Source organism: Sebastes fasciatus, chromosome 10, assembly GCF_043250625.1.
Source record: "Sebastes fasciatus isolate fSebFas1 chromosome 10, fSebFas1.pri, whole genome shotgun sequence".
NCBI lineage: Eukaryota > Metazoa > Chordata > Actinopteri > Perciformes > Sebastidae > Sebastes > Sebastes fasciatus.
The window spans coordinates 15301921-15446099 of NC_133804.1; the positions used below are offsets into that span (position 1 = coordinate 15301921).

Below are 144179 nucleotides of genomic sequence, written 5' to 3' on the forward strand. Positions count from 1 at the left end.
GCATCTGCAAGATGACAACCAATCAGAGCTGATCTGGGATTTGCTGTCCAGCAATCGTCTGAGAGCTGGCTGTCAATCACTTGTGAACTCCGACCAAACCGTCAAACTAGGCCGCGCTGATCAATATTCTGTTACATTAATGCCTATTTCTCGCCTCAAATGTATTCAGAATCATCTTGTAGTGCACGGTTTAGTAAATGAGAAAGTTTGTGACCATGTTGCCATGTTGAGAAGTTTCAGGGAATAACAAGGACCGCTCACATGACCGGAGCAAAGCCAATAGGAACGCTGAATAGGAAAGCTCGCTCTCTGAAATGACCTGTGATTGGTCAAAGTCTCCCGTCACAGGCTAGATTTGTTAAAGCCTGAAAACAGAGCCATGAGGAGGTGCAGAAGTCTAGTTTTCTCTCAGAACACTTGAATACAATATGCTGAAAGGTTATTATGGAATTTTAGCCCAATGATGCCAACAATATACTCCCTACTGCCACTTTAATTATTGAGTTTTAGAGATACTGGTAGACAGTTTTTGTTACCTTCGAACCTAGTATCCGGTCTGGTTTCCAGTCTTTATGCTAAGCTAAAAACTTGAACTACTAGGCTACCTGTCAATCATCAATTTATTATAGTGTTGCAGGTAACCTATTTATTTTTCTTTTGAAAATATCTGTAAGTCTACATAAAATACAGGGTAGAGTATTGTGGCACCGTTTTTCATTCCAATTCAAGCACTGTGCAACAAAATAAATCTAAGAAAATAAATAAATAAAACAAAATTAGCTCCCATAGTTAAAAGTAACCTTAGATGTGTAAATAGATCAGGGGTCTGCAACCTGCGGCTCCAGAGCCACATGCGGCTCTTTAGCCCCTCTCCAGTGGCTCCCTGTGGATTTATAAAAATGGAAATGAATAACTGTTTTTTGTTTACATTTTCATTTTTATTTATCATTGTTGTAGGTCTATGGTACAACGGTACGGCAGAGTATTAGGGCCACATTGAGGAAAAAAATAAATCTGAGATTTCGAGAATAAAGTCATAATATTACGAGAAAAAAGTTGTAATATTATAAAAATAAAGTCATAGGTTTACGAGAAAAAAAGTTGTGCTATTACGATAATAAAGTCATAATATTATAAAGTAGTATTTTTCCGTGTTATTTTTCTTTTTTTCTTGTAAAGTCATGACTTTATTCTCGTAATATTACGGAAATTTTTTTTTTCTCGTAAAGATATGACTTTATTCTCGTAATATTACGACTTTTTTCCGTAAAGATATGACTTTATTCTCGCAATATTACGACTTTTTTTCTTGTAAAGTTTTGACTTTATTCTGTAAATCTCAGATGTTTTTTCCCTCAATGTGGCCCTAATACTCCATCGTACATTTGCTCTTTGGCCCTATATGCATTAGAGTTATATACTATATACTTAGACTATAAACTGTGTTACCTTCATCACAATGCTCAAATGTTTTGCAGCTCCAGACAGATTATATATATGTTTTGTCCTAAAATGGCTCTTTTGATAGTAAAGGTTGTTGACCCCTGATATAGACAGACAGATCTGAAGCAGCCCCAGTATGTTTGTAGGCTACCACTTTGCTGGAATGATAGTAGTGGCGTAATCGTTGTATTTCCAACAGCACTTGAAGGCACCATAAGTGCTCACCTGTATGCACTTCTTCTTTCGCTTTTATCGCAGTCCAGCTGGTCGGGCTGAAATCAAATTCTGGTCCAGGACGTTTGAATTTGTGCGAAATGGCCTCCGAAACTTTAAAAAATGCGTTAACACGCACTCTAATGGACCTGGAGAGGAATAACTATTTAGCCTTTAGGACCTTCTACACGGAGGTGAAGCTCAGAGCGGGGCTGCATTGGGTTACATTCAGATCCTTGATGAATCCAAACCCCGAAGAGATCACCGACCTCTTGGTTGCAACCTTCTCCGAGGATGGTGCTCTGTCAGTGGCTGTGGAGATACTGAGGGAGATTGGCTGCATGAACGAGGCAGACAGACTAGGTAAAGTTTTTACATGCTTTTTTTAATTTTAAGTCCTGATGAAGACCTACAGTGATCGAAACATGTTGGCTTTTTAAATGATTTAGCCACTATAATAAAGGCTTTTTAATATATTTTCTTCCTTGTTGCCACTTGTTTTAGTATTTTTGGAGTGCCTGGATTGCCTTCCTGTCCATCCAAAGTTTTTACATACTTTGATGCAAAATGAGTATAATATTATTAATATATTATAATATAATAGTATAACGTGAAGTCTGGGTTTTATCAGATAATTACCTGTAATAGAGTGCTACAGGAATGAGTCCTAAAACCTGGAAATGAGGAAGCATTTTAGCACTTTCGGTTCCCTCATCTGAAAGTTTATAGTATGGGCTTTTCCCAATTCCGAATTTATACTGCTCGACTCCTCGGGTTCATCCTAAAGCTCTTAATTGCATCCAAGTTTCCCTCACTTGCGTGTTATCCTTGCGTCTTAGTCCCTCCCATGCATGGGAGAGGAAGCATGGAGAGACGATCAGGAAACCATGCGAGGAGAGAGGAAACGAGGAAATATGTTTTAAGAGACATGAGACGTCCTTTCCTCTGAAGCGTCACGTGAAGCGACGTCCGTTTCTGATGACAGCAGCAGCAGCTGATCACAGCTGGATCAGCTGTGATCAGCTGATCACAGCTGGATCAGCTGGATCAGCTGATCACAGCTGGATCAGCTGTTTATGTCTGAACTGTACAAATACTAATAAAGACACACCGTTATTATCAGTGGCAGAGCGGCAGTGTTTTCTCTCTGTAGCCTGTTACCTGTTTAACAAACACCTGCACATGAATAACAGCTGCAGTCTGTATTTATACTGTGGACTGAGTTCTGCTTAGAGGACCAGGAACCATTTCAGGAGTAATGCACAATGGGGAACAATGCCTTTGTATTATTTATTCATTATTAGCGTCTGTAGTTATTGATATTCTGACACTAGAAGTTATATATTAGGCTGAGTGTTTCAGGGAAAATTTAAATGATGTAACTCATATCATACCCGATGCTCAGGAATTATCAGCCTCATGTATATTCATGACTGAATGGAAATGAGGATAAATTATGTAAAAGGTGTAAAAGACAGACCCTCCTTCTCTCTCTGACTTAAATATATCCTTAATAAAAGTTAAAGTTAAACACTTTATCATCAATATGGTCTGTTTGTTGTTCACACCTACAATTACCTCAGATTTTAACTAGATGGTGAATCAGAAGACGACTAAACTACAAAACTTTTAATCTGTGATTTGTCTTCTCTCCGGTATAATACTCCAGCAATGTTGACATGTATCAGATCAGTCGGGTTTTGCGCAGCGTCCAATCAATAAGTGATATACAATAAGGGGGCGTGTCGGTCCATGCTTAATATCACTGGCCCCCTCTGGCCCCACCCTAGAACCGCCCCTGACAGTAGGTGCACATTTTCCAACATATGAGAGGTAATAGTTACATATAGATTCAAATCCCTGATCCCACTCCATAATAACAAAGAGAAACCTGCACTTACCCATTGGAAGTTCACCCTTTGGGCCTTGTGCTCAGCAAAGTCATTTACAACAATGCTCAAGAATCGTGACCCAACTAAATGCGATGCGAGCGACTGTCAGTGACAAAATCAGTTTGATTGCATTGATTTCTACTGACGACGCAGAGATGCTGACCTTGATTTGCAAAATTCCTGCTTTCAGTCCAGCCAGGGGGCCTTTGTTGAGACTACGAAAAACAGTTGTTTCCATCAGTACTAACCGTCTCAAATTAAAGTCCAACATGTTTTTAAAAATTGTAATGTAATATGTCTTCTTATTTTGGCAGCCATGGAAGCGCGTGGACCGTCCTTCAAGCCTGATCCCAAAGGCAGTGAGTCATTTCTTTGTTTTCTGAGCCACTATTACTTTTTTTAATTTTACATTAAACACATGGGTATAGATGTAGTTTTTTTTGGTTCCAAAATTAGAAATCCACAGTTTGAAAATGACCTTTGTTCTTCTCAAAAGTATTGCTGGCATCAGAATCAACATTTTCTGGGTCTCTTTTCCTATTAAATCATTGTTGTATGTGAGTCATGTTTGTGTGCATTGTAAAGTGTTTGAATGTGACACATGCAACATTTAACAACCAAAATGACAATCTTAATATTATATGTGAAATATCCATCAGCTACACAAAATAGGAAGAAATATGTTTAGTATTTTGCAATGAATCCAATAAATCACCAGAGTATTTTTCCTTTAGGTCCTCCCTCAGATGAACACATCGTGGATAGATATAAAGATCAGCTGATCCGATATGTGAGCGACGTTGAGCCAATTTTGGATGAGCTCCTCACCAAGATGGTTATTCAACAGGAAAGTTATGATAAAATCAGCGCTCTCCCGACCTCAGAGGAGAAGATGAGGGAGCTCCTTGATGGTCATCTGACAGGTGTTGGGAGCAAAGACATCTTCTATGACCTCTTTTTGAAGACACAGAGGATAGAACGTCAAGGTCCAAGGTGCAAGGCTTTTATTTTCATTATACAATACAGGATTGCACAATTAAATGTGGCTGTATCCCGCTCCACACACAGAAAATGTATGAACAGATATTCAAATATTTAAATTAAAATAGAATAAAACAATAAAATAGGAAATCATCGATACAACAACATTGACTGAGGAAGATCTTACAGATCGAAACGTTGCCTAAACCTAACAGTCCTTTGTGCCCTGCAAATTGCTGTGTAAAACAAACCTTTTGTACATAGATTTGTTCAAATGTGTCTGCCATCCCAGCCTTGATCAGTAAGGCTAATTTATATACTAAAACTGATTAAATGAATAAACAAAATGTATGTTTCTTTAAGCCAACTGGAGAAAAAGACTGCAAGGACCATGAGTAAACAATGTTAGTTGTCTTTTACCATTTCAGGATGTCTGGGAGTGATGACGAACCGTGGCCGAATTTCGCGTGGCATGAGAGTGTGAGTAGATCCTTAGATGTCTAAAGTAGGAGTTCTCAACCTTTTGTAATTTAAGGCCCATTTCTGATTGAGAAACTGGGTTATAAATATGTGTTATGCCATTGTCAGGTGTAATGACCCACATAAATACTCGGCTTACCCTCTCTTATCTCATCACTGCCTGCCTGCCATTATGAATCCAAAGTATTCAAGGTCATATTTCCTCACCACACTTTGGAGCTGTTACTGGTGCAGGGTTGTCTCCCATCACTTTTTCCTTTAAAAAAAACCCTCCATTTTGTGTCACTGCATCTGAGACATATATGTCTGTAAAGGGGGGACTCATGAGTACCAATAGAACCCATTTTCATTCACATATCTTAAGGACAGAGGTCAAGAGACCCCTTTGAAAATGCCATGCCAGTTTTTCCTTGCCAAAATGTTGCATAAGTTTGGAGCGTTATTTAGCCTCCTTGCTGAAAGCATCTAGCATGACATGGTTGGGACCAATGGATTCCTTTGTTTTTATAGTTTTATATGGTACTAGTATCTTCACTCTAGCTTTAAAACTGAGCCCGCTACAACCTCTGAAATGCAGAATAGCGGCGGTTGGATTTTCAAGAGGTTAATCTAACTATTTGGCAGTACCTCCTCCGCCCACCAGCGTCCCCGACCCAGTGGTTGAGAACAGCTGGTCTAAAGCACCCTTATTGACATCAGGATTTTTAATTTTGAGATTTATGGGTTGATGATTACATCCAAGAGTCAGTATTTAAACATGCAATTTTAAGTTTTAAAATCAATCTTTAATACCCCAGCAGGTAGCTTGATAATACTTAGCTTGTTTTTGAAGACGTATCGTAAATCCCCGCTGAAAGAGTCTTTCATTGCTTTATATCACTTTAAAAATGCTTACTGTATTACTGTTAAAGATAAACAGTGATTCTACAGTAAATTAGACTTTTAACCTGTAGTTCCAGGGTTCCTTTAACAAGACAAAGGTCGTAACCGGATGTAAAATGTCCCCTGAGGGTGACTGGATTAAACTGGAGCCTGAAGTGAACTGTGTGGATGCAGAGGATGCTCCAATTTACAGGTAAAAACACCTTTTAAATGTGTCAGCAAAAATACATTTTCACAAAAGAAAAGCTTTGATCTTTTCAGTGTTGTTACCAATTACAATCATTTGTTTCCCCTTTCATGAATTAGCCTGCAGTCTGAAGCAGGTAACTTTGAATGCAGTGTCTCTGGCTTGCGCTGGGTTAGTAAGGAAAGGGTCAGCTTGAAGTACCAGTTTGGCTCCTGGGAGGAGCACATGGAGAGACTGGAGACCCTGCATTACATCCCTGGTGGTCCACTACTGGACGTTACAGTCATTGCTGGAAAGTTAGATGAAGCTTATCTGCCACACTGGATCTGCACAGGTAAGCAAGCATCATATGATAAAAAAAGATGCAACATCTTTGTTTGATAGTATGTGTATGAAAACCTTGATGCACTTGTCTTTTGTGCAGAAGACGACCCTAGAATTTTAGGCAAGATGGCAGTCCTCCACATAGACACCTGTGGAGACGTTGTGGAACAAGTGTCTGAGGTCACGCCATCCCATGTCAAGTTGTCCCAGCCAATTTTCTCTCCAAGAGGGGTCCTGATGAGAGCCGGCTTTCGAGTGAAAATTAACTGTAAAGTGTTAATATACAAGACCAACGAAGCATTCCTCACTCTGCATGTCTATCTGATCCCTCGTGATCCTGCTCTACAACAGGTTATTGCTGTCATCATGTTGATTCATATGATTCATACTTCAAAACACAGACAGCCATGTTGTAACCTTGAAGCTTCTTTTTTTTTTAAAGTTATTTTTTGGGGGGCATTTTCCATTTTTCTGACAGGACAGTGGATAGAGTCTTGATAGGGGGGAGAGAGAGAGTGGATGCGGAAAGGGCCACAGGCCGGATTCGAACCCGGGCCGCCGCGGTCAGGACCAAGCCTTGATACATGGACGCCCGCTCTACCAACTGAGCTAACCCAGGCGCCACCTTGAAGCTTCTTTGTGCTGATGATGTCGTTTTTCCCCCACAGACCATAAAAAAGAAGGAATCATCCAGTGGATACAAAATTATCCAAAAGCCGTACCCGGAGAAGTCCCTGAAAATGCGCGATCGTTTCATCCTCACAGCCGATTTGGACAGTGCAGAAATTTACCCTGAGGTACGGTTTGAGCTGTCTTTCAGCTATTGAGTGAATTGTAGTCCAGAAACAAATAAGATGGAATAATACAAAGCCACAGCCAGGAGACGGTTAGCTTAGCTTAGCATAATGACTCTATTCTGCTGCGGAAAAGTACCCATAGCCAGTCAACTAAACACTTATAGATCTTTCAGTAACCAATTAAAATCCAAGAAAAATTTGCCAAAATGCTCTGCCAATGATAAACGGTGTATTCTCCTTTTGGTATTGACTCTTGTTTTCAGTTGTTTGGTGGATTGGATGATTGAGTTCAAACAACCATGACCTTCAACAACTGGATGTATTCAAGTTTCTCACCAAAAACTACATTTTATGAGATTACATTTGAAAACATCAGGATAACGTTATAATTTACCTTTACTCAATAGTCATTTTTCCTGAGCTGACTTTGAACGCCTCATAATAATAACTCAATGGCACCTCTGTTAACGTTCATATCTCTGATATTTAGCCAGTCAGGACTGCGCTGCCCACCAGCTTCTAACAGGTAACGTTACTAACTCTCCTCCTGCTGATCTCAACACAGATGTGTTGTTCACAGTGCAGCCTCAGGTTTTAGTAGTGCCATGCTGTTGAGCGCTTTTTTTTTCTCTTCACCGTGGCTCCGGTCCCCAACAAACTGAAACATTATACAGCATGCGTAGGCGTCATTGTGCATGCGTAACTGTGGGAAAGCATACATACAGAGGAACCGATAGTCAGAGATTCCTCGGCGAACCACTAGAAAGAGCATGCGTACCACCAGTGGTTCGTGTACCATAGTTTGAGAACCACTGAATTAGAAAATCGACTCTTTTTTCTTTACCGTATTTGACAAATTATTTGTGAATTATCACATTTAAAAAGTTTACCCTGGCACAAGTTTAATTCTGCTCCTTTTATATATTTCTTTCACAGAAATTGAAGCTCATATATGAAAGCAGTGACCCAAACTTCTTTGAAGTGTTCATTGAAAATCCAGACAGTCATTTCCAGCTCACAATAAGACATGAATCTGAACCAGTGTGGACCTGTGCAATTCGAAAAGGTCAGTGCTTATAGAATAATATTCTGATAGTGTATTTAAGATATTTATGTAGCATCCTTATTTAGTTAAACTGGCTTGTTAGTGTCTTGTGTTTTGAATGCAATACATACAACCACTAAATATACACATTTTGTTTTTCTGCATTTATATTTCAGATGACTATCAAAACACTGGTGATATTCAGGAGATGTATGGTAAGACACTGTGGCTGGTTGATGGCCAATTCAACTGTTATCAGGCTATTAAATAGGCGTTATCAGTCGCTGTAAGCACCATAAACATGGGTTATTAGGGGCCTACTACAACTACTACGTTGTAAAAGTGAAAGCGAAACTTAAAAGCAACACGTTCTAACACTTAAGGTTTAGGCAACAGAACCACTTAGTTAAGTTTAGGGAAAAACATTGTTTTTACTTAAAATATCTACATTTCAAAAGTGAAAGTGAAACTTCAGGCTTGTGAGCACAAAGATAACTACATGTTGTTTTCACACAGGATGCAAACCCTGGTCTCCTGGGTGAAACTCCTGTGTTTTATGTCCTGTCCATCACCCCCAACCTCCATGTTATAAGGATACCACAGCGACTGACTTCCGCTTTTGCTCGTATCATAATTACTACGTCCGCTAGAGGTCGCTGTCGTCTTCTTTTATACCTTCTTTCGGTGATCTACCATGTGAATAGATGATAAAACTTACTAGTAAGTGTAGTAAGCCCCTATTGACCCACATCTATGGTGCTTATAGCGACTGATAACGCCTATTTATTAGCCTGACTTATTGGCTGGTATGAGTATTTAGAAGAACTATAAACTTGTTTGAAGTGTCATAAGATCTGCAGTAGATCTTTCACATAACCATTGGTCATCTTGGTAGGTATGTTTGGTATGACTGGTGTATATTAGCATTAATACAGTAATAGAGCGTATGGTGTTCTTCACAGAACCTTGAGATGTGAATAAACAGTAACATAAATAATTTGTATCCACATGGGCCACACTTGTATTACAGTGTAACTAAATGTTTTTATCTGTGCATCATGAACCATCTTTAGAGCCCCAAAATTGAGTTGTTTAATTTTTTTCCATGTTATTCTTCTAGAAGAGGCGCTTGCTAGCAGCCTTCATGTAATTTACAGGAAGTCACAGAAAAAGTGACTCCCTGTTAGATCATGCAGGCCACCTGTAGTTTTCAGACCACGTTGGGATTTATTTTTATTTGTTTGTAAATCAATGTGGAAATGTGTGTGTGTCTGAGATTGGATTCTATCCTTTATTATTTTTTATGTCCAACTTGTAAAGCACTTTGTAATGAGCACTCATTTTGATACTGTCCTACCTGACCACAGCTTTTAGTTCCCACCCTCTGCTGCTGCCACATGATCTCATCTACTCTCCAGGCGCACTTCATCTCCTGGGAGCCTACTGACGAGGATTGGCTCCCTCGACGAGGCGCACAGACTAGGTAAAGTTTTTCCATGCTTTTTTGTTTTAAGCCCTGATGAAGACTTACAGTGGTCGAAACATGTTTGATCTTTAAATGATTTAGCCACTAGAATAAAGGCTTTTTAAAAAAATATATATTTCCTTCCTCGTTGCCACTTGTTTTAGTATTTTTAGAGTGCCTGGATTGCCTTCCTGTCCATCCAAAGTTTTTACATACTTTGATGTAGTATAAGGTGAAGTTTGACTGCTCCCAAATCATTAGCTGTAATAGAGTGCTACAGGAATAAGTCCTAAAACCCGGAAATGAGTAAGCATTTTAGTACTTTCGGTTCCCTCTTCTGAAAGTCTGAACTGTACTAATACTAGTACTTTTTTTTTTTTTTTTTTTTCTTGAACAAAATTAATTTACAAACATTAAGGCATAGTAATTTAAACTCAATACTTCTAACATACAAGGCACAATTGGATAGGAAAGATAACTTAAATTATAAAAAAATTATATAATAGCAAAAATAAAAGAGGGTAGAAAAAAATCAAAGGAACAAAAAAGAAATGCATAAATAAATAATAATAAGACTGCAGTCTTCCATAGTAGCTCTAGAAAGAGAGACTTTGCATGTTGTCCTTTCATTAGTCTTAAAGCACTGAGATGATTGTCCACAAGGTCCCTTTTGAAAACGGAAAATAGGGGTTTAATTTTCCTCCATTTGGATGCATGGATGAAAAAATTTGCCAGCAGTATCAGATTGTTCAATATCAAGTCACTCTTTATGTCCTTCATGTTAATACCAAACACAATATTTTTCTTGTGAGAGGAGCAAGTAGTTGGATTTTGGTTGACAGCCAGTCCTGAAAATCTTCCCAGAATGCCGCAGAATATATACAGTGAAATAACAGATGATCAATAGTTTCTATCTCAGTCTCACAAAAGTTGCAGTTATTGTGATCAACATTAAATCTCAGTCTTAGTAATTCATTGGATGGATAAATATGAGTCATTATTTTTAAATGGACTTCTTTTGTCTTGGGGCTTACAGATGTATTTAGATCTCCATTTCTTAATGTCTGAGTCTGAAAATAGTTGGATGATGTTGTTTCTGTTTGATCGTATTGGGGACAGTATGTTGGTCAGGTGATTACGTAACAATTTCTTTGAGTTTTTCGCATCCAGAAAATCCTGACCATTAACTTGAAGCACAGGTAATTCTATTACACACAACTGTTTATCTGTGTTTTGGACCAGTCATCTACCTGGAACAGGGCACGTGTGCAAACTATATTATATTTTGAGCAGAAGCTTTCCCAGAACAGCAAGTATCTCTGATCATTCATTAGATGCATTATTGACCAGATATGTTTATCCATCCAATGCTGTAAGTAGTGAGATTTACCATTACATAACACATATCTGTTGTTCCAGATGGGAGTTTGGTGTGGGGTGAAATTGTGTGTGTACATGAGTTTCCAGCATAACAAAACTTGTTTGTGAAATAAGGACAATTTGACTGACAATTTTTCAATCTGAAAGTCACATTTAAGAACAAACTCAATACCACCCATTTTTTTTAACAGACCTCTGGGGAGATAATACCAGATACAATCTTTGTTTAGCAGAAAGGAATTTAGCCATTTAAACATTAAAAATCAATAGCCTGCAGACCACCATCTTTGTATTCTTTAACCATTTCTGATTTCTTAATGTAATGAGCCTGATTTTTCCAGATAAAATTAAAGTTTAATTGGTTGATGGTTTTAATGAACTTATTAGGTATGGCCATGGAATATGCAGGATGAATACACTTTGCTAAGGATTCCATTTTAGTTAGGTATGTCCTTCCAAAAACTGTCAGATCTCTTTGCAACCATGTATTTAGCAAAATTGCTGCTTTCAGTCCAGCCAGGGGGCCTTTGTTGAGACTACGAAAAACAGTTGTTTCCATCAGTACTAACCGTCTCAAATTAAAGTCCAACATGTTTTTAAAAATTGTAATGTAATACTATGTCTTCTTATTTTGTCAGTCATGGAAGCGCGTGGACCGTCCTTCAAGCCTGATCCCAAAGGCAGTGAGTCATTTCTTTGTTTTCTGAGCCACTATTACTTTTTTAATTTTACATTAAACACATGGGTATAGATGTAGTTTTTTTGGTTCCAAAATTAGAAATCCACAGTTTGAAAATGTCCTTTGTTCTTCTCAAAAGTATCGCTGGCATCAGAATCAACATTTTCTGGGTCTCTTTTCCTATTAAATCATTGTTGTATGTGAGTCATGTTTGTGTGCATTGTAAAGTGTTTGAATGTGACACATGCAACATTTAACAACCAAAATGACAATCTTAATATTATATGTGAAATGTCCATCAGATACACAAAATAGGAAGAAATATGTTTAGTATTTTGCAATGAATCCAATAAATCACCAATGAGTATTTTTCCTTTAGGTCCTCCCTCAGATGAACACATTGTGGATAGATGTAAAGATCAGCTGATCCACAATGTGAGCGACATAGAACCAATTTTGGAAGCGCTCCTCACCAAGGGGGTTATTCAACAGGAAAGTTATGATAAAATCAGCGCTCTCCCGACCTCGGAGGAGAAGATGAGTGAGCTCCTTGATGGTCATCTGACAGCTGTTGGGAGCAAAGACATCTACGACTTATCTGTTGAGAAACAGAAGCCAGAACATGAAGATCCAAGGTGCAAAGTTCAGCTTTTATTGTCATTATATAATATAAATATAATACTGGATTGCACAATGAATTGTAGCTGTAGCCTGCACCACGCTACACACACAGAAAATGTATGAACAGATATTTAAATTAGAACAGAATAAAATAGGCAATAAAATAGAACAACATCGATACGACGGCGTTGACTGAGGAAGATCTTACAGATCGAAACGTTGCCTTAAAAAGAGAAAAAAAGAAACAACTGTTTATTTGGAGCCTAACAGTGAGTAGACCTCCTTTGTGCCCTGCAAGTTGCTGTGTAACACATACCGTTTGTATATAGATTTGTTCAAATGTGTCTGAGTAAATTAATGAACAAAATGTATGTTTCTTTAAGCCAACTGGAGAAAAAGACTGCAAGGACCACGAGTAAACAATGGTAGTTGTCTTTTACCATTTCAGGCTGTCTGGGAGTGATGACGGACACATGGGGAATGTCACGATTATTCAAAAGAAGGTGAGTAGAGCCTTAGCTGCAAAAGCAGGAGTTCTCAACCTTTTGTAACTTAAGGCCCACTTCTGATTGTTAAAAAGAATTGAGAAACTTATAAATATGTGTTATGCCATTGTCAGGTGTAATGACCCACATAAATACTCAGCTTACCCTCTCTTATCTCATCACTGCCTGCCTGCCTTTATGAATCCAAAGTATTCAAGGTCATATTTCCTCACCACACACTTCGGAGCTGTTACTGGTGCAGGGTTGTCTCCCATCAACCCTCCATTTTGTGTCACTGCATCTGAGACATATATGTCTGTAAAGGGGGGACTCATGGGTACCCATAGAACCCATTTTCATTCACATATCTTAAGGACAGAGGTCAAGAGACCTCTTTGAAAATGCCATGCCAGTTTTTCCTTGTCAAAATTTAGCATAAGTTTGGAGCGTTATTTAGCCTCCTTGCTGAAAGCATCTAGCATGACATGATTGGGACCAATGGATTCCTTTGCTTTTTATAGTTTTAAATGGTACTAGTATCTTCACTCTAGCTTTAAAACTGAGCCCGCTACAACCTCTGAAATGCAGAATGTAGAATAGCGGCCGTTGGATTTTCAAGAGGTTAATCTAACCATTTGGCAGTACCTCCTCCGCCCACCAGTGGGCCTCGGCTCAGTGGTTGAGAACAGCTGGTCTAAAGCACCCTTATTGACATCAGGATTGTTTGGTTCCTCTCATCTAATCCTCTTTTAATTTTGAGATTTATGGGTTGATGATTACATCCAAGAGTCAGTATTTAAACATACAATTTTAAGTTTTAAAATCAATCTTTAATACCCCAGCAGATAGCTTGATAATACTTAGCTTGTAAAAATACATTTTCACAAAAGAAAAGCTATGATCTTTTCAGTGTTGTTACTATTAATACTAATGCATTATTCCAGATATCCTTGTTATGCTTTTACAGCAAATAAAATCAAGGCAGATTTTTGTTTTCTGTTTACATTAACATCTGGTCTTACAATATTTCAGTGCAAAACTTACCATCATTTGTTTCCCCTTTCATGAATTAGCCTGCAGTCTGAAGCAGGTAACTTTGAATGCAGTGTCTCTGGCTTGCGCTGGGTTAGTAAGGATAAGGTCAGCTTGAAGTACCAGTTTGGCTCCTGGGAGGAGCACATGGAGAGACTGGAGACCCTGCATTACATCCCTGGTGGTCATTGCTGGAAAGTTAGATGAAGCTCATCTGCCACACTGGATCTGCACAGGTAAGCAAGCATCATATGATATAAAAAAGATGCAACATCTTTGTTTGATAGTATGTGTATGAAAACCTTGATGCACTTGTCTTTTGTGCAGAAGACGACCCTAGAATTTTAGGCAAGTTTGCAGTCCTCCACATAGACACCTGTGGAGACGTTGTGGAACAAGTGTCTGAGGCCACGCCATCCCATGTCAAGTTGTCCCAGCCAATTTTCTCTATAAAAGGGGTCCTGATGAGAGTCGGCTTTCCAGTGAAAATTAACTGTAAAGTGTTAATATACAAGACCAACAAAGCATTCCTCACTCTGCATGTCTATCTGATCCCTCGTGATCCTGCTCTACAACAGGTTATTGCTGTCATCACGTTGATTCATATGATTCATTCTTCAAAACACAGAGAGCCATGTTGGCTACTGTAGCCTTGAAGCTTCTTTGTGCTGAGGATGTCTTTTTCCCCACAGACCATAAAGAACAAGGAATCATCCAGTGGATACAAAATGATCCAAAAGCCGCACCCGGAGAAGTCCCTGAAAATGCACAATCGTTTCATCCTCACAGCCGATATGAAGAGTGCAGAAATTTTCCCTGAGGTACGGTTTGAGCTGTCTTTCAGCTATTGAGTGAATTGTTGTCCAGAAATAAATAAGATGAAATAATACAAAGCCACATCCAGGAGATGGTTAGCTTAGCTTAGCATAGCTTAGCATAATGACTCTATTCTGCTGCGGAAAAGTACCTTTAGCCAGTCAAGTAAACACTTGTAGATCTTTCAGTAACCAATTAAAACAATGGATGATTAATACATACACACAGCTCATGAATTCTCTATCTATATTTCCTGCTTGTCCACAATGTTTTTTTTTTAATGTATTACTTAAAAAACAAAATGTATTACTACTGCTTTAAGCAACTGGGGCGGCTGTGGCTCAGAAGGTAGAGCAGATCATCCACCAATCGGAAGGTCGGTGGTTTGATCCCCGGCTGCTCCGGTCACATGTTGTCCCACATGAGCAAGACACTTAACCCCAAATAGCTCCCGAAGGCATAGCCATCGATCGGTGTGTGAATGAGTATTTAGATTAGATCCTGATGGGCAAAGTTGGCACCTTACATGGCAGCCTCTGCCATCAATGTATGAATGTGTGTGTGAATGGGTGAATGCTGACATGTAGTGTAAAGCGCTTTGAGTGGTCGTAAGACTAGAAAAGCAAGTCCATTTAACTGTGTCCTTTTCCAACATTTAAACTGCATGCCCTGTTTTTATTTTTGTTTTTGATGTATTTTAGGAAGCCTTTTTTTAACCCATTGGCCAGAGATCACAGATGAAAAATAGCCTTTTATCTAATTTTGGCATTTTTTTTTATACCATATGTATTTATTCATTTGCACTGTCCCTTGTAAACTGAACTAGACACAAAATCTGACCAGCACCTCTGAAGCTCACTAATAGTTTGACATATAACCTCTCGTAAAACCACAACTTGTTGTTACACTGCGTTTTTTTGTAAGGAGACAAACATAAGGATTAACAGAGCCACGCTAGCTGTTTCCCTCTGCTTACAGTGTTTATGCTAAGCTAAGCTAACTGTCTTCTGATTTACCGGACAGACATGATTTGCATCGATCTTCTCACCTAACTCTCATTAAGTATGCAAATAAGCATGTTTTCCTTCATGTCAAACTATTCCTTTAACATACCATGTCCACTAACTGTATCTTTTGGTAAAATACAGCCCCAATATTTGTCTTTGTCTGCCTGTGGGAAGATCTCTTCGATATAAATTTGAATATCAACTCTTCTTTTCTTTACCGTATTTGACAAATTATGTTTGAATTTATCACATTTAAAAAATTGACCCTGGCACAAAGTTTAATTCTGCTCCTTTTATATATTTCTTTCACAGAAATTGAAGCTCATGTATGAAGGCAGTGACCCAAACTTCTTTGAAGTGTTCATTGAAAATCCAGACAATCATTTCAAGCTCACAATAAGTCGTAAAACTTTACCAGTGTGGACCTGTGTAATTCGAAAAGGTCAGTGCTTATAGAATAATATATAGATGGTGTATTTAAGCTACTTATGTAGAACCCTTATTTAGTTAAAATGGCTTATTAGTATCTTGTGTTTTGAATGCAATACATACAACCACTAAATAATATACAATTTTGTTTTTCTGCATTTATATTTCAGATGACTATCAAAACACTGGAGATATTCAGGAGATGTATGGTAAGAAACTGTGGCTGGTTGATGGCCAATTCAACTGTTATCAAGACATTAAATAGGCGTTATCAGTCGCTGTAAGCACCATAGATGTGGGTCATTAGGTGCCTACGCCTATTACTTTGTAAAAGTGAAAGTGAAACTTAAAGGGACTGTATGTAACTTTTTATACATATAAATCTTTTTTTTTTATTGCAAATGAGGGAACAGGTTGTAACCTAACCTAAAAAATGTGCCTATATGCGACTTTCTGTGTTTCCTCTATCAACCTGTAGACAAACCTACAAACTGTGTGGAACAAGTGTCTGAGGTCACGCCAACCCATGTCAAGTTGTCCCAGCCAATTCGCCCTCTAAGAGGGGTCCTGATGAGAGCCGGCTTTCCAGTGAAAATTAACTGTAAAGTGTTAATATACAAGACCAACAAAGCATTCCTCACTCTGCATGTCTATCTGATCCCTCGTGATCCTGCTCTACAACAGGTTATTGCTGTCATCATGTTGATTCATATGATTCATACTTCAAAACACAGAGAGCCATGTTGTAACCTTGAAGCTTCTTTGTGCTGAGGATGTCTTTTTTCCCCCACAGACCATAAAAAACAAGGAATTATCCAGTGGATACAAAATGATCCAAAAGCCGTACCCGGAGAAGTCCCTGCAAATGCGCAATCGTTTCATCCTCACAGCCGATTTGGACAGTGCAGAAATTTTCCCTGAGGTACGGTTTGAGCTGTCTTTCAGCTATTGAGTGAATTGTAGTCCAGAAATAAATAAGATGGAATAATACAAAGCTACATCCAGGAGACGGTTAGCTTAGCTTAGCATAATGACTCTATTCTGCTGCGGAAAAGTACCTTTAGCCAGTCAACTAAACACGTATAGATCTTTCAATAACCAATTAAAACAATGGATGATTAATACATACACTTGTAAGCTCATGAACTCTCTATCTATATTTCATGCTTGTCTACAATGTTGTATTTTTAATGTATAAATGAAAGATAAAGCGACGTACATGAAACCTGCCTTGGCGGAGGTCTGCGCTCTCCGAGTGCACTTCTAGATATTTTAGTTTTTTATGTATTTTAGGAAGCCTTTTGTAACACCTTGGCCAGAGACTACAGATGAAAAATAGCCTTTTGCCTAATTCTGACATTTCTTTTTTATACCATGTGTATTTATTAATTTGCACTGTCCCTTCTCAAATAAACTAAACTGAACTAGACACAAAATCTGATCAGCACCTCTAAACCTCACTAATAGTCTGCCGTATTACCTCCCATAAAACCACAACTTGTTGTTACTCTGCATTTTTTGTAAGGAGACAAACATAAGGATTAACAGAGCCACGCTAGCTGTTTCCCCCTACTTCCAGTGTTTATGCTAAGCTAAGCTAACTGTCTTCTGATTTACCGGACAGACATGAGTGGCATCGATCTTCTCACCTAACTCTCATCAAGAATGCAAATAAGCACGTTTTCCTTCATGTCAAACTATTCCTTTAACATACCATGTCCAGTAACTGTATCTTTTGGTAAAATACAGCCCCAATATTTCTCTTTGTCTGCCTGTCTGAAGATCTCTTTGATATAATTTAGAACAGTGGTTTTCAAACTTCTTACACCACATACATCCTCAGAAAATATTTGACTCTCCAAGTACCACCATTATGACCAGGGTCTGGCAATTATTTTTCCTGGAGGGCCACATGAGAAACTCAGATTGTTGCCGTGGGCCAAACAAATTCTGTCAGAAGTAACCTCTATTTTATCAGTACATTAATTTATAGAAAACATACTGCACACTTATTTTTCAGCATTTATTATACTGAAAATCACTCCAAACAGCATGCTATTAAGAAAATTACATTATATGCAGTTTTTTTTAACTGTTTGTATTTTCTTACACGTATAAATCAATCCAGGTCAGTGTCCCATGCGCGCTCGCGTGTGGCTAGAGACCCCAACACAAACTACACGGAAGCACCAAAGTTATATCTAGTGAAGTCGGAGGGCGTAGCTTTGGTCTCGAGGGCCGTAGTCTCTGCTGTCCTCTGCTCCTCTTCCTGCCTGCCTTCACTCAGCTCGCTCCACCTCACGTGCATGCGCGTACACTACACACTGCAGAAGAGTTAGTAGCTCTGAGAATATCTAGTGAATGTACAGTGGACGTTTGTGCAAAAATAACTGCTGCAGCTCCTCCAGACCAACAGAGGTTTTCCGTGGCTTGTGAAGTGACGGGGCTCCGCAGCGAGAAACGTTGTCGTCTCTGACCGGGTGCCGGTGTCTTCCCTGTTTCCTCTGACCGCGGTCGGCAGGCTGAGGCAGGAAAAGCCAACACTAGGATCAGCAGTGATTCATGGAGAGACCTTCGTCTGGTCAGATAACATTACTGCCAAGCAGCTGAAATATAGAGTGATATTGTGGTTTTAGCTGACGTGTGTCGCCTCACTGTTTTGAGCGATGCCCAAGCACGAGCCTGACGCTGACTTTTGTTGACTTAACGGCCACAGGTGTCGCTGTTAACAAGCATTTCTGATTCTTACAAACAGTCCCTTTAACAAAACAGAGAATCACCCAGCATGCCAAAATACAAAAACATGCACTGAATGTCCAAAAAGCCCTATTTTTCGGGGCAGGGAGGATATAGCCTACTGTACACATTACTGTGCTGTACTTTGTTATTGTCATCTATAGTAGTTGTTTGCATAAAAACACACAATTCAAATGCTTATGATCATTTAAATATTTGCTTTGATTAAATTTTTTTAATTCTGCTCCTTTTATATATTTCTTTCACAGAAATTGAAGCTCATGTATGAAGGCAGTGACCCAAACTTCTTTGAAGTGTTCATTGAAAATCCAGACAGTCGTTTCCAGCTCACAATAAGACATGAATCTGAACCAGTGTGGACCTGTGCAATTCGAAAAGGTCAGTGGTTATAGAATAATATTCTGATAGTGTATTTAAGATATTTATGTAGCACCCTTATTTAGTTAAACTGGCTTGTTAGTGTCTTGTGTTTTGAATGCAATACATACAACCACTAAATATACAAATTTTGTTTTTCTGCATTTATATTTTAGATGACTATCAAAACACTGGTGATATTCAGGAGAAGTATGGTAAGACACTGTGGCTGGTTGATGGCCGATTCAACTGTTATCAGGCTATTAAATAGGCGTTATCAGTTGCTGTAAGCACCATAAACATGGGTTATTAGGGGCCTACTACAACTACTACGTTGTAAAAGTGAAAGCGAAAATTAAAAGCAACACGTTCTAACACTTAAGGTTTAGGCAACAGAACCACTTAGTTAAGTTTAGGGAAAAACATTGTGTTTTTGTCTCAAAATATCTACATTTCAAAAGTGAAAGTGAAACTTAAGGCATGTGAGCACAAAGATAACTACACATTGTTTTCACACAGGATGCAAACCCTGGTCTCCTGGGTGAAACTCCTGTGTTTTATGTCCTGTCCATCACCCCCAACCTCCATGTTATAAGGATACCACAGCGACTGACTTCCGCTTTTGCTCGTATCATAATTACTACGTCCGCTAGAGGTCGCTGTCGTCTTCTTTTATACCTTCTTTCGGTGATCTACCATGTGAATAGATGATAAAACCTACTAGTAGGTGTAGTAAGCCCCTATTGACCCACATCTATGGTGCTTATAGCGACTGATAACGCCTATTTATTAGCCTGACTTATTGGCTGGTATGAGTATTTAGAAGAACTATAAACTTGTTTGAAGTGTCATAAGATCTGCAGTAGATCTTTCACATAACCATTGGTCATCTTGGTAGGTATGTTTGGTATGAATGGTGTATATTAGCATTAATACAGTAATAGAGCTTATGGTGTTCTTCACAGAACCTTGAGATTGTGAATAAACAGTAACATAAATAATTTGTATCCACATGGGCCACACTTGTATTACAGTGTAACTAAATGTTTTTAAAATCTGTGCATCATGAACCATCTTAAGAGAAAATTGAATTGTTTCATTTTTTTCCACGTTCTTCTTCTAGAAGAGGAGCTTGCTAGAGTGAGGTCTAAACTTGTGGAGAAAATGTCCAGAGAGCTGATTAATCAGCTGCTGGATGACCTTTTAAAGGATGGCGTCTTGAATGACGGAGAGAAAGACTCGGTACTTCAGGAGAACAACACCACTGCAGACAGGGCGCGCCGCCTCATCGACATGGTGAAAAACAAAGGACGTGAAGCCAGCAGGAAGATGTTTACTCACCTTCGAAGCAGAGACCATTCACTCTCCGATCAGCTGGGGCTGCTCTCTGGCCTGCCTGTTTAACCAGGTAAGGTCTGTCTCAGCAGAGATGGTCAACAGTAATGAACCAGGAAGGCTAATTGTTTGACTTCAAATGTTTCAAGTGAAATATAATTTTGAACAGTAATCTGATAGCAGTGATATTGTATTTTTGGTTTTCCCGCAGTGTTCAAGGAGAGAAATCCACACTCATCCCTGCTGCTGATGCATTGTGGGTAGAGAAAATTAAGACACTGTGTGTGACTTAGGCCCTGTCTACACATATAGGCTACAGATATTTTTAAAAACAAATATTTTCCCTTCCGTTTAAAAAAATAAATAAAAAATCTGTCCACGTGACCTTCATTTTGCGAAATATCTCCGTCCACACTTGAATGCAAAAAAGACTTCAAACGCTTGCCGTAACATTTACATGTCAACACAAGTGAGATCACAAGTTAAGGGTCAAGGAATTTTGTTACCACCCTTCTCACTCTGTTTACTTCGGCTTCATTACAGTCAGTTTGATAACACTTATTGTCTGTGGTTGGCTGGGATTCCTGTATGCGTAGATACAAAGTAACCACAGTTTTTAAAAATCTGCACCTTAGAAGGTGTGTAGGGACCTACCATTTCTGGTGGCAAAGACAATGAACTATGCTTCTCGTAATCCTTGAGTCATGCAGCCATTGGCTGTGGACTAAGCTCAGTCGCCATTGGCTACTCTAACATTCACACATAGGTGTGAAATTCACCCAGGACAAAACCAGAGGAATCTCTTTGTTCCTCCTCTTTCTGCTGCTTCTCCTCACCTTTGCTGACCTGCAGAGGTGAGCTGCTGCTCTCCAGAAGCTGCAAAGCAGCTCTGCTTCTGATCGATGGCCTGTTAGGAAACAGCCATTGGAACACAAGGATCTCCTCATGCAGAAGACGCGAGAGCCTGCCTTTTTACCTACTAACGTCAAGCAACAACTGCAAGGAAGTTAGCACCAAGCTAACCAATCTGCACAACTTGATTGGAGCATATCAAAGACGACATCTTTGACTTGGAACCACAACTTCAACACATGGAATTACAAACCCCTTTTATTCCATGGATCGGTAACGTACTGGGCTTACTTTAGCAGTAGCAATTGCACATGGCTGAGCAAGACTGTTCAACTTTGATTTCTAGAATGTACTTGTATTGATATGTTTAATGTTATTCATTGAGTTTGACTGTGTGATATTATTTGTATTTGATATTCGGGTAGGTGGCTCCGCCACATCTGATGTGTTTAGTTTATGCTTCACATAGACAAGGTCTTGCATGCAACTAACCATCTTTTCTAACCCACTGCATATCTGACACACATAAAGATCACATACAGAAACCGTGAATTAGTTAAACATAAACATACAGCTTCAGATAATCTTAACCCCACATCACCCCCCCCCCCCCCCCCCCCCCCCCTCTCTGTCCTTCCTGAGCACATGTGCTCCGAAGAACAAAGAGGACATGTGGTGACATGTTGGCGGCCATCTTTGATCCCGCCATCTTTGTAGTTTTACAGTGCTCGCCCCTTTTGTCTGTAGGCAGACATCTTGAGACAAGAAGCCATCTTGTCTCTCCCCGTCTCTTTCTCTCTCTCTCTCTCTCTCTCTCTCTCTCTCTCACACACACACACACACACACACACACATGTTTATACACTTTGTTTGGTTTGTTTAGTTTAGTTATTTAGTTAGATTAATATTGTGTTTTGAACCTTTATTATCCTGTAAATAAATGTTTGTGGAATATACACGCTGGTCTCTTTAATGTTGTACAAGAGTGAATAATGCCAACCTCTGCTATGTCAAGAACTCTGATATCCTTCAACCTTTACTATCTATTTTGGTTTTAGTTATTCATTTAATTATTAATCAACGTTCCAAATTGATAGTTTAGCATATATAATGAGACTATATTAACGGTGTGGTTATTGGTCCCTGATTCCAGGGTGGTGCCCCGTTTATTATTAATGTTTATTGATAATCTTTATTAATATTAATAATTATATTATTATTTATTAATTAATTTGCTAATAACCAAACCTGTTACTGCCAAATCCCTACAGGTGTGAGCCAGAACTCTGTTTGCGTGTGGACGAGAGGCCAAAACGTAGAGGAAAACATCTGTTTTTAAAAATATCTGTGTACGTGTGGACAGGGCCTTAAATGCACTGAAAGCCATAATTGTTTTTATTGTTAATATGTTTAATCAACTGTAAGTAATTGATCAAAGCTGCACTAGTCAATATTTTTGTATTAACAATGGGTAAAATAATGTGAAAGTTGTTGCTCGACATAGCCACAGTTTCCAGCTGCACACGCAGCTGTTTTCACTGAAAAAGCTTGAATAAACTCAGCAGAACTAGCTGGGTTAAACATTGCAGATTTAGCTGCTTAGGAGCCTGATATTAAGAGAAGGTGAAGACATATAGGTAAAAAGAGAGTGAATAATGGATTTATTTTATTTATTTAACCAGGCAAGTAATTAAGAACAAATTGTTATTTATAATGGCGCCCTGGCAAAAGGCAAAGCCTCTTGAGGGAAGGGGGTAGAGGCTAAAAAATAAATATAAAAAGTTAAAAAGACAGAAGCACACATCCAAACATGTCCATCCAAATGTTCACTTCTATGAAAATGAAGCATTGTTTTTTTTTTTTTGCTGAGGGAAATTAATCTGCAAGACGAAGAGCAGTGACTTAAAATTACAACCATTCCTAACATTTACTTGAATTAGTTTGTTTGCAATAACATCATTTTGTAATCAGATTTCAATAAATATATATTTTTTTGTAAAATTGCTTGACTGTATTTTTTAATCTCCTCTGGTATCACTATGATAAACAGTATTCTTACAACACATTAGACAGGTTAATGCTACAAAATGAACACAAATATATTGAGTCTAATGGTTGATTTGCATAAAAAACGAACACAGAAAGCAAGAAGGGTTAATGAGGTGTTCTTCCTCAACTCAGTCAACTTGGGTCGACAGTTGAAAAAAAATGTTCTAATGATGGTGAGGCGGAAGAAAAATATCTGTTAAGGAGAAGATTAGTCATGTAGTTTCTGGTATCTGTATGACCCTTGCCTCCATGGTAAAGAAACCCCCCTCCCAGTGGACCCCATGGGACCTTATTTTGGAAAAAATATGAACGGTAGTCAACGGCTAGAGACAAATACTTTTTTGATCCCGTTTGAATTGAGCCATGAATCACACATATGTTTGTCAATTTAAAAGCCAATTTTGCAAGTCAAGAAAGTCACAGTTTGTCGTAGTATCATTTAGTTTTATGTGAAACCGCTCAGTGAACTACATCTCTCGTCTTGCACGATAAAATATCACCAACACTAGCTAGCTAGCTGACAAAGCTATGTTCCACACACAAATGAAACGTTATCTTACCTGATGTGTTTTATCCAGCGACTCCTGGTCTTTTTATCAGCCGGGGAGTTAAAGAACGAGCGAGACCCGTTGCTGGTTTGAGTACATCCCGTTACGAAACACACAGGCATCATAGCTTCAGCGAGGGAGACGTCCCTACGCGACTTTTAAGTGTGTAGTCTTTTTGTAATTCTGTATTTTCACCAGGTAGTATCGAAACTTCTCCAGTCAAACGATACCTGCAATTGATCCATTTTCTGCTCAGATCTAGAAAAAATGACTATTCGTATGGTTTTAATTGCAACCAATCACCACAAGCATTCTTCGATTTAATGCGATGTGCAGTGCGGTGGCGATTAGCTAGCCAGTGGGACACGCACACAGTTTCCATTCACATGATGGGTACTGAATGAAGTACTCTATTGGTATTGGTATCACTTTAAGGGTATTGGTATTGGTACTGGCATCGTCATTTTTTAAATGATACCCAGCTCTAATATCTCGGTCTCTGCTCACCACTGCTCTCATCGGTTGGACAGATGAGTCACTCGCTACTGATTGGTTATGACAAAACAGACTAACACTCCTTTCCAACAAGAAATCGCCTGACGTCTAATAACGCCACCAGGCCTCTAACAACGCCGCAAGGTGTCTAATAAGGCCACGAGTCTTCTAATAACACCTGAATCTGGTTTTATCCAATATGCAGATTTCTGTTCTGAAATGTATGCAAATTAGCACATATTTAATAAGATAATGCCTCCTTTGCAAATTTAAACATAAAATTTCAGAAAAGTTGTAATACAAAAAACAATTGTCTTACTGTCAGTAATCAACTGGGGAAGTTCCATGGTGATATCCATTAGTTAAGTGTTTTACCCTATTCACCTGTAGGTGTCTCCCCTTCACATCTATGATCATATATAAAGGTGCAGAGAGAGAGAGTTTGCCTCCACGCAACATTTGATCAACATTCTATGTTTATTCATGTATCGATCACATTTCTAAAGAACTTTTTGAACATCAAACATACAAATAAAATGATATCCGATGATTGTGCGGCACAGCAGATAAACCAGGTTATACTTTATTTCCACAACATACCATGAAGATATCAAGTGACTGCAACAGAAAGGTGATCATTTGCCTTATCACACATTTTACATGAGTCATGTTGTTTGTCAGTCCTTTTTACAGGGTAGGCATGTTTTTTTAACTGAAGGGAGGGCTGTGCTGGGTTTCTGAAAATGTTTCCTTTTTCCTTCCTTGTTTTGTTTAATCGAAATTCATGCACTAGTGTCTTTCCTGTCCCAAAGAGGGCGGTGAACAGTGTCTTGAACCCTATTGAGAGAAAACCTCCTGTCTATGTCAACCACAGACACAGTTACATAGGACAAAATACCTCTGATACAGCAGCATAGTCAATACTCAATTACCTTCACCTCACATTGACCACTAATGACAACGACAATCCACTGACTGATGAATGATCATGGGACCATGTACAGTGAATGCAGCAAACCTGTGAAATCCTACATCCACGCTCTGTTTGTGACTTTAATCCCTATGAGGAATGAACGAGTTACATCTCAGTGAGACTCAGCAGTCACACCTTGTCATCAGGCACCATGCCGTCTTTGTTGATCCCTCCCTTGTCTCTATTCTTCCCAAAGGAGAAAGAGAAAATACCACCATGAGTCTCCTCAGCTGGCTTCCCTCCTCTTCCCTCCCCCCTCAGAGCTGCCAGCTGGCAGTCTGTGGGGCTGCCAGGCAGCAGGTTGGGTGAGGGAGTTGGGGTGTTGTCCCCCCAGATGTATAATGTTTCCCCTTCGGGGCAAGGTGGGAGACCCCTGCTCAGGTAGCTGGGGCTCGGGCTGGCTGAGGAGGGCAGAGTGCGCTGGCTGCCGTTCAAGCAGCTAGAGTTGTGATCCGTTGAGCCTTTGCGTGAGTGTCCGGAGGAGGTGAAGTTGGAGGAGCGGTAATTGTATGCCCTCCAGCCGGGGTGTTTACGCTGGTGCCACTGGCATCGTAGGATGCGGATGAAGGCCAGCTTGAACTCGCGGTTGTAGCAGGGGTAGATGATGGGGTTCAGGCAGCTGTTGAAGTAGCCCAGCCAGAAGATCACTTTGAAGAGGACATCAGGTGGCCGCAAGTTCACATTAAAAGACCCTGGAAACAGTAGAATAGAGAGAGAAAATGGAAATACCGTCATTAGTGGCTTTGTACAGAATCCTCAAATGAACCCCTTAATGGTGCTGGAAACTGTTTCTCAAACAGCTCCTTACTATGATGGGATCCGACATGAACACAAAGTGGGGGTAGGCAGTATATTGTTTTGGCATCATTGGGCAAAAATTCCATAATAACCTTTCAGCATATTGTAATTCAAGTGTTCTGAGAGAAACCAGACTTCTGCACCTCCTCATGGCTCTGTTTTCAGGCTTTAGAAAATCTAGCCCGTGATAGGAGACTTTGACCAATCACAGGTCATTTCAGAGAGAGAGCGTTCCTATTGGCTACTTCTACTATCGGTGCTTCGTATTTCCTCAACTGTTCTCAACATGGCTGCCGGGTCACAAACTTTCTCATTTTACAGCTAAACAGTACACTACAAGATGTTTCTGAAAACATTTGAGCTGAGAAATAAGCTTTACAGTAACAGAATATTGATTCATATTTGATCAGCACTGCCTAGTTTGACCGTTTGATCAGAGTTCGCGATTGATTGCGATGTCTGTGTGTATGAAGCTAGAGCCAGGAGGTGATTATCTTAGCTTAGCATAAAGACTAGGAGCAGGGGGAAACAGCCAGCATGGCTTTGTCTGAAGTTAAAAAACAGGCTCCACCTACCAGCACCCCCTAAAGCTAATGTATTGAATCTTGTTTATTTAATTTGTATACAAGAAATGTAAAAGTGAGATCTTGTGGTTTTAGGTGAAGTTATGTGCTATTACAGTATGTGCTCTGTTTCTTGGGGTTCCACAACCAGCAGAGACTCCAGACTCCCCTTCCCCCTGCTTGCAGTCTATGCTAAGCTAAGCTTATCACCTCCATCTCCGTACTTGACATTGATCACACACTGACCTGGTAGACCTGTCATTACAAACACACATTCTCATAACTTTATTTCAAATGTTTAGTGGAGATCCCAAAGATATCAAATATATCGGGCAGGATTTTGGAAAGTGTGTATAAAATGATGCATGAAACATATTTCCATTTGATGGAATGGTGCAGCCATAAAAAACATAGGCAACGTCTTTTTTGAATACTTCACTCATTGGAAAGATATCCGACCTTAAAGCTACTAAAAGGGGAAAATAACTCAGAATTAGGGATGCACTGATCCAACTTGTTCTCTCCCAATACTGAGACCAATACCTGAGTGATGATGAGATACTAGTGCTTTCTTTTTTCACAAGTTTGTATTTCTTACAAGTCACTGGAATCATTTTAACACACCAAGCCAACGGTTGGCCAGTGGACAGTTTGGGGCCGTCGATGAGTGTCTGTCGGCCTAGTTTATTCGTTGAGTCCTGTACCCGTGTCAGAATATTTTCGGCTGACTCAGCATGTTGAATTGGCGGCGGCGCCCGTTGGTGAGAGAAATCACTCTGATTGGCGGTTCAGCTTAAATGAATCAGTGCACGAGAAGAGAAATGGAAAGCAAGCAAACGAGTTAAGTGGAGGGCACACACAGAAGGCTCTTCTCATTTTTCATCTTCAGCTCATCTGATCATTCCAAAACACGGATATTTTTACGACATGGCCATCTGGAATGAAGCTAAGTGGTGAGAGAGAGTGGTGTGAAAATGGTCAGCAGACGCCGCTTTGTCTCATGTATGTATCATATCAACGGCTTGTATAGCCGCAGTCCTCGGCCTTCCGGTTTCCCTTTTTGAATGACAAATGCAGGGCAGAGTTATTTCCTCTCACGCAGGTAGTCGGCCATCGGCTGTAGTCTTTGCGGTGTGTTCGAGAGCACTTTTTTGGCCAAGACGAAGGCAACGTGAGGCGACGCAACTGGTGGCCTTCGTCGCTGTTGGTTCTTTGATGTCTGGTTGGTGTATCTGGGCCTTACGGTAACATGTTGCAGAGTTGCCGGCCTGTTGTGAAATATTGAATGTAGCTGATATAGACAGAATTCTGAAATGACACTGATGAAGAAAATGTAATTCAATGTGGATCAGTTACATCATGGCCGATATATCCGACCTGTTTAATAAGGGCAGTGTCGGATCAGTGCATCCCTGCTCATAATAAATTGAGTGTGAGTCTTGCAGTTTATATTTTACCCAGTAGGTGGCAGCGTTGCTTAAGAAATAACATCGGGCTTTACAGTCAGACTGCCTGCAGACCGGATGTGGAGCACGGAAGACCCAAGAGCACAGCCAATGCCACATGTTATTTATCATTAAAGAAAGACCTTGTATATAGGAAGGCGTTCAGAGACAGATAAAGAGCTCCCTTTTCAAAAACCAGTGCAGCCGCTCTGTTACAGTTCATGTGGAGAGCCTTCATAAGAATACAGAGAGAGCGGCATGACCCTGAATTCCCTTTCAGATAAATACACTGTGGGAGACATGCTTTGCTTTGAGCAAAGGGTAGACAGTTGAAAGGAAACGGCACCTTTTCTCTGAGAGTTTACGCAGGTCTCACTTCCACATAGCTGAAGTTGTGTGTGCATAGTGTATGTGTGCATTTGGGGAGGTACTATGTCGTCTAAGACTCTACTTTTTCCACAATTAGAGGCAATCCTAATGATGGAAGCGACAACATTACAAAAGAGTCTGAAGGTTTTTTCATGTATGCTAATGAGTTGAGTTTGGCTCGTGTTAAACTGCAGTAATCTGCCCTTGTGGCCGAGCTTAAACAGAGGAAGAATATTTTACAAACTAATGAGGTGAGAGGGGGAAGCCTGAAGATAAAAACACAGCAAGTGTGAGAGAAAGAAAGACTTTGTGTGCTCGTGTGTGGGCAGACGTGAGTAAATCTGTGTTTCTTAACACCAACCCTCGTTATTAAATTAATATCACATTGCTGGAGAGACTGAGGGTGCTCTATAATCTCAGGCTTTCAAGTGTGAAATTAGCTCTGGTAAGATTTTATAGGCAGACAAGCACCTGAACACACACGAATATCACATCAACAGCTTTAACAATTATTTCAAGCGGTACAATCTGCATTATATAATACATAACCAAAGGGAGTTGTATAGTTGTGTCCACTTTACGAGTTGGAAATAATCAAAAACATCCCACATTGTTTTGGTTTGGTGCCATAAAAACTTGTGTGTGAACCTGCAGCTATGCAAAGTCGACCTCACAGAATCCACAGAAAACACGCACGCACGCACGCACGCACGCACGCACGCACGCACGCACGCACGCACGCACGCACGCACGCACGCACGCGCACACACAATGCTCCTGTCAATTTTTCAACCTGGAGGAAAGTGATCGTGCAACAACATGAGGAAATGTCACTTCCAGCTTCCATTCAGTGGCCCCTAAATGGCAGCACTACAATATGAGTGTCCCGGTTGCCAGACTGTGAGATATGACTAGAGTCGGCTATCTGAATGTGTCTTGGCCTCCTGTACTTTAGATGAATGGGTCTCTTCTTAGTGGCTGGTATTTTCACATGCTATTTTCGCTTCTGGACAGCCACTTAAATGTGGTTACATAACCGTGTGAGTTATGTCTCTGATTGGGATACAGAGTGAAATTAAAACTTGGTCAATCGGTTATTTCTTTCCCCGTCTCTCTCCTCTCACTTTGTCTGACTGATTAATAACTGATAACTTTTCTTTTATTCTGGTCTAGTAGATCACAAATGTAGAAAACCAGAAGAAAGAAACAAGCTGAGCTTAGCATTTGTAAGGCTATAACCCTCAAATGTTTTGTGTTTTTACATGATAAATGACTAAAACGATATTGAGCCAATCAGTGAATTAAGCTTATTGTACAGCATGTTAATTGACCGATTAATCAACTGAGTTTTTCAACAAGATAACTGTATTACAATTATATAGTTAATGTAATTGTAATGGTAATGCTCTTGAGTAGACAGCTGTGTGATGCTATTATACCAAGATCCCAAATGTCCGAACAATCATAAATATAAATATGATTAATTAATACATAATATATAATTATGTCTGTGCTCTGTACTAGGACTGCAAATTAATATGTTTTCCAATTTCCAATTTCCAATTCTTCAGGGCCAGCTTAAGGCATAGGCCATATAGGCTGTCGCCTAGGGCACCACCTTCTGGGGGACGCTGGTCGCCCTTTAATCACATCTTATCACAAAAGTTATGTCATGCAGCTTTAATAGTACTTGTGTTTACATATTTGTTAATAAAAGTGTAAATTATAGTGAAACTGAAGCACGTTTAAGCCAACAATATCAGGCACCAATTGTACATTTATACTATAATAAATACAGTTATTTATGAAAATAAAAATCTTAATTTTTGTCTTAAAACCATTGTGATGTCTGTTGCAGTTTACGGGGCTAGAGTTAGGTTTGGGAATCTGAATTTCGCCTAGGGCACCAAAAGGGCGAGAGCCGGCCCTGATATGTAACATCACATTGTCTATTTTGCTCAACCAACAGTCGAAAAACCAACATTTATTCAATTCACAATGAGCTAAAACTGACAAAAGCAGCAAATACTCACACTGGAGAGGCTGGTACCACAGAATATTTTGGCATTTTTATTTGAAATTTTACTTCAATGATTAATCAGTTATCAAAATAGTTGATTCATTTTCTGTCAAATTTACTCGTCAATTAACTGAATAATTGTTTCAGCTTTATTTCTATCCGTGACAAATTTATGTTATCTATCTGTTTCTTTCTTTTCTTTTCTGCATTTCATTTATAAGCCTCTCAGATGGGCTTCATATCTGCACAGGCAAACACAGCTGTGTGTCTCTGCCTGCCTCCCAGAAAGGCCCCAATAAACATCTAGAGGCCCCGACAGAGACCAAAAGGTGCGACGCTGTGCCTCCTTTCTACATGAGCGCAGATTAAAAGTATAGGAAACACAGAAATAAATCTGGTTGACAAAAGACCTTCCTGTAGCCAGATGTGGTATATTTTTGTGTGTTTCAGTTTTGGGGTCCATGTTTGTCCCTTTAAGAGTGTTTATGTTGAAAGGCTATAGTATAAAAACGGAGGAGGATGCGAGACAATGGCGCAGAGATAACCGTGGGAGGGTTATTGTTGGTGGTCTCGGCCCTTCTGTTAGGAGAAATGTTTGCACCTCCTTCCTGAGGACAGGCACACGCACACACATCTCACTATGAAACACAGGAACATCTTAACAAAACAAGGCATCCTGTTATTCTCACTAATTGGAAGTGTCGATGCCGATTCTGTGCCATGTAGACAAACACACACACACACACACACACACAATCTGCTCTCCTAAAACTCACACATCCTGTTTCATAACACGCCCAAATATGATTAATATGTCTTGATCTAAAAGGGCAGAAGTTATTGCCCTCGCAGATTGCTTTCAATGAAACCATAGCATGAAGCTATTTTAGGGAAATTGGGTTGACATGCCAGCGCCCCTCACTTTCACCCCCGTTGTCCTGTGGCCCCTGCAGCTCAGATCTGCCACCTCCTTTCTTCTCCATCGCTTTGACACTTAGCAATCTCATTATTTCTCCCCTTCAAAAACCGTTTCAATTACCCCCGAGTGCAAGGGGCTGGCAGAGCTCATGTAACAAAAAAAACACACACACACACACACACACACACACACACACACACACACTCTCTCATGTGAGATGCACACATGCACAGTATCTCCTCCGAAAACACTTCTACATGGAAACAATTGGTTAACACCTCAAAGTGTTGGTTTTTCTCACACATGGGCACACTGCTTGCACCAGTTGCTAAATGCGAGGCCTTCACAGGACATTAGTGCCTGCGCTGGGTGTTAAAGAGCCGTGGGACAATGTGTGCAATGAAAGAAGACGCGTAGTTGTGAGATGAGAACAAGTGGAAGCACCTAAATGTAGACAAGTCCGTCCATTGAACCCTCATATTTTAAAAGCTAAAATAAAAACATATTTCTACACTTTATGACAATGCGTTAATGCTTATAATAGTTCTGTTTCCTTATCTTGGTTTAGCTTTGTTGTCTTTGTTTACCTGTATGTAGTCCAGTGGTGGAATGCAACTAATTACATTTACTCAAGTACTGCACTTAAGTACAATTTTGAGTTACTTGTACTTGAGTATTTCCATTTTCTGCTACTTTATACTTTTACTCCACTACATCTAAAAGATAAATATTGTACTTTTTAATGCATTACATTTATCTGACAGCTTTAGTTACTTTACAGATTTATATTTTGCATTAATAATCTGAATCTAATAAAAACTAATAAATGATGATATATTGTTGTAGATTAAGCTACCCAGCAGCTAAGTATTTAAAGTTTGCCACACCATAACCAACTGCAATATTAATGTGATGTATACAGTACAGCAATGCATCAATAATTATTTATATTATTCATTTTATTTTGTCCTTTATATCATGATTTATGATAAATATTATTTTTAAAAAGTTCATGTTCCTGGTTTAGATAGGTATGGAGACTGGAGCCTTAATTGAATATATATAATATATTTTTGTATTTGCTGTACTTCTTTCTAAAGCGTGGGATAGGAGGAGAAAAGTAACATACGATAGATAAATTCCTCAGACTCTTCTGTCATGACTGGATCTGTGTATGTGTCTTGTGCTTAGGGAGCTCTGTTTGTATATCTGCAACTGTTTATTTGTTGTATTTCCATTGTGGGATATATCCTGGAGCATTATTTGTGGGAGGTTCACGTCTGCGATCATGTCTGGATAATGTTCATGTTTGGATGATGGTAGATGATGGTGGGCTAACATGCAGGAATGTTTGTTTTATTGTTGGTTAATGTGTCTGAATAATCCCATGAGAGATGGGTTACGTAAATGACCAGACAAGAAAATAAATTATCCAGTCATTCATTCACTTCTTCCACAACTGATGACTGATGTAGTCGATTAATCAATTAGTCGATTGACAGGAAATTAATTTGCAATCGTTTTGATAATCACTTTATCGTCAATTGATTGTAATTTTTCAAGCAAATTGGCCAAACTTTCACTGGTTTCAGCTTCTAAGATGTCAGGATTTGCTGCTTTTCCTCGTCTTACATCAAACATAAAAAGCAATATGAAGACATCCTCTTGGGCATTTTTCAATATTTCCTGATTTGTTATACACCAAACCATTAATCAATGAATCAAGAAAACTGGCAGATTAGTTAATAATGAAAATGAGTTAGTTGCAGCCCCATGCAGCTGTATGTTTACTTTACAAATGCATCTTCCTATACTTTTGTTTCCAGCTGTGAGTGCAGCTGTAGCTGCTGATGACTGGAGTCTCCTTCAGTGTGTCAACTTGAGTCGGATTTTATTTACTTGTTGCGTGATCTTCTCTGATGTTTCTTTGAAGCAATGTTGTGCTTATAGTATTATAAATATTCTAAACCTAATCTATTTTAATAATCAATTAATTTATTTTTTTTGTTTTGCTTGTTACTTACAAAAGTAAAACCTATATTTTTTATGACTGCTCTATAACAAATATTTAAATATTTCGTGCATAATTCCCCATTTCCTTGTCAGTTAGCATGAAATGCATTTTATGTTTGGAAACTTTGCTATCCAGACTAGTATTTAGAATAAAGTCCTCTGTGTCTGAACAATGTTTAGCTGGTCAACAGACTGTTGTAATGGAGACCTGCTGGTGGGACAGGTGCAGCTTGACAGGTGACAAAGAGTGTCAGTGAGAATACATTGTTGTTGTCAAAGATTAAACTGCTCCATCTTAAAAAGCCTTTTTTGGTCAATCTCTGCTCTAGTCTCTGGCTATTGCTGTGCAATTAAAATGCTACAGTGTCATTTCTTCATAATTTGATACAAGAATGTGTTCTGAAATAACTTCAAGTTTAGATATGTCACCCTTACTGACAAACAACCTAAGTTAGTCAGCGCTCAGTGAGTGTGTGTGAAACTTTAAGCAGCGTTTTGTCCGAGGAAACTCGCCTGGAGCAACACTAACTTAAAAACTTTGATGTAATGTTTATAATCTTGAAGTCTGTATACCTTACTTTGCTCCAAGTTAAAGGCGTAAAAGGAGACGTGCTAATTCAGAACCTGAAAAAGGAATGACTCTGGGACTGGTTGGTAGCTGCATGCTGCAAAGACAAGCTGTTTACAGAATAGATAGGTCAGATAGGTCAGATCAGCTGTGGAGGAGAGAGTTCACATATTTCTTCAAGCTGCACATGTTTTAAGAGGTCAGAGGTCACAGTGGATGTTCTCTGGCAGCATTCAGCCTCAGTTTCACCTTTGCTGGCTTTTAAATTCTTTTAAAATCTGCAGCCACACTGACACTCAAAACACACAAGAACATAGCGGCACATGAACATAAACACACATACATCCTGTAAAACTCCTCCAAACATAAACACAAGCAAAACACACGTGCCATCCGCTGCCACCGGCGCGCCCCACACTCACACCGCCAACCAAACCCCCACATACGTTACATGATATCAGTGACAGTGTGCAGAGGAGGGAGCAGGGTAATAACAAGTGTGAGACAGGAAATCCCACTCTGTGGGTGGAGGCTAATGAATACTCAGGGAGCAACATGAGGAGAACCGCTGCCCTGTCACACTGTCAGTATTTAAGTTCACACCAAGTTTATAATAGTTTTGAATTTTCAATTAGTTTTTATTCTATTTTAGTTTTGACTTTTCAATTTTAGTTTAGTTTTAGTGAGTTTTCAGAGCATGTTTGCCAGTTTTAGTTTCAGTCTTTCAGAAAGGTTTAGTTTCTATACATTTAGTTTTGGGCTGACGATATCGTATTCTCATCGTCATCGCGATATGAACGTGCGCGATGAACACATTGCAAAAAGCTGTCTGAAACGTGAGGGAGGGAGGAATGACTGATACTGACTGATGTCTGTGTTCTTCAGTCTTTCTAAGCTACAGTATTTTCATGACAGGAATAGGATTTAATTCCAGTGAGATATTAATGAGTTTAATATGCACACTTCAATATTTGTTTATTTACCGCAAGTCATATCGTCACCACAATATTGAACAATGTTATCGCACATCGCAGATTTTCCTCATATCGTGCAGGCAGGCCTAATTTTGTCTTAGTTTTACAACAGTTTTAGTTTGTTTTTGTTAGGGCCAGCTATAATGTCTCAGAAGTAGCTACATAAACAAACAAAATACATGGTTAGAGAACTGTGTAGGAATGGTCGTAATGCTTCATGCAGTGTCCGATGTGAAGCAATTGCGGCATAGCGTCGTCTGCTGGAAGGTCAAGTCCGTTTAATTTTTGTGGTTCAATGTCACGAGAGTTGACGGAAATTCATGCTGTCTTCTTTTTTCGGCAGTGATATATTATAGCTAAAAAAATAAAACTGAAATGAATTTACGTTCATTTTTATTCAATTTTTATTAGTTTTTTAACCAAGCAATATTTTTCTTTCTTAAAGGATATAGTTTTTATTTAGTTTCAGTTTACTAACAATATTTTCACTGCTTATTTTTGTTTTAGTTTCAGCTTTAGATTACTATAATAACCCTGGTACAGACAAGAGTCAAACAAGAGATCAGGGGCCAAAACTTAAATTGAAAAACAACATTTCCTACAAATCCCCTTTTGGAAACAAGGAGGCTCCAGTGTTGAGAGCAGTCTCAGTGTCCTGCTTTGACATCGTGAATAGATAACTCCATTATATATACACATATACTGTATATGGTAGATTATTTTGGAATTCCCCACCAGAAAACTGGTGGACTTTTATGTTTTTCTTTCATGCATCTCTGAGTCGACTTAAGGTTGCATGTTGCTCTGTCACAATGCATCAGTATGCTGCACCAGAGACTTTACAGAGAAACGTACCCTCGGGGGGTTTCTTGGCACTTTGTTGATTTGTTACATAAACAGGCCCCTCCTGATCCTCACATCCCCCCGCTACTGCTCTCTGAAGCCTTTCAGATCTGAAAATCAGAACTTTGGAAAATTACATTTGTTAAGTGCCTTTTGGTATCTCACTAAGAAGAACGCCTCGAGGCAAAATGATCCCTGCTATGTGACACTGTGATCCCGCCCCAGGTAGTGATGTGTGTCCATGTGAGGAGGTGATGAGCTGCAGCTCGAAGCCAGGGGCGTAAACACATTCCCATATGACCACAGTAAATGCACGCAGGCAGATGCCGACACACACACACTGACATACATATACAACCACAGTGGCATATGGGATCAATGCCCTGATCATCCAAAATACAGCAGTTCAATGAGCCCTTTCGCCCAGATTCCATAAAGACTCTTTGCCACGGCACGATTTCACCACAGAATATATTGTTTAAGTTCCTGTGCAGGTTTTTAAACAACCATGACAGCAGGGTGTTGAATGCTTGCCAGCTTCATTGGCATCAGGGAGCCCCAGCAAAGCCCCTGAATAAACCGACCAGAGCAGATATGGAGGCCACCTACTCTTCACTAGAGACACTTGAGGTATTTGTTTGCACCAGCAGATTAACTGAGACTCGGGGAGTAATGCAAAGATAACACTAATAATGTTTGGATAGGCTTGTGAACAATTCCTTCTCAGACTCTGAAAAACATGTTTTATCCCATATTACAGGCCCGGAGTTCAGAGATCACAACATCAGCGTTGCCTTTGGCATTGTAGGGCTGGAACATTTTGAAGTTGGCCCAAATTCAAAGTCTGTATCATAAAATATGATGCAATCTAATTTAATTACATAAACAGAGGCTGTGAAGCCAGAGAGATGATGTAGATCCACTCCTGCTGCTGCTATATATATATATTGAATGCTGCAATAATATATGGGTGATGTTATTTTTTAGGCCTATAAATGACCACTACAGTATATCAAAGCCCACTCATAGGTGACAATTCAGAGCAGTAAATGCTCCCAGCTATAGATCTGATTTACAAAGCCTGCAGCTTTTAACTGCCTCAGTTTATAACAGACCACAGTATGAGCTACACTGTAAACAATTGCTGTCAATTTACAGCAGGATTTCAACAGTATTAACCTGTTATTGCTAAAAACAGTGCTTTACTGCTAATACAAAAGAAAACCTGTTAAATTACGCTCATAGGCCGTTTTTTAACTGAACTATAATGCATGCTTAAAAACCATCACTTTACTGCTGATCAGCTGTCTAAAGTATCATCAGTAACAGTTTCATGCAGTATTTTTTTATAATTCTGGGACCTGATCTGCACATGTGAGGCTTGTACATTGTACATGATTGTAAAATCAGTGAATTAGCTTTATTGTTCTTCACTCACATGTTGTTATGGTTTGCATTCTGTGCTTGTAGCCAGCTATAGACATACATTTTGGGAAAAGTGTCAACGAGTCTATTATAGCCTTTTTCCTAACAAGTGCCTTTAATTGTATTTAGTGTGACTATTCCTATATCTGTAACCTGCTAAGTCTATTCATTTAGGCAAAAAATAATGTTTATTAAAATGTATGTAAAAAAAATACAACCTAAATAGATCATTAAAACAAATCAGTAAGATAATGTAAAAGAAAGGTGAAAAACAGCTATATATTGTATCTTTAAACAGTAAATTAACTGTAAAATACTGTGAAATTAATAAAAAAAAAAAAAAAATCAGTATATTTTTGTCTAACACAGCACCTACAGTGGAAATACAAAGCAAGGAAGTCAGTGAATACCACAAACATATCTACTGAACTTCATGAGGAAGAAAACAAGATGATGTTTAAATATGTGTCTGTACCAGAGAGTGAAATGGAAATGTAGACTACATCGACATCAGAGGTTTCAAATCCAGCCGCTTCAGTGGAAATACAGAAAAGCCAAACAGAAGTGGACAGCACAAAGCTGTAAATATCAGCGACAGTATAATAATGTTAATTTTACAGTAACATAAAGGCAACCCTGCTGCCAGTTCTTTATTGTTATTTTACTGGGAAATTCTTAACAGCGTGATTTACAAAGCCTGCAGCTTTTAACTGCCTCAGTTTAACTTCCTACAGACATTTAGATGACTGTAATATCTTTTCTGCAGGTCTCATAAATTAAATATAATTATAAGTTTTTAAATTGGAGTGGATTGTGGTGAGGTGTGAGGCGTGTATAACAGGTGTGAACTACCTACCTATGGGTAAGGCGAGGAAGAAGGGCAGCCAACAAAGCGTAAACATGCCCACCACAACTCCCAAAGTCTTTGCAGCTTTCTTCTCCCTGGAGAACTTGAGAAGTTTCACCGTGAGGGAACTTCTCGCTTGGTGCGCGCGGCCCTGGCTCTTCCCACCACCTGTGCTCGAGCTGCCACCTGTCTCCTCGTGCACCTGAGAGCCCTTATGGATCCTGAGAGTCAGCTCACCTGAGTTCATCCTCTCGCGCATCACACCTGCCTCCAGGTTCTTAGTGGTGCGTTTGGCCACTATGTACACGCGGCAGTACATGACCAGGATAACGATGAGCGGGATGTAGAAGGAGCCCAAAGAGGAGAAGAGTGCGTAAAAGGGCTCCTCTGTTATTGGGCACACCGTGTCGTCCGGCGACGGCGGCTGCTTCCAGCCGAACAGAGGACCGATGGAGATGACCACCGACAGCGCCCACACGCCGAGCATGGCCAGCAGAGCCCGCTTCTCCGTCACGATGCCCGGGTACTGCAGCGGGTAGCTCACCCCTATGTAGCGGTCGATGGAGATGACGCACAGGCTCATGATGGACGCGGTGCAGCACAGCACGTCCACCGCTGCCCAGATGTCGCAGAAGATCCTGCCGAACACCCAGTAGTCTAAGATCTCCAGGGTGGCGGACACCGGCAGCACCGTGGTGCCCAGCAGCAGGTCTGCGATGGCCAGGTTGATGATGAAGTAGTTGGTGGGTGTCCGCAGGTGCCTGTTGCACATCACCGAGAGGATGACGAGGATGTTGCCCGCGATGGCGAACACGATGAAAGCACCCAGGACCATGCCGAGAGGGATGGCTCTGGTGAGGTCCAACTCGGTGTGGTTCCCACCGGAGCTGTTGGTGAAGTTGAGCTCCGAAGAACCATTTTTCCACAAGTTTGTGACATTGTCAGTGCTCAGACTCATTTTGTCTCAAGAAGTCCTCCATAGCAGGGTTCTGAGCAATTGTAACAGCACTTCACTAAACATAAAAAAATCTTAAATATCCTAAATCTGCATGGTTAAATGCAATCTCGTTTCCAAATCAGAGAAAACTGTTCACTGTGCAGTCCTCATGCAGTCCTCCCTCCACTCTCCTGAGGGCTCAGCTGTGAAGTGAAAGAGGCAGCAGTGATCCCCTGCCTCCTCTGCGACACACACAGTTCTCCCATACTGGCTTACTGACCAAACATATACCTAAACACGAGCCTATATACGACCCATCGTTCCATGAAAAACCGTGACTCCACAGAAACTCCTGGATCATTTTACGCATCTGTGTGGGTTGGAATTGCGCGTTTTTGGTGAGAAGCGCCTCTTTGGTGCCTTCTAGCCTATTTGTTTTTCCTCACTGTGGGAGGGAGCTTAAGTGGACAATTATAAGACCTTTGTACCAAAACGACCTTAACTTTGTTCATCTTTTAGTTTGAAGTCCCTAAAAAGGGCATTATGCTTTAATGGCAGTAGAAAATAAGATAATTTGTAACACAAAAACATGACTCAGGTACAGTATGCTTGAGCATATCTCACTGTAATTACCACTGGAATCTGCTCATGTTCAGGCAGGCAACTTAAAAGGTTAAGTCTAAAAATTCAAATTGATTAAGCCCAAAAGAACCATTTTTCCACAAGTTTGTGACATTGTCAGTGCTCAGACTCATTTTGTCTCAAGAGGTCCTCCATAGCAGGCTTCTGAGCAATTGTAACTGCAACTCACTTCACTAAACATAAAAAACTGTCCTAAATCTGCATGGTTAAATTCTTTGTTTTGCAAATTTCGTTTCCAAAATCAGAGAAAACCGTTCACTGTGCCAGTCCTCATTCAGTCCTCCCTCCACTCTCCTGAGGGCTCAGTGGTGAAATGATCTCCTGCCTCCTCTGCGACACACACAGCTCTCCCATACTGGCCTGTTGACCAAACACATACCTAAACACGAGCCTATATATGACCCATCGTTCCTTGCAAAAACCGTGAGTCCACAGAAAAACGCACAACATTTGGATAATTTTTACGCATCTGTGTGGGTTGGAATTGCGCGTTTTTGGGAGAAGCGCCTCTTTGGTGTCTTCTAGCCTATTTCTTTTTCCTCACTTATGTGGGAGGGAGCTTAACTGGACAATTAAAAGACTTTTGTGCCAAAACGACCTTCACTTTGTTGTCATCTTTTTAGTTTGAAGTCCCTAAAAAGGCACTATGCTTTAAAGGTCCCATATTATAAAAAAAGTGAGATTTTCACGTTTTTTTTTATTATAAAGCATATTTAAGTTCTATATAAATACTGTGAAAGTATCGAAACACTCAATCCACAGGGAAATACACTTAGCCCGTATTCAGAAACTCTGCATTTGAAACAAGCTGTCAGGATTTCTGCCCATTTGTGATGTCACGAATATACAATATTTAGACCCTTTACACAATTTTAAACGTAAACATACTAAATGTGTCCCAGTTTATTTGCTGTTGCAGTGTATGTGAATGTCATCAGCTGACTGGAAGTAAACATGGACCCAAGCTGTTGCCTATAGTAACACAATTCTGTTGCAATTCTGTCAAAATGCGCTTAAATGGAGCGTTTCAGACAGAGGGTAAATACAGGCATATTCAGGCCAACAGTATGAGGAAAATACTTTTTTTTTTAACATTACAGCATGTTAACATGTTCTAGTAGAAACACAAAATACAAGTATGAACCTGAAAATGAGCACGATATGGGACCTTTAATGGCAGTAGAAAATAACATAATCTGTAACATAAAGACATGACTCAGATATAGTACTTGAGCATATCTCAGTGTAATTACCACTGAAATGAGATCTTCTCATGTTCAGGCAGGCAACTTAAAAGGTTAAGCCTAAAAGGTCAAATTGATTAAGTCTAAAAGTAGATAACACAATCACATATCCCCTCTGCTGTAACAGGCATTTCTCATGAAATAGTTTCCTATTTTGGTCAAATGCAGAAGTTTCTCCAAGTAACCTCACTTTGGATCTGAGCTCCGTTAGTGAGGAGTGACTGATTTAATGGGCTGAGTTCAGACACAAGCACATTCCTGAAACCGAGGTTCCTCCTGTTTAAGAGCTTTTCCCTTCTCATGATGTAACACTGAGGACAGACAGGCTTCTAGCAAAAAGTGTACTCAGATAACCTGTCACAGAATAGACACTTTTATGTTCTATGTAAAAAAAAAAATCCCTCTTACAAGCTACAGAATGTTTAAAGGTGTTATTATTCACTCACCAGACTGCACTTTATAGTCTTAATCAGCTCTGACTTCATCATCTTTTTCCCCAGGAATGTTTATAGCTTCACGGCCTACCGTAAATTATGGAGAGACGAAAACATACGGAAAAATTAAATGTGCTGTTTTTTGGGATGTTCTTTTGGCTGATGATTGATGATGTACTGAATAAAAGTTGATTTGTCATGAAATTTAACAGCTTCTTCACAGCTAAACTGCAACAGCTTAGGCCCACTTTATACCCACATGTGCCCCAGGGTGTGGGCATGGTGCGGGCCCATGTGCCCACAATGAAATGAATGAGAGAAGTAAACCCTCTGAAACTTGCTAATATTTGCAACCCAAATATGCTATTGTCATCGAAGTGCAATAAAGATAAAACACTCTGCTTAGTGTGGGCTGCCCACTCTTTGGGCTGGGTGTGGGCTGAACAACTGGGGCCCCACCTGAGCCCCAATGTATGTGGCCCACACATGACCCTCATTTCACAACAGCTGCCCACATAGGGCCCTAAAACAGCCCTAACAGGTCATGTTTGCTGGGTACCACCTCTTGCATATTCAGATGACTTAACAGCATCTGTTCTAATAGAAATATGAAGCATTTTTTTCTACTCCAGTCCATTCTCCTCTAAATTATCGTGATGATGATGATGATAGATTTTGGTTTTAGTGTATCATTCTGTACCGTTGTCTACAACTTCAAACACAACAAACACTATAATTGAACAAAACAACAACAACAAGTCATGTTGTGGCATAAATTCCATTATGTCATTCAGCGACATGTAGGTCTATAATATGATAATAATAATAATAATAATAATAATAATAATAATAATACATGTTATTTATATAGCTGTTTCATGAAACTCAAGGACACTTAACACAGTTAAAATGATCATAAATAAGAAAATTAAAATATGTAAAACAACATTAATCACACATTAAAAGCAAATATTTGCATTTCATGCACAGTTTGATTAAAAAAAAAAAAAAGCTTTATAATTCAATAAGTATAGGTAGCCTACTGTCCTGAGATAATGCATGGGTCTGAAACGCACTTTTATGTAACTAGAATCCAGCTAATTGGTTGCACATCAATTAATGCTGTAACTTGCAAAAATCTCGCGAGACCCTTTGACCTTAACCGTCTTCTCGCGAGAGTCTCCCAATTAGTGGTTTACGTGAACGCACCATCAGCCCGCGAGCACGCTGCAGTGACAAATCAAGCACACCTGCAGGATGTTGCCACCAACAAAACGAGCTAAGAAGTTGAACCTTGAGCTGATGGAGGACTTCACGGTATACATGAGGATGCCTTCAAACAGGTGAGTACAAAAATAAACAGATGCATGTTCACTCACTGTACTGACGAGAACTAAACATCAACTGTGTTATAAACGTGACGTTGTGTGTTGAACTACATTTGCTAAAAACTGTGCAGCTCTATTTCTGGTTTGTGTGTTAGTGTCTCTGCTGCTGAGTTTATATTGTTTATACATCTCTGTGTTGTCTGCTTTGACAATTAGTCTTCTGTTGATGCAATAATAAGTGTCAGGTTATTTAATTTATGTGGTTTAATAATACCAATATGTGGCACCCGCCTTGGTGTCTGCAGCTGTCTTTGTTTATTGTTGGTCATTTCTGTTTAATTGTCTGGTTTTGTCTCTTTTCTTGTTAATTCTTGTGAGGCTGAACTGAGGAAGTTGTTTTTATTGTTGGTTTGGACAGAAGGGCTCTGTGGCTTGATATTGTTCCACTTGTATATACATGGATGTGTTTTTTAATTTAATAGTTGTGTCATATAACATTTTAACTTGAGTACAATTATTTTAAAGCAGCAGTACTTTTACTCTTTCCACTCCTGGTGGATTCACTTTTTCTAGACAGCAGAGTCTTTATTTCCAATTATCATCTCAAATATGCTCAAAATAAATGAATCCACCTTAAAAACATTGCACTTGAAGAAAAACGAGGTCTTAACAACTTAAAGGATTTAAAGAACAAAATCCAGTTTTTCCTTTCCTAGTAGTAGCATGATCTGACATGCAGCCTGCCTGGATTTCAGCAGAAATTGAAACTTAACTACAGCTTTGAGAGCACTTTCTTTGCATTTGCCCATCATGTGAATGATCTAACTTGCAATCTAGGACCACTGAATCACAAAACCTGTTTGCTTGCAATAGTAACGAAGTAACGAAGATGCTTAGGGGGCATGTATTGGAGTAAAAGTGAAAGCTGGCAGAAATATAAAAACTCAAATAAAGTACAGATACACCCAAAAATACTGTATTGAAGTATTATTACTTCATTACATTACACCACTGGGTAAAGGTGCTTCTGAACTCAGAAGAACCTTTACCTGTAAATACAGTAGGCTATAACAAATACAAATATAACCCAATCCTTAAGAGATCCCAATCCTTAAGAGATCCCTACATGTTTACAGTGTGGAACGGCATTCCTTCAGAGAGGATCAACCCTTTCAACCCAACCAGAGCACTCGGGTATTACGACCATCTACCTCTCTTAAAAGATGAATTACCTGGAATCATATCGTTTCATATCTAAAACCGGATTTTAGTGCTGGGATAAAGTGTATTTCACTGCCCATTTCACTTGATTGAATACAGCTTTCATATAACATAAAAGCTTCTGCTGCTTCTGCTGCCAAGTGCTCGAGGTGAGCGAAAAGCTCCATATCTTTATCTGGACTGCAACAGGAGCGTCCTCTGTCTTTCTGTGTGTGCTTCAGTGGTGAGGATTTGCTGCTCAAGAGGATCAACTTTTCTTCTTGGCAAAGCAAACTAAATCTTAACTTATATAAGAAATGGGGCGTTTCATTTCTTTTTAAAAGACATGGCTCCAGTTTTGCGCAGTAATTTGTCATTATTTCAATCCATTTAACATGAATCAAATGAGATTAAGAAAGGAGATGTTTTGTCTAGACTGCAGAGCAGATAAAAACTTTTCCATGTTTAGAATAGTTTGTTTTGTTATGTCAGAGATTTATTTATTCTGTTGAAACATTTATATTTTAAGGGTTTCTGTCAGACTCGTGCGACTGAAGGAGGTTTCCAGTTTGACAAGGCTCATCGTGATAAAACAGTAGTTCATTTCATTTCTGGACAATGTCCAAATCCTCTGCAGTAAGCTGTTTGGATTCAACCATCTTGGTTGAATGTTTTTCCTGCTGCGAAGAGGTGAGAGGTCAGAGTCTCTCTTTGACCTTGTGCTTACTGGTCAAACCGGTCATGGTCACGGCAGGGCTGTGCACACATGTTCATTATTATCCAGTTCAACAAGAGACACAAATCCTTCTATCGTCACACTGAATAAAACAGGACTAGATTAGGAGTAGTGATCTGTGATAAACTGTGTAGAACAACAGTTTGCTGCTCATCAGGTCTGAAGCAGATGATGACAAATCGGTGTTGCATTCAGTCTTTAACTTAAGTAAAAGTAGCAAAACATGCATGTAAAAATACTCAAAATCCTACTTAAAAGTAGAAAAGTATTATCAGCAAAATGCACTTAAAGTATCAAAAGTAGGGCTGTCAATCAATTAAAATATTTAATCACATGATTGTCCATAGTTAATCGTTCAAAATGTACCTTAAAGGGAGATTTGTCAAGTATTTAATACTCTTATCAACATGGGAGTGGACAAATATGCTGCTTTATGCAAATGTATGTATGTATGTAGTTATTATTTTAAATCAATTAATTAACAACACAAAATAATAATACATATTGTCCAGAAACCCTCACAGGTACTGCATGTAGCATAAAGAATATGCTCAGATCATAACATGTCAAACTGCAGCCCAACAGGCAACAACAGCTGTCAGTGTGTCAGTGTGCTGACTTGACTATGACTTGCCCCAAACTACATGTGATTATCATAAAGTGGGCATGTCTGTAAAGGGGAGACTCGTGGGTACCCATAGAACCCATTTTCATTAACATATCTTGAGGTCAGAGGTCAAGGGACCCTTTTGAAAATGGCCATTACAGTTTTTCCTCAAAATTTAGCGCAAGTTTGAAGCGTTATTTAGCCTCCTTCATGACAAGCTAGAATGACACGGTTGGTACGAATGGTTTCGTATGGTGCCAGTTTCTTTACTCTAGCATTAAAACTGAACCACCGTCAACCTAAAAATCACAAGATTGGTTAAAGAAATTAGTGGCATTAAAATTAATTTCCGTTAACGTGTTATTATCACGTTAACTTTGACAGCCCTAATCAAAAGTAAAAATACTCTGGCCCCTGTGGCTAATTATTGGAGCTTCTTTTAAATACTTTATACATAACAGTTAAATAGTTAAGTCCAGTGGTTCCCAACCTGGGGTCAGGCACCCTCCAAAGGGTCACAAAATACATGTGGTGGGTCTGCTACACAAATATGTATCCATATTAGACTTTTCTCAAATCTTTGCTTTTTTTGTGAGTTATTGGACAGGTCTAATTTCCCCTCTTTGGGCCTTAAACTGTTATTTGAGTGAAAACACCTGAAAAGGTTAGAGGTGAACAAATCTGGCACCTATGGAGGCAAATAAGTCTGGAAATTGTTCACTCAGCATTTATATAACACATTTCTCATTTTAGGGCAAATCTCCTCTTATAGTTGTTCTGATGTTTTTATCCCATGCCAGCTGGTAGTGAAGCCCACATGCAGACCCAATCTATAGCGGCCCACCTGAATGAGTGGGCTCACGCTGCCTGGTCGTGTAGTCTCTCCCACACCATATATGGATGATGTTGTGTAATATCCAGAAAATACTTTTTTGTTGTATAACTGTTTTGTGGGATTAGTAATATCATTTTTGGACGGGACCGTAAATAGATTCAAACATGGAGAACACGATTAGCTCTCCAGTTTTGCCACTTTTTTCTTCTTCAAACGTCCATGTACGAGTGAATTTTTGGCTCTTCAGAGTCATAACAGGAAACACCTCTGAATCATGAAAGTGTTGAAGCTTGTACTTTCTGTATTCATCACTCAGAGGAAGTTTTATTTCAGCATTTGAACTGAACCACTTGGGCTTTGTAACTTACATTTTGCTTACCTTCATCTTTATTTAAGAAAACAAAATTCCTGAATACAAGAGAAATGATCTTAAAGTGTATTGCTTATCAGCATCATATAGCTCTTCAATCTCGTCTTCGGAGCTGGTGTGTTGAGGTTTGGCAGTTTTGACCTTCATATTATTTCTTATACTGAGCGCAGAGAGCATGAGGGGGAGAAAATGAGAAAATCAGAGAACAGAGAGCTGAGCAAAAGACATTAGTTCAAAGAAGTCCCCATTAGATGAAACCATTAGCACACTCGATCACTAAAGAGCATCACACACTGTCACCTTAACTGACCGAAGCCACAGTGATGCACCAGACCCCGCCTTGATGACTCGAGCACTGTTTTCATCTGCTCTGCTGTAGGGGTGTAAGAAAAGAAAATATCGATCTTTACTTAATAGTTTACATGCACAGATTAAATCAGTCAGTAATTTATTTCATTTGCAAAGAGATGCTCCCTCTCAGTGTATGTGCCCTCTCAAATTGTCTCCATTGTGTTATCTCATTCAGCGATAGATGGTGACTTAACAGACATTTATTCAAATGAACATCTTCAAGATTATTAATTTAAGATAGCTGGTGAACATATAAAGCATTTAGAGGAGACCAAATCAGAGATAAAGTGGTCAAAAAAATCCCTTCTTGGCAAATTGAGATCATCTTTATTTTGTTTTTGTAATCTGATAAATCCTACGCCACCAAAATAAATCCTTGTATTAATACCAAGCTGCTGTCATTTTTACTTTCACATTTACTGCATAAATCTTTCCATAGATATTATACTTTGAGTGAATAATAACAGTCCCTTCTGTCTTTCAACATTTTACCCTCCTTTGGAAAAAGAAGGGTGATCCCATCTGGTTTCTATTAAAGGATCAGAGGATTCACACCTCCGATCATGGATGTGACAGGCATAGCCACCATAGCACATTTCCCAATAACCACAACACGGAAACCAGACCCGGGTCAGCAGAAACCGAGCTCATATTTCTGTTTCCCTGACAAGACATCTGGAGCGGCTGCTGAATGTTTCTTTTTTGGGACAACATGAAATATTTTGGACAAGAAATCCACATATCTGTCCAAGTCTCCACAGATTGTCACTTGAAATGGGAAGTGAAGTTAAAGTGTCCCGTGGGACTTTCCTGGGAATGAAATTGACTGGCAGTGAAGGATAATTATGGCGACTTCTCAGAAAACTATTCACAAAAACTGACTGACTTTCTTTTCTAGTGTCTTTTGCATTAAACCAAAACCTTATATGTTTTAATTTTCATTCTTGCAGACATACTTGTCCTCATCCAGCAGCTGGAAAAATAGATTCTTCCTGACAGTCCACAGCAATGTATCATTGGACTGATTATTGCTGTCCCAAAGCTTTTCAGCTCAAATGTAGAAGAGATGAATAGAAACCATTTCTCCCCACTCCCCGTAAGTCAAACTGCTGATTTTAGCGGTTTGTGTAAATGAAGACCTCTGCTGCAAATGGAAATACCTGCAGAGATGGTGGATGTTATGTACACAGCCGTGACTACGTATGCGTATATTACACAATACCTTCCCAGCTCACCTTATTCCATGTCATATTGGAATCTGTGTGTGAACAGCAACCAGACAATCTTCTTACATTTCACACTCCTTATGCAGTTTCTGGGTGTCGTCAGCCGTATCGCAGCGGAGTGAGGATAAGACTGGATTTGATTTTAAACGTAAGAGTGAGATCAATGTCAGTTTTGTTATCATAATCATGAGTTGAATAGTGTCAGGTTTCTTTCAGTGAAGTGGTGAATAAATCATACTTACATCAGACCCAAGTGGTTTTTTAATTAAACCTGCAGAATAGACGATGAAAGTTTTTGGCATCATTGGGCACAAATTCCAAAATAACCTTTCAGCATATTGTAATTTAAGTGTTCTGAAAGAAAACTAGACTGCTGCTCCTCCTCATGGCTCTGTTTTCAGGCTTTAGAAAATCTAGCCTGTGATGGGAGACTCTGACCAATCACAGGTCATTTCAGAGAGAGCGTTCCTATTGGCTGTGCTCCGGCTGGTGGGCGGTTCTTGGTATTTCCTCAACTGATCTGAACATGGCTGCCGGGTCACAAACTTTCTCATTTTACAGCTAAACAGTACACTACAAGATGTTTCTGACAACATTTGAGGCGAGAAATAGTCATTACAGTTACAGAATATTGATTCATATTTGATCAGCGCTGCCTAGTTCGACCGTTTGGTCAGCGTCTGCGAATGATTGACAGCTGCTCAGAGACGGCAGACTACAGCTTGGCTGTGATTGGTTGTTTCCTCCGGTGTCTATATATATAATGACAGAATAGGGTTGGGAATCATCAGAGGCCACACGATATAATACTTAAGTCATGATACGATCTTATTACGATTTTAAACATTTTGTGATATGCGGAGTATTGCGATAAGATATAGTGGGATTTATTACCTTTTTTCAACTGCAAATTATGCAGTTTGTCAACATGTTTTATCAATAAGATACAGTTTTCACTGTTCATATCTGAGTTGAGGTCAGAGGTCAACCTCTTAACAATAGTCTATATAATAAAATATTGATACATAATGTCTGTATAATGATATAGTGTACAAAATATTGAGATGCTGAGTTTATCCCCCACCCCTCTGACAGTATATGTACTGTATGTCTATTAGTCTATTGGCATTATCAGTTTGCCCTATTGTTGCTGGTTATTGTAATGCGTTGATTACATTGTAATGTGAACTTTCTCTGCAAATGCCTTGCTTATGCTTGGCAATAAATTTGAATTTTGCAATCCACAGAAACCGTATTGTTGACACAACGACTGTTATCCGTCTGATCGGATCCGTTCATTTGTTTCTGTCTAATGTTAATCGGAGAAGTTTAAACTATTTGAAACTCGTACTTGTGGATCTTGGACCATGAGCGGTACAATAATTTAAGGAAAACAAGATCCTGGTTGTTACATCACAGTTTCGGGGCGGCTCAGCAGCAGGCACCAGTCAGTAAAGAGTAATGAAAAGAGAAGGAAATGGATTTCATCAATGCTGCTCGGCTGCCAGTGTGCCAGTATGAAACCAAACTGTTTTGGCTGCACAAAAGAGCAGATGAATAGCCTTTCTCTTGCTTGTGAAGAGCCTGGGGCGTGATTGAGCTTATCTTGTAGAAGATACCTTAAAATACTATCTTTTAGCTCAGCTTCTCTCTGGTTTTCACTTTGTCTGCCCCCACCTCTCCCTCTCTCTCTCTCCCTCCCCTTTTCTTCTCGACATTACTGGGCATCCAGGATGAGTTATCATACCTGCCCACACAGTCACAATGACTGCTCTCACAGTTATATACACCACGCAACGGGACATTTACCGCGGCACATCGATATGGTACCTGCCTGCTGGAAATGCACAGCTGGCAAAGAGGCGATTTCCTCCCTCGTGGGAAAACTGCAAGTCCAGCACTTTCTTAAGTATATTTGACAAAAGGGAATCAGCAGCAGTAAAGGTATTGCCGCATAACTTAAAATTTGATAAAGCCCTTTTATGGGTCTTGGCTGACCCCTAACCAAAATGCGCATAGCTGCAAAAACGGTGTGTTAGTGCAGGTTGTTTGACAAAGACGAAAACATGAGCGGGGCAGGGTTGTGTCCGCCAGGCTGTTGGACCGTGCTGTAGTAGGGCGGGAAGTTGCGTCCATCAGAGCGGATTCTTGGCCGATGATGCTTGAGGCTGGACGTGTCCTGGCAGCAGCCCAGCCTTTACATCCAGAGTGCTGCTGAGTGGACACTTTAGCAGCGCGGTGAGCCCCCAACCATTAGATGATTGCCTCTGAGGTTCTGTGAAGAGAGGGAGACTTGTTATGTTCAATGTTTTCCCTGCAGGATCATGATGATGAGGTCTTTGATCCACCACAGCATCCTTGGAACTTCATAAAAGGGTCCTCTGCATGTTTTCTCACAAACGCGGAAGAAATACCAATAGATATTATGCGGTGGTCTCAGATGAGAGAAGCCTTAAGGTGATCGTTTGCTTTATGGCATGTAAATGAAATTGCAACATTATTAACCTATAAAATCAGAGAAAAGAGTGCAGTCTTAAAACGTGCCATTTCACCTCCAATGACGTTATGATTGGCTCTATCAAATAGCATGTTAGCAGCAACCTCAGGCTCTCAATCTAAAAAATGGATGTCTTAGTAATTTTGCTCCACAGACGAGCCTCTGAGCTGCACATCGTAATTTCATTTATAATACTAGCAATCTATTTGAATGCCATCTTATTCCACCTGGAAGTAACTAGCAATTTGTGCTTGGGGAAATGTTTTTTCCATATTCAAAGAAGTATGTGTGCGTTTGTGTGAGCGTGTTCCTCCTTGCGTCTTTATAACTCAAGCTTGATTGTCACTTTGGCACAGGTTGTGATTAAGGAGTGTGTAGCATGTAAATGTAGGCCAGTTAGTGTGTGTGTGTGTGTGTGTGTGTGTGAAGTGCACTTTTTGTCAGAGGTACTTGGCGAAACAAATGGAGCTGACAAACTAATCTCAATTTGACAATAAGAACAAATCAGATAAATTATAGCGTTCTGGCTTTCTTTGTTCATCTTTCTTTGGCACCAAACCTTGAGCGGATTCAATTGAAATCAAAGTTACGACAATCGCAAATTTAGCTCTTTACTGTGACTAACGATTACATTCAGCCTGCGTCTCAGCCCATCAAGGAAATTAAAAGGGAAAAATGGGGGATGTGGACCTTTGTGAATCGATGGGTGAATGACAAGCACATCTCTGTATGTTAATCAGTGTTGTGGCACAAACTAAATTTAAACTTGGCGCTGGGCCTTCGGAGTTAAATGAATTGATGTCAGTAAAAGCCACTCAAATTATGCACTAACAGTATATCAAGAACATGTTTTAATGTTGTCGGGCTTGTCTCGTTAAGATAAAGTAGCATTAAAAGACTTGAGGTTGAGGAGGGAAGAGAATTGCAGGGAAAGTAACACATTCCTGGTGAGTTATACACATTTTGCATAATGCACATTATGGATTACTCATCATGATTTTTAGCCATGCTGGTGACGTGGCTGTGGGGATGGCAATGTCAGTCGGTCGGTTTGTTTTCCCACCATAGACTGAAATGTTAGCATGCTAACATGCTAAGTAAGGGATAATGTACAGCGAGCCGGTCATTGTTGAGAAAATAAAGAAATAACAGACCGTAGAACGCCGTGATTAACCAATCAGAATTGAGTATTTAACAACGCCTTGTAATAAACTAAGATAAGATAATGAACCTGCTGACGTTAAAGGGGAACTACGCCCATTTTCAAAATTCATACATGTTATTCCTATGGTCTAAGACAGTCCAAAAAATATTAGTGAACATGAACAACTCTCTCCCAAATCCAAAAACTAGAGTGCTAAAACTGAAACTTGTGATGTCATAGGGTATAAAGTGTGGAGCTGCTCCATAGACTGAAACTGAATTGAATTTCTATCTTTTGTTGCTTATTGCTAAATCTCTGAAAAGTAGTGTTTTTTTTAATTTTATTTTTCTTTATTGACCTCTGGACTCTTCCTTTCCGGTGAATGTTATTGGGACTTGCATTTGATTATCTTACACCTAACTCCCCAGATCCACTTTGTTTGCACCAATCCAACAGCATTCAATAAAGTTTCAGGAGAATACCATGAAGCACTAACGTTATGTTACTGAGCGCATATGGCTTGTTTAGGACTCGAGACCTGAGTTGGGACTTGAGACACAGACTTGAGACTTACTCGTGACTTGCAAAACAATGACTTGGTCCCACCTCTGGTAGCCTGTACCCAGTGAAATGTTACCATGTCAGTAAATGTAAACTCCTGCTTGCAATCTGAGGATATATATAGACACATGTACACATTTCATGGGATTTTTTTTTTTTTTTTTAACCGTGGTATCGAATTTGGTATCGAGAATCGTGGAAATTCACTGGTATTGGTATCGACTACTAGATTTCTGGTATCATGACATCCCTACAATAGAATAAAGCTCATTTGGGTATAAAATAGAAAACATTCTGTGGGTCTCCCATTCATTGTCTATGGAGCAGCTCCAGACTTTAAACCCTATGACATCATCAGTTTGAGACTTACTTCTCTGGTTTCTGGCTTTCAGAGAGAGTAGCTCATCTTCACAAATATTGATTGGACTTTCCTTGGCCATGGAAATAACATTTGTATTGTTAATTTTAGGTGGCGTTCAGCCTCATCCTTAGTCCTGGTTATATTCACAATGTTTTATAATAAATGAATCATTAGTATTTAAAATAGTGGGTTCGTATAACTGCATTGATAAAACAAATGGCTTATGAATAAATATCAGGATTGCAGTTTGCCTGTAGGTTTTCATCTCACTTTCTGTTTTTGGGCGACTGTTGCAGGATATTTGTTAGGGTTTGGCATGTGCTCGAAGTACTTTGGCTGCAGACGGCCAACATCTTCAGAGTAATCCGCCTCAAATGTGTGCCATAAATCTTTGAAGGATTTGGCCGACTTTGTTGGATTTGGTGGCAATTTTGCAACGGTCCGCTGTTATACTTTCCAATATATTTCATTTTCTTATCTGTTATACTGTTTGAAATGGCTGACGATGAATGGTGACGGGCTTTGTTGCAAAAAAAGTGGAATTATAAGCAAGAACAGAGCGGAAACTTTGGAAATAATTTGCAAATTGACCTTCCTTCATCATTTGTTTAACCCAGTAGGAGTGACAAAGGTTTCTCCTAAATCTTTCCAGAAAGGTTTGTCCTTTTCAATGTCTTTTTTGCACACACAAAAGTGGGATCCCTTAATTGTCAGTATAGACGATCTGTACACAACGCATCAGTTGCTGTGAAGAATTGCTTGTTTAGCAAAGTAAAGTGAGCAGACCAATTTCTGGTCATCGATCCAAAAGAAAACCGAGCCAAGATGGGTCACATGACCTCAGCTCTGAAGCCTTGATGAGAACCTATTGAGTTTGGGTGAAGTGATGGTGAGTCAGCCTGCGTCAATGGCTCTCAGTTTCTGAGAACATCCTGTAAAAACTAGTAAATGCATCCCTGGGTTTGGGGTGCTTTATGAAGCCTAACAAACAAGTGCTCCTCCGGAAGCAGACGGAGAGGTTAAGCCAGATGAGCAATGACCCGTTGAAGATGTCTATTCAAATCGATTTCCTTCACTGAACAGAAGGAACATGCTGTCCTCCTTCGGTTCCAGGTGCACTGTGTTCATCCTACACTCATTTTTCTTTTCTCAGGAGACTCGGTTCATTTTGAGCTGCTAAAACCCATCAAAGGCTTCCTGGTCTTTGAAAAATGTCTTATATATATATTTAAAAGGAATGTACACATTATAATTAAAAGCAAAAACAAGACGTCTGAAATCTACAGGAGGCCTTTCCTGTAAAGAAAAAACATTTTCAGAAAATAATGGGACATTTTCTATGGGAATAGTTTCAATTTCTCATAGTATGGGCTTGTTTGGTTAGCCTGGACATCTGACATCGAAAGGGGTCTTTTTAAAGCAGCAAGAGGTTTCTGATGATATGGCCACGGCACAGGGGTCACTGAGGTCACACCAGGCCCCCCGTATAGAAAGACAAGCTGCCACTATATAAAACTTGCTTTACTTCATCAAACATGATTCTCTTCGAAGCCCCTGCTGCCTTCATTTTATTTAAAAAATATCTACAACACAGCTGTGGTCCAGCTTGAGTTCAAGGTCGCTGCCCCTGCTGTTGTTTTCCATCACATCCCAAGAAGCATGAATATGCTGTATGACTTCAATCTTAACAGCATAGTGTTGAGGATAAAATCATACTTTCTATAAAGGAAAACTCTGGTATGTTTTGTTGCCATAAGCCCCTCTGGACACTTTTGTAATGTCTCTTCACCTGTTGAAGTAGAATCATGCTACATACAGTAAGGCTGTCCTGAATACCATATTTTGGGCTTCGAAGCTTCGGTGAGAAATATTTGAAGCTATTGGAAGCTTCGCGGTGCAGCAGGGTGACATGCTTTTTTGTCTGTCTCCATCTCCCTCGTTTCACTGTTGAGTACAGTGTTGCTGCCGCACTACTGTACACACACGCACCTCTACACACAACAAACAGCTATATCTGTCTGAGAATAACTAATAATGATTAATGTTTAATATGAATAATTTGTAATAATAATGTAATAATGATATGATAATGATTATTCCGTAAATCATGGACCATTTGGGGATTTATACATTATTATATACTTTTATATATATATTTTGGAAGTTGAATAACATGGCAACGGTCGAAGCTTCGAAGCATTCGGGTCAGCCCTAACATACAGTATAGTATATATGAAACAATAAGTAATAGTCTTTAACTACTGCAGATGAATAGCTAGTGTGGTTGCACCCTGTAAGTAGATCCTTATGCAGTTAGCAAAAATATCTGTTTACTATGGTTTGAAAATTGTTTGAACACCCAATTGTAAAAGAGGTTTTTAATCTCAATGTGACTTATTGAATAAGTAGCTATGTATTAGTTATATAAGCAACATGAGTATTAATTTTGAGTCACATTTCTGTCCATCTGATGAATTTAAGCACAATATTCACTTAACTTTTTTTTGGTCTCCACCAGCTCCTGAGGGAAATATCTGACTCTTAAGGCCGTTACACACTGGCAGTGTTTCTCAGGAGATTAATTCGCATGTCAATATATTTTTTTCTAACAGTTGTTTTTGTCATGAATACTTTAACACAGAACGCAAATATTATGCGGCAAAAAACTAAGTCTTTTTTTTTCCGGAACAAGGCCGATTTCGGAGCTTTTGCACAGGGAATAAAGGCATCATCCAATCACGTTGTGTGAAACACGATGAGTTGCGACTATATTTACGACAACACAGAGGCTCCGTAGTCCGAACCAAGAACTTTATTACTCCTTTTCAACCTTGACAAAAGGCAGCACAGACCAGATTCACTCCTCCCGCTCTTACCTTTCACAATAAAAGCCCTAGACATATTATATTTGCAGGCGAGTATTTCACATTTTTCATGTTTCTGTTAAAAGCTCCACTATGTTGACCAGCTAGTTTCTAAATTTGTCTGTCTGCTGTTTGGTGCTGGGCAGGGAGGTGACAATGAGTTTTTAGAGCTTTTTGTGCTCCAGCTGTGGCTGGAAACAATGCTGTGAGAGCAAACCAAGACAACGGTCTCAAAGAGCTGTAGAGCTGAGAAGAATTCGAGTCAGGCCAGGGGATTTCTCGTTTCTGAGAAATCACGTTTGACTATCCATTTGGCATGTTTCATGCTGATCCAATCCGTAGAAGTGCTCCAATTGTTATATTGATTATATCCGCTTTAATCAGTTGGGAAGCCTTAAGATGCTGGAACTGTTTGATCTAAATATGCATTTTTGTGCTGGAGTTGATTGTTGCTGCGGCCACAATTATGAAAACAAGACCAGAGTTTTCCTTTTTATCATTTATCTGCTTTGTAAAGTGTGATTGGATGTTGAGTAAATAACCCTCAGGCAATATGTATCTTTCAAAATGTTCCGTCTGTCAGATGCCTTAATATTACTGAGTTATGAGTTAATATTGAGCTACTGGACACCTGAATTTCCCCAAGGGGATGAATAAAAATCTTCCATCTATCTATCTTGTATCAGACAAGGTCACCATCGGTTCACCTTTTGGAAGCGTTATCTGTGGCTGGGATAGTAGGAAAGAGGCTGCGCTGTCTTGTGATGTTCCCTAACCGCCAGCTGGAAGTCCTCATCAGATCAAGTATGAGAAGAGAGATGCTTTCCTCGCTGGAAAGAGTTATCATTCCCAAAGGTAGACGGTATATTTATAGGGCCGTAAGTTTTTGCTGCTACTATAAATCTCAGCTCCCAGGATCAAGTGCATCCTCACAGTGCGAGTCGATAACTGGCAATAGATTACATGGATTTGCTGCTGTGAGTAATCATGAGCCGAGATGATGATGATGATGTGAGTGATTTGTAGCCGTTCCAACAAACTGTGGAAAATATCATTCCTGTGTTGCCGTTCAAAGTTTACATAATATGCAAAGAAACATTGTGAACACGCAACATGAGCAGCATACACGTTTGTGTGAGGCATTGTGATAATCTCATCTTTTCGGAGGACTTGCCAAAAGGGAAAAAGTACATGAGTCAAAATAAACTTTTCGTGGAAGTTTGTAAATAAGCCCCAAAATAATGCCCAACAGATAGCTCTCTTGACATTGACCATGGCCAAACCTCCGTGAGGAGGGGGATATTTTCATCCTGAGAATTGTTGTGGACCATGAGATCCTCGGGCAGCGAGGAGGACCAGGGACTTGGAGTATTTCTGTTGATGATCGAAAAATAGGTCCATTCAAAGCCACTGAGAGCCACTGAGAGATGGATGACCAGCGTGTGCTGAAGTCCAAAATGTGAGACATGCTGCAAAGTCTCTAAACTCAGTTCCCACTGGAAACTCATTTCAGGTGCTTTTCCTTGCCAGTGATCAAACATCGATCTCTAAACCACTTCTGTTTAGTGTCATTCATCACTTTGGTGATTTATGCCTCATCCCAGGAGTGAGGGGTGAGGAAGAGTCCTCGGCTCATGATCAAGTTATTCTTTATCTCCAATTCAGGAGTAGCTCAGGCATAAATATTAGGGCTGTCAATCGATTAAAGTATTGAATCACGATTAATCGCAAACTAATTGCAAATTTTTCATCTGTTCAAAATGAACCTTAAAGGGATTCTTTGGTTTTCTAGTTTCATATGGTACCAGTATCTTCACTCTAGCTTTAAAACTGATCCCGCTACAACCTGAAAATCCCAAGTTGCGTAAATACATTAAAGAAATTAATTGTGTTCAAATGAATTTACTTTAACGCTTTATTATCACATTTTGAGGACATCACCAGCAGTGTAACCCAATAAAAACAAATATCAGCTGGGTTTTTGGATGTGAAACTGTGTGAGCAGCACAGCACATAAATATTTAGGAAAAGCTCAGATACTTCCATATTGGGAACATATGACTGCTGCTGGGAGAGATGGCAGACAATGTTTGCGCATATATATATATATATATATATATATATATATATATATATATATATATATATATATATATATATATATATATATATGTTTTGTTTATTCAAACATAAGTGCATCTGCTGCATGTGTGTGCCGTGTGCATGGGTATAGTATTCGTGTGTACACTACTGGAAGTTAGAAATAGTCTGATACATAACCTCATGTGACACAGCAACTTGTCACCTCACACTTTGTTTTTTTTGTACAGATTAAACAAACCAGATATAACATGTTGATTAGTGAGCTTTAGAGTTGCTGGTAGGTGGTTTTTGTTAGGTTTGGATAGAGCCAGGCTAACTGTTTCGCCCTGTTTCCAGTCTTTGTGCTAAGCTAACTGGCTGCTGGATATGAGAGTGGTATTGTCATTTAACTCTGGGCATGTGAACAAGTGTATTTTATATGATAAATGAAGAGTAAAGCAGTTTGTTATGCCTTCCAGCATCTACTTCAGTTTACTCTCTTCTGTGTGTTCTGTGGTTTTGATTTTAGCATAGAAATGTATTATATGTCAATTCCTAACCTATCGTACCTTTTCACCAGATTCAATGTCATTTTCAAAAGACTGATGTTCTTGGAGAGCTCTGTGTTCAGTCCTTACAAGCCTCTTGTATGGGAAACACTGATTGACAGCATGTCTATTATACCTTTTTAAATGTCCCTTTGGGCTATTGATGCAGAAAAAACTATTAACGTCATTTGCTTGACCGGCGCCTAATGAGGAGTCTCGCGTAGCTTTCAGACATTTTTCATTTCCATTCCTCCCTCTTTGTCGAGCTGTTCCCTCTCTGAAAGTTGTACCAAACCTTCTTCTTTTTTCTATACCCTGTTTCTGCCATTTGGCAGATGTGTGCTTATGAAGCTATTTTCTTAATAAGGTGCCGTTCAATTTGAGCTCAGGTAATGGATCAATGCCCTGGATGATGGCAATGAGAGACATCTAATTTCAAGGAACATTGGTTTTTGGAGAGCCGACAACGTGAGCTTGAATAACTGGAAATTCATTTTCATTAGTGATGATTTTTTTGAGCGAAAAAGGATTAATCACATATTGTTTCCTTTAAACTTTGTGGAAAAGTCTTGAAGTATTGAAATGATGTCCATTGATTAATAGCACAGGAAATCAAATTGGCGCCGTCTCAATTTGACCCAACAGACAGAGAAAGCAGATATATTTAATTAATTAAAGTGGAAATATACAACTTTTCAACTTTAACTTCAACTTTTGTTCCACCGTCCGCCATTTCTGCTACTGGGGATGGTAACTGCAAAGAACTTTCATTGATCCTCTTTGCTAACTGGGGATAGCTATCAATAGGACCATTCAGTGAACCCTCTGAACCAACACAAACTGCGCCTGTGCTGACTTCTGCTGTTATATGTTGTTTGAGACCATAAATAACTTGCAAATGCAGACAAATTAACACCTGAAAAAATGAGGACAGAATGAGGGCGGAGGCCTCCATACAAGACACAAGGGGTCAATGAATGGTTTGAAAATGATGTAAATCATATGCTATATTCTTAACACCAGTTCTCAACCTTCACTTATGTGAGTTTTGTTGTTTGACAGTAGCGCTCTCCCAACACCATCATCAAAACACCAAATGTGAGAATATCTTTGCGGAAGAATGGTGTTCATCCTCCAGTAGCGTTTAGAGTCTTAAAGAGTCTATGTCAAGGAGCCTTGGAGTTGTTCTGGCTGCTTGTATTGGACACTTGTAGTTGCTTTTTATTGTAATTTGTCACCCCTCTGCACTGTGTATGAACCGGGCCTGGATTACACACAGCAGGCCCCTTAATGGCTTCCAGATTGCTGAATATCATTAGTGAGTATTTCAAGTAATTTCTAATGCACAGGACCTTGCAAACCTATTCTAAATATAAATAATATAAGAAACAAATATATCACTCATTTGCATTTCTGAAATTGGTCAGAATGAATCAGAGCAAGCGAACTTAATCACTACCTTCAACATCTACCAGGATCTCCTCTTCTAGACCAAGCTGTAGTAATAGTTATAATTTCAGTGTCAGTGTGAGCCAGCAGTAATTGCTTCCAGACCACAGCCACTGTGGTTGACTGAACTCACCAGACATGGCAGCTGCTGCACTGCGGCTTGTTGTTTGGGTCTTTCCTCCTCTGCTTGTCTTGGTGAGGTTTAACTGTTTGCCAACTCGATCGTAATCTCATCCCATGTCTTTGGCCTTGATCCTTCAGAGGAGGCTCTTATCGTTTCACCCTCAACTGTCAACAGTTTTAAGACGATCATGAACATTGTAGTAACTTGTAGGTTTTGGGCTGTTTAATCCGATGCTGTTCACACCAAGACGTACATTTTACAATTGTACTTTACAACACCCTTTAAATCTCTTTCTTGCTGCTGCTAAGATGATAAAAAACACAACCCCAAGGGATATATCAGCTTGGTTTCCCCCAGGAGCAAGATATACTGGAATAGCATCCGGCCCCAAACTACGGAAATTCTTAAGCTTGTTAAGCATCTGTGTTCATGTTTATGAAACTGATTTTTTAACAACTCGACGAGGCTTAGAAATCAGAAATGCATCCTTTTGCCTAAAACTGCAGCGAGCACATTAAGCACTATGCATTTTTCTCTCTCTGCTACGTGCACAACTTCACATCACGGAGGAATAACATGTCAAGCTGTACAAGGTGCTCTTTGGCTTTGACTGATCTGTCTTGAGAAGTAATCTGTCCATGTAGAAATGTTGCTTTAGAGTGGGAATATTACACTCTACCCATGTGGATAACAGTGTGACCTGTGGCTCTCTGCCACACTACAATGTTTCCTCAGAAAGATGCTTGAGGAGATAAGCTCTTTGCTGCACGAGCCCATTCAACCCCTTAACCCACAGACATTTTTTGTAAGTCACTCAGGAGCAATTTCTTCTTCACAACTACACAGGCGGATCAATCTTCAAAGGACCCCCGGGTAAAAATGTACTGTGAGGCCCGAAAGTTTGATTTCACCTGCAGAGAGTGTGTTTGCACAGAGGCACTGACATTACATTATTTGGAAATGTGTTTACATGCTCAACAGTGGTGCATGGCCCTGGGGCATCTGACCGCTTGCCCTGAGGGTAATCCAAGCATGTACATGGACAGTCTGGTATGCACAAGGCCATATAAACAGCTTCTGTTCTCATTTGTGGCTTCCTGTCTCTTTTCCGTCGTCCTCATGAGTCCCAACAACAAGCTTCCCATGTGAAAACTGACTGGGCTTGCCAAAAAGGCCTTAGCTCTACTCAGTGGTGGATATAAGTGGAAGAAATGGTGGGGCAACAACTACTTTGGACAGATGCAAAACCAGAAAATTACACAATTTTGCAATTTGACATAATGTGGTATTTTATATTTTCCACACAATTTAACACAGACTCAATTCAACTCAACTTTAATTCCACAGTTTGTATGCGCTGTCAATTTGGACGGCTATGTAGCAAGCCCAATTTTGCCTTCTCGTCCTGCTGCTTTAATGTTTTCATGTCTGAGAAAGGTTATTATTTTTACCATAGGTTTCGAAATAACCGTCTCCTGCGGCTGGTGGGCGCTGAGGTGTTCAATCTCAATTTTCTCCTCAAAAACAGACTTTCACACTTTGTGTCTTTTCATTAGCCTTTCCAAAACCAAAAACACAAGAGCAAAAGTGTAACTTATTTATCAAACACAGTGCCTGATATGGGCCAGTACCCGGTAAACTTCAGATTTTTGTCCACGAGAGTACCCTTACTTCTTATTTCGTGCCGCCACCAGAGACCGTTCAGGAAGGAGACGGTTCACTGAGAGTCAGTTTCCTGTATCTGTGTCGCATGGGTTTTGCCACTGCTTCGCCCCTTTAGGAGATGAGCGGCATGTCCTGATGTGATCACAGATTATGACTGATTCTTTCGCCCCATAGTCACCGAAGTAAATATTGGACCCATTTTTCACAAGCCGCATATCTTCCAAACATTCTGACACTAAAATGTCATTTTTCAGACTGAAAATCAGGAGAAATTAACTTTGTTCGAGACCACTCTCTGTCTCAGCAACACACTCATGAGATCTGACAGCTAACGCCCTAGCTAAGTCATTTCTATGATGCTAAATATGTCTGTTAGCTTAGTAAGTATTATGGCTGTCAGTCGATTAAAATATTTAATTGCGATTAATCGCAAATTTTTCACACTTTTTTTTTTATTGGTTCAAAATGTACCTTTTAAAGGGAGATTTGAACACACTATAACCGCGCCCACTGAGGAGACAGGAAGTGTGCAACATTTCAAAACATTGGCGGAGCTTGAAATGCGTAATCTTTGTTATAGAGTATCTTTGCCCGAGTCTAGGTACACACCATCTGAAAAGACATTAACTGCGTTTACAAGCACTAAGTATAAATAAACGCATCAGGTCGCGGTTACGCCCTAGAGATGCAGCTGAGACATGATTTCTGAATCCACTATTCTCCAGAATCACAGTTCGATACCCAGCCCTAGAAAGGCCTAGAGACAGTAACTAACGGGGTGGGATTTAGTGAGTGGTCAATTTATCAGGTTAACCTCTGCAGAGTCTTTTTGTGTGTCAAGTGGTCAAACTGTTCATTGGAGGGGCAAATAAAAAGACAAAGCACCATGTTAAAAAAAACACCTGGAAGCCAAAGGCTTATAACTGATCTATAAATCATTACAAGCTGATTCATTAACTATTGATTAAGCCATTACAACCGTTAATCCCTTTTTGACGCTTGGTTAAATATTAAGCAGTAACAAAGGGCTAACTTTGACTCTTCATTTCACTGTTAGTCACAATAAAGGTGGCAGAACAAAAGAAATTGTAATCTCCACGGTGTAGTTTTGTGGTCTGAAGTGAACTAGGCCATTCAGAGTTGACAGTCACTGATTCCCAGCTGGAATTACCCTCTGAGCATCGGCACTAGCTGTGTGAAATCAGGACAAAGCACAGCAGAAGACTTTTTTTTTTTTTTTTTTCTTCCCCCCTCATTTGGTCCAACAATGTAAGGTCACCAACAGCCCTGGACGTACATAAGGAGTGATTAATGTGGGCCATAAAACCACACTAACATGCAGGCCTGTGTAAACAGCCCACCTATAGCGAAGGCAGCACTGACCCTTCAGTCCCACGTTGCAGCAGTCAGGAAGGAAGACCATAACACACAGTACTGTACGCCATTTGTCACTCATCTCTTCCACTCTCTGTATACATTTACTGTGTTGCTGTTTGACTAATGGAGAGGAGAGTCAAGTGCTTTGTGGTGCGCTGCAGAGCCTCTGAGAAATTGCCCGTCACGGTTCAGAAAAAGACCGCAGGAAATGTTGATTTACCGCAAAAATCTGGTTATTCTGGTTGGGTTTGGCTGTTTTAATGCGAGTGGCATTATAATAACACTTAAATAACTTCTTTAAATCATTCATATTTATTAAAAAATGTTCTCACAGTTTATTGCCCAGTGGAGACAACAAGGGCCTCCATAAAGCTCAGTTGGAATTCATATCAAACCAAACTCTCCCATAAAGCTAAGAATCTTAAATGGTAAGTCATTTGTTGGCAGCATGGCGTTTTAAAACTGCTATCACTTGAATTCCAACTCTGACTTCTTGAGAGTTTTGGAGGAAGTCTTTCACATCGCTGTTGTATAAATCTTTGGTAGACAGGTCTCCATTTTATCAAGCTTTCTCTGGTGTAGAGAAAATATCAAAACTATTGTAATGACGTCATGATGAGACTTTTGTAAATCTAGAACCAGACCTTCCTGTTGGCAATGAGTTTAAAAACACAGAAACAGGATCTGCTGTGGTTTTTCGTTGGTTACGAACAATTTCTCTCTTATAACAACAAATTGTGTACAAATTGAACAAAGCTATCCTTATAGTAATGTACGCAGCTATAGTTGGTGCTGTATATGGCTCCACTGTTGATGATGCTATCTATGGCTCTGTTCAGACCTAGTATTAACATGTGACTTGGGTGATCCGATCAGAAGTGGACAGCTTTAAGTACAGAATGCACTCAAGACGCACTGAGTCCCGATCGCTCAGACCACATTCAGAGCTGGTCTGGGCCGCATACGGCCACATTCTTTTAGCAGTGTGTACGCGAATGTGTCCAGGGCCACATTGAAGGAATGATGCTCCGCCACTTCTCCAAGTGAGGAAATTGTATATTCGCAGTTTGCATAATCCGGTTGAAATTCATATACATTATTTCACTAAAGCGTAGCTTATGGTCATGTAAGAGCCAATTAAAACAAATGGAATGGTCAAAGTTGTCATATTGAGATTTAAGGTGTGTTGATTGATCATCAACTCATGCATTGAGTAACATGCAAGAAAAAAACCTTAAAAGTCAGTAGCTGCTGGTAGACTTTAAATTTAAGTGAAATAGATTAAATGATTGTTTTTCTCAGTTAATAGGTAGCTAACTGCTTCATTTGCTCTGCACAAGTAAGTAGCCTAAATGAAATTATTCAAAACACAAACTGGTTAAAAACAACAAAGCATTTGGTCTTTGCAAATGGAAATGATGTACGTGTTTTTATGTGCATATAGAGTGAGATCCGATCGCAAGTGGTCACTAGAGACGCATGTAGAGACACATACTAATGCCAGGTGTGTTCTGACATACCCCCAAGACGCATGTTGTGAACAGGACTTATCTTAACATATCTGTTTAAAACATGATGCAGCCATTCAAACCTAATGCAGTAGCCCCATTTACATACCTTCTTTAGAGAGAGTAGTAAATCACCTGCTGCCTAGGGTCTTACTTGCTGTGTATTTTACCTTCAATGGTATGCAGCCATGCTGATAATTCAGTTTTATAGTTGCTTTTACAGTTGGGTTTTATTTGCTCAGGTTTTAAGATATCTGTCTCTTATATTCTTTTTAGTTTTTATTTGTTTTTCCAATACAATGGAGGTGAGTGAAATTTAATTTGTGGTGCGCACAGCATTGACAAATTACATTAACAAAATAATAAGCAACCAGAATCAGTGTCCCAGTTAATCTAAACAGTCCTCAGCTTTCCTAGGGACTAAATGACAGCAAGTATTTCCATTTAATCTGCTCATATGGAGGTCTGTGTATGCTGGAAAGACAACTGGAGTTTTTCCAAATGTAGATTTTCAATGTGGTGAGCATCACAAACAAAAGTCCATTCATCTCCATCACTTATTGGGGTGAAAGCATACATCTAAGAAACAGAAATAAACATATCTGAGTGGCTGGATACCACTAGAGGTGAGATAATTGGTATTTTTTAAATAATTTTGGAGACTCTTGCTCAGTTTCTGTAGGAACTCCAAGCTTGAGTCTGGAGACATCATCCTTGGCTTTGGCCTTTAATCTGAGAGAAGGACTGACCACCACTAACTAATAGTTACATTGGATTGTAGAGAGTCAGTCCCTTGGTGTGTGTAAAAATGTGTTTGGCCAATAAAGTGATTATTTTTCAGTTTGTACTGGCATTGGTTGCACTGGTTTTGGAACCAGATGCCAGCCCGCCTGTTCCTAATATCTGTGAAAACCAGCCAACAACAAATACAGGAATCTAAGCAGCAGACAAACTCTGTGGCAAATTAAAAGATGATGTAGATCTAGATTTGATTTTGAAGAACTTGTAAGAATTAAGCATCTTTTAGTCGTGCAACAATATTTGTATAGTCAGTGTAAAATAATGTGAAAATGAATCATGGAAATAGACATTGCTTCACCTATTTTTTTTTCTAAGTGAACATTTACAGTATAAACTCCTTATGTTTATCTCTGAGTCCAGTTTGAGTTACATTGAGGTACATTTTTGAGGTACTTGTACTTCACTTGAGTTCTTCTGCTCCTTTATACTTCTCTTGAACACCACTACATTTGAGAGGCAAACATTGTGCTTTTTACTCCATTCAATTTCTTTTACAACTTTAGTAGTTACTTTGCAGGTTCATATTATTAATGCAAAATAAATGATGATGTAGTTTTATAAATTACTACCCAGCAGTACATAACGTAGCCCCACATTAACCAGCCAACAATATTAAAGTGAAGCTTACACATAAATGCATCAGTATTTATAATCCAATATTAAAATATATGTTATTCTGAAATGCGCCTTTCTGCATGATGAGTAATTTTACTTTTGACATTTTAAGCATATTTTGATGCTAATACTTCAGGACTTTTACTTGTTGCAGAGTAGTGCGACGTTGTGATATTTACTACAGTACTTTTATTTAAAGAAACAGTGTGTAACTATATATATATATATATATATATATATATATATATATATATATTTTTATATCAATGTTTTCTTTAGTGTATAATCACTTGATAATAAGAATCGTGTTTTCGTTAGCTTAGAATGAGCTGTTTATGTCTACATAGGGAGCCGGTCTTCTTCACGGAGCCGGCCGTCATGTTTCTACAGTTGCCCAAAACAGACAAACCAAACACTGGCTCTAGATGGGAAGATTACAACGAACACGTGTCAACATGATTTTTGTGGTGATCAACATAGGGGAAAAGGCAAAAGCAAATAATTACTCTGTCATTCGTGAGTGTGAAATGTTGACACTCTTAGAACAAATATATGGCTCAGTTCGGTTTGCTCGCTAACAGTGCAGAACAGATTGTGTATTAACATTTTCAGTTTTTGTTGTCATAATGTCTCTGATGAGTAAGTCAGTGTCTCAGCAGTGCACATTCCTCACAGACTAACACAGCATGGGGTCTATTTATTTGCTACGCTGGAATGCATTTTTTCATGTCTGTAGCTTGTAATCCTGGAAACAAACTTCTACAATCACACTGTCAAAAGCACAAGTTTGCTCATCCTGCATGTTGTTGTGTTGTGGTTGTCATTATAAAAGGCACTATAAAAGGGGGAGATGATGATTGTACGTGTCGTGCATATGTGACACGAGAGAGGTTTCTATTTGGAGTTTGTCTCCCCAAATATACTGAGCAAGAATGTGCCTCTACAGTAGATTTTGGCAATCAGTGAACAGTGTTTTTCCACAGCTGTCTTAATCAATTTGTCTCTACCATCTTGTACGGCTGCCATAATCCATAGCAATCATTTATATAAACACACAACACTGGCAATGTAGATCTAGTTCAATTTATGAAGAATAGATGTTTTTACAGGAATATGAAAATGCAAAGATTCTATTTATGTAGCTTACTACTGAATCAGTGCGTATGAGACACAGGTCTAAAACATAGCATAAATAATTGGTAGAGTTTGCTTGTTGTCTTGGAGGTGGATCTGTTGAGATGCAGCCTCAGTGGCTGTTATAATTTCATCCATAGCACCGTTAGGACTCGTCCACACTGCCCTGGTGTACTTCATCTGCTCATGAAGAGCTGGCAGATGCTACGCTGTGATTGGCCAGTCTGCGTTAGAGGGGCGGGACTCAGGGAAGGGTCAATTGATATGATGAACCGTTTTGTGTGTAGTTAAGACATTTAAATAACTGTTATCAGAGGGCCAATTCAGGAAATTGTTATACATACCCCCAAAATTTATTATATTTTTTGTCTAACTTGCAAATCGGACTGTCACAGACACCCAATCAATACTGGAAAAAGATTTCATATTTAAAGCAGTAACTCAGTGGGTTGAAAGGTGCTCTTAAGATAGAAAGATGCAAGCTTTATGGTTTTCTTAGATTGCTAAGAGCAGTGGGTCATCCAAGACCACGAGAGGCTAAGTTTAACTTGGCGTGCAGGCAGTGAAACTTCTCAGAGATTTAGACCATCTATAATGTACCATGTAAACTCCTTACAGCAAAAAAACACTACAATGTTGACGAATGATTTTAAGGGAAATTCCACACATAAGACTTTGCCATTTCTAAATAAAACAACAAGCTGCTGTTTGACAGTTCATTTTTCTTATTTCCATGGTTGGCCCCACATAAACCCCATAGTGACAGTAATACTAATGTACAAGCTAATGACACAGAGCTTTACATAATTAAATTGAAACGGACAAATGATGTTCTGCTGTCAACACTATTTTCTGAGCTCTTTTATAAGTTATTTGGTACACAAATGCAATTAGCAGACCAAGAGAGAATGTATGTTATTAGAAAACTAATATAAACATGAGGGTGTGGGTGTGTAAAAAGGCATATTGTTCTCAAATGTTGTGCATAATGTCTTTGCAAGCCTGAACTCTTTTTTTGTTTATGAGCGATTGCAGCTGCACTTTCCCTTTGCTCTTCATAACTGCCGTTCTCTAAACCTTTGTACGGGACAAACTTAATAAGAATAATAATAAAGTTTATTTATACAGCACTTATCAAAACTCACGTTACAAAGTGCTTTACAACAAACACATAGAACACAACAATAATCACAATCCGTCAATGAGAAAGACGGATAAACTTTAAACAATGAATGACTACACTGCAACCTATTTTTAACATCCAGAAAAATGTACCGTTTAAATCAATAGTTAAGAAAAACTATTATAGGAAAGCCTTTCGATATAGATAAGACTTGAAGCGTGATAAAAAACAAGATCCTCTATTCCTCAGGCAGGTCGTTCCACAGCCAAGGAGCCCTAAAGGCCCTGACACACCAAGCCGACGGTCGGCTGTTGGACAGTTTGGGGTCGTCGGTGAGCGTCCGTTTGCCTTGTTTTAACCATCGACTCTAGTCTGCCCCTGTCAGAGTTTTTTTGGCAGATTCAGCATGTTGAATCGACGGTCAGTGAGAGAAATGAAAGAGAAAAGGAAAGCAAGCCAACGAGTAAAGTCAAGAGGGCACACACAGAAGGTTCTTCTCATTTTTCATCTTCATCTCATCCGATCATTCCAATACACGGATAGTATCATCAACGGCTTGTATATCCGCCGTCCTCGGTCTTCCAGTTTCCCTTTTTGAATGACAAATACAGACTACCGCGACCTGCTGGTGTGGAGAGTTGTTTTATCTCACACAGCAGGCGCAGAACGTACCTGGTAGCTGGCCGTTGGCTGTAGTCTTTGCGGTGTGTTCGAGTGCAGCTTTTTAGCCAAGACAAAGGCGACTTGAGGCGACTCAACAGGCGTCCTTCGTCACCGCTAGTTCTTTGATGTCGGGTTGGTGTGTCTGGGCCTAAACAGCAAACGCTCGGTTCCCTTTAGTTTTTAAGCGGGATGTGGGAACAGTCAGCATCATTCGTACAACAGATGTGTTGATGATTAACTTGCTTACTAGAGCACAACGTTTTTCATTGATCTAGCCTCTTAACTTGCTCTCAAAGAGCACCAGACTGATGCATTTAACTTTAAAATGTAGGCCTACAAAATGTTCAATCTAAATGCATGATGTTTGCAAAGTCGATGAGTAATTGTGATAGTAACCGGGATCTCAATATTGACCAAAATAATCCTGATTATGCTTTTTGCCATAATCGAGCAGCCCTAGTAAGAGCTCTGCTGTCACATTAAAAAATGACTGGTACCACACTGATATGATGATGTGCTCCACATTGTGAAGACGAGTGTCAAAAGTGATGGAGGATACCATCAAGGACGTCAGCGTGTGTCTGATAGCTGTCCCATATGAACCTTGAATAAAGCAAAAAAGCATTTCATTACATTGAGGAGCTTGAAGGGCTGTTGCCATAATTTAAAAACTAATGTGTACCCTCATAATAAAGTGGGAAGCCAAGAAATGGGATATTTCCAAAGGGAGCGACTGATATTTAATGAGCTGTGCTGTTTCCAGATCTCTCTTAACTGAAGTGCCCACTCACCACATGAAAAGTGAGCCAGTCAATGGACCCAATTATACCCATTTACTTTTATTGTTTAATCTATGCAGCAACCAAATAAGTTTTAAAAAATGAAAACATCTCCGTGTCCACAACACAACAAGACACGCTCGACTGAACGCCGCGTTGGCTCGCCACAGAAGGAAGTGCTTAGTAGAACAAATTAGGGGAAAACACATAGTCAGAAGAAATCATTAGTGGGCAATGAACTGCTGCTTGTTTTTCATTAAAGCTTTTAATTTCTAAACCCATTTTTGTCAGAGATTGTGCGTGTGAAAGATTGACAAAGAAACAATTTTGTATTTGAGATTTTTCTGATGCTATCCATCCGTCTGACAGTCCTCACGCTGCATCCCAAAGCAATTAACACCTCAGGGTGATTACTTTCGTCCTCGCATTAGTTAACTCCTCACACACACACACACACACACACACACACACTCACACAATGGGCATTAAAATGTGCCAGCATGCCATTTGGGAGCAGAGCTGCTATCTTCTCTCTGTTTTAATTACTGTCATTACAGGAAATAGTGCAGACAAGCGTTTGTGTTGTTTTCTCCCACTTTGCTTCTTTCCCCCAGACTCACAGAGCATTCAGGGGAGCTGTTCCCAGGCTCGGGCGCCTCGCTAAATCATCACTCACATTCAGCTCTGTTTAGCATGGCCTTGACGGCAAGAGGACCACAGATTTGCAGCATTACCTTATCACAGTCGGACTATATCTGCTTTAAAAAATGAAGGCTTGTCAGCAAGAAAAATGTCGGAACATTTTACATTTTGTCATTTCCCAGAGTGTCGCGTACGTGAGCGTACTTTCAAAAAGATTAAATACAGCATTCAAAACAGAGGAGCTGCTTTTACAGTGTACGCCTTCTTGTCACATTTGAAAGCTGGTCAGTTAATGTCCATGTGCATTTGTTTTCAGTACCAGTCATTATGATTGCTGATTTTAAAAAGTGATCTAGTTTACAGTTAAGACTGGCAATGAGATATGCTTTGAGGATTATTGTCATTTTCTTTTTTAGTTGATAGTGAAGAGGCCGACAGGCGACAGGAGGAGACAGAAGGGTGTGACATGCAACAATCAAACCAAACGTTGGGGTTATATGGTAGATAGGCGCTGTAACCATTGGGCTATTTGGGTGGCGTTGAGATATCTGTAAAAAAAATGAGATCCAGCACAATGAAATATCTCTAAAACAATATGCATAGAAATATGTTAATAATTCACACAAGTATCTGTCATATGGCCAGCGTTTCCGCCAGTGTATCGCAAGCCCTAAATTCACTCTCAGATAATTCTGGTAGATTAATACTAACTACTTTTATGCTTCTATACAAATTCATACTAATACTTTTATTTGAATAGTTTTCCTCTAAAAACAGTCACATTTAAAGTATTTCTGAGTAAGGCTTTTGAGAGTCTGTTATAGAACATCAACTCCTACATGTAATCAAATTGTCAGAAAATATAATGAGGACTTGCTGTCCTCAGTAGAAGCTATGGCACTGATGAACAATCTTTTTTATGTTATTGTTTTTATGTGCTGTGGAACTCATTTGATATATAAATGTATTAAATATATCAAAATGACAGTTGTTCAGCGGCAACTCAGCTGTGTGATTTATGAGCCTCGCTTCACACTGCTGTGTACTTCGGGAACACAGCAGATTTTGAGGCTTTGGAGCACTCTGTGATGGCAAACTTTTAAAAAATATCAAACACATTTTCAGCATCAGCATCATGGACGTTTTTCCCTTTTAATCCCCTCGTGGGTAATGCGGCCTCCGGCTCTGTTAATCTCTTGATGAGATCAAATGATGATTTTATTATGTATTTAAAGGTTTTGTGCAAAACTGGTTTCCATTTTCTTCACATTAGGGTTCCTAAGCCATGTGTTGTGTGCTCGGGGTGTCACCAAATGAATAGAGCAAATCACAGTCAATGTTTCATTATTTGTTATCTTTTATGAATGCTGATGTCGGCAGACAAAGAGACCGTTAAATGATTATGTTGCATGAGCGACTTTGGGCTTTTTTCCTGAAAAGTCTCATACAAATATTGGTAGTCGCGGGTTGCATTTTTTTGGGCTTGTTTCTAAAGTGTAGTTGCTTATTTGGGCTTGCTCCTGTCTCTCTCCTCTCTACCTGTCCAGTTTGTTCTGTTAAAGGATCCGTACACAACCCAGATCCCTCCGCCCCTTCCCCATACACACACACACACACAGATGACTGTGTGTGTGTCACTCACCGCAACCGCCTCAAAATCAGAGGGTTATTGTTGTGAGACAAATCTTTGTGAGGTTGATGGAGTTTAGCTAACAATGCAGGTACTAAGTGGGCGAAATATGGCAAAAAGTACAACAAAGACTGTGAAAAAGAGAGCAGACTTAAAGATTAGATTTGCCTTCAAGTGGGGGACGATTTGAAGGCAGTTTGCTGTTTTCGTAAGTGTGATAAACGAGCACATCATGCCGATCTAGTGAAATGCAAAAATTAAATTAAATGTTCAAATTCCTTAAGTTTAGTTAACAAAAAATGTAAAGTTACAAGCTAAAAATGAAATACGAAAATTCAATAAAATGTTCAACTTTTCTAAGTTTAATTATCAAGAAAAATGTAAAGTTATAAGCTAAAAATGGATGCAAAAATGCAATGCAATGCAAAAATGAAATGAAATGCATGAAATCCAAAATAAATTCATACGCATATATGAAGTGATCAAGTGGCCGCCTCTCTCATATTGTCGTAGGTAGGTAAGGTCGCTTATTTTGGGCTTTTTTTTGGGCGGGGAGGGGAGAGTTGCTTCTTTTGGGCTTGTTTTTATAGACCTGGTTGTTTCTCTCATGAGATCTGGCAACACTGTTTGAACTTTTTAAAGAACTGTAGTAACTTTCATTGATAAGTAGTAACCAATTTAGAATATATTGTGAGATACTAATTGAAATGTAGCAGACATTCAATAATCAAATACAACTCTTCAACATGAGCACATGTGCATTGAATAAACATTAATAATAGTTTATGAAGCATTTTGTATCGTGTGGCAATCAAGAGATCGTTCAAATATAAAGATCAGCACTAATAATCACAGATGATTATTATCAATAGGCATATCACATAATTTACAAATCAATTGGCCATTCATCAGAATTTGGCATATTTTGTATTCCAGCTACTCTCTACTTCACTTTTCTTTTGCATTTATGGTATTTATGATGCTCCATTCGCCCTATTTCCCCGCACGGTGTTATATGTTCTAGTGTTACAACATTTTTCACTACAATAAGAGGAGGTAAAATGGAAAAAGCGTCGCCTCTTATTCTCGTTTTATCAAGCCTTCTGGTACCACATGTGTCAATAACACAATAGCTGAGGTGAAAAGAGGTCTTTTGCATAATCTTTTATTCATTAGAACGCGTCGTGAGCTTAAAATCGACTCTGTAGTCCCAAATGTTCTTAGCAGAAACACACCATGTAACCATGAGTGTTTATCGTCCCTATTGATGAAGGAGTCACAGACAAGAAGTACTGCAGCCTCTCAGCACAAACACTGCTCTTTTGAAATCCACAGGCTTCTGCCAGAACAAACAAGGGATACAGTAGAAGCTCGTACAATATCATTCCTCATTCACAGTCGCTCCCCCTCTGCTCTTATTGGCAGCGGTGTTTATTATGAGAGAGGAGGTGAAAAAAAACATAGAGTGTAGTTTTGACAGATGTAAGAAATCGTGAGCAGAAGTCGTGTATATCTCCAGGGATTTTGTGCTTGTAAGACAAATTAACTTGTTGTTGAGGGAACAGCCAGCAATGTGTCCAAATCGCTTTTCTTCTAACAACTGCTTAACATCTAAAGCCATAAACGGAGAGAGTGTGGCATAAACCTGGATGCTGCACATGACGGGAATACATCATTTAGATTTGTACTGTGCAGTGATACTCTCTAGTTTAGATCATATGTTGCCTGTTAAAAAATATCCTGTCTCACACAAGAAACTTGTTTTTTTAAATACTTGCCAGTGTGTCTTAAGTGGGAGCATTTTTCTTTACCTAATTGAAATGCCACAGGCGTCTGTAAGAAACTCAGGCCATCCCTCCAGATCCAGGGCCAAGTGAGCTGCACAGTTGCAGCTACAGTGTCTCCAAGGAGATTGCAGTGTGATTTATAAAGAAGTGCCTCCATGTTTCACCCTGTCTACAGGGTGCAGCACAATGCAGCGGATACGTGAGGTCATTTACGTAACTTGGGAGTAATTTAGCTGATTGGTCAATCATGTCTGGGGCTGATACACTTTACTAGGAAGCAGAAACTTAGAGAGGGGGAGAGAGAAAGAGAGAGGCCCACCATGCACAGATGGTTTGTTAGAAACTCAACAAAGTAGCCCTAAATCTTGGCTCAAAAACAAGTTATCACTAAATATATTTTAGCACTATTTTAAGTCTACAGAGATACAGAGACGTCTGCAACATTTTAATAGTTGCATGCTATTTTTATTGTAAACAGGAATATAACCATATAAAGTCATATTCTAAAAATGTCTTTTATTATATGACAGTCAATCCAATCAGTCATGATTTTATTTTATTCCCAAACTTTATTGCTGAGATCTTGCTGAAACGAACAACACCGACGGTCAGACAGTTTGCCCTGTGGAGATTTTGACCTTTAGTAGCGCTATGGAGCAACATTTTAATCAGCGAGTTTGTTTTCTTTGTTTCTCAAGAATGAGACACATTCCTGCCGATGGTTTCACACTATTCCACTGATCTACGGGTAGCGGTGAGACAAGAAACGCAGCGATGCGGCAAGTAAACATGAATACAAACAATGTAGCTTTCAACACTTTCAAAAATCAGTTTTGCAAGATAGGAAGGAAATGCATTCAACACATTAGGGCTCAAGGATTTACACAGTGAGTTCTGGTGAGAAACTCTAATCCATACTTAAAAAGATAAATTGGCTAGGGCTGTCAAAGTTAACAGTAATAATGCGTTAACACACATTCATTTTAATGCCGCTAATTTATTTAACGCATTAACGCAATCAATCTTTCGGAGGTTGTAACGGGTTTTAAAGCTAGAGTAAAATGCATATGAAACTAGAAAAACCTAAGGAATCCATTGGTACCAACCATGTCATACTAGTTTATCTGGAAGGAGGTTAAATAACGCTCCAAACTTGCGCTACATTTTGGCGAGGAAAAACTTTCATGGCCATTTTTTAAGGGTCGCTAGACCTCTGACTTCAAGATATGAGACTGAAAATAGGTTCTATGGGTACCCACAAGTCTTCCCTTTACAGACATGCCCACTTTATAATAATCACATGCAGTTTGGGTCAAATCATAGTCAAGTCGTTTGCCATAGCATATTTTTTATGCTAAATGCAGTACCTGTGAGGGTTTCTGGACAATATTTGTCATTGTTTTGTGTTAATTGATTTTAAATAATAAATATATACATGCATTTGCATAAGGCAAGCATATTTGCCCACTCCCATATTGATGAGTATTAAATACTTGACAAATCTCCCTTTAAGATACATTTTGAACCGATAAAAAATGTGCGATTAACTTGCGATTAATCTGCTGTTTCAAAGGTCAGATAAATGTTAAAATGATTAGCCATATGGTCCATTGTAAATGTCCGTTAGACCCTGCCAAGCACCTCCCAACACTGCGTACGTGTTGTTGCACAGTGTTTTATGATGCAGTTAATCATTTTAATGGACATTCATTTATGAAGGTGCTTACATAACTGCATTAACTGGGGGTTGTCTAAACTGTTTTTCTTGCCTTAACACACTCCATATTGTGAAGCTGTGTGCCCACAGTTTTCCAAAAATTAATTTGTCATAAAAATGTATTGGAAACAAATGATATATTAACCTGAAACACTTAAAGGAAATCAAATAAATGTCTTAAAATCTATATTAAACTCTCTTTTGATGTGTGGAATGTCACCTTTTGACCTCTCAGGTGAGTTTTCCTTCCACTGACTCGGTGCCCTCCCCTCCAGCTCCCCATTGTGTCCCTCCATGCAGACAGTGTATTTCCTTCCTGTCTTTGTGCAAGTTCTCCACCTGAATCCAATAAACGGTACAGTAGACAAGACAACTTCAGGAAGACAAATTGTGTGTGTGAAAATTCCTTAAATGCCTCGAGTAGGTAAATTGGTTCGAGTACAGATTCCGTCTCTGACTCGGACGCAGGAGGAACACAAGCTGTGATGTGAGAATTGACATAACATTAAACAGTGGCAATATTTGAGAGGCATTTTAAATCACTGCGAGATGTCATCTCCTAATATTTACTCTAAAACCCCCCACAAAAACATCACTTTCTGTTTAAATACCTTTTCAAATGAGCCTGGATTTAACCTTTGACAAAGACGTGGCAGTAAATTGTGTCCTGTAGCTCTTATAAAGCTTCCCACCGTAGTGTGTTGGACTTGTTTCTTGTTGGCTCTGCTGATTTATGTTTCAGGCAGGTATTTTCAGTAACCTTCTATCTGTGTGTCTGACATGAAAAAAGAGTTGTAATAAATCAGCGTGCCCTTTTGTCTTTAACAATGACTCAATCAAGAGTTGACTGAAAGGACCTTACGCCCCCTGGTCTGGTCTGGATGATTGAGAACTGGCTGGACAACAGCAGCAAGAGAAGCTATCCTTCTCAGTCATGCATCTATTGATTGGACTGTTGTTTTCTGTCTCTGTTTTAGCCAAAACGACAGAACTGGATCGGTCAGAAATTCACAGTTTATACCTTTGACAGAAAAGGGCCCATTATTCATGACTGGACACAAGGATGTGTGATCATATTACGACTCCTGAGGGACTGCTACGACTTGCAAGGCGAGGGTCACTTTGCTGATTCACATTGTTTCAGTCAGTTCAGCTCAAAGATTCGTAGTCACTGATGACCATGTAGTTTGTTCCCTATTTTTCCCTAAGTTACGAGGGCACATCACCGCTCAAATGCACAATGAGTTGTATGTTCAGTATTTTACTGGTTCAAACTCTCAGATCAGTTAAAAATTAGTATCATATGTCTATCTGTCACATAACCATTGCCCTGTGGTTAATACAGTCCCTGTAGAGTTTCACATCACATTGCAAGACATCATGAAAGCATCTGCATTTTGACAGGACAGGTCACACTCATATTCAGTATGCACTGCTGTACATTTTCTTTGCATACTTGCCAACCCTCCCGATTTTCCCAGGAGACTCCCATTTTTCATTGCCTTCTCCCGGTTTCCTCCCGGGGTCACAATTCTCCCGTATGTCTCCCAATTTATGACACGTTTTTCACACCGTTTTTTCCTTTTTCGTTATCTCAACCTGTTTCTGGCACTGTACAGCGTGTATAAGCCCTACTGATTCCACCCTGACGACAATAGAGCTACACCAAGTGTCGTTTCACAGTGGAAGAGCTGCTGGCGACCAGAGTATACGGCTCTGCTCACGACACAGCGTGCAGCGCCCAAAGTCGGGCTTTGCTCGCCGCAGCGAAAAGCCGCCGTTGTGCAAGCCATTGGAAATAATTAGTTTCAGAGCGCAGTGATGCCGGTGTCATGCTTTGTCTGAAAGGACCTTCAGTGAGCGAGAGAAGGAGAAAGAAATGGACAAGCAGAAACAAAAAAAGAATGAATGAATAAAAACTGATGAATATTAGTTTATGCCAGAGATTCACACAAATTCACGCCAGAGGGATGAATTATTCAGTTTTCTAGACCTATTTAACAAAACCTGCTGTTGCAGTGCACTTGATTTGTTATTTTCATTCTTTAAAAGTCACCAGAATGCAGGAAACAAAGTCTCTGAAACTCAAATTTTGTTATTGTCTGTGTGAGTTGTACCTGCATAGTGACGAGGGATGAAATTATCTTTTTTTACCTCTCCATCACTGTCTATATTTTCATGTGTCGGTGCTTGTTAAATAGACTTCAAAATATGCTCCATATGCATTACAACTGCAAGGAGGAATGTGTGTGTGTGTGTGAACAATTGTGCACAGATGGAACCCAACTTTTCTCATGAACCTTGACTCTTGCTGTGTTTAGCGCCGAGGACTCGTGGCCTTGGGTTGATTCACAGTATTGTGGTTTGTCTCTGTCTGCTCGGACTCACCGACAGGAAAAAACACTGATAGAAGCTGCGGGGGTTTAACCAACAAGACTTAAACTTCTAACCTGCACTTGATTAACTTATTTGGCCCTTAATGTTATTATCCCTGTTTTGAGCTTCCAGTTGTCTTGAATGGGTGGATTTAAAATCTATAAACTAAACCTATAAAACTTGAATTTGTAGATTCAGCTATCCCAAACCTGTAAAAACTACAAATTACAACCATTTTAGATCACTACCACTAGGGGACTATGTGCTCCAGTATAATCTTTCCCATACTGGTCCCCTGCTCATGTCCTCGCTTGGTTTTCTCAGCATCTCTCTGTCCAGTGTTAGTAGCAGGGGTGGCCGGGCCATGTGAGAAATGAAAAGAGGACTTTGTTTCCCAGCGGAGAGAAAGAGCTGGAGCCTCGGGTCAGGAGAACTTCTTCTCTTCTGTACATCCCTAATCATCTTTCCTTTAAGGGCATGTTTATGTTTGCACATTTTTCCCCTTCGATTGTGCCGAAGGAGACTGAACTCATGAGAATGCTAAGTAGCTTCATATCCTGCAGTGGCTCTCTTCTCTTTGCGCTGTGTAGGCACGGAGGCTCAGCATCCTACCTTTCTCATGTCTATTTTTTTGGCCACGGTCTGCTACAAAGTACACAACACAGATGACTACAAGCACCGCCAAGTGGGAAGTCATTGATCCAGAAAAGATTGTTTGTGGGAAAACACAGTTTGCAGCCGTATCTCCCATAACGATGGTGCAATGAGTAACAGAGACGGGATTCATGGCAGCGTCCCAACACAATGTGGGTGGGAGGAGAAAGAGAAGAAAATGAGCAGTGTGAACGTTCACTGTAAAATTACATTGATTAACTCTACGTCCTTTTAAAAGGAGACAGTGTGAAACTATTTCTTTTCCTCAAAACCCTACTGGTACTGGTGAGTGTCAGGTGTATTTATGTCTGGGACAGATCTCCACATCCTGTCCTGTGCCAACTTGCTTCTTTCACTTTCCATCCCGTTTCCTCTCCTCACTCACCCTTTCTAATCCTCTTTCACACATTCAGACTGAAATTCTGGCCTTAATCTGTGTCGCTCTTTGTTTTCCTCGCCCAACTTTGTGTCTTCCAGGAGTGCTTGGAGGCGTTTCCGCTCCCAAAACTCCCCACGAGCTCTGTTCTCCCTAGTGGGATATTAATAGGAGAGAGGAGGGGGGAGCATCGAGACACGCTCCCAGGAGGGATGAGGGTGGGAAGTAAGAAGTGGGGAAAGGGCTGGGGATCCACAGTCGCCGGGAGCAGCAGCCATAAATCCATCATGCATGAATTGTACACACACACAGACACACAGATTAGAGTATGTTCTTGTAGAGGAAATAAGAAATAAATGGACGGAGAGAAAGAGATTGACTGAAAATAGACAAAGAAACCTACTCTATATTCCATCTAAACACAATTTATGCTCACTTAAGTCTCATTCATGGTTTAGTAAAGTGATAAAAACCAAGAATATTATAATATGCTTACTTTTTTCATTCACACAGATAAAGTGAAACCATGTAAAACCCATTATCTTGTGGTGATTTCATGGATTAATCAAAAATGTTTGCAGGGTTCAAAGGTGGCTTTATACTTAACACAACGTGTTCGTTCCACCTGAGATAGTTTATAGTTGGATTTCACCCGATGACAGCATCACAACACTAGACAGATATGTTGAATGTAGAGTTGCAACGATTTCTCAATTAGTTGTCAACTATTAAATCAATCACCAGCTATTTTGATAATTGATTAATCAGTTTGAGTCATTTTTATAGATAAAAAAGATAAAATTCTGATTCCAGCTTTTTATATGTGAATATTTTCTGGTTTCTTTACTGCTCTATGACAGTAAACTGAATATCTTGTTGTCGATAAAACGAAATTTAAGGACATCATCTTGGGCTTTGGGAAACACTGATCAACATTTTTCACCTTTTCTGACATTTTATAGACCAAACGACTGATCGATAAATAGAGAATTCACTCACATTGTAATACAAGGGACAGTGGGAATCTATTTCTTTGTCACTATTCTGTGCAGTCGTTGTATGTACGTTTCATTCATGACTGGGGATCATGGTGGTGAGCAGAAGGTTGGCAGTGAAGATGGTTTTGATAGATGTGTTTTTCAGACAAAGAGAAGACTACTGACACTTCTTCAGTCATGTTACCTTCACACTCAGCAATATCTACCGGCATCAGAAACGTTTTGGACAAAACACAAGCGGCCCTCCAAATGAAATGTAAAAATATGTTGTTTGTCCATGCCCTCCAGAACGACACATAGAAGCGTTTTCTGATCTGACGCTGCTATCGGCAGGATGACATCATTTGTCTGTTCCTTCCAAAACTGTTACTGTTGAAATATAAATATGTTTAAAGGTCCAGTGTGTAGGATTTCAGTTCTCAGACACGCTAGTGAAATGTTCGTGTTACCGCCAGCCGCCGTCTGAATTTTGTTGCTCCTAAAGTAGTGTTATTATGGTAAAGGTGGCTTCTGAGCGTGGCAAATGGCGTTACCACTGTTTGGCACTCGGCGGCTCACGTTACCGCAATTTTGGAAAGGGAGGAGTGAGCGGAGGGGTACTCAGTTGGTTGCAACCACACCACTAGATGCCATCAAATCCTACACACTGTACCTTTAATGATGTGACAATGCTATGGGTTAGGTTTGGTTAGGTTTAGGCACAAAAAACAATTTGGTTAAAGATGAAGTGGTAGAAATGGCGCAAATATGATTTTTAAAAAAAAGTTATTTTTACATAACAGTCACTATATCCTGACAGTAGTGCATGAGACAAGTAATCTGAAAAAAAACCATGTGCATGTATGTGTCCTCAGGTGTAAAAGGACTTCTTCGTTAAGGTGAGGGGACGATCATGGTCATGCTTTAAAAGAAACACTGACTGTCGGTTGGATACAGGAAATGAACAGCGGTCTCCCGTGTTACACAAACTTTGTTGCTCTGTACCTGACTTCCTCCTTTGCTCCCTTTGCTTTGTCACTTGAACGTCAAAACATTTTGGGTCACTTGTGTGTTTCGTGAGTAGGCTCCAAGTTACGCTGTAAACCCTCTATAAATACACCTTAAGATGAGAGGTGAATTATTCAAAAGGGCCTCAGCTCACAATATAATATTTACTCTTTGGGGCCTTTTTTTCTTATCTGATGGCGTTGACAAGTGGAGGCGAAAACAAGCTGTCATCTGAGGTGAGCAGAGGGCAGATAAAAACTGTCATAACAAAATATTTGTTCAACATGGCGGCCACGAGGTCTTCATCAGGCCATCGAGTGTTGAGTAAATGAATAAATACATTTCACACGGACATTTGCAGCACCTCACGATGATTTTGCAGTGCAACCATTTAACTTTTCTCATATACAGTATGTTCCTTTCCATTAGTAATGCTCACGTAACAATGTCCTTCTTATATACGGGCATATACAGTACATGTAAGTGGTACAGATACACATATGAATGCCTAAAGAATTACATTAAACCAAGTTTTTCCCTTTTTAAAGTTTGTATAAGTTACTTTGATATGCAGAGTGGTAAACACACGTGCTTTAGGAGGTATAATGGAATAATAGGGGGCAGTATTGACGGAAGTATCTTCAAGCATGTTGTTGTCCCATATCCTGTCCAGCAGATGTTTTGTGTTTCTTCAGGACGTAGAGGTCATCTGACGGAACGATGAGCTGTTTGACAGCTCAGCATGTTTGCTCCGAAGGTAACAACGGCTCCTCTAGTGTCAGCAATATTGCAAATCGATGCTGTCTCTCGTTCGCTTGCTGTGATGGATCACCTAGGGAAAACCTCAAATCGACAAAGAATTGAGCGGCGATGTATATATTGTATTAGTGTTCAATTCTTTACTTATTTTACATTTTAAAAGGGTCAAACTCGAGCCCAGTCTCTCTGCGCTGCTTCAGTTCCTCCAGAAATGGAGCTGACTAGGCAGCGGCTACCAGCCTCCACCATGATGTCTAAAAATGACAGACTGACCTCGTTGCCTCACTTCTCCTTTTCTGTTTGCTCCTGGTTTTTATCAGACATCAGCAAAAGGTTGCCAGCCATAGATTTCCCAGTGATGGCACTTTGAACCAGACCAGTTATTCAGCTCTAAAGGGCATTTTTAAACCTTTATCTGGACAGCAGATTGACAAGGGCTCCAATTTGAACCCAAACAGGAAATCAAAGTAAACAAGACTTCTTGCTTCAAGCTTGAGCAAGTAACTAGACGTTTTATGGAGGGAGCAGTGGTCTTTAAGTCCCTGCTATACTGCGGGCACATTGGCATTTATTTTCTTGATACCTTAAAGAAAATACAGTAAATGCTACCATAGAGAGAAACTTGATGTAATAAGTTGTTTTATGAGTTAAGTAAAATGCGTTCTATTATAACTACTATTTAATTTAAAAATTGGTACAAAGAAACCCATTAAATAAACAAGATTCAGCGTTTAGTGAGTAATATTCTCTCATCACATTCATGTCTATTGAGAGGTTTCAGTTTCATTATGTGTATTGTTAATCGGGGACAATCTGAGAATGGAGTCACAGCTAAGAGAAATGAGAAAGAGAAGTGACAAAACACAGGGCATCACTGTGGGAGGACAGTGATCTATGGAGCACTAAAGCAGCTCTGACAGTGTTGACGTGGCGGTGGAGACGGTGTCTGTCCGAGGTGAGCGGAGGGCAGATAAAGGCTGGCAAAGACAAAATATTTTTCTCAGGCTGCTGTCTTCTTATACACACACTGCACTGACTCTTCCTTCCTATTAGTAATGGTCATATAACAATGACCTTTGAGCATACACACATACGTCCGCACATATATATACGCACAGACTTTAACTGGAACCCTCAGTGGTGAATTTTACTTTACATTCAAACCGTGTCTGGTTCGTGACTCGACTGCTTGCAGCTATAAAGTGTATTTGCATAGCTGTGAACAATTGTCATGCTTGCGAAATAAATGTTCTATCAAAGTGTGAAAATAGAATAAGACGGGAATGAAAATTTGAGAAGGACGCATCGCCTGTTCACAGACCGTTAATTCAAAGTGTTCATTAGAAAGAAGCTGACCGGTAAAGAGCTTTATTCTACAATATAACAAAAAAAAAGAAACAACAAGGTGGTCTACAGTATCGTTCAGCATCTAAACTAATAAAATGGATCATTTCAAGTTTATGAGTCACTCTGAGGTATCTCTTAAACCTAATAGGATTTGGCTGAGGGTATTGTTTTCACTCATAAAGGACAGCAAATGGGTAGAGATGGTTGTTATTATAAACACTAGATGAAAAGAAAAAACCTGGAGCATGTGGTTGGAAGTCAGGGTTGGTTTGGTGAGATGAGGTCAAGCCATTTTGAGATGGACACTATAAACATCAGCTCTCACCTGTAACAAGATGAGCGAAAAAAAAAATCTATTTATACGCACAACATGCAATCCCACATTCACTGTGTGGAAAGTTTAAAAGAAGCCAGAGGAAGATGACACACACTTAAACAGGAAATATTGTGGTTGAGTAAGTGTTATATACTGACACAAGCAGTTCTCAAGAAGCCCACTTCTCTTGTCTGTTTATAGCTTGTGTGGTCTGTGAGCTAAATTGATTACCGTCTTGGCTTTTGAATTCTTTTGCACTGCTCACAGCCGTGTTGAAGTCAAGACCACCTTAACCGAGACCAACTGTACATTCCAATACCCATACTACCATACTATTTAAAAGATTTAGTATGTCCAAATACATAGTATGTCAAATGCAGTATGCCAAAAATACCAGGATGTTCTACTACATCTGGTCACATTTTTGCAGTATACAAGCCAGCGTGCTTCTCTGGCTATTCTGACCCACCATCCTCTGCTCAGCAAATATATGAGCAAGAGGGTCAAAGTTCAAGGAGCAATGTTATGATGAAGTAGTTTGTCCCAACTGTATGCATACTGCCTGCAACAGTACATACTTTGTAAAGGCAGTTGCAGTATGTATTAAAAGTAATAAGAAAAATTATGTGATTTGGAACGTAGCCCAAGTCAAGACCAAGACCAGAGTGTATCAAGACCGAGACTTTGAGATCCACAAAGCCATAAAAACACCCAGCAATAACACATAAAGATTCCTCTTCACTCACCTCTTTATAGCCATATACAGTATACTGTATATCTGTGTGTATGTAGCGGTGAACCATGACAACTATGCCTTGATAATATAATCAAAAGGCAATGCTGAGGTGAATTTTATATGGGAATTTTCCTTTTTTCTTTTCTTTGAGCAATCACAGTAATGGTAAATGGACTTGGACTTATATAGCGCTTTTCTAGTCTTCCGACCAATCAAAGCGCTTTACACTACATGTCAGCATTCACCCATTCACACACACATTCATACACTGATGACAGAGGCTACTAAGGTGCCAACTTTGCCCATCAGGATCTAATCTAAATACTCATTCATACACCGATGGCTATGCCTTCGGGAGCAATTTGGGGTTAAGAGTTTTGCTCAAGGACACATCGACATGTGACCCGGAGCAGCCGGGAATCGAACCACCGACCTTCCGATTGGTGGACAACCTGCTCTACCCTCTGAGCCACAGCCGCCCAAATGCCGCCCAGTAATGATGTAAAGAAATAAATCAGACGATAAACAGGCAATTTAGTTGAACTCGAACGGTTTTGAAATATGATCCCGAGTCCTCTTTGTCTGTGACCGAGACGAGACGAAAATAAAAATGCGGTCGATTCCGAGATGAGACCAAGACCTTCAAAAAGTGGTCTTGAGACCGGTCTTGAGTACTACTACACTGGCTCACAGTTTTTGGATTGAAGTCCCCAATTTTCCACAGGGGTCATTAAAGGTTCATCTTCAGTAGTTGTAGCAGTAACTGCTGTAAGATTGTTGTTGTAATTTGGCTGTGCTGAGTTGTTTTCCAGACACTTCTCTCTGCTGGCCCTAGAGGAGACATTTTCTAAAGCCTTAGACTGTCCCATTGAGGATTTTCATACAAAGTTCCTTTTAGATTTATTACAATGACTCAGTGCAGCAGTTTTATAAAGCTGACGATGATCAAACTGTACCACATAAATGTGGTTTATAACAGCTGATGCGGTGTGAGGTCATCACAAGAATGCAACTTCAGATGTAGACATGACTGGTATTGATTTCCTTCCTGATTCTCAAAAAAGGGAAGTTAAAACATCAGTGCGCTTCATCCTGGAATGTGTGCGAGGAGAACATCGTCTTCGCCTCACTTCGGGACGTTGTTATACAAGAACCTACACTCATGCGTGGTCTTTGTTATTTTTACCTCTCAATCCTGACCCAAGGTGAGTCGATATTCTGCGCTTTTTTGGTTTTCTTATATGTAGTGGGTCTGTGGGCGCAAGAGTGGTGATGTGTGTGTGTGTGTGTGGATGCTTTCGGGGGCTTCACATTTATTAATTACAATTGCAATCTGCATTGTAAACACTGTTTAATCATTTGCCGTCCTCCACAGTGTCTTCCAGCACTGTCGAGGTCGTTGGCGTCTTTGGGCACAATGTCACTTTGCCCTGTAGGTATGACGCCCAAACTCACGGCGTCCTGAGTTTCTGTTGGGGACGAGGGACGGTGCCCAGGTCCAAATGCACCGACACCATCTTGTCCATGGAGGACGGGGCTGTGCTTTTCAGGGAGTCCTCCAGGTACCAGCTGCTGGGCAGGGTGACAGACGGAGACGTGTCGTTGACCATCCTGGACGCTCAGCAGAACGATGCCGGCGTGTACGGCTGCAGGCTCGAGATCCCAGGGTGGTTCAATGACGAGAAGGTCAACACACGGCTGGTCATGGAGGAAGGTAATGCTCATGAAAATCATCCAGGTTGATTATAAACTCTATTATCCAGACTTACGGTATTTTGTTTTTTGCCAGCTCCTGTGGAACAACCTGTTACCCAGGACTGGACACTTGCTACTGGTGGTAGACAAGGTGAGCAGTGAATAAATTAATTATGTTAAAAAGTGGTGATGTTGATCAAAATTGTCTATTTTTTGCAAATCTAAATGTCTTTAAGCAGCTGTTTTTATTGGCAATGTTTTGTATTCAGGGATAAAACATAATGTAGTTCATTGTATTTAATTTCAAGCATAAACTTTATTTTATATATCGTAGTAATGGTTTCAACTCCTTACAGAAATATTGACATTTGTGACTAAAAATGTGGAAGTTGGTCACCAAACGTTGGCGATAATTGGAATTACAAAAACTGAGGTATGGTTCTATTTTATTTATTTATTTATTTTTCAAAAGTGAGGAAATTAGGGCTGTCAATCAATTAAAATATTTAATTTTGATTAATCGCATGATTGTCCATAGTTAATCATGATTAATCACAAATTAATACACATTTTTTATCTGTTCAAAATGTACCTTAAAGGTAGATTTTTCAAGTATTTAATATTCTTATCAACATGGGAGTGGGCAAATGTGCTTTTTTAATTAACAACACAAAACAATGACAAATGTTGTCCAGAAACCCTCACAGGTACTGCATTTAGCATAAAAAATATGCTCAAATCATAACATGTCAAACTGCAGCCCAACAGGCAACAACAGCTGTCAGTGTGTCAGTGTGCTGACTTGACTATGACTTGCCCCAAACTGCATGTGATTATCATAAAGTGGACATGTCTGTAAAGAGGAGACTCGTGGGTACCCATAGAACCCATTTTCATTCACATATCTTGAGGTCAGAGGTCAAGGGACCCCTTTCAAAATGTCCATGATTTCCTCGCCAAAATATAGTGTAACTTTGGAGCGTTATTAGCCTCCTTCAAGATATGACATGGTTGGTACTAATTGACTTTCTTAGGTTTTCTACTTTCATATGATACCAGTATCTTCTCTTTAGCTTTAACACTGAGCCCGCTACAATCTTAAAATCGCAAGTTGCGTTAATCTGTTACAGAAATTAGTTAGTTAGACGTTAAAACAAATATGTGTCCACAGTACAAAATGTATACAAATAATTATACTTTTTACAACACATGAGGACTCTAATGTGACTAAAATGAAAAGCTGTAGTGTTACGGTTACAATACGATCACGATACGATTTTAAACATTTTGCGATATGCTGATTGCAATAAGATATATTGTGATTTATTACCTTTTTTCCAACTGCAAATTATGCAGTTTGACAACATCTGTTTTATATAATAAGATACAGTTTTCACTCTGTTCATCTCAGAGTTTTCATTCACATATCTGGAGGTCAGAGGTCAAGGGACCCCTTTGGAAATGGTTATGCCAGTTTTTTTTTTTGCCAAACTTTAGCCTAAAGTTGGTGCATTATTTAGAGTTCTTCCCATCAAGCTAACATGACATGGTTGGTACCAATCGATCCTTAGGTTTTATAGTTTCATTTGATACCAGTATCTTCACTCTGGCTTTAAGACTGAGCACCCTACAACCTCTGAAAGACAGAATACTGACCACCGGATTATTAAGAGATCGATACTTGTTGTCTGTGTATCGATGCAATATTGCCAAGCAAAATATCGTGATACTATGCTGTACAGACATTTTCCCCACCCCTAACAAATTGACTATACAATATATTATTTTCAATATACTGAATATTTATGGCACATATTTCAAACTATGTGCCAATTATAATTGACCCAGTCTCTCATGATAAGGTTGATTTTCATTGCAGGAAATGTTCAAAGCCCTCCAGGAAGTGGGGAACATTGGCAGGGTGGCAGCTATTTTCTTCTTCATCATAATCTTAATCCTCGTCTTTGTTTTCCGTAAGTATGGAATGGATTATAGTTTGTGACTCATGTGCCATTCAGATGCATTTTGCACATTAAAAGTGGGCGTCTATTGAGCCGTTGAAGTCACTGAGTGGGTCGCCCTTTTTATAGACTGAGAAATCGAATTTAACGTTTGCATTTCTTCAAACCAGGGAGAAAATTTCTGCAGAAGAAGACGCTTGAAAATCTCAACACCTCCCCTGCTGAGAACATTTATGAAGTATTATGAAGTGTCCCGTAGTGATGGTCAACATTATGAGGACAAAGGAACTGCTTGTTAATGTGTCTGATTGTTATGTGCTGCTGACTCTATCCACCTCCTCAGCTTTAAAGGGAAACCCTTTGAACCCATTTAAACCAGTTTACAGCATCCCACTATTCTCAGATTGCTCTGAAAAAGGCAAATGTGTGTCAAATGTAAGATGCAAGAATATCCTGCAGATTAATTAATTTGCTGTTTGTTTTTCATGGCAGAATAGATCTCACAGCCCTTTAAAGCTTGTGGATGGTTTATACTTGTGGACACAATGCCACCTATTGGACTTAATGCATTATTATCAACATATTAGAGCAGATTGCACCATGACTACACTGTACACTCGATGTGAATCTATCAAATGTCTACTTGTTTTGAAGAAAGTCTGATAAAAAAATGTGAAGTGTATTTTGAAAAACTGCCCAGTAAAGAATAAAATAAATAGTAAAATAAAAAAAACATGCTTTGTTTTATGAAACTAATAAATCCACAATACACACTGTGCTCAATCTCAACTCTCAGGTCAACATGAATTACATTTTGACCACATTTATGTCCATTTTATGATGAAATTGGTAATTTTCACAGTAAAACACTTGATTAAAATTCTCTGAAAGAAATATTGTCTTTCTCTTCTACCTCCTCGTTATGAGGGGTTTTATAATACGAGGAGTAACTCCGCTAATCTTGTTCCTGTTTTCTATGAATTTGAGTTGCAAAATGAAAGTGCGACTGTGTTCACAGTAACTTTGTTTCATAACTGATGTGAGAAGATCAATGTGTCAACTTTGCATGTTTTTTTAAATAGTTGCAGCTGTATGCATCTCTGTCCTTTACAAGCATCTACTGTATGTTATTGTGACTTTCCTATGGTGCACAAAAAAGAGTTCATATTATCCTGTATGAAATAAATGTAATTACCTCAACCTCAATATAAATCTCCTGGGATCTGGTGCGTAACTGCAAATACTGCAGTTAATGAAAGGGAGAATCTAAATACTCACTTATTTGTATTTTGATATTGTAGTTGTGGGAGGGATGAAAGAGGAAGTTCTGTGCTGGGTTACTAAACATCCAGCACACCAAAATGATTACTCGGCAGTCTAAGACACGTACAAAAGTCCAGTCTTTCAACTTCATTGCTCCTGTGACATTTTCTACCTCATATTTTATATAAATGAGTACATGAGAAGAATTTAATTGACTTGATTTAGCTACCAAAGTAATCTTAAATGGCTACTGCTAGGTAAGAAAGTCATAGAGATGATTTTATTTAATATCTCTTACCAAATTATTTATTGGCAGTCACTTTCTGCCTTTTTTCAGGGTTGTATGTCTGCCTGTGCAGATGAAGTGATCATGTCAGACAGGACGTCTGTGACCAGCAGATTGACAAGGCGCTAGGTGACATTGATGAAGGTGATGTGTTCCTGATCATCAGGCTGGTTGAGGAGAGCGACTCAGGGATGTACAGCTGTAGATTCAATGATCACACACTAGCTGTTGTGCCAGGTGAGTGGCAACATTCAAAATTCAGCTACAATGATGATGGTTAGAATGGCTTGTTAGATATATATTTCATCATTTCCTGCTTTTTAGCAACTCCTAACCCCTTGTTGGTGGAAATGAGAGGTAGAGGAAGAGACCATCACTGTTTGCTGGATTGCTGTGTTTGGTGGCGGCAGGCCCGTCACATCCTCCATGATTTATCGCAAGCACAAACTGGTTAAGCAACTAAAGCAATCCCAAGAATCTGCACAGAGTTTGGACAGCTAATTATATTCTTTGTACTGAGAGATATTGCAAACCCACCCGGGTGCGGAAGTACAATTGAGTCGGTCATCTCGTTCTGTAAATACAAAAGTTAACCCACTTTCAATCGAACAAATGATTACAATGATAACAAAAGAATCTACAGCCTATTTTACTCCTTCAAATTTATTTTCCATGGTCCTCCCCTGGATTTGCAACATGGGGTCACTTGGAGGGTAAAGTCACAATTTTGAAATGTAAGCTGCAGACGCATTCAAAGTTTTGAAAATGTTTTTCTTTTAATATTGGAAGAAATATTACAGATATTACATTGTTTTTCGTTGACCAGCCTCCGAGGGCTGAGCTGAGAAACTGCAGAGTTACGGCATTAGCTACAGAGAGTGTGACTCTGCAGGAGGACAGTTTAAAAGGTGGCAGCACCAAAACCTTACGGCCACATGTGAACTAGAGAGAGCGTCATCCTGAGCAACATGAAGCCTTCCGCCATCTACAGCGTGCATATACAGGCCAGAACAGATGCAGGAGTAGGAGCTGCCTCAACACATCTTTGCTCTACTCTGGATGAGAGGAGGTTAGGAGGAGGAGGAGGAGAACATACAATCAAAAAATGAAATTAAGGAATTGGACTGGAAAATGTATTTTATTCTGTTTCAAGTTCACACAACTCCAACAGCAGAAACTATTAAGTCTACTTCCACTGCTGCCACTTCAAGTACATTCATGACTGAAACTGTTTAACATGTTTAACGTGTTTTTAAGCTATAGAAAAGTGAAATCTACTAAATGATTCCTGCTAAAGTTTTCTTGATGATTTAATTTTCAGATAGTAATGAGGTTGGAAAAGGCATGTTTCTACTCTCACCAGTTCAAACTACTTCAAATGTTGAGACTGTTAGAAGCACTTCAGCTGCTGCCACAGTCTGGAGACAAAGCACCACCAGTGTCACTTACTTTATACACTTATAAAGGTACTTCATGTGTTTCATATGGAGATTTTAGCCTCACATGAACTGGTGAAAATGCACCCTCCCAGAGAGGATTTATAATGATACTGAAATATGGAAATCACAGCATTAAGACTTGAATATAATCAGGTGACATTGCTTACGGTTACTCACATAATTTTAGTTTAAAATATTACATCGATGGGTTTTGATATATTAATATTGTAATTGAATTGCTGGTAAGATCACATTAATTCGGTTTGTCTTTAAATAACGTTATCACTATGGTCTGTCTCTCTACAGAAGAGACTTGTTTAAAATTCAAACATTCAAACAATTATTTTTTTTCTTTGCTTATCTGCGATGCTACATTTGGCAAATTGTTTCCTTCTCGCATTCAGTGAGACAACCCAAAACATAAATGAACCAAGCCTTTGAAATCTATTTTTTTTCTGCAGATCTAACTGCCTCGCATCAATTGTTTTATTCGCAGTTTTTTCATATGAAGTGATAAAACACAGCATGTTCCATTTCATATTAATGTTTTCTTTTCAACAGACTCTATTTCGAAGCAACAGACAACAATTTCTTACAGATGTGTTGACGACATCAACACGTTGACGACATTTAAAATTGTAGAAGAAGGTGACCCTGAATTATTCAGCACTGGAGTTGTCACTATGCAATCATAATACAACATTTATACAGATAATTTTACTTTTTTTGAAAATCAGGTGGTAACATACTGACCATAACTGAAACCTCTGTGTTGTGTTCCTGAAGCCTATTTTAGTATATACTGTAAAAAGTAACAGTTCATATTGTGTGTAGGTATTTGCACCTGTGGGATTGAGTTAAGGCTGGAGGAGAGATGGAGAGTATAAGGTTACAGTACAGTCTTTTGAATGTATTTTGATATACCATATATTTTTGGCACATAAGTTTCTTTCTTCAGTAACATTTTCCTGAAAAGAGCAAGATGTGCCAAAACACCGAGCTTTCCCTTTCTACTTATTTTAAAATTTGGAAAATTGTTTTTTAATTAAGTGATTACATTATTGTGCACTTACTGTATATGGGAGTGGGTTAAGGCTTGAAGTGAGAAATCAATATTACAGTTTTCAACATTAGATATTGAATATACTGCATATTTATGGCACATATATAAGACTATGTGCCAATTATAATTGACCCAGTCCCTCGAGATAAGGTTCATTTTCACTGCAGTAAAGAAATCCAAAGCCTGGGAGGGGGGGAACATTGTCAGGGTGGCAGCTATTTTCTTCTTCATCATAATCCTCATCTTTATTTACCATAATGGATTATAGTTTGTGACTCATGCGCCATTCAGATTAATTTTGCACATTAAAAGTGAGGGGGCCTTCCTTCTTTCGTCTATTTTTAGAAATGCAGTTCATGCTGGATGATTTTGCAGAGTATAATTCACAATCAGTACCAGTACAGGACGTACAGCTCCCTTTATGTAGTGGGAGTGGATGGGTGGAGGTCGACCTGTAGTACATTAATTTTTTTACCTAATGACGCCAAAAATAAATTGCCTACCCCAGCTTTAACGTTTTGTCTTGTGATATGGCTGCTCCTTTAGACTGTATCACTGAATATTTACATTTTTTCAGGGATTCATCTCAAAATGCTGAGAGCAGTTATGAGTGAGGAACTCCTGAGTAAAGACATTTCTGTGATGACGTTTGTTGACTTTATTTATATTCTCAGCCGTAGAGGGAAACCTTTTGAACTCTCATTTTAATTAATATGAAAAAAGCAGCAGCAGCAGTTTACAGGCTCCTGCTACTCTCAGAAAGGGCAAACATGTGTCACGTCAGGCTCAGAAGATGCAAAAATATCCTGCAGATTAATTAATTCCTTGTCTTGTTTTTCTTTCTGTTTTTCAATGGCAGATTTAATCTGGCAGCATGAAAAAGCTTGTGGATGGTATATACTTGTGGGCACAATGCCACCTACTGGATTTAACACATTATTATCAAAATACTGGAGGAGAAAATATCACTCTTAACACGTGTTTGTTTATAGTTTTCAATTCCTTATTTCAATCCCAGACAAACAGGAACGTTTTTTGAGTTCGTTTTCAAGGATTCACTGTGAAACCGGTTATGCAGAGTTTCACTCCATGTTCTCATTTCAAAAGAAATTTGCTCTTTCTCAGTTCTGTTTTTTTTTTTTTTCTGCATTTGCCTTTTTATCTTATTTCAAGGAACACTGGGCTCTATTAAAGGGACTGTTTGTAACTTTTTAAGCGTATAAATGTAGCGTGTCGGCACACATGCGCGTTCGCATATGCGCACTCGCGTGTGGCCGGAGCCATGTCTCCGCTGCCTGCTCTCCTTCACTCAGACAGCGCGCGTGTTCTCGCTGTCTCGCTCCACCTCTAGACGTGAACGCACGCTCACTACACACTGCAGAAGAGTTAGTTTAGCTCTGAGAATATCTAGTGAATGTAGAGTGGACGTTTGTGCAGAAATAAATGCTGCAGCTCCTCCAGACCAACAGAGGTTTTCCGTGTCTTGTGAAGTGACGGGGCTCCTCAACGAGTTACGTTATCGTCTCGTTAGCGACAGGGTGCCGGTGTCTTCGGCTGCCGGCTGCGGTCGGGAGGCGATAACGTAACTCGTTGAGGAGCCCCGCTGCTGAAGCCTGCGCTGAGCAGGAAAAGCCAACACTAGGATCAGCAGTGATTCATGGAGAGACCTTCGTCTGGTCAGCTAACATTACTGCCAAGCAGGTGAAATATAGAGTGATATTGTGGTTTTAGCTGACGTCTGTCGCCTCACTGTTTTGAGCGATGCTCGTTCATGTCTATGTAGAGCGAGCAAGCGCGAGCTCGACGCTGACTTTCGTTGATTTCAAGGCCACAGGTGTCGCTGTTAAGCAGCATTTCTGAATCTTACAAATAGTCCCTTTAACAGAAATGGAATATAATATTCATAACTTTGTCTTCATTAGTGTATAATCAATTGAAACTAAGAATTGTGTTTTCGTTAGCTTATAATGAGCCCTTCATATCTACATAGGGAGCGGGTCCTCTACACCGAGTCCGCCATGTTGCTCCGCCATGTTTCTACAGTAGCCCAGAACGGACAAACCAAACACTGGCTCTAAAGAGAGCCTTTCATGTTTTTACGTTACCTGAAGGCCACCGTATTTCTCCGACACGATTTTGAAACTGCGGTAACGTGAGCCGCAGAGTGCAAAACTGTGGTACGGCCAGCCGCCGTCTTCCGTTGCTCCTAAAGTATTGTTATTATGGTAAGGATGGCCTCTGAGCGAGGCGAACGGCGCTACCACAGTCTTGGGAAGGGAGGAGTGAGCGAAGAGATATTCAGTTGGTTGCAATCTGCAACCACATCACTAAATGCTGCCAAATCCTACATACTGTCCCTTTAAATACACTATACACTATAAATACTGTTTTTGTTCCTTCTATAAATTAGTTTAGCAACGTAAGCAAATTCCAAGAAATCATGGGAAAGGCCTCTTTTTCTGAGTCAGCGATGGAAATACTCATGATGTGGCTGTGAAGTGTGTTTACAGGAATTTCATGACTGATGTGAGAAAATCATCTGGATTGTGGCAAGTCTGCATGTTTTTTAAATTTTTTCGATTGTAAGTAAGTTTCTCTTTTATTTCCGTCAACTTTTGTTTGTGTTCGCGGGTAAAATAGAGATCGGTCATCTCATTCTGTAAATACAAAAGTTAACCCACTTTCAATTGAACAAATGATTACAATGATAACAAAAGAATATACAGCTTTAGTATTTATAAATAGTGTAGTAGTTAGTTGTACCAGCCACATGTTTGTGGGAGTGATCGGAAGAGGAAGTTCTGTGCTGAGTTACTAAACATCCACCAGACCTAAGTGTTTACTCAGCAGTCTAAGACACATATAGAAGTCCATGGCCCTTGAGTAAACCAGATTTTCTATTTTCATCACTGTTATATTTCAGGATGTAATACGTTTTTGGAAATGAAGCTTGAGATTATACACACGTAGGCAAAGTTGTTGGTAACGTTCCGTTAAAGAGAGAAAAACCCACAATGGTCACTGAAATAACTTGAAACTGACAAAAGTAATAATAAATAAAAATTCACTGAAAATGAACTAATGAAAATCAGCTGTTGTTTTTGAATTATGGTTCAACAGAATCATTTAAAAAAACAAACTAATGAAACTGGCCTATACAAAAATGATGGTACCCCTAGAAAAGATGTAAAATAATGTGACCATAGGGACATATTAAACTAAGGTGTGTCCTGTAATTAGCATCACAGGTATCTTCAAACTTGTAATCAGTCAGTCTGCCTATTTAAAGGGTGAAAAGTAGTCACTGTGCTGTTTGGCATCATGGTGTGTACCACACTGAACATGGACCACAGAAAGCTAAGGAGAGAGTTGTCTCAGGAGATCAGAAAGAACATTATAGACCTTCATGTTAAAGGTAAAGGCTATAAGACCATCTCCAAGCAGCTTGATGTTCCTGTGACTACAGCTGCACATATTATTCAGAAGTTTAAGGTCCATGGGACTGTAGCCAACCTCCCTGGATGTGGCTGGAAGAGGAAAATTGATGACATATTGAAGAGACGGATAATACGAATGGTAACCAAAGAGCCCAGAACAACTTCCAAAGAGATTAGAGGTGAACTCCAAGGTCAAGGTACATCAGTGTCAGATCGCACCATCCGTCACTGTTTGAGCCAAAGTGGACTTAATGGAAGACGACCCAGGAGGACACCAAATCATAAAAAAGCGAGACTGGAATTTTCCAAAATGCATATTGACAAGCCACAAAGCTTCTGGGAGAATGTCCTTTGGACAGATGAGACAAAACTGGAGCTTTTTGGCAAGTCACATCAGCTCTATGTTCACAGACGAAGAGATGAAGCATCCAAAGAAAAGAACACTGTACCTAATGTGAAACATGGAGGAGGCTCGGTTATGTTATGGGGCTGCTTTGTTGCATCTGGCACAGGGTGTCTTGAATCTGTGCAGGGTGCAATGAAATCTCAAGACTATCAAGGCATTCTGGAGCGAAATGTGCTGCCCAGTGTCAGAAAGCTTGGTCTCAGTTGCAGGTCATGGGTCCTCAAACAGGATAATGACCCAAAACACAGCTAAAAACACCCAAGAATGGCTAAGAACAAAACATTGGACTATTTTGAAGTGGCCTTCTATGAGCCCTGATCTAAATCCTATTGAACATCTGTGGAAGGAGCTGAAACATGCAGTCTGGAGAAGGCACCCTTCAAACCTGAGACAGCTGGAGCAGTTTGCTCACGAGGAGTGGGCCAACATACCTGTCAACAGGTGCAGAAGTCTCATTGAGAGTTACAGAAATCACTTGATTGCAGTGATTGCCTCAAAAGGTTGTGCAACAAAATATTAAGTTAATGTTACCATCATTTTTGTCTAGGCCAGTTTCATTAGTTTGTTTTTTTAAATGATTCTGCTGAACCATAATTCAAAAACAATATCTGATTTTCATTAGTTAATTTTCAGTGAATTTTTATTTATTATTACTTTTGTCAGTTTCAAGTTATTTCAGTGACCATTGTGGGTTTTTCTCTCTTTAACGGAACGTTACCAACAACTTTGCCTACGTCTGTATACCTACAACCATTTTGTGTTTGTGCTCACATGCCGACAGTAAATGTTAGCATTGAAGTTAGATTCAGAGAGTTTAGAGTTACTGTTACTGTTACTATTTTCTGTTTTCCAGTGTGTGCTCAGTTAAAAAAACAAAAACAGCACATTTTACTGCAGAATTTCTGTGAATGCAAAGCTAAATGTCCTTCTGTGTCTATCACTACAAGGACTAAGAGAACAAAGAACAGGAGTGAAGATTAGTGTGTGTTGATAACCTTGATTCTGTGTCTGTCTAATCATCAAAATGTAACAGCGTGCTACTTCTAGGATAAGGAACCAAAACCGCCGAAAAGGAAACGGCTCTTTTCTACATTCCTCTTCTGCCAGCAGAAGTTGTTTATGTGAGCAAATCAAGGTCAGCATCATGTGACTTGGAAGGATTTCAAAGCTGAAACCACACTGTTGTTTGGTTGCAGTGTCTCTTAGCAGGTGGACTAAACTCTTGGATTGACTCCGAGACGAGAGTAAGATGATTTGTTTTGGCAGGAGACGCCTCTCTCTGTGTTGCAATCTCCTCTTTTGTCTACTCCTAGGTAAGACAGTCATGAGAGGATGATTTGCATTTTTATTCAATGATAATTCAAAGTTTTTATTTAATTATACCTTATCAAATATTCCTTGTTGCCAACGGGACTTTCTACTTTTTCAGGTTGTGTGTCTGCAGAAACCATCATAGCCAGAGTGGGAGAAGATGTGACTTTGATATGCAACTATGATGCCAAGTCCAAGGGCAAGCTTTCTGTGTGCTGGGGTCGAGGAGCCATCCCCAACAGTGGCTGTGCCAATGAGGTGATCAAGTCAGACGGCACGTCGGTGATCAACAGGCTGTCAGAGCGTTACCTGCTCAAGGGGAACATTGGTGAGGGGGATGTGTCGCTGACCATCAGGCAGGTTGAGGAGGGCGACTCCGGGACGTACGGCTGCCGTATAGAAATACCGGGATGGTTCAATGACCACAAACACCAGATGACTCTGACGGTAGTGGCAGGTGAGACCCACGGAGAGAATTTATAATATCTGAGGGAGAGACTAAATAGTTACTAGTTATTGTGACAAAATTAGTTATTGGAATTCCCCGGTGACTCCCTGCTTGTTGGAAAAATGTCTCCCACAACTTCCCAGAGACTGAGGCGGCGTATGAAAATTCTCATTTGTGAACAAGCACATGCTTGATAAATGACTTAAATGATAAATCCGTTGCAAAATTGTCTGTATATTATCTGTTGATTGATTCATCAACTAATTGTTTTAGCACTACTAGGCATGTAACTTAGTTTTTTATTTCTTTTTAGTACGCCCTAACCCCCTGAAGGTGGAGGCAAGAGAAGTGAAGGAAAGAACCGTCACTGTTCGCTGGACTCCTGTGTTTGATGGCGGCAAGCCCATTACAGCCTACAGGATCGACCTCAAAAACAAACAGGGTAAGCACAAGTAAACTCTTCCAACAATCTTAATAGAATTTGGACATTTTAGCAGCTAATTATATATTTAGAAATATACTTTGGAATATACAGTATGGACTTTATCTGTACATCCCTGTTGCACAGCATCCTGGGATACCGCAGTGAGTACCGAAGTGTCAAATCCTGAACTAACTCAGCTGACTTTGTTGGATTTGCGTCCGGCCAAGTCCTACAACCTCCGCATGTTCGCCATTAACAGTGTGGGCATGAGCGAGGTCAGCAACGTTCTGACAGTCACAACGAAAGAAGCAGGTAGTGTCGGCCATTATTTATTGTTCTAGAAATAATTATGCAGAACTTAAATATAAAAGAAATGATGGATGGCCTCTTTAAAATGTGTTTTCCCTGCAGCACCAGACGGTCCTCCCCTGGATATGCAGCTGGAGGCCCTCACTCCTCACAGCATCAACATCACTTGGAAGGTAAAGTCACTCTACATGGCACCCTTTTTAGCCAGGCTTTGTGTCTGGACATAGATTATCCTACATGATATACCTAAACGAAAAAGTGTTAAATCTTTTCTCTTGACTAGCCTCCGAGGCTCGATCAGATAAACGGGGTTCTTCAGAGTTACAGCATTAGGTACAGAGAGTACGACCCCGCAGGCAGACACTTCAAAAGGTGGCAGTACTTGAGTGTGACGGCAACACGGGAAGTAGAGAGCGTCGTCCTGAGCAACCTGAAGCCTTCCACCAAATACGGCGTGCTTGTTCAGGCACTAACAAGCGCAGGGATAGGACCTGCCTCGACTGCACCTCTCTGCTCCACTCTGGATGAGGGTAAGATGAGAGGATACTAAAATATGACTTAAAACATTGATTTAATTATTATTGATGGCAGTTTAATATCAAGTTATTTACAGAGATTTGGATTTTATTCTGTTTCAAGTTCACGTAACTTCAACAGCATCAACTATCAAGTCTACTTCCACTGCTGCCACAATTTGGATACCAGACACTACGAGTTTCACTTCAGGTTTGTGCTATTATTGCGTTGATGAAAAACATTCCAGGAACATTTATTAACACCTTGACAACTATATGAATAAACAAACTGATTATGACCAGAATTTTTTTTTTCTTTTCTGTCCCAAGTTCACACAACGTCAACAACTAAGACTGTTACTGCTGCCACAGTTTGGGGAGAAACCGCCACATCAAGTTTCACATCAGGTACTTCACATGTTTCTTATGGAGTTCTGCCACTTAACGCTGAATTAATGTTGCTATTTCTTACATCACTTTTATTTCGGACATCCAAACAAACTTAATTTGCTCTATCAAAGTCTCTGTTAATCATGAAATGAGCCAAAATCCAAGTTAGATCACATGTGTTGTCATAGTGTCCCATTTAGAGTCGATCCATTATTCTGTGATGATGTGATCATCTCAATCTGTTTCTGCAAAAGAAACATGTTCCAATTCCCAAAATTAAACTGAGCTGTATAAAAAAAATCCTTGTTTTTCTTTGCTAAATATCTCCTAGTGCCCCCGGATCCCCCAGTGCTTGAGTTAAAGGCGGTCAAAGACAATACCATCTCCCTTCTATGGACTCCTGGGTTTGAAGGTGACAGCCCCATTACTGGCTATTACCTGGAGTCTAAAGCAGTTAACGGTATGAGAACTTTTCAATGGTGTAATAATTAAATCATTGCCACTTCACTTTATTCAACTGCAGAAGCTAAATTCACAATGTTAATCCCCCTGGCATTTGGTGATATAATGTAAAATCTTTCATTTTCTCCACAGCCTCGTGGGATTACAGAAAGACAGTTGTTGACTTCAGCCCCAACCAGACGGAGGCCACAATAATAGAGCTAAATCCCTCCACGTACAACATCCGCATGTTTGCCAAGAACAGTCGGGGCACCAGTAAAGCGGGCAACGTCATCACCGTCACCACTGGAGAAGCAGGTGTGGTGTTTCTTGATTCTCACTGTCTCCGTTGTATTTTACGGTGGTTCATCAGGCAGAACAGGGCCGGTGTTGCCATTGCTTAACTCCTCAGTGTTACTATGATGCTGTGATTCATTAGTTTATTTATTATCATCAAGGCAGCCCAAAAATATAAATTAACTTTATTATGACCCAATCACATGTCCTCGGAGAACAGGAAACACACCTTATGTGACCCAATATCCTCCCACATTGGTTCTATTGATAGATGTTTTTGCAGTTTTCTGAAAAACAACACTTTCAAAACTTCCTCTTATCTACTTTCCTTTGTGGGTGTCTGACAGGTCATCCGAGGGATGATCATCTTACCACCGTATCTACTGATACTCACGCTGCTGTAAGTATGTAAACAAGGACTTCCATACTGCTGGGTAGCTTAATCCATAATAATTAATAATATTAAATATCTGAGTGACTGGTAACTAAGTCAAATAAATTTAGTGGAGTAAAAAGTAGGCTACAATCTTTCCCCTCTGAAATGTAGTGGAGTAGAAGTATAAAGCAACATAAAATGGAAATACTCAAGTAAAGTACAAGTACCTCAAAATTGTACAGTACTTGAATACATGTACTTAGTTACTTGCTGCTGAACATAGTTAAGTATCAAGCTAAAATAAATCAATCATTCTGTTTTATCTCAGGTGTAGGTAGAGACCAAAACAGCTAAAAGGAGAGTGACTTACATTCATAGCCGGCCAGAAACGTGACTCCACACTTGCTTAGGTTTAGGCAACAAAACCACTTCAGTTAGGTTTAAGAAAAAACATAATTGTTTGGCTTCAAATCACTGCATAGTGTAAAGTGAAAAAGAAACTTAATGTTGTGACGGGACACCAACAGCGGTCTCCTGGATGAAAGCCTCGTGTTTGTTGGATCAATCCACCGCCCCTCCCGTCCACCCTATGTGTGTTTTTTCGCTCTTTAAACTACGTCACCACACTCCCGGTGCACTTTCTCTGAGCATTTAATATTGACAAGGATGGGTTTACATTGTAGTTAATTGAAAGCTCAGTGTGTCTCATACAGACGCTCAAGGGTGCCTTGTGCGTCTGTATGACACGCCAAGGGGTGTGACAAAGTGTTAGTAATTGCAACACTCATCCCTCTTGTCACATACTGCTGCTTTGTCACTTTAGGATCAGGCAACAAAACCTCTAGTTATGTTTAAGAAAGAACTACATGGTTGGGCTTAAAACTACCATGTTTGTACAGTGAAAATGACGCTGAACGTTGTGAACACGGGACACGAACAACGGTCTCCTGGATGAAAGCCTTGTGTTTATTGGAGCTATCCACCTCCCCTCCCGCCTGCTCGGTGTGTCTTTTTCGCTCTTTGTCACCACACTCTCAGCGCACTTTCTCTGAGTGTTTACTGTTGCCGTGAATTAGCTAACGCCTGGTGCGTCCAATGGGCGTGACAAAGCCTCTGTATTTGACGCCCTGGGAATGACAACAGGCTGGTTTCTCTGTATCCGCAAATAGCTGGTGACTTTGAGGTTGTGTATCTGTTAGCTTGTTTTGATGTTCTGCCCCCTTGTGGCAAAAACCTGTTAATGCACCTTTAATGTTCACAAGCTCAGATGTATCTCCAGTGAAGGTGAGGTTGAGCTGTTATTGAATCCTCTCTGCTAGGCGAGCGTTGACGAGAGTCAAAGTGGTGGTCACATGGCAGCCATCGTGGTGCCAGTGGTGCTGTTGGTGTTGGCTGTTGCCACAGTAGCCACATGGCAACTTCGACGTGAGTACTGCTAACAGTGTAAACTTCACAAGTCCGACAGGTTTTACTTCTTTAATTGAATCCTTACGCTCTCTGTTCATATAGGAATACAACAGAAAAAAGGCAACCTGAACATGTGAGTGGTTTGGAGTATTTGTCACATTTACATAGAGAATTAAGCAACTAAAAAATAACCCTTATTGCCTCTGCTTGATTGAACAATAACTTTTTCTTGTGTGCAGGTGGCTGACCAATGGAGGGCTACGTGAAAGAGGCGCCGAGCCACTACAAGAGCTGTAAAACTCTGAGTTACTTTACATTTTAGCCAACGACGAGGCTAAAACTCACAAATAAGCGATACATTTTATGAAATTTGAAAAGTAAGATTATATATATATATTTCTGTTTGTTATGTCATTGAGGAGAGAAACTAAATCTACAACAACTTCATCTCTACTTTGTAAACACTCCCTAAAGAAGCTCTAATCACAACACCAGCACAGTGTTGCCGATACTTCCAATAGTTTCATGTTGAATTAATATTAGTTAATTCGTAATTTTTCGTTGTTTCCTCTTTCTAACAAAATGGATCTTTTTACACTTTTATAACAATCAACAGGTCATTAAATTACTTGTTTTGTGACTTTATGTGTAATTGAATAATACCACATCTTTGCTATTTTGCTTAGGCGATAGCAATAAATGTCCACAGTGTTTGTTCATCAACATGTATTTTATTTTATTGGGTAAAACATGTGTCATGTAGAAAATGAACACAACATATTTACTTACCAGCCACCAGCTGTGCAGGATGTGGCTGTTTTTAAAACTATGCCAAATGAAATCAGCTGGTAAAAGTTTAAACAGTTCAAATCAAACCATAAATACATACATGATGAAAGGTAGTTTATGAATGAACTGTTGAGATAACATTGACAAAAATAAAAAAAATCCCTCTATCCCATTCTCTTCTTTAAATTATGGCTGAACTCACTACTAACACATTGCTCCCCTAACTAAAATCTTTTCAATAATAAAAGTTTAATTCATCACTGTGAAGCAGTAGCCGACACTCAGCAGGTGTAAATAATTACAAATATTGAGGACCTGGTTGTTTTTTACCAATCAGTTCTTCCAATTAAACCCAAACGCTTATTAAACTCCACTTTTCATTTCATCTCCACACCTCTCACAACCACTGAGCACCAGTATCCAGCTACAACCACAAGAGAGAGCCAGAGTCCCACCACTGAGTTGATCTAACGCTCTCCGGCGCTCTCTCATGTCTCACCTCATCATCGGCAGAGTCGTCCTCAGGGACAGGCACCGCAGCCAGCTAGATTTCCATCCATCTGTCCTGTAAATCTCTTAATTGTTCTAATTAAGGAGATGAGGAAGAGGAGGAGATCTGATACCTCTGTGGAGCTTTGAGACAGATGTCTGCAAGGGAGTCTCTTACTAATGGGGGATCACAGGGGGGGATACCCGAGCTTGTGTCTCAGTGGGGACTACATGGCACAATAGTGTATGAATTGATGTACATATGAATGAATGTTGAAAAGGGCTTCCACTTCCTTTATATCTTCTTTTAAAGATTTTGAGTTGTGACCCCCACCCCCCCAATATCACTGGGACATTTATCTCACAACACCTCGATGCAAACACATTGATCATAAACTGTCATCATATCAAAACCCCCACATTTAGCGGTAGATTCAATGTATGCTGGCAAGTGCTTTTTGGTGTCTAAACATTTGGGTATATGATTACTGTGAGCCCCACTACTGAGCAAGCGGGCGTTTGTGCTGTGAAATGGTGAAATGCGTATGGCTAAATTAGGGGATGCTTGTGTAGGTGTGGCGCTAGTAGTGAAATGGAGCAGGTTAGATCGAGGTCTGCTGATTTTGAGTGATTATTGTGAATGCACTGATTAATATATAATTAGGACTGTCAAAGTTAACTTGATTATAACGCCTTAACGGAAATTTGTTTTAACGCCACTAATTTCTTTAATGCATTAACGCAACTTGCGATTTTTTTAAGTTGTAGCAGGCTCAGTTTTAAAGCTAGAGTGGCATCATATGAATCTATAAAAACCTAAGGAATCCATTGGTACCGATCATGTTATACTAGCTTGGCGTGAAGGATGTTAAATAACGCTCAGTTTTAAAGCTGAAAATACTGGTATGAAACTAGAAAAACCTAAGGAATCTATTGGTATTTATATATTGGATAAATAATGCTCCAAACCAAAAATTTTGGTGAGGAAAAACTGTCATGGCCATTTTCAAAGAGGTCCCTTGACCTCTGACCTCAAGATATGTGAATGAAAATGGGTTCTATGGTTACCCACACTGACACACTGACAGCTGTTGTTGTCTGTTGGGCTTCAGTTTGCCATGTTATGATTTGAGCATATTTTTCATGCTAAATGCAGTACCTGTGAGGGTTTCTGGACAATATTTGTCATTGTTTTGTGTTAATTGATTTCCAGTAATAAAATATATATACATACATTTGCATAAAACAAGCAAATTTACCCACTCCCATGTTTATAAGAGTACAGTATTAAATACTTGACAAATTCCCCTTTAAGGTACATTTTGAACCGATAAAAAATGTGCGATTAATCACGATTAACTATGGACAATCATGCGATTAATCGGGATTAAATATTTTAATTGATTGACAGCCCTAAAACAAATGTAAATGTTTTGTTTGTGAGGACAGTTTAGTTTAGTTTTAACAGCTAGGCGTTGTTCAGTATGCTCCAGGCGCTGTGGATTTTTGATGCGTTTTGTGACTTTTTTTCTCCCACTAACCCGTCGGAAATCTCCCGTCAGAAACTCATGTGCCGCACACTTTGACTTTCACAAATGCACTCAATAAAATCTATCCTGAGGTAAATCACTGGCACTGTCTAAAATATTCATTAGGGTTTTTCTCCGCAACCCCCAGTAATTATCTCACGACCCCCTTGGGGGTCCCGGCCCCCAGGTTGAGAACCACCGGACTAAGCTGCTGATGAAGTTGTTTTTGTTGCTTCTGCATTCACATGCTAAAGTGTTGCACTTCCTGAGAAATGGACTAATTGTTTACAGTGGTATAAATATGGCTTGATTATTCTTTTGCAGCGGTAAGCCATCACAAAGTCAGAGCTGCTGACACAAGAAGCCACAGTGCGCTGTGTTGACCGTGGCCTGTAAACACGACTCCACCACATCCCTCCTCTCTGGACTCTATCATCCCTGGACACCCCTCATTTCCGCTGTCCCCTGCCTTTCTCCCCTTTTCCTCTGCCTCCTCACTCTGGCGAGCCTTCCTGTTCTGGTGCTTTCCTCCATCACTACACCTCTCCACCTTCTTCTCCCTTCATCTTCCTCTCTGTTCAAGCCCTGCTGATTACACTGCGTAGCACTTACATAAACAGAGGATAAGAGGCGAGGAAGGTTGTGGGAAGCACTGGTTTGATGACTTTGATGGGGTCGCTTTGATTTTGCCACACAGCCAAAAAAACAGTTTACCTCCCAGCCGCCTCCACCCCCACATTTCTTGGTTCCCTTCGGACCAAAGCTGCCACCCGTAAACCACACAAGGCAACAAACCAGTAGTCAATACAACAAGTTGGGAAACACAAATGGAAACAGCTGATCTCGCTTAACAATATGTGTCAACACCCCAACAATTTTGTCACCTCATTCAAAGCATGGCTCCCATCTTCTACTGAGACCAAACATCCATTAAGGGAACAACACAACGTGAGCCAGAGCTGTGTCAGCTGTATCTGGTAAAAGCTTCAGTGGGAGACTGCAGGTGGGAGCTTGAGAGAGGGTGAGTGGAGGGGGCTATATGGTCATAATAATGGCAGTATTAGCAGTGGGGACAGAGTTAGTACTGTAATAAATCATGCACTATGGTTGTGGCCACATCAAGGAACCAGCACTCAGGAAGTGGAGACCCTGAACGCTACCACACACACCAAAGGGCTGAGCTCAACAGGAGAGGCTGGTCTGCAGGCCTCGTTGCCCCACAACGGATGCACGGCCCTGGGCCTAAGGAGCTGCCAGATGTTGGACCTTCTGGAGCGCCTTATGAATTTGCGAACAGCAGAGCAGATGAGAGTATTGGAACGGAGCAGAAATGAAAGGGGCAGTTCGTGAAAGCATGCAGAGTGTGGCCTATTTGCTGATGAAAGACGCACTAATTGAATCAAGTCTTAATGCAAACCCCCCGCAAACTACCGCAGCTCAAAGGGAACTTTTCATCTTGTTACAGCAAGTAGCAAAGCTAAAATCCGATCCATAAGTTTTGTGTGAGCATGGAGATAAATTCAGATATTACAGCGGCCACTAACAAACTGGTTTAGAGCAATGCAAAAATCACCCAAAAATTCCCTTCATTCATGATGAGATCTGACGGTGCATTTGTGTGTGTGTTGATGTGATCTGATTAGCCAACCTGAGCCAGATGGAAGGCAGCGCACATTGAAGGTCAGACATTACAGTTACCATGGAGACATCACCAAGTAGACCAAGTAAACCAAGTACAACGTTATACTGCACTGTCGCTTCCCCCCGAGGGACCTGCATCAGCCTGTGTGTGTGTCTGTGCGTGTGTCTGTGCGTGTTGGTGTGTATCTGCATGATTGTGCATGTGTGTGTACAGTATAAGAGCATTTCTCTGGCATTTTCAATTATCACTCTGCACTATGCTTTTGAGCATCTACAAAGGCATTAAGATTCATTTTCAGATAATCTTTTACTGCTCCTCGATCCTATAACCGGACAAATTATTCACAAGTTAAATAAAGAATTACAGCATGAGGCAACTTTGAAAAACTTTATAAAATCTTTGGCCGAAATACTTTTTAAAGTTGTTTGAAGAAATCCACAGACTTCTGCTTATGGCTAACACAGATTAAAGGCAGGGTGGGGAAAGATTTTGGAAACATGTTTTGTTATATTTGTTGAAATTCTCATACCATCCTGACAGCAATCAATAAATCAAATGCTGTCCGGTACCTGTCGCAGGACTGTAATAAACTACCTATTTGGCCCGAATGTAATGATTGGACGGGCTACCTGTTTACCTGCCTGCCTGCCTGCCTGCCTGCCTCATTCTCTCCGTGCACTCAGTGCGTGTCATCAGAGTATTCCACAAGCTGCTGGCTTGACAGCTGTGAGTACTAACAATAGCCATGTTCGCCGTTCACATTTATCATTATCAGGGCTGTCAAAGTTAAGGCGATATTAACGTGTTACCGCAAAATTGTTTTAACGCCACTAATTTCATTAATGCAATTGAATTTTTTGGAGGTTGTAGTGGGTTCAGTTTTAAAGCTAGTGTAATAATAATGAAGATACTGGTATCATATGAAACTAAAAAACCTAAGGACTCCATTGGTACCAATCATGTCATACTAGCTTGTGGATTAAGAGGCTAAATAAGACTTCAAACTTAGCGCTAAATTTTGGAGAGGAAAAACTGTCATGGCCATTTTCAAAGTGGACCCTTGACCTCTGACCTCTAGATATGTGAATGAAAATGGGTTCTATGGGTACCCATGAGACTCCCCTTTACAGACATGCCCACTTTATGATAATCACATGCAGTTTGGGGCAAGTCATAGTCAAGTCAGCACACTGACACACTGACAGCTGTTGTTGCCTGTTGGGCTGCAGTTTGCATGTTATGATTTGAGCATATTTGTTATGCTAAATGCAGTACCTGTGAGGGTTTCTGGACAATCAAAGTTGTTAATTAAAAAAGCATATTTGCCCACTGCAATGTTGATAAGAATATTAAGTACTTGACAAATCTCCCTTTAAGGTACATTTTGAACAGATAAAAAATGTGTATTAATTTGCAATTAATCAAGATAACTATGGACAATCATGCGATTAATCAAAATTAAATATTTTAATTGATTGACAGACCTCATTTCCTCACTTTTGAAAAAAATAAATAAATAAATAAAATAGAACCATACCTCAGTTTTTGTAATTCCAATTATCGCCAATGTTTGGTCACCAAACTTGAGTTTGCCATGTTATGATTTGAGCATATTTTTTTATGATAAATGCAGTACCTGTGAGGGTTTCTGGAAATATTTGTCAGTGTTTTGTGTTGTTAATTGATTTCCAATAATAAATATATATATACATTTGCATAAAGCATCATATTTATTCACTCCCATTAGTAGTTAGCAGCTAATGCTAACTACTAATGCAGCTAATGCTGCTAACTACTTTCATTCAAAAGAGTTGGCAGCACTAGGCTGGGTTTTTTGGTCGGATAATTAAAAAAAATTGTGTGTAGTGTACTCTTGCTAGTTTCACAAGATCACCGACCCTGCCTTTAAACTAGAGACCATCTTGCGATGGGATCACATCATCTGCGACGCCAAATCAGGCCAGGGCGCTTCTAACCCCCTTATTTCCGGCGCCCTTGCTCGAACCACATCTTCGAACTCGTCCCTCATTTTGATCTCAACTACACAAACTAAAGTTTCAGGATGCTATCGCTGTGACAAAATCTGTCTGCAGACAGAAATATAAACACAAAGGCGAAGTGATCAAAACCTTCTGTGGTAGTTCCCGCTGCAGTCGGTGTCTCCTGGACGACATTTCAAGGGGAGAACAATGCTGTCGCGGCTGGTGAAAATGATTTGATAATTGTAACTGCATGCTTTTATCCCTTGAACTGAAAGCTTTTGTGCGTTAAAACATGTTTGACAATGTGTGGATGCATAAAGTGATATAGTATTTGTCTCTGATGCATGTAATCTGAACACGTTGTGCAGATTTATGATAGCATGTTACTATTGAGCAGATCTCGAGCTAAGTGGCATATTTCAACCTTCTCGGAGGTCTAAGTTTCCATAGAAACACACTAGACTTTATATTGATGTAGCGAGTTTATCAAATGCTGGAAAAAAAAAATGTATTTGGCAGCCAGTCATTGAGGACAGAAATAGCTATACTGACATGCTTGTTGCCTCCCTTTGCACACCCATAATCCTTAATGCTCGCAGATATTTCCATAAGCGTTTGAACATCCAAAACCATATCTTGTACGATTCATATCGCACGTCACCTCTCATTCAGGCGGCATTAAGTGTCAGAGCTTTGAACAGAGGCACGGGTCTTAATCTGTTTAAATGTGCTTCCTTCTCTGCGCTAACACCACTGACTTTTGCTTTTTTTATACACCTGCCCAGAGGCGAGTTCTAGTAAGGAGAGGCGTCAAATTGGAAAACCTCCATCGTCCTGGCAGCTGAACACAGTGGAAGTCTTGGATCTGTTCAGGGGATTGGACCAGCTGAGCTCTGCCGTGGAAGACAAGTGGCTGGCGCTGTTGAATGGGAGAAAGAGTGTGGAGGGATGGAGGGAGAGGGGTAAAGTAGAGGAGGAGGGAGGGAGGGAGAGGTAATCACATCAGGGGATTAGTGGCTGTTATTAATGGAGGATAAGGCTCTTTGCTGTCACTCTCTCACTCACACACGCAAACACACACATGCGTATATACACCCCATCCATCCATCCATCCATCCAGCCATCTATCATCCATCTATCTATCCTCTATCTATCCCTCTATCTATCTATCTCTCTATCTTTCTATCTATTCATTTATCCGAACATCCATCTATCTATCCATCTATCCCATCCCTCTATCTCCTTCCTTGTCTGTCACATAATTCAATTACCCAGCTGCCTCTCCTCTCTTCGCCCGACCTCTGGCCTACGGCGATGCATTATGATTTTGGTTTGTAATATTCTCGCTACCTACTTCATGAGGGAGAAAAATGATCTGTTCCCGCGTGTACATCTGTGTGTGTGCTGGCATGCCACCCCTTGAAAGATGGCCATTCAGTGGTGAACAAACAAGACATTTGTCTAAAGTCTTGCATCACCTCGGGGAAGGCTCTGTGGAAATGTGCTTTGCCAGGTTATCTTTCGCTGTTATTTTCAGTCTCCCTGTGACTCACAGGAGCCAAACTTCATGGCAAGATTTGTGGAAAAAAAAAAAATCTTCTCGACACCTGTCTGTCATTTGTGCCACATACGCTGAAATCTAATTTGACAAACTGTCTAACCTGTTTCTTCACTCCAATACGCATGAATTAACAATGTACACATGTACACGCATGGCTATCGTGGTGTGTGTGTGAGGCAGTTAAAAGAAGATCATAAGAGAATGGTGTGGACGTTTCAGCCTGTGTAAAGCCACACACACACATGCACACAGGCAGATGACAGTCACAATGGCCTCTCAGTGAGAAGATGTATAGGTCCGGGCTAAAGAGGCACATTTGCAGCCTCTTTCATCAGTACAAATTCGCCTCAGCCTCGCGGAGAGAGAGCCACAAAGACACCAGCGTCCCACCGTGAGCCGCAGACACAGCTGCACCGCAGTTTCATCATCTGAATGGAGTTTCACAGCAGTGGCAAGGAAACCAAAAGTCCCCGAGCCCTCTCGCATCACCCGAGGACCCTGGAGGTGCGGCGGCGTGTCAGAGACGCTCAGAGGCGGCACAAATGAGTAAATAGACAGAATTCTCCACATGCAGAAAAAAAACTGGAGGGATGGATGGAGATGGAGAGAGAGAGTTTGAGAAGCAGCCAGCAATGAAATATATATTGTGGACTTCTTTGCTTCCCTTTTTGAAAACCTTGCATTAGATCAAGCCGTAACTTGTTGAATTAAGATGCAGCCTAGTTACTTATATAAATTGGTACTTTGTTGCACTTTTCTCCAAATAAGTAAACAATGCTAAAAGTACAACTGCCTGCGTGTTTTTACATGGCTGTTTTTTAAGTTGGTCCCTATGAAGAGAGGGAACCAAAGGCCCTGTGGGGATACACACACATATCCGCAGACACACACACGCCAATCTCTCTGTCTGTCAGTTCTGTGCTCATAATCACATCCTATCCCCTCGTGTTCCCGTACACACACACACACACACACAACCTCCCCCCGCCTCGCTTCACTGTAGAGGGAGAGAAATGAGAGATCCCTCCAAACGCTCTCTAAGATTAAGGCTTTGTGTTTTACATGTGTTATCGTTGCTTCCCTTCGTTATCCCCCTGCTTTTGTCTCAGCCTCCTCCTCTAATTAGAATCTTGTCCCTTTCATTCCTCCGCGCGCCTTTTTTCTTGCACCTGTGAGAGCGAGGAGAAGAAGAGCAAGAGCAAGGAGAGGGGAAGAAGAAGAGGAGAAGAAGAATGAGGAAGAAGGAACGGGGTAGGGGGAAAGATGAAAAGCGCGCCACACGGAGCGAGTGGCGGAGCGCTGTGGAATGCGGCGTCTGAGGGGAGGATGAAGGCGCTTGTCACGTCTCATCACACACACACACACTTAGACACACACACACACACACAACCTGGCTGTGGTGCAGCAGCAGAGGCACACATAGTCCCGCTGAGCCGAGCTTTGAAAAGAAGAAAGTGCAAAGGGAATGGAAAAGAAGAGAGAAGAACAAGCAAGAAGAAGCCACCGTGTTGGATGTTTCATTTTGACCCATATTTGTCCTGACGCATAAATCAAACAGGCGCTGAGGAGCCCGGCGTATCTGTCACGGCAGGGCGTTGGAGAAAATATCTAAGCAGCATCAACCCGAATGCACACACCGCTGGTGGCATGAACCGCAATTAGGATCGGCAAATAATAAGAACAATAGAATATATACAATGTTAAGGCAAGTGAGCCTAGTGTTTTTTTTTTTCTTCTCGGAAATGTGAACTGCTCTAACAAGCATAAAATCATTGCCTTCCATGCTCCATCCCCCCAACTCCCCCTCGCTCTTCCTTTCCCTCCAGCCAAATCCAGGCTGTCTGTCCCCTCACTGCCCCACAGTGAGGCCTCCTTGGCTGTTTATGTGCGAGGTGAGGGCAGACTGGCACTGTGCCTCCGTGTGCGGTCAGGCCGTGTTTACATCTGTCTGGCCCTGGAGCCTGGAACCTGGAGCTGTGCGCCGGTGCACCCTGGACATCACCCAGAAGACTAGCAGGACCCGGGGACCCGGCTCAGACTGTGCAGGACTGCCTGATGAATGGCCTACAGTCTCACAGAGCCATGCATGTCCCTTTGCATAACTGACCCCTTTTTCCCTACATTGCTCTGAAATCTGCTCTACTGCCTCCAACTATCACACTCTTCCCAGACTTCCCAGCATCTTCACATAAGTATAAGTAGCTTTCGCCTGCTTGTTAAGAAAACTACAGACTCTCTTTCTCTGATTGAATGTCTATATGTTAGTACTTAGGATTTGCGTGTCTGAGATATGTTTTAACATGCACTAATCCGCCAGAAGCAGCAAAGAAGGGAGAGAATTGAATAGCGCTGGTTGCAGTACATGACAAACAAGTGTGATCTGCCTTTTGTTTTTGATAGCTGATGAATATGCATGTGGCCCCGGGAGTGACTGAGTTTGGGGTGGAGTGGGGGGGCTCAGAGGAGCATGTTAAACAATGGAATTACATCTCTGACATGCATCCACCGCAAGGCTGGGATTAAACACAGCACAGAGGGAAAAAAACAGAAGAAGAAGGGATAGAGATGGAGAGTGAAGCGATAAAGAACGGATCCGCTGCTTATCTATTGAAGAAATGGGGGCCTCGGGGAGAAGAGGGGAGGACGGAGATGAGGAGGGAGGTAGTGGTGGCGAAGAGAGGGGATGGGGATGGAGGGGGAGCGGGTCGTCAATCCGATGTATTTAATTTCTTTTGCTGTTAGTGAATCATCAAGGGGATGATCCAACAGCGGATCAAAAGAACGAGCAGGGGAACGGGGAAAAAAAGCAGATTAATGCAACGGAACAAAGGAGCAGTCTCTCCAAGATGATCGCAACTCCTCTTCCTCCATCATCCACTTACTCTCCCTCCTTCCTCCTCTGCCCCGCTCTCATCTCTCCATCTTTTTCTGTTTTTCTACACACACAACTTTCATGTGAAGCGATGAACAAGACATTGACGAGAGTTCATCATGCAGTGGCTCGACGCCGGATATTCTGGCCCCTCTTAACAACTCCAAAATGTTCTCGAGTGACAAAATCTGATAGCATCTGTTTCGTCTTTACTATGTGCTTCATCTGTCATGTATTGTGAGCAGCGTCCCACGAGGGCTGCAGACAGACCGCTTGTTTAGTCTGAGCTGCAACAGCTCCTATGAAAAGCCCACAGATCAGAGCTGCGGATGTCCAGTTGGCGTGTCCGTTTTTATTTTGAATCCCCGAGTCCGCTCAGATGGTGTTCATGTTTAAAGTAACCTGGACTGTTATATCCCAGGACAGCCATAGCATAGTTCCCCTTGAGTGGCGTTGGTTTGAGGCGGTGTCTTTAGTGTTTTCATGTCGTATTGTTGTTGGCCCTGAACTGCTCCTTCTGTCTTTCTGCCAGGGAGAGGACAGCATTATGGGCCATATCGCACAGGTTTCAGCTGTGACTACAACTCTGTGGTGAAAGTATTCGGGATTGTGATCGCAATACTGTGTGTGTGTGTGTGTGTGCAGGAAAGGTGTGTGAGAGGCTCGCCAGGTCGGGCTTAAAAGGCGCTCTAAAAGACAAACGGGCAGCCAAGATGGTTTGACCGTGTCCAGTTAAAACAAATATAAGAGGCCTCAGTTGATGCTGTTATAATCCCATTTTACATTTCACTGCCTCCCCTCCTCCTACTCTCCCCTTCCAACACTCTCTTTTTCCCTCTCACTTTCTCTCCCTCTCTCTGTCACCTTTTCTGTCACTCTGCCCAAACCGCTGCAACTCCCACACAGTTCACCGTGAAGCCTCCTCATACCTGCCTGTCTTCTCCAGATGGCAGATTGAGACTGGTGCATGTGCGAGCGTTCGTTCGTGCGAGTGTGTGTGTGAGCTGCTAAGCCTGGTTTTATTCCCTGCTGGATTCCCCTCCCCTGACTTTCCCTCCCCCTGTTAAACTAGAATGAACTGAAGTCTGAAAAGTCAAGCGATGTCCAGCCAAGCTCACGGATGGTTGACGGTCAATATTGACCCTGGGCTCAATGTCTCTCTATGGAAACAAGGAATAAACCCCCCCTCCTCCTCCTCTATGTCACCTTGACTCGCTCACACACACAGATAGGACCAAGTTGGCGGCAGAGGCTTGACCCAGCCGCTGACCCTGGTCTGGGTATTTTCTCATCCTCCTGCTGGTTAAGAACAGGCTAGGAAAGGCCGTTCTCAGTTGTGCGAGCCAGCAGTGGGTGATGGATTGGAGTGAGATATTGTCACTGATGCTTAAGTTTGAAGGTGCATCGCTAACTGCTCTGTGCCAAACGACTACTACAAAGCCGATCCCCGTGCTCATGTACTGTAAAGCTCAGCTTCAGTTCTGAGAGTTTGCGTGTCTGGAAAGTAAAAAAAAAACGTACGTGCTTGCAGTGATGTATCAGTGTGCCTTGCTTTTGTGTGTTTGTCAGCACAAACGCCTAACATTGAAGGAGACAGGCTGCCTCCTGACAGTTATTTGCTAGTTTTGGTCTCTCTGTGCTCTGTCTAACTTTCTGTCTCTCTTCCTCTCCCCAAATTACCCCTGGAGGACCGAGCGAGGGTAAACACAACCGCTGAGAAAAAGGCTCACGACACACCGCTTGTTATTGTGAGTAGCTTCCCTCTCTGTCTTTCTCTCTCTCATCTGTTTATCTGTGGCTCGTATGATTCCCTATTTGTCAGCCATCTGGGTTCTATAGAGACTGCGTGTACGCTTTTTATGCAAAGCCGAGTAAGCATTGTGCAGCGGCAGTTACATCCCAGAGACACGCGAGACAGGCACGGTTTAAATCCAGAGGAGCGTTTTTGTTACAGCTGGGTCAGCTGCTCTGTCAGTGCATTACAGGGAAAATTACACCATCGCAAGAATGAAAGCGCCGGTCCTCAGAGGGCTCGGGAAGGGGCGACTGTGCGTGGGAGTTTTGATATTACACGAAATCATTTCAAGTTTCATCAATTATCCAGCTCATTGGCCGAGGTGAGATGCCACCAGCTTGAGCATCGAGGTTTTAGCCTCGCTGAGGAGAGGGAACTGATACTAAGTGATTTATTCATGACACCTCATCTCCATCTCTTTCACTCCCCTCTGAATACGAGCTGCCTTTGGGATGAAGAATTCCTGCTTTGCCTGATTATGAGGAACCCAACTGCTCCCAGACAAGTTGATCAGATGGATGGATAGATGGATGGAACATCTGAGGTTGCTACAGCCAAGCATGTGTCAGGCATGCATGATCACACACATACACCATAATCACAGATGTCCTTGGTTTTCATCAAAGCCCCTAATTTTCCCTGTTCACGTCTTATAACCCCACCCCCATCTCTGTCGCTCACAGCGCACCTGCACTCAATATGAGCCCCCTGCCTTCCCCTCCCCGCCACATCACACACACACACACACACACAGTTTGCCCATGTGCTCCTAAGCGGCCCTCGGCCTAGTCACCGCTCCGTGTCATGTGTCCACCAACAGGCGCATTACACATGAGCGACCCCTCCTACACACCCACCTCTTACTCTCTTTCATTCAACCTGGAGTTTCATTACAACAGGATATCCTGAACATTTTACATTTCCCTCAGTTGTGCAGCAGATGTGCTCGACTGGCACAAAGCAAAAGAGAGGGAGAGCCGCTGGAAATGCTCTCAGTCGACCAATGAAAAAATATCCGCGCTACCAGTTCACATCCATGTGTTTCCTCTTTTCTCTTCATGTTAACTCGCATGTCTGTTCACTTCCGCTCCGCCGCATCCCCAAGGTGACGGCTGGCTCGGGCTACCGTGGCTCATGCCTGAAGGCGAAACGGGCCCGCTGTCCCTTCGTGGCCACAGGCCGTCCCTCCCCATTGATTGTGACCAAACCTCAACGGCATGTTTCTTTGATGAGCTCTGTCCGGATTAGTTAGCGTGAGTTACTCTCCATCTCGATCAAAGTTTTCCCCAAAGCCGAGGAACACAGAGAGGCACTCTTGTGATAACCACTGAACATACCTTTCGGTGTGAACATCTGGTGGAAGCCAAGTTTTTCCTTGACATACTGTGGAATCTCAAAAATCCCAAATAAATTTAGATCAAACTTGAGAACACGCACACAAACATGCACGCAATCCCCTTACACTCTACTCAAAATATCATTTGTTTACACCCCCCACCAAAAAGTCCCAATGTGCTGGAATGCGCAGGGAAAAGCACTCTGAAGCCCCAGTGTGTTTGCAGCCCTATAAATAAAGGTGGCGGTGGGGAGTGTGGTTGACCATAATTACACAGGCCCTGTTAAAGCCGAGGCGCGCTCTCTGTTTGTCTGTCTGCTGGTCCCTTCACCAGTCATGGCCACTCCCATGCACATACATGCACACACATTCACACAAATGCAGAAAGACTTTCAGATTGGATGTGGGTCAAAAGTTTTGTTTTTGTACATCTGTCTGGACTTTTAAAACATTGTGACTGCTGACAGTCTATTACATAATTTAAGTATTTAACCAAACAACATTTTTTTCGGCTTCTTTTTTTTCTTTGCAGATGTACAGCCTAAAAGAACCACTTCTGTTTTGAGTGTCATATCGTGATTGATTAAAGAACATGAAGTTATTGATTTAGCTTGTAATCCGTTGGTTGGAGAAATTGAGTTTTTATATCTTGAGTGGACATGTTGGCCCAGCTGTTCAATGACTGTTGAGTTTCCAAAACCTTGTAATTGAACTACATTTCCCCCCCTCCAATACAAAGCCGCACTCAGTCAGACCTGATTAGAGTGGCAAGACTCTCTGTTTTTAGTCGTTTTTCGCTATGTGTATTTTCATCTCTGCGGCGCGCATGTTCACATGCTAAATCTCCATCTGGCCGCTGTGAAATGAAGTTCACAGCATTGGAGTTGAGATGTAAACACACATTCACACAGTGTTCTCTTTCTCGCTAAGCTGCAGAGACAGACATTTACCAAACTGTGCTGTATGTCGCATATCCTTACCAGCCAAGATTGGTTTAACGGTGTGTGTGTGTGTGTGTGTGTGTGTGTGAGAGAATGTGCACCTGCGTGTGTGTGAATGCGTGTTAAGTGCACACGGGCGGGAACATGTTCGTGCACCAGCCAAGATTTCCCTTTCTTACACATGGAGCGGAGCTGCTTTAAGCAGCCAGAATAACGCTGCAATTTCTATACTCTCATCCGCACGGTACAATTTGTTCCAAAGCACTTGCCTTGCTGTACAAATCACAGCCAGGCAGCCAACTATAGCTAGCTTGGTATTACCATCAGCAGGCCAACTGCCAGGAGAAGAAACACATCCAACAGTTTTAATACCTTGTTTTCACACAAGCAGTTTTTCACTCCAGCTTATAAAAGCCAAATGACAATAACAATAGCATGTACAAGAAAACCAGCCTCTTTTTTTTGGTGTAAAGTCTTCTGAAAGCTGGTGTTATTGCAGCAGGCCGTTGGTCCCTGTTGTTCCCCCACCCTCTTCGTCCTCTTGTGGTTTTGGCACGGGACGCGTGCGGTCTGGGCAGGGTGAGACTGGATAGATAGAGCATGGTCACGGTTAGATGTTTTAATGCCGCCTGTCTGCACTGTACAATGTGAACACAATGCTCGGTCCAGTTTTGCTTTTGTGCGAAAAATGCCACACATTCCTAATCACACCTTTTTGCTTCAGGATTCTTGCACGCTGAATGTCTGAGAGTTGGATTGTTTTCCTCCCCGCAGTGGGCAACGATGGAAATTGCTGAAAAGCGTCAGGTTAGTGTGATTACTTTCCCCTCATCTCTCTGGTCCATTTATCTCCGAGGTGCTCCGAAGCAGTAATGTATTTTAATGCACCTCTACATGATAAAAGTTGACCGGCTGCTGCTACATGTGCCACACTTGAGTATTCATCCCCCCTACATTTCGAAGCCTTCTTATGCGCCACTGGGCCTTTTGGCATTAAACATTCAAGAGAAACAAATGAAAGGCTTTCTTAAAAGCTCTAACCAATAGGCTTTTACAAGCCTACCAGGCTGCATTCGAATAAAAACCAAGACTAAAGTGGTCTAGACGGCAGGAAATCCAACTTTGAAAGAATACAACAACTGAAGTTAAATGTTTTCCCCTTTGGTGGCGGTGAATGCATTGTAGTGGACCATATAGCCTATATATACTCATTTGGTTTATTGCTTACAGAAATTGAATTGGTGCCACAGAGATGCAATATTCAGATCTTAAGGGGCCTGGTAGAGAGTGGCTGGTCGGCCATAAAGACAGATGAGAGTTTGTGGAGCTTTTGATGAACGGTGATGTATCATCACATACTTTAACTGTCTCCCACGCTCAGCATCAACTCCAGTTATCCCAAACAGGGGACACTGACAAATTTCACCAGGGAAATGTGGGAAAATATGAAATTCCTCACTGGTTTCGGTTCAGAAATGACTTTAGTGTTGGACAACAGTATCCAGAGGTGTCTCTCCATCTGTCTGTCTGTCTGTCTTTTTCCGCCTGGTGTCCTCTAGGTGTCACCAGAGACGTTCATGGACCAGATGAGGCTGACTTATCTTGGAGTGTGTGTGTTCGAAGTGCGTCCACGCGTGCGTGAAAAAGTGAAGCTGCAGCTTCTCCTCCTGTGTGCGCTGACAGCCTCAATCCAGTTGCCGTGGTGATATCCTCTCCCAGGTGCATCAGTCACATTCACACAAACACACTCTCTGTCTCTCTCTCCTTCTCTCAGACACACAAAGGGGACACACACCTCTGTCTCTCAGGAGTCGGCTCCACTTCCTCACATGCCTCGACACCCACAGCTGGCTGTTTGTGCCCTTCCCTCCAGTAGCTTAGACAACCATCATTAACACCAGTGTCCCTGTGCTGCTAGTGTTAGCTCCTCCGTGTCACTCTCTCTCCCTGCGCCGGGGCTACACCGTGCACCCTGCTTTTCCGCAGGTGTCCAACCCATCCCCAACCCCCCCACCCACCACACACACACACACACCCACCGCGCACTCGCTAATGAGAGTGAAAATGAGAACAATGGGGAGAGGAGCGCGGGGCCCGCCAGCTCATCTGGGCTCCGTTGATCTTGTTAATTGCGTCCGTGGACGCGCTCCGCTCCCTTTGAAGTGTGTCTGAAGAGCCCGCTTCAGAGACTGGCAATTACCGCACATCATGTAATTGCTGCAAGACAGGCAGCCATATGAGAGAACTCATGTTACTGTATGTGTGCGTCGAAGTGTGTGAGCAGGCCTCGACAATGTGTGCGCGTGAGAGAGAGAGAGAGAGGAAGAAAAGAGTGTGATGATGGTGATGCCTTCCAAGGTGTTGTAACAGCATGTCAAGTAATGTCCTGTCAAACCACAACACCTTCAGAACAAAATCTTAACAGCTTTGATGCTGCATTTTGTAAAATGCCTATTTACCACTTTGTTAAAAATCAATTTGCGCAGATCAAAAGATTATTTTTCTTCTCCTTTGGAATTCAATTAATCTGTTTATTCTCACAAAGTACCATTGCTGTGGTTTCAAGAGGAGGCGTCCATGGCATGTTTACATCCTCCACTTCTGCATATAAATGTTTCGAGGTCAGTGGAGCTTTGTGATTCTTTGTGGCGGGAGGGTTGCGTCTCTTCAAAGACCACGTAAAGTCCCTTTTTATTGGTTCCATCCCTTGCCTTTGTAGACTGAAACATGCAAAGTTTGCTGCAGTTTCCTACTGTCATGTTACACGTTTCCACAAACTATCCATGCAAGGTAGAGGCCGCATGCTTTCAGCACCGCTAAGATGCTTTTTACAAGGCAAGGAAGGGGAGTGCGAGAAGAAGTGGCGTAATAGCAGTGATCAGGATCTCAGCCCTAAGAGCAGATCTACTTTATACAGTAGCGAAGTATATGAGCTCTTAATGGTAAACAGCCTGATTATTAAGATGCTGCTGGAAGTATTGTGCATGAACGCGCAGCGAACTAGTGGAAGAGAAGTGGATGAATTGCCTTCCCCCATTTCACAATCAAATCATGGCTTTTCTCTGTAATTGCAGACTTTCTGTTTCCTACTCTTGCACTTATCTGAAATGTACAACATTATTCTGTATTCTTATCTATCTATCTATCTATCTATCTATCTATCTATCTATCTATCTATCTATCTATCCCTTTCAACCACTGATTCAATACTCTTTGCAGTAATGTATTTCAGAAGAAAAAGAGCCCACTGTTCTGTACAAAAGACCCAGCTGATAGACACTGCCAACCTGCTCCGAGCAGCGAAGCCTCTCACTCGCCCCCCTTTGCCATAAATCAGATAATGTAACAGTAGCACGCCGCTGTGCTTTATGAGAGATACAGATACAGCGAGGCAACCCCGTGCTCCCACTCCCACGTCTGAATACAATTGAAAGTGGTATAGATGAAATGCACCACTCGGGGCTAACTACAGCTGTAAGATAAATACTGTGCCACATACTGCTGTGGTGGCAGACAGGGATTTGTCTCTGTGTGATAGAGACCACGAGTGTGTACGCTATCAAATGCACACACGCACACCAGCATGTCTGTGTGTGTGGACCGTCATATATAGGCATGTGATGGAGGTTGTAACTGACAGAGGAACCTGGTCGTTCCTGCTGTAACATATTTACAAATATTGTTTTCCTCCTTTGCAGCAATAAAACTGTAGATCAGTGTACTACCATACACCTGTTATCTGCAATCAGATAAATTCAATATTTACAACGGGAAAATCCGCTAAAAAGAAGTAGTAGACTGTTTCCATCACTGCCGATCAGAGCTGCAGCTGATAAATACCCGTGACTACTTCAGAGTTATTTGTCCCAGGAATGAATGCTGATTGTAACCTTTCCCACTGAAGGCAAAAGCCAGATGTTAGTGCAACCCGATATCACGCCAAAGCATGTAATAGACCCGCTGTTCCACCAGAGGAAAGGAAAGCGTGTTAGTGACACGTTTTGCCTCGCCGAGGCGTGAATATTACATGCCTGTATGAAGGTGCAGTAGCCTACCAGCAGGGGGCAACAAAACACTCACTTAGGTTTAGGAAAAACATCATGGTTGGGCTTAAAGTACGTAAACTAAGTAGAATATGTACGGAAACAACGTAACATCAGGTCGGAAAAAGCGTCAAAAACGTCACGACAAAACACGTGATAAATGTTACTAATGTAACTTGCAAAACAAAAAGACCTGGGTTTGTTGGACCCATCCACCTCAGCCCTCCCGCCCGCCTTAAGCGGTCTTTCTCCTCTTAGGTTGACGGGAATGTCATTATTTTTGCAGGTATTTGGTCATAAACCAAAGTATTGGAGAAATTTTGACCTGACGATGGCGCTAGAGGAAGACTTAATGGATCACAAAAGTTATTACAATTCATCCTTAGTGGGACATGAAGGAAACCAAATTGCATGGCAATCTACCCAATAGTTGTCAAGACATTTCACTCAAAACCATAAATGTCAATCTCATGCTGGCGCTCGAGGAAAAGTCAGTAGGCTCCATCCTCTGGGGACCCTGAATGTCTGCCCAACATTTTGACTTAATCCATCATTATTGAGATATTTCAGTCTGTACCAAAGTGGTGAACCTTACTGCTAGCATGGCTAAAAAGTATATTTCTATGAGCAGAAAGTGTTGGTGACAACCTGGGAGTGACATCAGCTATAAATAAGGAAAGAAGACAGTGGACCTGGTTAATTATCAATAATACGAACACCTGGGTGTCATAATTGGTTATGAAATTTCACATACACAGCCCCAAGTTTAGATATAAAGTCTAGGAAAAGTTAGAGTCTAAACAATCAATGTATTTCATTAAATCTATCTTAATCAAAGTACAGTGTAACCCTCACGTTTGACTTCAGAGGTGTGTCTCAAAACAAGCCTATGGTTATGTTATAGACAGTTTGCACACACGTTCCACCCCGAGCTGTGGTGTCATAATACATTTACTAGTCTATAAAACAGGCCGACAGACGACTGGAAAGAGCAGAGTGAGGTTAACTGCTCCGTCAACACTACAGGAGCTATTCTCTAAAGATACCTAGAAACGTTATGCATTACATACAATATACTGTCGATGGGTTAAATATTTTTACTGTGTTGCAACATGCTGCATTATTATTTTACAAGTGGATGGACCAGCATAACATAATCTTAAAGCACGCACACACACACACACACACACACACACACACACACACACAAACACACCTAGTAAGAGGGCAAGGGAAAAAAAGGATTGTACTGAGGCAGCTTGCCGAAGGGCAGCCTGCCAAAAGAGTGGGAGAGAGAGAGAGAGAGAAAGAGAGACAGAGAGAGAGAACAAGGGGGAAGAGAGAGAGAGAGGGCAGGAAAGTCCTTACATAGCCCACAGGAAGAGCTGTGTCAGGGCAGGAAGCTCCTTGTTTGGGCATGGAGGTTTCCTGGCCGCCTAGAAGACTGACATTTCCTCTACTGGTTGGCTTCTGGAGAGGGGATCACATGAAGGCTTGAGGGAGGCTGCAGAGGTGGTGGTGGGCCGCCGGCCGGGCTGGGCTGGGCCCGCTCTCTGGTTTCAGCTCCAGCGCTCCCTCCCTCTGTTCTGCTCCGCTCTCTCTCTGTACAGCCGGCAGCTACTGGCTTATTGCTGTAGCAGTCACTTCACAGGCCAGCGTTTATTCTCTGCACCAGTGACATACAGTCTACCACTGTGCAGTCTGTAATGTAACATGGCACATGTTGCTCTATTAGCATAGTGATGTATTACAGGGTGCTGGGACAGCACGGTGAACATGTGGTTGCATCTGCATGTAACGATGTATAACTATGACAGCTGTGACTTTCATGTGGATTCAAGATTTAGTCTGTTTTGGCCAATTAAGACATTTTAGCCACACAAGCGGCGTGGCTCTATGTCGGTCTGTTGGACCACTGCTTTGGTCCAGACTGAAATATCTCAACAACTGTCTTAATGGATTGCCTTCAAATTTGATACATGTATTCATGGTTCCCAGAGGATGAATCCTAATGACTTTGGTGATCCTCTGACTTTTCCTCTCTATAAAATATAAAAGATCCAAACGTTTCCTCGTCACGATTCCACGTCAGCTCATGTCCGTACGGCGATCCTTGCAGAAAGTATAACCAAAGTTTAAGTAGCTACAGCCTGACAGAGCTACAAACAGGACTTTAGACTCTTTGTCTTACTCAACATTGAGTTAAACAATTTTTTTTGTGTCTGCTACAGCATACACATTTGCTCTGTAAATCACTTATGTTCTAATTTTATTTTTTTAAATGAAAAAGCGAGGAATATATATTTTATATTTATTGGTTTCATGATGGTGCCCCCCTAGTTTTGCATTAATTTGTGGGAATACCGTTTACACCAAGCCGCCAGGAAGAGTGCCAGGCTTTGGAGCAAATTTTCGAAGCAGGCAGCAACCTCCAGGTCTGAAAAGTGAATCCAATGCAGAAGTGTCTTAAACTTGCATTCTTTCTAATAGCCAGCAGGGGGCGACTCCTCTGGTTGCAAAAAGAAGTCTGATTGTATAGAAGTCTATGAGAAAATGAGCCTACTTCTCACTTGCTTTATTACCTCAGTAAACATTATAAACATGAGTTTATGATCTCAATCGCTACTTTCAAGTTTTCATCAATACAGTATGATGTTCATTTATTTAATTTGGTCCCATTTAGAATCAAATAGACCATAAAGCACGGTATGCTTTAGGGCGTAGCTACCTTGTGATTGACAGGCCGCTACCACGGCGTTGTTCGGTCTGGGTGTTGTCCGTGTTCTGAAAATAATACTTTAACCCTTTCACAGTGTGTTTTCAGTTCATGAAAGTTCATTGTAAAGGTTGCCTAAAAATGTATTATTTAGCGTTCGGTTATACTTCATGCCACCCTCTCATGTCACTTCTGCTTACAAAAAACCAAGATGGCGACGTCCAAAATGCCGAACTCGATGCTCCACAAACCAATGGGTGACGTCATGGTGACTACGTCCACAAGTCATTTTTCACTCATTAGGTAAAGGGACTGTTTGTAACTTCTTACATGTATAAATCAATCCGGGTCGGTGTCCCATGCACGCTCGCGTGTCGCTACGCTGTTCAGACAAGACTCCAACACAAACTACACAGAAGCACAAAAAAGTCTAGTGAAGCCCGTCTTGCAAAACAGTGTTGGCCGCGGTCGGAGGACGCAGGGGAGACCGTAGCTTTGGTCTCCAGGTCCGGAGTCTCTGCTGTATTCTGCTCCTCTGCTCCTCTGCCTGCCTGCTTGCCGTCACTCAGCTCACTCCACCTCACGTGCATGCGCGCCCACTACACACTGCAGGAGAGTTAGTTTAGCTCTGAGAATATTTAGTGAATGTACAGCTCCTCCAGACCAACAGAGGTTTTTGGTGTCTTGTGAAGTGACGGGGCTCCGCAGCGAGAAACGTTATGTCTCCGACCGGGTGCCGGTGTCTTCCCTGTTCCCTTCGACCGCGGTCCGGAGGCTGAAGCAGGAAAAGCCAACACTAGGATCAGCAGTGATTCATGGAGAGACCTTCGTCTGGTCAGCTAACATTACTGCCAAGCAGCTGAAATATAGAGTGATATTGAGGTTTTAGCTGACGTGTGTCGCCTCACTGTTTTGAGCGATGCTCGTTCATGTCTATTTAGAGCGAGCACAAGCGTGTGCCCGACGCTGACTTTCGTTGACTTAACGGCCACAGGTGTCGCTGTTAACAAGCATTTCTGATTCTTACAAACAGTCCCTTTAATGAGAAATGCACGCTTATTTTCCTATAATGTGTTCAATGATGAAAATGGAAAATTATTCAAATTTCATTTTTAAGTGCTTGCTACTGTATTATATTTTGAGCCCTGACATTCAAAGTGCATCCTGCTTCCATGTAATTTGCAGCAAAGTCCTTAAAGACATCTGCTTGTTGTGTTTGAGCTCTTCTTAGTTAAACTGCCTTTCGTGATGCTTGTGACCTGTTCATTCTCCTCCTCACTTTGCCTTTTCTGAAGCTGTGAAAACGGCCTCCAAATCTCAAACCCAGATCGGCTACTTCTCCGTCAATAACTGAAACCTTGTTGTGGGCTCATGCTTCATTGCTTATTGATCGGCCATCTGTGCATTTGTGTTGACAATAAACTTCCACTGCTCCCAGACAGACAGGCAAACAGACAGACAGATAGACAGACAGACAGATGTTTCCTGGTAAACAGTGAGTGCTCCAATCAGACATAAATCTGTAAAGTGACAAGTTAAGTCCTGCACCTGCTCTCTCTCTCTCTCTCACGCACGCACACACACGCACACGCAGACGCACACGCACACACACACGCACACACACACGCACACACACAAATAAACATATACACATTAAGGAAAAGCAGCAGACTGAGGAAAAGGAATTAAGAGAGAGAGAGGATGGACAGTAGACAAGCAGCAGGGTGTGAAATACAGTCCTAGACACAAACAATCACAAATAAACCCACATACACACACACACACACACACACACACACACATACACACACACACACACACTGACATCCACACCTCAACCTGAGGCACACAAACTCATGTTCTTCCTACTGTCATGTGTCTCTGCATGATTACCTCATAATACACAGCGGTGCATCCCCGCTGTTCATAGCACCACTGGCATGTTGGTGAGTGAGTGGTGGTGAGATGGTGGTATTTGTGGCTGCCAGGGAAAATTGTGTTTGTGAGTGCTTGTCGGACGAGTTCAAGCCTGTATAGAGGTAAAACCAAAGAAATAGAATAGTTGAACTGTTCGCCGTGGTTATTTAACTAATTGACTGATTGTTCTTAGTTGTTATGGTGACAACCAGCCCGTTCTCATTCCCAGGGCGTCAAATACCGAGGCTTTGACATGGCCATCGGCGTGTGATACCGTCGTACAAGGCACCCTTTAGCACCAGTATGAGACGCACCGGGCTTTCCATTAACTACAATGTAAACCCATCCGCGGCAACAGTAAATGCTCTGAGAAAGTCGGGAGTGACTGTTGTGACGAAGATTAAAGGACCAGTGTGTAACATTTAGAGGGATCTATTGGCAGAAATAGTATATAATATTAATAACTATTTTTTCTAAAGTTTATAATCACCTGAAAATAAGAATTGTTGTGTTTTTGTTACCTTAGAATGAGCTGTTTGGCACACAGGAGAGGCTTCAGTTGGTTGCTATCTACCGAATGGCGGGCGCTATGCCTCCGTGACGATGCCATCTGTAACTGCCGTATGAAAACAGTACAGAGCGGCAGCTGTGAGCTGCCATTGGGGCATGCTCACATGCACTCACATACACTAAAAGGCACTCCCGGCCAGCCCCGCGATGTCAACAAAGCAAGGAGAAACTTGGATTACAACTCACAGAGAGGGAGAGGGACTTCATTCTCTGCTCAGGGAGACATTACTCATCAATATCTTTACATACCTAATAGTTGTTTGCTGCTATATTAATGCTCTGGATATCGTATAGAGAATTTTTAAAGGTAAAAGTCAAATAAAGGGATGTAAAAGTGCACACAGGAAGATGGATGAGGTGTATTCGGGAAGAACGCAGCGAGTAAACAACCATTCATTTAACTGCAATTTCTCCTAATTTTACTGCTTTAGAGAAAGAGAGAGACCCTCATTCTCATCCTCACAGCAACTTTTAGCCCGCTGGTCTGGATAGAATAACAGAATAGGGCTGGGGTCATTACTCACAATGGAGGACTCTATTAAGCGGCAGTGTACAGAGCTAAATGCACACACACACACCCTGAGGTGTGAAGAGAGCACACTGAAGTGTGTGTGCGTGCACGTGTACGGGTCAAATGTGTGGCCCTCTGTGCATGAATTACACTTAACTGCAGGGATATTTCCGAGCTGCAAAAAAGTCGCGCGCACACACAAGCTACGCGCACTCTTTGTAATCTAGCACCATTACTGGCGGCTTCACGTACATTAGAGGATGAAAATGATGGAGGGCAGGAGGAGATAGGGCCGCTGAAGGGGTAATTTCACTGAGGGGGCATCTGAGGTATTTATAGCCAAACGATTGAAGCGTTGAAAGCGTACCGAGTTCATGATCTGATCACAGATGTAGCCTAATGGAAACAGGATAGCCAAGGATAGAGTAATGCACAGCGTATATCCTGGGGTGGATGTTTGAGTCTACTATATAGAAAACTTTTGCTTGCTTCACCTTGTCAAAGCATTTCAGTGCTGAGCCAAAAATTTCCCGGGTTAAAGTTGGGTTAGAGCTGTGGTCAAGGCTCATGACTTCACTTTGGCAGTAATAACCTGTCAACTGTTCCACATTAGGAAGCGTAAAAGCCTACATATACACTTGACAGAGCTGACAGATGCTGACATGCCACTGCATGCAGTCACAGGTCCTAAATGAGGACCTATCGGTGTGGATGTGACAGAGATGTGGCTGTGCTTGGCTCGCCACATGCAGCACACACTGCTTACTGTTAACTAGCTGTTAGGGAGGCAGACGAGGAGAGACAGACAGAGAGAGAGAGGAAGAGGAAAAGAGGATGGATTGCTCGGATTTGTGTCTCTATAAATCGTCAGAAAATTACATTACATTAAAGGGCTATTTCGCATTTTGGGAAATGCACTTACTTTGCTTTCTTGCCGAGAAATAGACAAGGAGATTGATGCAGCTGTCATGTCTGTACAGTAAATATGAAGCGGTGGATTTTGTCACCTTTGGACAGAGCCAGACTATGGTAAATGGTAAATGGACTTGCATTTATATAATGCTTTACAAAGCGCTTTACACTACATGTCACCTATTCACACACACATTCACACACTGATGGCAGAGGCTGCCATACAAGGTGCCCATCAGGATCTAATGTAAATACTCATTCACACACCTTCGGGAGCAATGTGAGGTTAAGGGTCTTGCTCAAGGACACTTCGACATGTGACCGGAGTAACCATGGATCGAACCACCGACCTTCCGATTGGTGGATGACTTGCTCTACTCTCTGAGCCTAAGCCCCCCCAAGGCTACCAGTCTTTATGACCGGCTGCTGGCGGTATCCTCATATTTATCGTGACAGTGGTATCAATCTTCATCTACCTCTCGAAGGAAGAATCCCGAAATGTCGAACTACTCCTTTAAACATTGGCAGACCCTTGGAGAGTTCTGGCCTGAGAGTTTCCCCTGAGAACATTAGGTACAAAACAAGCGAGTTGATGTAAACCATTTCTACATGTGCATGGTGGACAACAGAAGCTCCCAGCAGGTATCCCGGACGCTCCCACCATCCTGCTCCCCGGGCGCAGCACACTGATGACATCAGCTGGTGTGAAAGTAGCCATTAGTTCCACCTCATCACTGTGGGACAAATATAGCCGTGCAAGGCTTTCATCAGACGTGGAGGACAGCTGTAGTGAGGGGGCGGTGAAAGGAAACCTGGCCAGATGATGATACACTTTCACCGTATCCCTCCTCCTCCTCCCAAAATCTCACTTCTCCCACTCCCTCGCGATCACGCTGTCACCCCTGAGACTGATAACACCTTATGGCTGCAGCATATAGGCACATGTGGCATAGACGGGCACATGCAAACACACCTGCTTACCTAATTCTACTTCCTGTCCGCGCAGGAATCTCCTATTTTTTTTTTTTTGTATGTGATTATGGCTCAGCCTTTAAATGAGGCTTAGCAGCAGTGGGATGACAAGCAGCGCTGCTTTTGTAATACCTGGCGCTGCATTATGAAAGCGGAGCAGCGACAGCACACAGTACCATTGTCAGCATAAGTCAAAACTATAAAACACCAAGACAAAGGATGTCTCTTGCCACCGCTGCTAGTCCTGATTCTATTATCTTTGGCCCTGAACCAGTGAGATTGTTTTTTCTTCTCTCAGTTGTGTGACTAAAGCTTCATTTCTGTGGCAGATTACATTATTTATTATCGGTCCATTCCACAGGTATTACCTAATGAGTGAGTTATGGATTATTTTTGGCTGTGCATGGACAAAATGCAGTGGTGGTCAGTGCAGCTGTACTGTGGAAAAGCAGTGCTCTTACAGGATCGTATGTGTGTGTGTGTGTGTGTGTGTGTGTGTTTGTGGGGTGCATCTCGGAACAGGTGGCTGTGGTGTTGGATCAGACACCTGGCCTCTGCCTTTTGAATGACAGGTGGTGAAGTCACTGCGGGGCACATCTGGAGGGGGGGGCTCGGTTTCTCTCTCTCAGCTTTTGATGTATCAGAGTAAGACGCAGGAAGCCCTGATCTGATCTGATCTGATCATGAGAGACGGTTAGTTGTATTTGTATGGACTTTATTTCTCTAAACTTGTAACGGTTGTAGAAGTGCTCCTCGTGAAAATATTCAAATGCATCAATAGCCACGAACATGAAAAATAAAGGACAAACAATAAATAGTAAATTTGGTTTGAGTTATATTCAGTCGCAAAGCCTGCAGACACACACAGACACACACACACACACACACACACTTATACTCGCACATACTCACATCACTGTAGCTCTCACCTCTAATCTGGGCTGTTGTGACTACTGGGTGCTTGTTCTGAACTCTTGAACTACAGTTCAAGCAAAACCAGTGAACCTGAGATGCATCTCTACTGCTTCATGTGGAATAAAATGGATCATAGAAACAGGCAGATTTATGAGAAAGAAAGCAGGACGAGCTACGTTTTGTTGCAAAATTAGGACAGTACAGCACTAATAATGCACCTGATTCGACTGTTGTCGGGCCATTGCATAGGTGTTATCGGTCACTATAAGCTACATAGATGTGGGTTATTACGGGCCTACTGCGTTGTAAAAGTGAAAGTGAAACTTAAAAGCAACACGTTCTACCATGTAAAACTGAATGAAACATTACGTTTTGAACACAAACAAAAAGACTTCTCTAGGTTTAGGCACTAAAAACACTTAGTTAAGTTTAGGGAAACATTTTGTTGTAAAATAACTACATTTCAAAAATTAAAACAAAACGTAATGCTTGTGAATACATGGACAACTACATGTTGTTGGTTTCACACGGGATGCAAACCCCGCCTCCTTGGTGAAAATCCTGTGTTATGTGTCCCATCCATCGTCCCCCAGCCATATGGAGTTTCACCTTGTCTATACTACAGCGCCTGACTTCCGCTTTTGCTTGTCATAATTACAGTTGCTAGAGGTCGCTGTCGTGTTCTTTTCTACCTTCTTTTGGTAATCTACCATGTGAATAGATGATAAAACCTACAATTGGGTGTAGTAGGTCCCTATTGACCCATATCTATGGTGCTTATAGCGACAGATAACATGACCTATTTAATAATCGGCTGAATAATGGCCCTAATAACGGCCAAATTGCAACTATTTACAAATATTTACTATAATATATCCATGATTGTTTTGTTTGAATTATTTAGTAATCACTGTTTTGCACGGTGCCTTCAGAAACCTCTAAATTGCTGCAGGAAGCCATCTGCTGCAGAACATGCATCCCTCTGATAAAAACAGACAAGTCTCTGAGAGGCATGACTGCATTTATTTACCCGGGCTCAGAGACCCTGCTTAGGGATTGCACATGATAGTCAGACTCGCATAGACAGAAAAGAAAACAACTCGAGCCCACTTACTAGCCTTAACACATAAAGACTTACGAGGGCCTGTTTGCATTTCAGAGCCACCCAGGTGCCTTTTGTGAAGCTGTAGTGTGCTTGATGCCGAGTTGAAGAGGTGTCATATTTGGAGGTACTTAAGCATGCACTGTTTTGTTGTCTGTTCAAAGCCATGTACTTCAAACAAGCATGGCTTATTAAGCGGAGCTAAAGTTGCCAGGACACCTGTAGATTATTGTGGAAGTGATGCGTCAAAAAATCTCTTTTGTGTGCCACAAATAATTTCAAAGATGCTTGTGAGTTGTGCTGCTCTCGCATCTGGCGTGTTTTGCACAGGTACACAGCAAAAGACTCGCACATCTTAACCCAGAAATGGAGAGCAAATCTGTGACATCCTGATCATCTCTTATGTGCTTGTGTGTCTTTATGTGCAAAGCTGAGGATCTGTTATTTCAGGTTGCATGAGGAGATAATTGAATTGAGATGGACTGCTGCATTTTGTCCAGATTTGTCGTACTCACACTTTCTGACTGATGTTTGTTTCAAACTGTGATATGCCGAGCACGTCTCTTGAACGCCGCGTCTGTGTAAATGTTGCAATCTACCTGAAATGTAACCGTGAGGAGGCTGGAAATCAAGCAGTTTAAATATAACCTACTTATCCCAAAAGGCTCAACAGGTGTCGAGTGCTCGGCGCCGAGCACCTGACGACTGTATCAGCGTTCCCTATTGGCAAGATAAAAAAAAACAGCGAGGCAAAGCGAAGCTCTGAACATTAGATCAATGGAGCATATTTAAAAGACATTAGAGAGCAGTCCTCCTGTCACATCCCTGTGATAAAGTATAGGAATCTAGCCTTCCAGCATACAGTACCGTGTCTCTATGAAGGCGATTCTCCAGTGTCTTTGCTCCCGTGCTTCATCTCCATGTGGAGATGAAGCATGGAGGATGGCCAGCGGTGCTCTGGGTCGTCGTACCCGACACCGGTCTCTCCCCAGCGGTCCGGGAGATGTCAAGGGGTGAGGGCAGAGGAGAACAGATAGCTGCCGGCCCCGGAGCCCCTCATTCACTCTCTAACTTGCTCACATTAAAGAGATCTCTAATCACTGCGGGGACTTGGCCAATGATGTGCTTATCAAACGGCATATTTCAAAAAGGCATCTTAAAAGGCCCGAGGGCGAAGAGGCAATAAGAGCACATTTGTATGTGGATGAAAGGGAAAAGTGTAGACAGACCTTGCATCAGAATACAGAGGGGGGGAGATCATTAGCATCTCCATGCAAAAATATGCACTGGCAGAGAGGGAGAGCGAGGTAGAGACAGACAGGGAGAGAGAGGGAGAGAGAGGGAGAGAGGTGGCGGTGGGGTTGGAGGGCTGTGGGAGAAAGAACGGTTCTCTTCGCCATTCGTCCTTTTTTGTTTTACACAGTTCCCAAAAAGAATAAGAGAACAAATACATTTTTGAACAAAGGCAGGGCGCTTGAAGTGGAAGCCTGTTGGGGGCGTGAGGTGGCTCCGTTGTGGGTTACAACAGAGTGAAGCCACGACGCGATCTGCACTCCCAACTCCTTTCGCGCTCCTCTCCCACCTCCCCAAACAGAGCAGGCTCGGCGCGCGAGCTTTGATATGCGAAGAAGAGCCTTGAATCAGAGCAAGAGGATGTGACGGGCGACACAATTCCCCTCGTACTTTGAGGGATATCGGTCGTCTGTCTTTCTAGCATTTCGGTTATGGACTGTGACAATGCTGGTTGAAATATTGTCTCTTAACACGAGAAAGGGCTGAGAGAAGCACAGTCTGTGGTTTTAACATTGAGTAAAAGAGTTTCCATGGAAGCATGGCAGTATGAGAAAGTTCTGATGCAAAAAGCTGCTGAATGGCTCTTGATTTGTAGCCAGGGACCAAAATAATGTCGTAAACAATGACAGGAAATGACAGGATTTTTAAGCCACACAAGGAGGCTTGAGATTTGACCAGAAAAGCTGGATGTGGTTCTGGAATGGAGAACATAATTTCTTTAAACATCAAGATGATTTAACTCGGAGATCAACCACAGGGCTGATTTGTGTTTCGCTGATCCTCGTACGGATGTTTATTTATTTCTGAAATTGTAGCAGTGATGCAGAATTGATCCAAGAATATGGACCATTGTTGCCTTCCATTGCTGCATTTTGCTGTATCATTTGGAAGTGTTAATTAGACACACACACACACACACACCTGCAAACTGTGTCAGCAGATGAGAGGGTGGCGTCCAGGTAGATCTGATTCACGGGGTCACTGAGCTTTAACCAAGAGAACACAGAGCAGAACAACACGGCAAATTTCACAAAATCACACACTCGCACATCCGCATGCAGACACACAGCGGGAAACAGCTACATTAGTCAGTCTATAGGCAGTCGCCGTGTTTATGGCACACAAATGCCTGCATACATGTGCACACAAATACATGTGCACACAAACACACACACACACATACACACATACCTCATCAGACCCAATTTAGAAAGTCAAATTGGGATCAGGAGACCAATTATCTTAATTATTTTCCTTTTCTCTCCATCTCCATCACTCTCTACTTGTTTTCCCGCTTTCTATTTTAGCTGTGTTTGCATTTGTGAGTATTTTGGTTAGTGTTATTTCACAATACAAAATTACTCCAAAGCTCTGAGAGAGAAAAAACTTAGGAGGGTTCTTGTCTACATATATAGGCTAAAAAAAACCAAAGCTGTTTTATTTTCATACTCAAACATGTAGCAAGAATTTCTTGCCTAGGGAACGGTGGCAGATGAATAATGACGGTGCGAAGAGGCTGTTATTATATTCCGCTCGAAAAAAAACTAAAAGAAACAGCGGTTAAACCTTCAGGGCCAGTCTGTTCAAGCTGCACCCGTGCAACAATTCAGCCTAACCTACACGGATATTGCCCAATTGTGTGTTACAGCTCATTCGCTGCAGGGGTGACAGCATCTCGCCGAGCACATTTGCAGAAAAGAAGGTAATTATCATGTGATGGATTTCACCTGCACGCTGTGAAAATAACCCCGTGCATGTCTAAGCACAGTCGGTTTAAAATATCCCCCTCCAAAAATACAAAGAAATCATTTTTCTAACAGCATACAGAAGAAGAATATATATTTTTTGCCTAAAGATCAAATTGCCGGAAGTCTGTACTCAACAGTGAGGGCCAGTGTGTATCAAAAAATCTAAAATGAAATGAAAATATAGATAAGCTTAATATCTTCAAGAGCATGTTGGATCTAGATAAGAATCCCTCATCTTCAGTGTTTATAGGCATGGGAGTCATGCGTTAGTGTTATCATTAATATAAAGGGTTCAGTGGGAGAACAGCAGAGTTTCCGTAAGATCATGCTGTGCAGATTCTCCTCAAATAAAAGGGTGGCTCTCTGGGACGGCAAGTTAGATGTGCTATAAATCTACACTAATAATCTGCATGCAATTAACATATAAGATGATGGAATATATGTTAATGTATGGGGGATGTACATGACGAAATGAAGGGTGTAATATAATGTAATGTGATGGTTTGAAGCTCTAATGGAAATATTTGAAAGCACAGACAATAAAGTATGAGAACAAATATACATATATATTCATATTTTTATTTATATTTCAATTCTGGGAGGATATCTTGTACACCAAATATCCCATTGGCAGTTAAGCGCATTCAATGTGTTTAGAAGCCAGAAACAGTCACTTGTTTTAACAAACACAAATACAAAATAAAGAGAACCACAAAATAATGAACTGCATGTATATAACATACAAAAGAATCCCATGCCTACTCAGTAGGTAACTTCAACATTCCAGCTCTTGAAGATGTGGATATTTACACTTTAAGTTTTACAAAAATATACTTTATAGTTTATCTCCTTTTTTTGCTTACATTCTAATGAAATGAAGCGGTGCCCTCGTACGTAGCTCGTCCCTTTTTCCTCCCTCTGAGTACGTCTTACATTCTGTAACAAAAATATTCCCTCAACCCTTAAGGCGAGATGCAGTGCATCCTCTCTCGCGCGCAGCCGAGTCACAACACCAGCAAGGCTTCACAAAAAGGCACCAAATAACGGGAGCGTTTGTCTTGTTTAGGTTTTTTTTTTTATCAAATTTTTTTTTCTCTATTTTTCCATATAACCGAGCGATATGTCACATGTGAGAAAGAGAGAAAGAGATAGTACCAGTGGATGATATTTACAAACAGAAACTAACATCACTCTTACTCATGCTTGAATACTTAAGTGCTTTTTTTTCCAAACAATGTCAAAACGTATCACAGCATCATCACTACATAATAGAGAAAGTATGTAGAAAATATGGCCCTGCTCACTTCAAATAATACAATGCAAATATGCAAATAATTTTTCACATCAATGGTACCAAAGAATGATAAAAACGAAACATGGCACATGTACAATATACATATTATGGTAGCTTATGTATATCATTCAATGTCTTTTGTAGCCTACTGTTTGAGTGCCTGCGAGGGCGAACGTGCTTTAGCACCACAGCTGCTGGCAATCTGTTTGTCTCTTGGTTGTTGTGTACCTAATAGTAGTAGACCCGTCAGTGCCGGTTTCTACGCTCTGTCTTTTGGGTCCCTTATGCATTTGAAGTGCTGCATTTGTTTTACAGAGACTGAAAGAAATCCCTTTTCATCTTCTATTGTCTTTGCCCAGTCCTTGACATGTGTCTTTTTCTCTCTTTCAGGTAAATCTCAAGATTCACCTAACACTGCACAGGGAGCAGACAAAAAAGTGCTTTTTGGAGGGGAAAACAAAGTCTTTTGATGCTGATTTCTTTCCCCTCAAAGAACCTTAAGGAAGGAGAGGTGCGGAGAGACTATAAAAGTTCTTCTCTCTTTGCTTTTTCTTAGCAGATCTCGATTGTCCTTGGGGAGAGAGTGGACTGCATGTCTGATAGCGGGGTGGGGACGGGAGAGCTGTAGATGTTGGAGGAGATTGAGGAGGGGAAGGAGGAGGCGAGCTGGGACTGAAAGCTGCTGGACATGGACACCGATGGGTAGGTGGTGGCGATGGACGGAGATGGATAGGAGGTGTGGACCGGAGAGGAGTAGCAGGAGGTGACGGGAGAGGGGTAGGACGACACTGGAGAGGGGTAAGAGGTGATGGGAGACGGGTAACTGGAAGCGGGCGAAGCGGCTGATACCGGCGCCGCCGTCACCACCACTGCTCCTGCCTTCTCCGCTTTCTTGTCCTTCTGCCGTAGGTGGATCTTTGTGTGCCTCTTCCTCTCGTCGCTGCGGGCAAACTTGCGTCCGCATATCTCGCAGGCGAAGGGCTTCTCGCCGGTGTGAGTGCGGATGTGCGTTGTCAGGTGGTCACTGCGGCTGAAGTTGCGCATGCAGATGCGGCACTGGAAGGGCTTCTGGCCCGTGTGGATGCGGATGTGACGCGTCAGCTCATCCGAGCGGGAGAAGCGCCGATCGCAGGTCTCCACGGGGCAAGCGTAGGGCCTCTCGTGAGGGGGCGTCTTGCTCGGCCGGGTTGGGTACTTGCGCATGCGGCTGGGCTTAATCAGCTGGGACTGGTAGACGCTCTTTAAGTCCTGGGAACCAGTCTGGGTGGCAAAGGCCTTGATGGTGGACAGAGGAGTGAGGGAGGGCTGGCTTGACTGACTCTGGAAGGGCTTTTGGTCGAGGGGCACCAGGCTGATCTCTCCCTGCTGCTGAGGGAAGAGGTAGTCAGGGATCATGGGCACGGGGAAGCTAGTGTTGCAGGTCTTGCCGTTGGGGTAGGCCGGGGGAGGGTACTGCACTGATCCAGCCGAGCTGGAAAAAACCTGGCCCTGGTCCGGGAAGATGTCAGAGTTGGAGCTGGAGTAGGTTGGGGCGGCTGAGTAGATGGGGTTGGGCTCATTGTGGTGAATGGAGGAGCTGAGGCTCTGAGATGAGGAGGTAGAAGAGGAGGAAGTGGAGGACGGTATGGATGAAGAGGAGGACGAGGTGGTTAGTGAGGCAGCAGAGGAAGAGCTGGGGGCAATGTTGCCCATCAGACCTGTGAACAGGCCCAAGATGGGCTCCGCCCAGAGGCTGTTGCTGCAGGTGGTGGCGGGCTCCAGGGTGAAGCGGCCCGTGTAGGAGATGGGGGGCAGCCTCTGGGTTTGGTAGGTCTGCTCTCCCACTGACTTCTCACAGTTGAAGGGGATATCAGGTAACGTATCTGCAGGGAGCACAGAGAAAGAGGAGACATTAATCAAACTGTCAATATCCAGAGGGGAGGGAGAGGGGGAATCCTGCCAGAGCAGTGGACAGTGTGTCACCCCTTTCCTCTGAAACAGATCAGTCAGGTGCCCACGCAGAGAAACCCCCTCCAACTAAACTCTTTCCCCCCGAAACTCTAAAACTGACTCTTCCAAACCTCAACAAGAGCTGCTGTGCAAGCTTTCTATGCTCGCATTTTCCTCTGCTCACACTCACTCGATCTTTCTTTCATTCTTCCTGTCGTGTACACACACACACACACACACACACACACACACACCCACACACACGCACACACACACACATTCTTGAAGCCCATCACAGAGCCCAAGGCAATTGATTACCGAAACTGCAGTTCAGCTGGTTTTAGGAATGCAATTTGAATTGAGCTGTAGGAGTGTCTAGAGGCATGCGGTGACTGAGCAGTGTTTGAGTCCTCCGAGAGTCGGCAGGGATTTAGAGCCATCAATAAATTGATATTAAGTCAGATTTTTTTTTTTTTAATTTCCCCCGTTTCTGTTTATTTGTGGAATTTCATTGCATTAATGTGTTGTGCCCGGTCAGCTAAAATACAAATTTACTTGTAGCCTAAAATTCTCACTACAAGCCACAATAAAACAAATTAATATAGACTCGTAACTAAAACTCTTATGCCAGCTGTAGTTATGTGATCAATTAATAATGCGAATTAATAATACACAGTAAAACATGAATAATAATTAAAGTTATGCAGCTGTTTATTTCTATTAACTCTTTTCTTGGTTTAGTTTAGCTCAGCAGATGTGCAGTTCAGTTTTACATGCAACACAGACAACCAGCAGCAAATCTCCAGATCTTACCTCCAGTGAGGTGGTCGTACTGGTCTCCTGGCTCCCCGGAGCCAAAGCCTGCACCTTCGGGTGCGGAGGCGGTGAGGAAGGGGGTCCCTGCAGAGCTGAGCATCATCACTTCCTCCAGCTTGGGGTAGTTATCCATGGGGGAGTGAGGGAAGCTCAGAGGCTCTGAGATCTGCAGGGTTGGGAGGATCATCTCGGTCTTGGCTGCAGCCATCCTCGCTGGCGGCTGGTGATGAGTGCAGGGAGGCTGGATGCACACTGGCAGAGTGGTGCCTCGCAGGTGGAGGAATCACTTAGCCCAGCTCAGGGAGCGCTGCACACTTCTTCTGCTGATGTCGAGGAAGATGCTGCTTTCTGTCTCGCTCCGTGACTTCTCCAGTTGTCCTCTGTTGTTTTCCTTTTTCTCTCTCAGAGATGAGTAAAGATCCACTTGTCTTTTCAGTAAAAAATCAAAAGTGTCCTTTATACTCATTCCCTAAAATCCATTGAAATGAATCAACAGATCTTGATTTTGTATCTACGTATTAAATGTCTTTTTCCAATCAGGTTTTAACCCTCTTGGATGGATTGTTGTTTTTGAGTTGACGTTGTACTTTTTGTTGTGATATTTCTCAGTAAAGGGAGCTCTATGTGCTTGTCTATCTAGCTCTGCTCTAACAGTTGCTCTTGTGGGCTCTCAGGGCTCTCTCTGAGCTGAGAGGTTTCCCCTGCTCCTTATATACCCTCCTGCCGTGACGTAGATGTCCATATATGGAGTGGAGGAAGCCCATATTTAGGCACTGCAGTGGAGGACACATGACGCTGGCCTGGGGGGAAAGCAGAGAGGAGAGATTTTATATTAAGCTCTCGCAGTAAATTGCGAAGACAACGCCGCTCTTCCTCTGTCCCGAATCAATGTGTCTTCATAGCAGAACAGCTCCGTGAGACAGCAGCATAATTCTCGCTCTCTGGCCGTCGCCACATAGATTTGATTTGGATTTCCCATCTGTGCAGCAGGCTGCGCTGCTGCCGGAAAGCCCTGCTCCGCCGTGCCTTATAAGGTCGTGACTACATAAGGACCTATTCCGGTGGGTTTCCATTTCCCTGTCCTTATTTGGAACTTCCTGAGGCAGCGCTGATCGCTGCTTGGCAGTGAATGAGAGGCTGGAGTGCAAATCATGTCCAAGCGCTCACAATAACTAATGTCAGCAGCAGAAGAACGCCTGCTTCCCTTGTTTTAAAGCACAGAACTATTACACTTTTATGTGACGGACTTTATGCAACAGTTGGAGCTGCTTTAGGCACATTTATTTAGTTAATGTTTTGAATGCTGAAGACTGACTGCTCTTAAAGGAAACATGTTTTAGCCCACACACGCACCCAATTCTGTTTATTTGTGACACCAAAATAAGTAGAAATATTATCTAAGTTGATTAAAAAGTGACTTTCTCTTTAAGGCTGGAACATATTTTTCACACAGTGTTATTGTTGGAAGCTGCATTGTCGTGCATTTTTATAGATCTAATAGGCTTATTGATTATGAATAATTGGGGGACATGTTAAAATTGATTTTGACTTTTGTTAGGCACATTTATTTAGTTAATGTTTGAACGCTGAAGACTGACTGCTCTTACAGGAAACATGTTTTAACCACAAACGCAACCAATTCTGTTTATTTGTGACATATGTTATTTATAGTAAAAAAATATTATCTAAGTTGATTAAAAAGTGACTTTTTTTTTTTTTACTTTTGTTTTAATAAATCTTCAAATGCCAGTGTAAGATAATGTATGCCTGGTGATTATTCAGACAGTGGTGAGGGTGACTGTGTTGTATGGATAATGTGTGAGGTTCTTGTTGTGCTCAACAGGATCAAAATGACTTCAGCGTTTATTTACTGTTTCATTCCATCTATCTGATTTGAATTTTGAATAGAATTACAGTGTTATGGTTGGAAGCTGCATTTCTATAGACCACATGTGTTATCCAAAAATAAGTAAAAAAATATTATCTAAGTTGATTAAAAAGTGACTTTCTTTTTTTTTATTTTGGAACATATTTTTTTCTAAATCTATTTATTTTGTTATCTTTTTTTTTTTTTTTATAAATCTTCAAATGCCAGTGTAAGATAATGTATTCCTGGTAATGATAGGCTGGAGTGCAAATCATGTCCAAGCGCTCACAATAACTAATGTCAGCAGCAGAAGAAAGCCTGCTTCCCTTGTTTTAAAGCACAGAACTATTACACTTTTATGCGACAGACTTTATGCAACAGGAGAGCTGCTTTAGGCACATTTATTTTGTTAATGTTTTGAACGCTGAAGACTGGCTGCTCTTGTGCTAAATAAGGAAACGTGTTTTAACCACAAATGCAACCAATTCTGTTTATTTGTGACACATATTGTTATCCAAAAAATAAGTAAAAACTATTATCTAAGTTGATTAAAAAGTTTCTTTTTTTAGGCTGGAACATATTTTTTTTCTAAATCTATTTATTTTGTTATCTTGTTTTTTTTATGAATCTCCAAATGCCAGTGTAAGATAATGTATGCCTGGTGATTATTCAGACAGTGGTGAGGGTGACTGTGTTGTGTATGGATAATGTGTGAGGTTCTTGTTGTGCTCAACAGGATCAAAATGACCTCAGCGTTTATTTACCGTTTCATTCCATGTATCTGATTTTACTTTTGAATAGAATTACAGTGTTATTTTTGGAAGCTGCATTATCCTGCATTTCTATAGATCTAATAGGCTTATTGATTATGAATAATTAGCAGACATGTTAAATAGATTTTTCATTCTTTTTGATATAAGCAAGTGTATATCTCCAAAGGCTGTGAGCTTAAAATATATACAGGCTTAAAGGTCCCATATTATAAAAAAGTGAGATTTTCATGTTTTTTTTATTATAAAGCAGGCTTAAGTCCTATATAAATACTGTGAAAGTATCGAAACACTCAATCCACAGGGAAATACACACAGCCCGTATTCAGAAACTCTGCATTTGAAACAAGCCGTTAGGATTTCTGCCCATTCGTGATGTCACAAATCGACAATATTTAGATCCTTGACACAATTTTAAACGTAAAACACTCTAAATGTGTCCCAGTTTGTTTCCTGGTTGCAGTGTATGTGAATGTCATCAGCTGACAGGAAGTACACATGGACCCAAGCTGTTGCCTAGCAACGCAATTCTGTTGCAATTCCATCAAAATGTGCTAAAACAGAGCGTTTCAGACAGAGGGTAAATACAGGCATATTCAGGCTGACAGTATGAGGAAAATAAAGTTTTTTTTTAACATTAAAGCATGTAAACATGTTCTAGTAGAAACACAAAATACAAGTATGAACCTGAAAATGAGCACAATATGGGACCTCTAAGACTGTGCAAACTCTGCTGGCTGGTAGCAAACTTCCTCTAAATTAACTTTCCATCTCTGTGTCATTGATTAATGAGAACAGGTAGCCGCGGATGCTGACGAGGTGCCGGGCGATCCGTCTAATTGAGGGGTGTCCCCGGCTCAATATTCGGGGAATCTCTGTGCCACTCAGCGGCCTAATGGGCCGCATTAACAACGCTGCGCACAGCTGCCAGGACGCCTGCGGGATACCGATGTCCCCCTCGGCTGCTCCAGCTTCGGCTGGCGCGCCAGCACTCCTCGGTGGATGCTGACGGGAAATCAATGTGTTTCCCTTGCTGCTGACTGGATCTATATGCGAGCAAACCTCATTGGGAAACATCGTGGGCAGGACACTTTGAGGTGGCCTGAGAGAGAGAGAGAGAGAGATGGAGAGGAGAGGAGAGAAAAGGAGAGATGCGGCTGATGTGTTGGAGAGGGCAGTGCAGGTGAGACTCCATGTTCTTCAAATATCATTTGATTTAGACTCGAAAATACTGATTGCAAAGCTCTTAAACCATGTTCATGGTTGCCCTCCATCTACAGGGGCTGGTGCCACAATGATATAATCACAATCAGCTTAATCCGGGATGTGACATTTCACTGCACTGGATGGATAGATGGATAGATGGATAGATAAACCAAACAATTCAGGTACACACACAGTAGGTTTTTTGTTCTTTACTGGACTGCTTTCTCTCCCCGGCGTTTCCCATTCAGCCTCTGGCAAATCTCTCTGTTTACCCCCATTAGACTGATAGCAAAATTCTGTCATATATTATGGATGATCTGGAGCAGAGGCTCCTTCACAAAATCCAAATAAGCCTGAAATAGAGGGGCGCAGCTGGAGAATGTGTAATGTTGTTTATTCATACAGTCAGATGCATATAAACGCTCCAATCTAATCACTTTTGAAGGTATGTGGCACTGCTCAGCGGTTAGGAGGAAAGTGGTGCTCCCACTGCGCACGCACGTTCCAAAAAAAACCTGAGTTTACGTTTTATTTTTCAGCAAGGGGAGCTGCCACTGTGTCTCCATCCAGACCTGAGGAAAAGGAAGACCACAAGCTGCAGGACGTGGTGATGGTGAGTTGCAAAAAGTGACTGTGTGGCAAGAAGGTGGCGATGCCAAATCTAAACTCCTGTCTGCATTCGCCGCTGCTTTCATGCGTCAGTTACCAAGGTCGATAAATTTGTGGCAAAGCAAAGAAGAGCGAGCAGATGAGAGAACTCATCATCTGATGACAATGTAATAAAATCAGGTTAGGGAAAACTGTCGGAAAAGTAATAAAGATGATAAACAGTTCACAGTGGCTGTTTGGGCCTCCCTTCACTCTGATGCATGGAGGGGGTGGAAGCCAGATGCTGTAAGGGCAGGGGAAGGAGAATTAGTCTGTGTGTGCGTGTGCGCGTGCGTGTGCGTGTGCGTGTGTGTGCGTGTGCGTGTGTGTGTGTGTGCATGATGTGTGCACCGTTACATGTTTGTGTGTGTGTGTGTGTTTGAGTCAGCCGCTTCGTTCTCCTCAGTGTGTTCCCCATTGCTGCCCACACAAAACCAGCCAGAGGAGTCCTCGCCTGATGAAACTCCAACGCTCTGCCAGCCGGCGAGAAACACAGGCTCTCCCTTTACCTACGCAGTCACCACGCCCCTGTTCTCACACACACACACACACACACACACACACACACACACACACACACACACACACACACACACACACACACACAACAACACCCAGTACGAGCGTTGGTTGATATTTAATCATGCCCCAATCTGCCACGGAGAAAAAACGAGGAAGTAGATATGGGGAAGCCAAAAAAAGAGAGAGGAGGTGGACGAGAGGAGAGGTGTTGGAACATAAAAATAAAGGGTGAGGGGAGAGAGAGCGATGTATAGATCTGGAGGAGATGGAGGCAGGTTGAGAAAAAGAGATGGAGAAGGTGGGAAGGAAGGGTGAGGGCGATGGAAAAATAGAAAGTAGAGATACCGAGAGAGAATCCTCACACCCACATACTGTACGTGGGAGCAAATACCAAGCTTTGTGCTGGCATTTGTCAGCAGCCAATGCCAGCCAGTCAGTCAGGGAGACCGGACAGACAGACACTCCTGCTCCTCCGTCACACCTCCTCCTCTTCTCCCCGGCCGCCCACACCCACCAGTGGTGCAGTCCCTCTCATTAGCATACAGGTGTGTTCATGATGGGCGGGCCAAGATTAGAGGGTGGACGATGACAGTTACCAAAGCCTGCATGTTACATAATGTAGCAGAGAGGACGGGGAGGAGGGAATCATGTAATGAGAAAGAGAGAGGTTATTTTGGAGCTATCATAGTTATATTTTGCCAAGCGGGATGGGGGAGAGAGTGGTGGATTTTGAGATGATAAAAAATGAAATGTGGCGTTGATGTGTAACACACAGGGAGAGTTGATAATTAAATGGGAGAAGAGCAGAGGCCTGATGGTCTCGGGCAGAGTGACATGCTGAATATTAGACCATAGCCGTAGAGTGATGGGGAGAGGAGCAGAGATATTTGATAAATGTCATTTTTCTCCCAGCGTTTAAAGTGACGCCAGCAGGAGTGTGCGGCCTGACCTTTTACACGCTGAGTGAGATGCGCCTGGGAAAAGACAAGCTGGCGTGAGAGGGATAAAAAATCTGTCGGAAACATCGCAGAAGCCGGCGGTGTAAAGGGGTCGCGGAAAAATCTCCGGACTAATTGACATGCATGAATAGCAAAATGGATCTAATGGGATTCTGGAAACCACCGTGGATGAAGACATCCATTACTGTATGTCTGTTTAAATACTTGACACCTCAACCTCGGCGCTCCAGTCATCATAAACTTTAGCTCACTTATTGAAATCTAAGACAGCCCATTATACAATACAATGCCGAAGATTACAGTACACCACCTGTTGCTGCGCTGAGGCAGCCAGACTCGGTTCAGAGGAATGCTGCTGTGGAATGCTGGCCTCGTGTTAGCGGCGTATGATTATGTGGGTAAGATCACAAGCTTTCTTTTACTGTGGGAGCTGACCTACTAAAGCTTTAGGCCCCGGTGACGACGTTTTGAAAAACAATCTGCTCGCATGCACTTCACAGTCACTGCAGGCGGCGTCCCTTCCCGTCTTATTACCCCCCAGGCTGTGGAGCAGTATAGGTGTTAGCGTATCACACAGAAGCAGGGCCCCGGCGTCGAATAGCCGCTCTATCTGCTCATCTGCCTGTTGTTGCCTCCCGAAGGTGGTAGGTGACAGAGAGACAATTACCAAACACAGCACAAAGCCCACCCCGCCGCGTCCCCGAGGATGTGTGACTCACTCAGGCCCCTGGCCTGTTTGTTTGATGCTTGTGACAATAGATCTGACCTCTGACCTTTCAGCTCCCGATGAGTCACCGGTAGCGCGCAGGAAGACGGGGCTTCCCCCGAACCACGTGGCGGTCACAGTGTAGCAACTGGTGTAACATTTAAAGGTTGTCACAAAACCCTTTTCTGTGTTTGTCTGGGCTGTGTATACCAAAGACCCCAGCATGTTGACAGAATGTAGGTAGGTCAGCTGTGTGTTTGGCATCTTCAGTGTTACAGTCCTGGTTAAGTTATTGTTATGAGTTTGAGAAGCTCGTGCATCAAGTTAATGATCACTGAAGCCACTGCTGAAACTAAGATATTCTATTTAAAAATTATATTAAATTGTACCCGCCTAGATAAGTAAAGGCACCTGTTGTGATTGCGTTGGGTGCGTTGATTGTGAGATGAGATTTGGTTCATTTACTCAAGTAGTGTACTTAAGTACAATTTTGACGTACTTCTACTTGAGTTTTTCCATTT

General features: G+C 41.2%; 5 protein-coding genes and 1 long non-coding RNA gene across 15 annotated transcripts; 4 read left to right on the forward strand and 2 right to left on the reverse strand.

Annotated features, from left to right (window-relative positions):
- Positions 1-1607: 1607 nt before the first annotated feature.
- Positions 1608-23460, forward strand: LOC141775267 (uncharacterized). 9 transcript variants are annotated; one of them, XM_074648440.1, is made up of 21 exons: positions 1611-2019; positions 3863-3907; positions 4283-4541; positions 4958-5009; positions 5963-6084; positions 6198-6412; positions 6506-6753; positions 7071-7199; positions 8136-8265; positions 8421-8459; positions 14279-14484; positions 14599-14727; positions 16042-16171; positions 16329-16367; positions 16637-16842; positions 16952-17080; positions 19164-19293; positions 19449-19487; positions 20396-20680; positions 20819-21245; positions 22731-23460. In XM_074648440.1, exons 1-19 carry the CDS (start codon positions 1758-1760, stop codon positions 20674-20676), a joined length of 2790 nt encoding a protein of 929 aa, XP_074504541.1. In that variant the 5' UTR covers positions 1611-1757; the 3' UTR covers positions 20677-20680; positions 20819-21245; positions 22731-23460. The 9 variants fall into 9 exon arrangements, with proteins under 9 accessions (XP_074504545.1, XP_074504548.1, XP_074504541.1 ...); XM_074648443.1 differs by having other exon boundaries at positions 4295-4541; XM_074648439.1 differs by having other exon boundaries at positions 1612-2019; positions 6503-6753.
- Positions 23461-25107: 1647 nt separating this feature from the next.
- Positions 25108-40472, reverse strand: LOC141775269 (alpha-1A adrenergic receptor-like). The gene is made up of 2 exons (XM_074648448.1): positions 38318-40472; positions 25108-26216 (listed from the first exon to the last, which is right to left on the reverse strand). The coding sequence occupies exons 1-2, from the start codon at positions 39264-39266 to the stop codon at positions 25654-25656; spliced, it is 1512 nt and encodes a 503-aa protein (XP_074504549.1). The 5' UTR covers positions 39267-40472; the 3' UTR covers positions 25108-25653.
- A 2306-nt stretch (positions 40473-42778) lies between these two features.
- Positions 42779-91050, forward strand: LOC141775273 (uncharacterized). The gene is made up of 3 exons (XR_012595572.1): positions 42779-42908; positions 89095-89280; positions 89368-91050. It is a non-coding gene; the product is annotated as an uncharacterized LOC141775273 (long non-coding RNA).
- LOC141775272 (hepatitis A virus cellular receptor 1 homolog) lies at positions 84884-88227 on the forward strand. The gene is made up of 6 exons (XM_074648453.1): positions 84884-85043; positions 85214-85552; positions 85628-85684; positions 85890-85966; positions 87413-87506; positions 87665-88227. Exons 1-6 carry the CDS (start codon positions 85001-85003, stop codon positions 87739-87741), a joined length of 687 nt encoding a protein of 228 aa, XP_074504554.1. The 5' UTR covers positions 84884-85000; the 3' UTR covers positions 87742-88227.
- A 5484-nt stretch (positions 91051-96534) lies between the features above and the next one.
- On the forward strand, positions 96535-102262 carry LOC141775270 (cell adhesion molecule DSCAML1-like). 2 transcript variants are annotated; one of them, XM_074648451.1, is made up of 14 exons: positions 96535-96701; positions 96818-97156; positions 97461-97589; positions 97716-97883; positions 97983-98053; positions 98164-98410; positions 98538-98606; positions 98726-98803; positions 99117-99245; positions 99380-99544; positions 99871-99923; positions 101219-101324; positions 101409-101439; positions 101546-102262. In XM_074648451.1, the coding sequence occupies exons 1-14, from the start codon at positions 96638-96640 to the stop codon at positions 101601-101603; spliced, it is 1707 nt and encodes a 568-aa protein (XP_074504552.1). In that variant the 5' UTR covers positions 96535-96637; the 3' UTR covers positions 101604-102262. The 2 variants fall into 2 exon arrangements, with proteins under 2 accessions (XP_074504552.1, XP_074504551.1); XM_074648450.1 differs by having other exon boundaries at positions 96538-96701; positions 98520-98606.
- A 31238-nt stretch (positions 102263-133500) lies between these two features.
- Positions 133501-137665, reverse strand: egr1 (early growth response 1). The gene is made up of 2 exons (XM_074648452.1): positions 136978-137665; positions 133501-136097 (listed from the first exon to the last, which is right to left on the reverse strand). Exons 1-2 carry the CDS (start codon positions 137186-137188, stop codon positions 134788-134790), a joined length of 1521 nt encoding a protein of 506 aa, XP_074504553.1. The 5' UTR covers positions 137189-137665; the 3' UTR covers positions 133501-134787.
- Positions 137666-144179: the final 6514 nt, after the last annotated feature.

What these genes read in the sequence shown, in the direction of transcription:
- LOC141775267 (XM_074648439.1), top strand. Translation starts at nt 1,758, where the DNA reads ATGGCCTCCGAAACTTTAAAAAATGCGTTAACACGCACTCTAATGGAC. An exon ending in CAAGCCTGATCCCAAAGGCA is followed by an intron (nt 3,908 to 4,282) that starts GTGAGTCATTTC and finishes TTTTTCCTTTAG; the next exon opens with GTCCTCCCTCAGATGAACAC. An exon ending in ATTTCGCGTGGCATGAGAGT is followed by an intron (nt 5,010 to 5,962) that starts GTGAGTAGATCC and finishes TTTAACCTGTAG; the next exon opens with TTCCAGGGTTCCTTTAACAA.
- LOC141775269 (XM_074648448.1), bottom strand. Translation starts at nt 39,266, where the DNA reads ATGAGTCTGAGCACTGACAATGTCACAAACTTGTGGAAAAATGGTTCT. An exon ending in CTTCCTCGCCTTACCCATAG is followed by an intron (nt 26,217 to 38,317) that starts GTAGGTAGTTCA and finishes TACTGTTTCCAG; the next exon opens with GGTCTTTTAATGTGAACTTG.
- LOC141775272 (XM_074648453.1), top strand. Translation starts at nt 85,001, where the DNA reads ATGCGTGGTCTTTGTTATTTTTACCTCTCAATCCTGACCCAAG. An exon ending in CCTCTCAATCCTGACCCAAG is followed by an intron (nt 85,044 to 85,213) that starts GTGAGTCGATAT and finishes CGTCCTCCACAG; the next exon opens with TGTCTTCCAGCACTGTCGAG. An exon ending in AATCCTCGTCTTTGTTTTCC is followed by an intron (nt 87,507 to 87,664) that starts GTAAGTATGGAA and finishes TCTTCAAACCAG; the next exon opens with GGAGAAAATTTCTGCAGAAG.
- LOC141775270 (XM_074648450.1), top strand. Translation starts at nt 96,638, where the DNA reads ATGATTTGTTTTGGCAGGAGACGCCTCTCTCTGTGTTGCAATCTCCTC. An exon ending in CACTACGAGTTTCACTTCAG is followed by an intron (nt 98,607 to 98,725) that starts GTTTGTGCTATT and finishes TTCTGTCCCAAG; the next exon opens with TTCACACAACGTCAACAACT. An exon ending in CGTCACCACTGGAGAAGCAG is followed by an intron (nt 99,545 to 99,870) that starts GTGTGGTGTTTC and finishes GGTGTCTGACAG; the next exon opens with GTCATCCGAGGGATGATCAT.
- egr1 (XM_074648452.1), bottom strand. Translation starts at nt 137,188, where the DNA reads ATGGCTGCAGCCAAGACCGAGATGATCCTCCCAACCCTGCAGATCTCA. An exon ending in GTACGACCACCTCACTGGAG is followed by an intron (nt 136,098 to 136,977) that starts GTAAGATCTGGA and finishes TGCTCCCTGCAG; the next exon opens with ATACGTTACCTGATATCCCC.